Here is a 144,179-nt window from a genome sequence, read left to right on the forward strand (position 1 = left end):
TGTCTACCTCCAAGCTATATGCTCAGCCTTATTATTTTATTTTGAAACAGGGTCTCGCTAAGTTGCCAAGGGCCTCACTAAGTTCCCGGGGCTGTCCTTGTACCTGCAACCTTCCCGTCTCAGCCCTACCACGCCTAGGTCAGCTGTCACTTTTCCAGAAAGCATTTGAACAATAAGAATTTCAAATGTCTCTACAGTCTCCCAGATGGTCAGACCTTTTCCTGGCTCTGTCACTTCCTGACCAGCACTGTCCCCAGAGCTCTAGAATGAGCCCTGGTGGCTGAAGTGGCCACAGAAGTTTTGGGGAGGAATGAGAGCAGCCCAGAGAGCCCCAAACATCGTGTCTCTTCACAGCCAATATGAGAGCCTGGTCAAGCCACCAAGCACACAGAGGAGACCCTGTCTCAAAATAAAACATGAAAAGGGTTGGGGTGTAGCTCAGTGGTAAAGTACCCCAGGGTCCAATGCGCAGCACCACATAAATAAATAAATAGAATAAAATAGCTCTTTATCCTCCTGCCTATTTTGAAAGCGAATGGAATCCCAAAGAAGATTCTGAAATCTCCATGTCTACTGGTGTGTATTAATTAAACTGTCAGCTTATTTTCAAAGGAGTTTGTAGTTGTATATTTTGCTGAAGTCTTAGAAACTCAACATATACCACAGCAGCAGGTATTTGCAAAGAGCCATCTCCTCCTCCTCCTCCTCCTCCTCCTCCTCCTCCTCCTCCTCCTCCTCCTCCTCCTCCTCCTCCTCCTTCTTCTTCTTCTTCTTCTTCTTCTTCTTCTTCTTCTTCTTCTCCTTTTATTCTGAGAATAACTACTGGGAAAATGATCCAGATCCTTTTAATTTATTTTTTTATGAATGCTCTCATTTTTATAAAACAAATAACCCAGATTTGGGGCCCTTTTTTCAAGGACTCTTCCAAACAGCCATCTCAGCTTGAATGAGCATCCCCTCAATGAGGACCCGGCGAGTTTAAGTGTCACTTTCTTTTCTTGTTCTGAAGTATAGTCTTTTACTTCTTGAACTGAAAAATTATATTGTATTGTACTAGAAATACTTGATACATCAACACAAATTGAAGAGGAGTCTCATTCAAATTCAGATGCTACGGTTTCATTTTTGACTTTTGGTGCATTCTGTACTGATCATGTGGTTTATATCAAGCTTATATTCTCTTCCAAAGCTTTAAAAGCCAACACTTTTGGTTTCTCATTCTCCAATCTTAGGTCTGCACTTGCAGCAGGAATTGGGAGCAGAATTAAAATATCACACGATTTATGCATCATAGATTGTGTGCGTGTATTTGTGTTTGTGTGTGTGTATGCATGCGTGTGCGTGTGCGTGTGTGTGTGTGTGTGTGCTTGTTGCTGGTGATTGAACCTGGAAACATTCTACCTGCGAGATACACCCCCAGCCCTATTTTGCTTTTCAGTTTGAAAAAGGGTCTCACTAAGTTGCGGAGGCTGGTCTTGAACCTGCAATCATGTCTCAGCCTCACAAGTACTGGGATTACAAGTGGGTGCCACTCTGCCCGGCTATATCAGAGGTTTTGATAGGTATTGCAAAAGACGCTATCAACTCTATGCCAAAACCAGCAAGTGGAAAAAATTAATATACAGCAGTAGCTGGGTGTTTTTTCACTAATGAGTGCTGAGAAATTAATGTGAAGAGACATAGACAGTGCCTGGTTATAAGCTTCCTTCTATGTCTGCTTGTTACGATGCAGGAAGTTGGGATGGTGTAAGGTTTCAAGTAGGGGAGGCCTGGTTGCTCTGAAGTTTTAGAGAGATCATGTAGGTTGTGGCTTAAAGAGTAACTACAGGCCTGGTAATGATGAAGCCTGGCATTGGAGACTGGGCCAGGGCCACTCTACTGAGACCCAGAGGTGCCTTTGCCCACCTCCAGGGGTCCAGCCCCTGTCACCTTGGGGTGGGGTGTGGCCACTGCTGGTACACAAGTCTTCTGCCCGCGGCTCTTTGTTGCATATCCACATAGCTTATCCGCTCCTCTCCGGAATGGGACTTGGAGCAGAACTGGAGGAATGGTGTCCAGGGCTTTGTCTGGCACAGCCCCTTCTCCAGGTACACACACTTCCCTGGCATCCAAGCTTCACGTGGTTTGTTTCTTTCCTGGGAAGGAGCTCTTTCTTTGAGTGTTCACATGTGCATACTCCAGAAGGCCACTGTCCAGGGCCTTGGGGAGAGGAGGCTCACTGGAGTGCCCTCCCAAGTCCATCAGGATGGAGACTCTGAGTCTCCCATCTGCAAAGAAAACAACTTCACCTGGAAGACTCAGGGCCTAGGTCTAAAGCGACCTTTCTGAGAAGAGAGTAGTCACAATAAATTGAAGTCAAAGAGAATAATTTCTGGGGTTACTAAAAAGGCATCACATGACATTGAAAACTAGACAGGAAATTTAAATTTTTTGTTTTTTCAGAAAATGCTTTTTGAAATGTACCAACTGCTCCTGGAAGCTGAGGGTGAAGTGACTTCCCCAGATTGCTGGACACAGGGAAGGAGCCGGCAGGTCCACTGGGTCACTGAGCTGAGAATACCAACTCAAGGGCTTGGGTCCTCCACAGGCTGCCATTACAGGCAAACACACTGAAACTTGCAATTACACAGTATGTTGCTGTTGTAGGAAAAGTACTCAGCGTGCTCAAACAAATAAGCACCACGTGACGACGCAGACATAGGTGCTCAGAGTGGCTTTTCAGCTACAGCTTCATTCTTAGTGATAATAGAAAATGCTGGCTCATTTACTGAGGGTGACACATTGAAATTCACCCTTCCTGACCCCATCTTAATTTTGGTAAGATGGAGGCGGGTGGTGGTATCAGATTTCACAGAATCGGTGCTTGAGGGCCTATTTATATGCTTTTAAAGATGGTAACATATAGCCGGGCGTGGTGGCGCACGCTTGTAATCCCCGCGCTTGGGAGGCGGAGACAGGAGGATCGCGCAGGTTCGAAGCCAGCCGCGCTGGCGTAAGAGACCCTGTTTCAAAAATATAAAATAGGTCTGGGAGCATAGCCTGGAGGTAGAAGGGCTTCCAGGAACCCCAGTACCACCAAAAAAAAAAAAAAAAAAAAAAAAGATGGTAACATATGTGTAATTATATGTGACTAGTTACTTGATTAAAAACATACGAAATGGTGTTGTAGCGACAGCTCGGGATTAAACAGAAGAGTCTCCTTCTGTTCTCACATACTGTTATGGTTTGAATCTGGAATGTCCCCCAAAGTCTCATGTTGAAAGTATGGTCCCCAGTGGAGCAAGGTTCAGAAGTGGGACTTTTAGGCAATGATTGGTTCCTGAGGGCTCTGACCTCATCAGTCCACCAGATGGATTAATCCACTGACAGCTGAAGGAAGTACTGGGGGCGGGACCTAGCTGGAGGAAGTGGGTCACTGGGGGCGTGCTCAGAAGGGAAGGGTTTATGATCTCCCTAGCTACTTTCTGTCTCTCTTGGCTTCCCAGACGACATGAGGTGAGCAGATTTTCTCCACCATGTTCTTCCGTCATGATGTTCTGATGCATCTCAGGCCCCCAGCAATGGAGCCCGCCCACCGTGGACTGAGACCTCTGAAACTGAGCCAAAATAAAAACTTTTCCTCTTCTGAGCCGATCTCATCAGATATTTTAGTCACGGTGATGAAAAGCTGACTAACACAGTTATGTAGGACAAGTATTTTAAGTTAGATAACCGATAATAATTCTCTTCCTTATTTCATAGGCTCTATATTTCTTATCTCGGAATATTTGCCTATGAAAATTAGCTTATACAGTCAAAATGGTCGCCTGGCAAAATTTCCCCTACCTAACTTTTGAATCACATTATTGCCTTACGGAAGAACTCAAGCACAAAGATAAAAAGCCGTATCTCAAGTATTTTATTTGTTCACATTTATCCTATTTGAGGTTAACACTACTTCATTTGCCAGTTTAAAAATCATCCTGTAAACAAAATAAAAAAATTACAGCAGCAACAGCTAAAACAAGGACACAAAGGTATAATAAAATAAAGGAATGTGTTGAAAGGAATATTTGGAATAAGCAAAGGAAACATGAATATGACTGTGGGTGCAACAAGAAGGAAAAATCTGTGTCTGTAAAAAACAAAACCATAACAGTAATAATGTTAATAATTAAAAAAAAAGAAGCAAGAATTCAAAGTGCAGGTGTGCCAGTTTTCATTCCCACATCCATTCAGGAAATAGATAGAACATACTATTCTCTTATATAAAGTGACAAGTTTTCTGTTTTAAAACATTTAGTAACGTTATCTGGCAGGATTTTTCCCCCCAGTGTACATTATCTCTATATGGATTTAAGGGGAAGATGTTCATATGAGTACATGGTGTAATTTCTTGAATCTATGGAGTGTATGAAAATGGTAAGGTTCATTGTTTTGTTTTGTTTGTTTTATCTGCAGTGAATAACATGAGGCTGAAAATCCAGTATCAGAAGCATCAATACTTTTACTCTTTCAAAAACAAATCAGAACAGCCTATCCTGCGCCCTCCCCCCTTTGCTGCCAAATCTTTGCTCAGATTTTTGTAACGAAGACAGTTCGCTTTTCGTGAATTCTGGCCCGTTCACGTAATGAGAACAATTTGCCCGTGTAAAATCAGCCTGGTATTTTTCTAGTCTGATCAAACATGAGTGTTATTCTAGTATCATGTAAAAATTTACACTTTTATTTTTGTTTGGAACCCTAGATATTTCCCCCTTAATGGGGAACATCTGTTGACCGTGATTTCTGGACAGAGGACTTTTATGAAATATATCTCAAATCTTTAAAAATATTTCTAATACCTGCTAAAGTGGTATAAGATTTTCCCCCAGCTGACAATGCCTTGAGCATTTAGGGAAAGTTTTATGTTTCATTTCCCTTAGAGATTAATTCTAAAAGCCCTAATACACAAATGACCGCTGCCTTATTTAGCTTTAAACAGCACTAGTTCAACAGCAAGATTAATAAGTTAGGCTACACACACATCCATGACAGATTCATCTCTTTTGGGGAATTCACAGGATAAACTGTATTCGGGTCCCCCTCCACCGCCCCAGCAAAGGTGTTCTGCACCTACCTTGAGGTGTTTAAATATTTCTCAACAATTTCCATTTTATTACATTATGAAAACACTAGGCTTCGAGCCAGGTACTAATAAATATTTAATTTAAAAGAAAGAGAAACCCCGACACCAAAGAACATAAAAAAAGCCCCATGCCCTCCCTGTTCCTCCCGTCCTCCCGTGTCAGCCAGAGAGGGCTGAGATTTCGTAGTCACTGGCCGAAGCGAGGGGCTTGCCCATCATCCGGATGTTTTTTGCACTGGTGATCCTGGCCATCATACACACGGGCTTGTCAAAGTACTTCACCAGCGCTGGCTCGGTTAAGAGCGAGGCCAGGAACTGCTCAAAGGTGATGGCCCAGTCCCGGTCCAGGCTGGTGCTGCGGGGCAGCGCGGCCGTGCCCTGGCCGCTGCGCACCAGGACCGTGTCCTCTCCGATGTCCTCGCAGTGCAGCTTGTCCTCCTCGTGGGAGCCGGCGCTCAGCACCGAGTACGAGGACATGGAGCTGTCATCCTTGGTGTCGTCGTCCGAGATGAGCATGGAGGAGCAGGCCCCATTGTCCCGGGGCGAGGAGTCCTCCAGCTTAATGTCCTCCATCTGCCCGCCCAGGGAGTGCTCCTCGCCATCGGTGGCCGGGAGCGGCTCTGCGGTCTCTACTGCATAGGGCTGGCTGGGTCCCTTCTTGGGGAAGAGGGCTCCGGGCATGGCCTGGTGGCAGGGGGGCCCGCTGCCCGCGGCCTCCTTGGCTGGCTGGACGATGAAGAGTTTGCCCACCTCCCCGATCTCCAGCAACAGGCTGGTCACCGCCGCTGTGGCGTGGTACAGCTCCTGCTCGTTGGGGTCCTCGCTGAACATGTTGTACATCGTCTTACACAGCTCAATGAACTGCCCCTGAAAGGAGGTTGGGGAAACCGCAAAGAAGGTGAAATCTTAGGGAGGAGAGGAGGAGGAGAGTTGCGGGACCAGAAGGTCCCCAGGAAGCCCTCTGTTGAGGGACCAATGGGGCGTTGTTGTTTATCGTCTCCTTATTGTCATTTGCATTTCTTGTCTTAGAAGCTTACTGGTGCATCGCTATGAGGTGCAGGAGGGCAGAGGCGTACACGCACACATCGCTCATTTAGCTCTCCCCAATTCCCACCCCGTTCCCTCCCGATCCCTCCTCCAATTTCAGTTTGGGCTTAGTGACTGACTCATATGTTTACGATGTACATCATGCTCACTTTAACGTGAAAGTTTAAGACACCCATAAGAAGGCAGAAAGAATGAAATATTAAACCAAGCGTGGTGGTGCACCCCTGTACCCCAGTACTTGGGAGGCTGAGACAGGAGGATCGCAGGTTTGAAGCCAGCCTCTGCACGTTAGTGAGGGCCTCAGCAACTTCGCAAGACCCCGTTTCCAAATAAAATATAAAATGGGGCTGGGGGTGTAGCTCGGGGGGGGGGGTGCCCTAGCTTCAGTCCCCAGCAGCACAAAACTAAAAAAGAATGAAACAATAAACCTCCATCCGCGTGTCACCTAGAGTTAAGCGTCACTATTTACTGCTTTTGCTTCATTAACTGTTTGTTTCCATGAAGTATCTGAAAGAAACCCTCCATTCATCTCTTTCTGCCTCTGGACTCATTGGTACCCATTTACATTTTTCCAAGGTTAGCCCCTCTCACCCTCTCCCATGACACAGCCTCGCCGCTCCCTGGACAGAAGTGATACCTTCTGTCTGACAGATGGCCTACCTGTCCTGCTGGTAAGTAGGAAACAGCATCTTCACCCTGTGCTATAATTACTCGTGGCGTTTTTTTTCTCCCTCATTACACTTTAGCTTTTTAAGGAAAACATGTGTCAGCCATCTTTCTAGCTGAGCACAGTGATGTAAAAATAGCATGGATTTGAGTATCTAAGGGTATTTTTAATGACTGAGATGAGACGCATGAGTTCTCAACACTGAACATTTTGTGGTTCGAATTTTCTGAGGTTATTTTCTCCTAGTTGTGTGTGTGTGCGTATGTATGTATGTATGTGTGTGTCTTTTTTTATTTTTGGTATTGGGGGTTGTACCCAAAGGAATTCTACTTCTTAGTTGCACCCCTAGCCCTTTTAATTTTTTTTTAGTTTTGAAACAGGGTCTTGCTAAGTTGCTGAGGCTGGCCTTGAACCTGCAATCCTCCTGTCTCAGCCCCCCCCAAGTACTGGAATTACAGGCCTATATGCCACCATGCCTCACTTGAGTATGTTTTTGATGCATAAAAACATAGATTCAAACAGATACCAATTAAGTGCCCAAAGCTACCACTATCTTTTGGTACTTAGCCCACATTTATGCATGACTGCAAAAGATAGCTTCAGGGCTAGAAATGAATGAACTAGAATATTGAGCACTTACCTGATTCAACTTGGGTAAGTCTTTTGCATTCTTTGACTTAGACTTATTTTCCGGAGTCCAGAGTCTCAGATAGTTACGATTTTCTTGAGAATTTGCCCTCTTCCCTAAAACCCAAACGTTAAGAAATGAGCGTTTGCAGGTCCAGAAGCCAGCACTCCACCAGCCAGCAGAGGGGTAGGGGTGAGAACATCTGTACCTTTGTCTGGCTTCAGACTCACGGTAACGAAGCCGTCATCCGCGCTCTGCTTGCTTCTGCTATCCAGCCCAACAACTACCAAGACACATTCAAAAGAGAAAGAGCGGGATGCTGTAGGGCCTGATGGAGGCCGAGCACTTGCCGTAGACAGAGGACATTTAGGTAGAGGTGCCTGAGTTAGTAAACGGAACAAGCAAGCACACGAAACACCCATGCATGCAGTTAAGTTGGACTGTCGGAATGACCAAGGGGTCATTTTATTTATTTATTTTTGGGCATAAGTCTATTCCTAAGATTGCACGGGATATACGCACACTAAGAAAATTTAGTTTTTATCTGAAATTCAAACTTTACTGGAGGTCCAATATAATATCTGACAACCCTGTCTCTCGGGGGAGGACTCCACCAAACTTTTTTCTTACAGCTGGGTTCAGTGTACAATTAAAAGTGGTGATGGCACTTCCTGTCTTCAGAAATAAAAAAAAAGAAGAAAAAAAAAAAGAAAAGGTGGTGTTTTTCTAATGAATGTGATTTCTTTCCTCTCTGTGATATCATCACATACATTTCACATGTATGGAATTGATTTTTTTTATTTATTTACTTTTTTTTGGCCAGGGCTTGCAAAAGATCAGGAACTTTTCCAACAAAAAAATTAAAATCTACGTTTGTATAGATTTTAATTTAAATTTTGTATTTTAAAAATAAAAACTATTTTGATATGCTATGCAATCTTCCAAGATTCCTAATTTGGCACTTTAAAAATATGACTGTTTGTGTGTGTGTGTGTGGGGGGGTACTAGGGATACACCCTTGCCCTGTTTTGCTGAGGCTGGCTTCCAACCTGTGATACTCCCATCTCAGCTTCCCAAGCACTGGGATTAGAGGCATGTGTCACCACACCTGGCTCAAAATACAATTTTTTTTTTTTTTGTTTTGGTGGTACTGGGGTTCCTGGAAGCCCTTCTACCTCCAGAATACACTCCCAGACCTATTTTATACTTTTTTATTTGGAAACAGGGTCTCTTAAGCCAGCGCGGCTGGCTCCGAACCTGCGCGATCCTCCTGTCTCCGCCTCCCAAGCGCGGGGATTACAAGCGTGCGCCACCACGCCCGGCTAAAACTACAATTTTTAAGGAATCCACTTACAACTGTTTTATTTTCTCTTCTTAAAACAGTGTACTACATGCCACATATGAAGTCCGGGAGGGAGAGAGAGGCAACAAGCTCATATTTCGGCTCGTATATTCCAGCATCTCCACCCCAGAGCAGGGCCTCACTAAGTAGCTGAAGCTGGCCATGGACCGAGATCCTCCTGTCTCAGCCTCCTAAGTGTGTGCCACCGCATCGGGCTGGACACAATTTTTTATGGATCTCTGCAATGAGCTGTTGGTTTAGTCTGTGGATGCGGAGCCCACGGATGCAGGGGGCTCACTGTATTTTAGTGTTTGAAGGCCATATGGTCTCTGTTTTAGCTGCTCATTTTTGCCACTGTGGTATGAAAATAGCCGCAGGCAATACGGAAATGGATGAGTGTGGTTGCGTGCCAATAAAACTTTATTTAGAGGCACTAACATTTAAATTTTCCATCCTTTCCACATGGCAAGAACTATTATTTCAATTGTGATGTTTAAGCACCACTCAAAAATAGAAAAAAAAAAAAAAAGCATTCATGGACTATACAAGATAGGCAGTGAGAAGGGTTTTGCCCCAGGGGCCATCGACTTTTAAATTGACTAGCTATGGGGCAAGTCTTCTTCCAACCACAGAGGGCTCTGTAAAGATAAATACAGTCTACCTGGTGGTTAAAGTCACCTACCATGTGTGCATTCCGGGGTGATATCTTCAAAGAAATACTGAGTGGCTTCGAAAGCGGAATCTGGCTCATCTTGATCGGAGGATGGCTCTGGAAAGGAAAAAGAACATTCTCATACCTGCAGGGTAGTGAATCATTGAAAGCGTGTTTTAATTATTTGGAAAAATAACAGGGAGGATGAAAAAACAAATTATAAAAGTAAGCTGGGGCACATAATCGAGGCCTGGCAGGCCTACTGTCCCTAACACCTTGGTGGGGCTTTCTAACCCGATCTTAATTGAGCAACCCCATGCCAAGGGTTTCTTTACATTTTACTTTTTACGAAGAATTTCCCAAATTGTATGGGATGATGCTTTCCAAACCAATTTTAGGACACCCCGTGCTCTAAAGGAAACCCACAGATCTGAAGCTTACCCTCTTTCTACCCAATCTCTCTCATTATTTTTTCAAGTATTTGCTAGATTTATCCCAGCTCAGACCAGCTTTGTTGAAAACTGAACACAGCGCTTCACCATCATGCCTATTTATTCTCGGCACTGCTAAAACAGTTGTCCTCGGACTCAGCCTCTCGGTGCCTTCGAGGATCATTTTATCTCCTAATTCTTGTATCCCATGTGCGACCAGATTTCTCTTTCAGACTCCCGTGCTGTTTTCTGTTAGGACAATTCATACCTCCCAATGGCCATTAAATCAGTACATGCTGCTGCAGGAACTTATGTGAATCATCACTAATAAGTTTGTCCTTAGTGACCAATGATCTTGCATACGGAAAAGAGGCAAATGGTTTACTCTAAAAAGAGATCTCAAGCCAGGTCCTGGTTACTGGAAACAGCGCTGCTCTCCACAGCTCACTTACCAGGCAAAACGTGCATTTTGTACAGGAGTTTGAGCTTCTCTGTGAGGTCCCCGTGACAGGCAGCACCTGGAAGTCACACAGCATCAGTGTGAGATGCGTCCCGTAGACCTCATGTGATAGAAGGGGAAGCTGGAACCTGTTTGTGTGAATCGCTCTGGAAGCAGGAGGCTTGGTTTCAAATCCTGGGTACCTACTATGTGCCACGGGCGAGTTGGTCTCTCTGTACCCCAGTTTCCCCTCTGTGAGGTGAGAGAAGACTCTACCAATGATCTTGACATCAGGGGACTCTATGATATGTAAGAACTAAGTGTTCTAATACATACCAAACCCTGGGCATAGTGTCTGATGTACAAAAGCTTAATTAACAAGGCGTATCATGTTAATCAGGTCTCAACACCCTACGTGACCACGAGAGTTCAGAGATCACCTCAAAATACATGTGAGATCGCTTCAGAATACTCAGCTTAGAAATCCTGTTTAGTCATTTTGAGTTCTCCTAAATGTCTCATTTTAATTTTTTCTAACATGGCTGCCGTTTAAATCACCGCAGCTTCAATCAAAGGAATCCCGTTATATTTCCCTTTAAAGTTTATATTTATTCTTGGCACCAGAAAATCCTTCGTAAATCTATATTCTCAGAGTGCCTTGTTAAAGAAAAATCAGATTTTGGGAAAAAAGGAATCACAGAATCTGGGCTGGAAGGGACACGAAAGGCTATCTTTCATTTATTTTTTTTCTTTTGTGGTAACTGGGGATGGAACCCAGGGGCATTCTACCTCTGAACTACACCCCAGGTCGATTTTTAAAATTCATTATTATTATTATTATTATTATTATTAATCATCATCTTGGTGGTACTGGGGTTCCTGGAAGCCCTTCTACCTCCGGGCTACACTCTCAGACCTATTTTTTATATTTTTATTTGGAAACAGGGTCTCTTAAGCCAGCGCAGTTGGCTTCGAACCAGCACGATCCTCCTGTCTCCACCTCCCAGGCGCGGGGATTACAAGCGTGCGCCATCACACCCGGTTTTATTCTTTATTTTGAAACAGGGTCTCACTAAATTGCAGAGGGCCTCACTAAGTAGGTGAGGCTGGCCGCGAACCTGTGATCCTCCGGTTTCAGCCTCTCAAGTACTAGGATTACAAGTGTGTGCCACCATGCCTGACTTTCTTATATGACATGGCTTGTATACCCTTTCCTATTCTCCACCAGTCTCTCTCAGGAGAGGGTGCGCGAATACTTCCCCTTAAAGGGTAAGATTTTGAGACAGACGGCCATTGTTTGTATCTTGGGGCCAGCAAGCATGCCTTGTGCCCCTCAGTCCAGAGTAATAGCCCATATTTATTGACCAGCTAAAAATTAATATCTCAGCAAGTGACTCCACTGTTCTGAACTCACTTATGGTTAGCTGGCCATAGGAATTATGGGAATAGTAAGTGGAGAGGTAATGCTGTGATTTGAACGTGCGTGTTCCCCTAGAACGATGCATTGAAACTTAACTCCGGGACGCAACAGCTCTTTTGAGGTGATTAAGTCACGAGGAGTCTTTTGAACGGGATTACTGTCCTTATGGAAGAGGCTTGAGGGAGCCCATTGCCTCCTCTGCCACACGGGAGCACACAGAAGGAGCCCCCTATGAGGGACAGGCTCCCCAAAGAAACAGAATCTACGGCTACTTTGATCTTAGACATCCCAGACTTTAGAACAGCGGGCAATGATTCTGTTGTTTCCAAACTTCCTGGTCTAGGATATTTTGCTACAGTAGCCAGAAGCAAGGTGGGTAATAGTCACACTACAAATTTTGCCTCTAGGCTGCCTGGACTCCAACACAAAGTTTGTAGCTGAGTGCCTTTAGACAAATTGAATGCACGTGAACCACTGGGGCGTGCCTGACTGGCTTGAACCAGTATGAATGTCAGGGCTGTCATTTGGATTAAGTGATACAATATGGGTTCTCAGTCCTTGCAACAGCACCTGCCCTAGATGAAGGCTCGTTCTTTACACAATTGCTTTATACTTTTTTTTTCTAAGCCTAAGATGATCTTTCCATTTCAAACACTTCTGGCTCCCTCTGACCGTCAAGCCTCCCAGACATTACTCTTATAGAGTCACGGCGCTCGTTGGGGCAGTCGCTGGCTCTACGCCCATCCTTTCAGCTTTCCTTGGACATAGCATTTAAATTATGTGGTCCAAGGTCACAGGTTGGCACGATTAGAGTAACATAAAATGAAAAATAAATAAAGTAAAATCCTTCTTACTTCATTCCGGCAGCCTGACATAATCACAATGCCTGGTATATCCACAACCTTACCTCAAGTGGGCCAAGCTCTAATATCACAGAGCTTTTCTGTCTAGTTATAAATGGAACATAATCCAGTAAGAATAGAACGAGGAAGCAAGTCAGGCAGCAAGAGTGACAGGCAAAAAGCCGGGCGTGGTGGCACACGCTTGTAATCCCCGCGCTTGGGAGGCTGGGACAGGAGGATCGCGCGGGTTCGAAGCCAGCCTCAGCTACTTAGTGAGGCTCTCAGCAACTTAGTGAGACCCTGTTTCCAAATAAAGTATAAAATAGGTCTGGGAGTATAGCCTGGAGGTAGAAAGCCTCTGGGTTCCACCCCAGTACCACCAAAAAAACAAACAAAAAAGACAAAAGTGACAGGCAGAGATTCCAACGCTGCTGCCGAGCGGCAGAGAAGGGGTAGGTGTGTTCTTGATGGACAGTCTCCCGTCCCAGGGAAATAAATATAGAAGACTTCCATTTAGACTGCAGAGCTATGGTGGGTTTTCAGACCGCCATGAAAAGTATCTTGCAGGCCAGCGTGGTGGCGCACACGTGTAATCCCAGTACTTGGAAGGCTGAGACAGGAGGACCTAGATTTGTGGCCAGCCTCAGCTACTTAGAGAGGCCCTCTGCAACTTAGTAAGACCATGTTTCAAAATAAAGAATAAAAAAATAGGGCTGGAGGTGTACCACGGAGGTAGATTCAATCCCCAGTACTGGATAAAAATGTCAGTGTTCTTAAAAGAAAGATTATGAAATCAGATGTAATAAAATTATATAAAATATAATTATATATCAAATCAAATAAAAGCAAAGTCTTTTTTGTCAGAGAAGAGTGACCCATCACCCAGGCATCCTTTTTTCCTAGTGACCCTATCTATCTTCGACGGTGGCTTCAGTGTCCGTGTCTATTTTATTGTCTTGAGCATTTTCAGATTTTGAACTTGGGCAGATGTAGCAGGCAAAGATTTCTCTGTATCATGCAGCCATTAAGTGAAAGCAAATGTTACAATCAGTTTGCACACCGCCTCCGCGCTTCTCTGCCCTCTCCCGCCCTGTCATCCCCGTCCCCGACCCAACTCAGGCTCAGGCAATAGCATCCCTCCTTACTTAGGCCAGCGACGAACTCCCGGAAGTTAATCAGGGAGTCCCCGTTTTCGTCCAACAGCTGGAACAGGCGGGAGGCCAGCACGTCAGAGTGTGTGCCACACGCCCAGGGGAAGAGAAGAACAAACATCCCCTTGAACTGCTCAAAGTCGATGCGGTACTGCTCCAGGTAAGGTAGGCTGGGGTCGTGCCGGTCCAGCGCGTTGCTGCTCCCGCCCCAGTAGCAGCTGGTTAGATGTTCTGCCTGGAAAAAGATGAACAGGATGGAACCCCAGCTTTGCATGGCTCCCCGGTCACACAGTATTCAACCTACAAGTGTCTAGTCTTCCCACTTAGACATCTGTGATACATCTAGAAAAAATGACTAGCATAGGAACCACTATGGTGGAGAAATAGTGACTTCCTAATCCAGTCCTTAGAAAGATGGCAGCCCCTTTATTCACCAAGTCATGTGGCTCTGAGCGGGGAGGGGACATTCATTATAGGAAGTTCACAGAGATAAAGTGCATGGTAGAAAATTTTGGAAGGAGCCAGGTGTGGTGCCACACACTTGTAATCCCAGCATTTGGGAGGTTGAGACAGGAGGATCAGTTTGTGGACAGCCTCAGCTACTTAGTGAGGTCCCTTGCAACTCAGTGAGACCCTGTTTCAAAATAAAGAATAAAAAACAGGGCTGGAGGGTGTAGCTCAGAGGTAGAGTGCCCTTGGGTTCCATCCCCAGTACTGAAAAAAAAAAAAAAAAGAGTAAAGAAAAAAAAAAAAAGAAAAGTCTTGAAGGATACCATCCCCATGTAGACATTTACCACTAGCTCTGGGGGCACTGGGGAGATCAGAGGAGCACACAGAGGACTCTATTTTTATTTTATTCCCTCTGTACTATCTGAATCCATCAACATTAGCCTAGGTATACAAGTTGTGATAGAGAAAAGGGCGCTCTTCAAACAGATCTTTTCCCTTTGCAAGGGGCTTCTGAGAAAGCGGGGAGTCAGTCCTGAGCATGCGCACTTTAATTCTGCTCTTGTTCACAAATGGTGCAAAGGCAGCCGATATCTAGAGCAAGCACCATTGCTTACTGGGAAAGGCAGTGAATAAGCTAAAAAACAAAACAAAACAAAAACAAAAAACGTTGGGAGGAGGAAGGAGGTAGAAAGCAAAGCAGTCAGGTATGTGTTTGTTTGTTCGTTTGTTTTTGCAAAGCAGCCTTGGCAGAGGAAAGGAAAAAAGTGTAAAAGCTCCCCAGGGTCTTGGACTACATCGTTCAGGGCAAGCGGATGTCACAGAGGGAGCCAGGTGCAAGGCCACAGGCCTGCTGGGCAGAGCCGGACTCTGAGCTCCATCTGTGGATGGAATAGCGCGGTCCCGTCTTGCTGAGCCGTATCAGTGGATGACGGCTTCCCAAAGCATTTCCCCTAACTGAGCGCTGAGTTACTCCAAGTCGGATCTGGATTTGGTACAGGAGCCTCTGCCACGGTCGTGACTTTCAGGAGAAAAACACTCCATGCAGGTCATCCCCCTTCCTCCTCGATGAGACCCCACCAGCCATCATTTGGGGACGAGGAGCCCAGAGGTCAAAGGAAAGGGGCGATTTGAAGGTTAAAGATAAGTCAACGCTAAAGGGCCCTGAACCGCATCTTCCATCAAATCTGCCATGGGGTGCAGCCTTCTATCTTCCCTCCCAAGTTTCACTCTAAAGCCTAAGAAGTAAGCGTCTTGGGTAGGGAACTGAACCATTCCTCTGTACTTGTAGGAAAACACCCAGAGATAGATAGACTTTTTTTTTTTTTTTTTAAGGGCTATGAATGTGGCAGGGTACCAGGCACACAGTGACGATTTGATAAATGTTTGTGAATATGAACTAAAGCCAATCAAAGTGTTCAAAGACTCAAGAAAGCACTGTCACTGACGCTTTTATTTTTGGGTCCCCTATTGTCAGAGACCTCCTCCCAGCTCTGGCACCAACCAAGTCCTGAGTTTTCTTTTTGGGTGCTCAGTGGATGTGGGGAGCTTGGGTATTAGAAAAGCTCGTCTCCTCCGGGCGCAGTCTCAGGTTCGGATGGCAAGCCTAGAGGTGCGAAGGTCAAGGGGTGCTGTGACCTCTGGGTGAGATGATTCTCCAGTGGTCTCAGGATCTGGAGATTCTGCACTAACAGTCCTGGTCCTCTTCCTCCCCGTGTCCCGGGGTCTGCCTCCTCTTTCTGCTTTCATACCCCATCTCTTTCCTGTTCCTGGTCATGATGTCTTCAGGAGCTACTTGGGCTTCTGTTTACTTTCCCAGCATCCTCGTCTGACCCCTTGGGAAGCAGATTCTGCTGGTGTTCAACATCCCTTTAAATCTGCTCCTGGTTGGATCATCATGTTTCCTTTGAGAAACAGAGGGATCTTTTCCTTATAGCTAAGAAAGACACTGAGTAGTTATCTATGGGTGCCTCACATGTATAAATAAAACATTACTGAGCTGGTGCAGGATCCAGAGGCCACCCCGGGGGGCTGAACACAGGCCGGCGGGGGCTGCTAATGCAGCTGCTGCACAAAGCACAATATTAACTGGCTACGAAGCCTAGGACACCTCAGTCTTTCTTGGCCTCCTCCATAGAATGCAGGGACTAGCCTATATGGATGATTCACTGCCAATGTATTATCAATTCAACACACCTGCTAGGGAAGGGAACTTTTCCAGGCACCAGCCAAACAGCAAAAAATAAGATTGTGGTGCCCTCTAGTGGTCAACAAGCAAGTGGGACTAAGTGAAAACCCCCAAGCCAAAGCTATCCGCCTCTAAGAGCTATGCGTGTTTGATCCTGATGTTTATGTTTTCTACTCTATGCTTTTTCTTGTACTATCTTTACACCACTCAGAATGGCCAAATTCAGTTCTTATTATAAACCAGAGACTGTGATGAAACTGGTCCTTGCATCAAAGGCATATTTTAGGTATTTTTTCTTGTCAATAACGTGTGCTGTTAATGATACTTATGAAGCCGGGCATGGTGGCACATGCCTGTAATCCCAGTACTTGGAAGGCTGAGAAAGGAGGATTGCAGGTTCATGGCCAACCTCGACAACTTAGTGAGGCCCTCTGCAACTTAATGAGATCCCATTTCAAAATAAAGAATAAAAAAATAGGACTGGGGTATAGCTTGGAGGCAGAATGCCCCTGGGTTTAATCCCCAGTTCCACAAAAATAAAATAAAATAAGTAGGACTGGAGATGTAGCTCACAGGTAGAATGCACCTGTGTTCAATCCCCAACACTAAAAAATTAAAAAATGATGCTTATGACAAAAATATTTTTTCTATAAGAAAAAAATATAAAGCCGAGTGTGGTGGCACACACTTGTAATCCCCTCGCTTGGGAAGCTGAGACAGGAGGATCGCACAGGTTCGAAGCCAGTCTCAGCTACTTACTTACTTAGTGAGGCTCTTGGCAACTTAGTGAGACCCTGTTTCCAAAAAAAATATAAAATAGGTCTGGGAGTATAGCCTGGAGGTAGGAAGCCTCTGGGTTCCACCCCCAGTACCCCCCCCCAAAAAAAAATATATATATATACACATTGCTTTAGTTGACAACATATTGTCTTATGAAGGATCAATACTGGTAGAAGCTCAATTTGAGTAGAAATCAACAGATATTTAACCAGTGATACTTTTTCTTAGACATATAAACCGTATCTTTCTTATTCTAGCTACCTGTTATCTTTTCTTAAGGGTTAGCTACATACTAATTTAGGAAATTATAATTTCCAAGAACCTCAGGAAGAATTTAAATTCAGCATTGTTCTAAGAGAATACTAGAAAGCAATAACCTTGTTTTCCTTAGGTTTAAGCAAACAGCTACAATACTATATGAAGAGTGAAGACATCAATTTAAAACTAGTGATAAGATGTTTGTTTTTCCTACCAAGTGCTGCAGTGTCATCCTCTCAGCCGCTCCGTCTCCCTGGGTGTACTTGTGGAGACCCAGGCCATTCCTTAACAATTTTACAGAACAATAAAGAACTCACTCTGTTATTAAGGGGAACTCTTTTATTCCTCTGAGTGGGCATGATTTTCCTTTGAAACTCACCTTGAAAAGAGCATACAGTTCTTCCAGCTCATCAATGGTGAAGGAAGTTTCTGTCACGATGGTTCGTACCTATAAAGAGAAGCAGCACAGTGAAAAAAATTGAAAGTAAAAAAAAAAATGTCATGTTGGGAAAGTCCTTAATTTTCTCCTTCTAAGTCCTCTTGGGTTCTGTCAGGCGGGGATTTATGAGCTGCCGGAGCGGAGATGGATGGAGAGGGAAGGTCCCTGCTGTCCGTCAAAGGACTCACCACGTTGCGCTTCGTTGTGTCTTCCAGCGTCTGGATCACTTTCAGTCTTTGTTTAAATCTCATCTGCTCAATTAAGTCTGCCCGGATAGTTCCAAATTTCTGGAAAGGAGCAATATTAATATTTCTGAAAAAAATCTGCTAAGGCATGCAGCTTCAAATCTGCACATTAGCTGAAACATTTGTGACACACATAGTAACTTGTCACATGCCAGGCAACCTGGACTGTACTTTTATTTATTATTGTACAGCTGTTTAGGGATTATAAATAATTACCTGAAAATTCTCATTATGTGACCAATTGAGCAAAATTTCTAAGGCTAAAGTATCTGCCTCAAGTCGATAGTTCACCAGGATAATTAATACTTATTTTTATAGCTTTTTCTTTATATGATTATAGATAATAGTGGACTCTACTATTACATATTTGTACAGGCATGTACATAATTTGGTCAAGTTCATTCCTCAGGACCAAGATGACAAATAAATCTATATGTGAAAAAAAATGCTTTAAGAAGAATTTTCTTGACAAGAAGGAAAAGCGTATCTAATTTAAATGTGATTATTAGACTAGGAGGTTGGGAGAAATGTTTGTGTGAGGCTCCCATCAAAAGCATTTGTCCATCGAGTCTGGAAATCCACAGTCTGTCTCCGGGTGGCAGAGGCTGTGAAGTAGGCATCACTTCAGAGTCCTAGATGCTGACCCTGCCTGCATATTTGTTGAGCTTAATTCTAAAAAGCCAAGTGAATCTTCCTCTCTGCAAGAAGGAGCATGTAAGGTTAAATCTCTTAGTGACACAAAAGAAAAACAAAAGAACTCTGCTTAACACATGCAGCTTCACCTATAGAAGCAACGGCTGCAATGGAAAACTACACCAAAGGATAAAGGAAAAGTCGACGGACAATATCAAGTGTTGGCAAGGACGAGGTGCAACCGGAACTCTGATGTACTGGGGTCTTGCAGTATCAAGTGTGCATATGTTTCAGAAATCTGTCTGGCAATATCTACTAAAACTGAACAGATGTATTTCTATGATCCAGAAATCCCATTTCTAATTATATGCCCCAAGAAAAGTATACTGGAGAGCATGTAGGGCTTGCTGGCCTTGGCAGTCGACCCTGAGTGAGATGGAAAGCCCCTGGAGTTTCAAGCAGAGGCTCACTACCATCTGACTTTGGTTTTGGAAGGAGCGCTCCATCCCTGGAAGACCACCTAGCACTTCTAGTCTCTGACTTGCTGCACACCCCAGCAGAGGCCCCACTAGTGGCTAGGGATATCGGATACGGCAAATAGAAACGGAGGGCATAGGAAATCCAGCTAGATTAGAATTTTAGGCAATCAATGACTAACTTTATACAATCAGTGTGGCCCAGCCAACCTTAGTTCTATACTTTATCTGGCAATCCTATAAACTGCACCACTCTACAGACTTATCTGTGTGGTGGATCCTATTTGGAAATATGTCACCCCAAGTTGGGATTACAGCAGAGAGCAATGCCTGCTTAGTGCAATTTACTTTCTCTTTGTTTTGAAAGCACTCGTCCAGGGAGTTGAGTTTGACGTGAGCATTTCTTGCTGATAACCAGAAGAAGAATACACTGATATCTTTGGCCCTGGCCAGCTGATTTGCCACCAGTAAAGCAGGGAGTGGGGCTTGACCTAAAAAAATGCAGACTATGGAAGAACCTTCTCGTCTCCATAGTTGTTCAAGTTCTTTTTGCCAAGAAAGATTTATTATTTATTTCCACTGAATGGCTGAATTTAGAAGTTGTTAAGAGCCAGCATTAATGATTAAAATAATTCCATTTATTAACTCTGGGGCTAAATATTTGGCTGGGGAAAAAAAAAAAGCACCCAGGAAGGCAAGTCTTTTGACCCTAACAAAAGCCCAGTAAGCATACCTTGCAAAGTCTGTGCCTAATGATGGAGGATTGGGCTTTCTTCAAACTGGGCCATAGTTTGAGCAACAAAAAACTCTAGCTAGAGGCAGAAGGAATAAAACTTTATGGCATGTGCCACTGTCGGGGACACTCACAGGCCTTCCCATTTGTCCTTACAATGACCTTCGTGAGTCAGAACGGCCACCTCCATTTTATACATGGGACAAATCAAGGTTGGAGAGTTTCAACCAGCTCCCCCGAGCTCCAAGTTGTCTGAGCCAGACAGTAGCTTCATGACTCTACGACCTACACTCTACTCTCACAGGCAGAAGGTCTTCCTCACCTCTCAGTAGAACAGCACAAAGTCTGATCCTAATTCATGTCCTTTCACTAGCAGCGATGGGGCTGGCCAGTTTCGTGTGGTCTTCTGACTCTCGGTTTCTTCTGCAAGCTACACTTACAGAAAGGCCGTTAGAGATTCCAGATATACTGATAATAGTAACTACTGTTAAACACTGGCTTAGGAATTGCTCGAGTAAAAGAACTATTCCCTCTCCAGCCTGATGTTCAAAGAGCTCTGTGCATTTGTCATTTGGCTGACATCCGTTCCTCTATCAGAAGTGGCTGCTTCTACACATTAGGCAGGACCACTCCCTTGGCCAGGCAGGTGTCTGCAACTCACCACAGACAGCACACAATGGTCCTTCGGCTTGAAGAGAATGGTGTCCATCTCCAAGGAAACTAAGGATGCTAAGTTCCTGCCTGTGATTTCTGGAAGGTTTCTAAGGGAAAGCCAAGCCATGAGAACAACTTGGGGGATTTGTCCCCCACATCTGAGGAACATTGACTGAATAAAACTCTAAAAACGGGACAGGCAAAAGTGGCTCAGTCTATCCTGTGGCCAATATCTCCCAGTACTCAAAGGATAATGTCTGGATGCAGGGCGTTTTTCTGGCAGGGCACATTCTGTTCCCCTGAGAAGAACTAATCCACTAAGGTCACAATAATCATTTTCCCCAATAAGTAGAATTTAGTGCTAGGAGTGAGGGGGCCTCTGATTATTTTAATTTTCTAAAATCTCCCCTTCCTCAAATAATAAACAAAGTTACTCACTTTCATTTATGTCTCTTTTCCAATTCAATTTTCATCTGAATGCTTTTGTGGCCTGATTCCCATTTTCCAATCTAATTCCCAACATCTTGATGAGCAGAAAGGCAATTTTCTCTTTTTCTTTTTTTCTTTTGGTGGTACTAGGGATGGAATCCAGGGACTTTCTACCTCTGGGCTATACTCCCAGACCTATTTTTATATTTTATTAGAAACAGGGTCTCACAAAGTTGCTGAGAGCCTCACTAAGTAACTGAGGCTGGTTTCAAACCTGTGCGATCCTCCTGTCTCAGCCTCCCAAGCGCTGAGATTACAAGTGTGCGCCACCATGCCTGGCAGAAAGGCAATTTTCAATGCAGACAATTTTTGCCTTTGGTCCCTCTGGCTACTGAGAGGTGTGCAACCCTCCATTTCTGAGCACCTCATCCAACCTGTCTGCTGAGGTCCAACAACCCCAACGATAGAGGAAGAAGGTGGAGACAAGATGGTCTCAGGCTGTCTTACCTGGCCACTCCAGTGCCACCATCATGACTTCAAAATCAAAACTCCCCCCCACCCCCCGTGCTGGGGATCAAAACCAGGGCCTCATCATGCTTGCAAAGCGAGAGCTCTACCACTAAGCTAACCCCCAACCCCTCCGCCGTCATTTCCCAATAGAACAAAGTTGCCCTGCCCAAGCTGGGCATTCACTTTGAGATTTACTTTAGCCTTTGCAGATCGCCCTGTGTAACTAGGAAGATGGATGGATGGAGAACAGATGTAGATCTTTAACAGAGGCCACGAGGGACAAGCTCAATCAAGCACAGCAGATTTCTGCCTTCGAAATCTTCTCGAAAGAGCATGAATATTCAGATGTTACAACTGAGCCGGGCATGGTGGCGCACACTTGTAAGTCCAGCATTTGGGAGGCTGATACAGGAAGATGGCCACTGTGGATAGTCCCAGTTATTTAGTGAGGCTCTTTGCAACTCAGTGAGACCCTGTTTCAAAATAAAGAATAAAAAATAGGACTGGTGCTATAGCTTGGAGGTAGAATGTCCCTGGGTTCCATCCCCAGTAGGAAAAAAAAAAAAGTTACAAAAAACCCCCAAAACTTCCATTTAGTCCACAGGCCCAAAGAATGATCTCAAAGAGTTTGTCTATCCCAGGAAACCGACTGAAACAAAGAGAGGACATCGTTTCTGATATCCGAAGTCTATGGTTTATTTCTGTTTTTAGATAAAACAAGGCCATCCCAATTATGCTCACACATGTCTCTTAGTGTTTCTTCATTTGTGGGGCACTTATTTTTCTGGTATGTAGAATGGAGGTCAGTACTGTTAGCCAGGGGGCTGAGCACACCTACACCGGAGAGACCTTTCTTTAACCAGAAAGCCTCCAAATAGCTAAGACAGTAAAGAAAGTTTTGCCTTGGTAGAGTAGATGGGAAAAGCCGATGAAATGTGAGTCTTTGAACTTACAGAAAAGCCTAAGGAGGGGAGACGGAGACACAGAAGGGGGATTATCAAGTCCACCTGGAGGAGCCTCCCCCAAGCCCACCGGCCTTTTTCCAGGGAGGTGGCATCCGTCTGTGTGAATTCATGTTCTGAGAGGGGACAAGATGTTCAGGAGGAGAAAGGAGGGCAAGGAGGCAGGAGAAGTTGTACTGTGATTTTTCTAGAAACCTCAACTCAGGACTATATTCATACTATGAAACACTCTCACAACTATTTCCCAGAAAGCAGGTCCATATTTTATATCTTAATGTAGTGTTTTATGCTCCTCAAGGTATCATATCTTTTGAGGTCTTTTGCTTATAAAAAGGTCCAGAGGAGCTATTATCACACAACATAAATATGGAAATTACAAAAACCATCTTTGACAACTTCAGTGTAAAACATTCTGTGTGCGTTGACTGTGAGTTATAGGTTAAGCATGCTAAAATATAAGAAATAAGGAAAAGCCAGGCATTATGACACTCATCTGTCATACCAGTATTTGAGAGGCTGAAAAAGGAGGATCACAGGTTCAAGGCCAGCCTCAGCAACTTAGTGAGGCCCTCAACAACAACAACTTAGCGAGACCCCATTTTAAAATGAAAATCAAGCTGGGTGTGGTGATGCATGCTTATAATCCCTGCACTTGGGAGGTGGAGACAGGAGGATCACAGGTTCGAAGCCAGCCACGCTGGCTTAAGAGACCCTGTTCCCTGTTTCCAAATAAAAATATAAAATAGGTCTGAGAGTGTAGCCCGGAGGTAGAAGGGTTCCATCCCCAGTACCACCAAAAAAAAAAAAAAAAAAAAATCAAAATAAGGTTGGAGGTATAGCTTAGAGATAGAATGGCCCTGGGAGGCTCAATCCCCAACACCAAAACAAACAAACAAACAAACAAACAAGAAAGAAATAAGGAAGCCAGGTGTGGTGGCACATGTTTACAATCCCAGTTTATAAGGCCGAGACAGGAGGATTTCAGGTTCAAAGCCAGTCATGGCAATTCAGCAAGGCTCTCAGCAACCTAGTGAGACTCCATTTCCAAATAAGAAATAGAATTGGAATGGGGGCGTGGCTTAGAGATAGAACGCCTCTGGTTTCATCCCTAGTGCCAAAAAAAAAAAAAAAAAGACAAAAAGACAAAAAGAAAAAGGAAAAGAAAAAAAAAAAAAGAAAGGAGGAGAACATACTGGAAACAGACAGACTTGGGGTCTGAATCCTAGTTCCAGCTCCGGGACACCTGGGTGAGTGACTTCACCTCTCTAAGCTGCAGTTCTTTGACCTTTCAAAAGGGAATAATGACATCATCACATCTCTGGCTTGTGATCCTTAATTCTGATAAGTCTGAGAAGATTCTACACACATTGTTCTGTGTTATTTTATTTTTACCCAGGATTTATTTTTTATAAATTGCTCTAAAGCAGAAGCTGGCTGGGCATGGTAGCACATGATTATAATCCCAGGACTTAGGAGCTGAGACAAGAGAATCGCAGGTTCAAGATCAGCCTCAGCAACTTGGGAGGTCTTCCACAACTTAGGGAGACCCTGTTTCAAAATAAAGAATAAAGCAGGGCTGCGGGCGTAGCTCGGAGGTAGAATGCCCCTGGGTTCAGTCTCCAATAGCACACACACACATACACCCACCACCACCACCAACAACAACACCAACAAGAACAAAACCCCCAGCAACTGCAAGCTGACATTATGTAGTCCTGGGCCCAGAAGTAGGGCAATTCAAGAAAAATCAAGAATTTCAACCTTAACTATTTTAAAAGTCTGGACGGTTGTTCCTCACTTCTGACAGAGAAGCTGCCGACTCTGGCAGGTCCTAGCAGCCTGGTTCCTGAACCACCACCCGTACCTGCTGATGCCACCTGCCACCTGTCTCTCGGTGCATGACCCCACAGGCATGGGGATCTGGGCTCTAGAGCGTTTCCTTTAATTCTACACCATCGATGCCAGGGTTGGTCTGTATCAAGGAGATACTCCTTTGACCGCAGGGTTTGTAGAAAAAACACAGGTGTGTAGCCAGGAATGGGGGCAGCTCCAGATTACATGGAAATTTCCCAAACTGATGACCCTCAGCTTCTTCATCAGCGAAATAGAGAAAACAATTCTTATCTCTTAGGGTTGGTGTAAAAATTCCATGCTGTGCATGGACACACAGTTTGTATGGTAGCTGTCATTATTTCTAATATTGTGACGAGAAAAGAGGAAGAAAAAGAGAAGAAAAACAGCACCTATTTTTATTTTATTTGTGCTACTGGAGATGGAACCCAGGTTTTTTTTTTTTTTTTTTTTTTTTTTTGCTGAGGCTGTCCACGAACCGCGATCCTCCTGGCTCGGCCTCCTGAATGCTGGGATTACAAGCGTGCGCCACCACGCCTCACCCCACTCCTTCCCTTCAACAGCTCTATCTCCCTGTCCCTCCTGGAGTTTATTCTCCACCACCTGAAGTCCCCACTTACATCCCAGTTACACCCTAGCATCCACATAAGAGGAAACAGATGCCACTTCGTTTTCTGTGACTGGCTAATCTCACTTAACTACACTTTTACCAAGACAATGCAATTGTACATTATGGAGAGGTTCACAGTGGTACCAATATCCATGCGCACATCACCTGCTGCGCCTCCCTCCCTGTAGTCTACTTTTCCATCCTCATGCTGGTTTTCCTGGGGGATGGAGAGGAAAGTGTTGTGTTTCTCAGAATGTTTGGGTGTCACGCCACAGCCCGATCCAGGTTGTCATGGTTATCGGGGATGCGTGACTGTTCTGTACCTGGGCCATGAATGTCAACCCTCAGTGGGCATTTGGAACGTCTTGAAGAACTTTAAAAAGAAGTACTTATTCTTGGACTTCATGCCAGAAATTCTGATTTAATTGAAGCCTGGAAATATATATTCTTTCTTTTTTGGGGGGGGGAGGGAGGCAACTGGGAATTGAACCCAGATGCATTCTACCTCCAAGCTATACTCCCAGCCTTTTGTATTATTATTATTATCATTATTATTGTTATTATTATTATTATTATTATTATTATTATTATTATTATTATTGGTACTGGGGTTCCTGGAAGGCCTTCTACCTCCGGGCTACACTCCCAGACCTATTTTATATTTTTTGAAACAGGGTCTCTTAAGCCAGCGCGGCTGGCTTCGAACCTGCGCGATCCTCCTGTCTCCGCCTCCCAAGCGCGGGGATTACAAGCGCGTGCGCCACCACACCCAGCTGTTGTCGTTGTTTGAAAACAGGTTCTCACTAGGTTGCTGAGGCTGGTCTTGAACTTGCAATCCTCCTGTCTCAGTCTCCCAGGTACTGAGATTGTAGGAATACACTGCCACACTCAGCTTACATTTATACTACAAAGCTTGGCTTAATTTTTTACGTGATTTAATGCACAGGCAGGATGGGAAGCACCAATCCCATGGTTAGGAGGGAGGAAAGAAGTTAGGGGAGAGTCAGTGCTGTTCTCTTGAAGTGTATCTACATGGCATCAGAGGGCTTCTGGAATTAAACAGAGAGTGACTCATAAGCAAAGAAGAGGACATAAAAAACCAGAAGGCCCATGCTCAAGGACCAGGTGACGCGTGCAGCGATAGGACAACAGGGCTGTTCCCAGGCAGAGGAAGGAGACTGCTGCTGTGCCCTGGGATAGGATGTTTGGCCGCCTCACAGCCGCCATTAAGGATCAGCCAGACAGGATGTAATGAGAACCTGCTCTGGGTCTTGTCTCCATCTCGCTCTTTCCCATTAAATAACGGGCAAAGTGCCAGGCTCAGCATGATGCTGGCTTATCTGCTGCTGAGAATAAAGCTGAGTTTCCATATACCAAGCTTCATGACTTTGCTCTAGAATTCTTTTAACGGTAAAGTTCAGAAAATGCTTTTAGAAAACAACAATAGTCTGAGTCTTTTAAAAGGGTATACCCTTTTATAGAGAATACCCTTTTATAGAGAAGTCCTACGTACTTAGGCAAACATATGGGCTCTTTTCACCAAAGACAAGCACTACTGCCTGCAAACATATGGGCTCTTTTCACCAAAGAATAAACCACCCCAAATTTCTAATAAGGTACTATCCAAAAGGACTTGGGTAATGCTTTTAAAAAAATACATTAAGATAACAGCCAGTTTTGAAGACAGTGAAGTAAAACAGACATTCTTTATCTCTACTAGTAAAACTATAAATTAGGACAAGGTCTGTGTGTATTGGATGGTACGTGTCAGGGAACTGGACATCAGTCACATTTCTGATCTATTGCTATAAATTCATTTCTAGGAGTCTAAGAAAATAATCAGATATGTGGCATTTGTGCATGTGTTTATCACAGAATGCCTCGGCAAGCTGAAAATTTAGAAGGAACCAAAGTATATGTCTCAAAAAAGTGGAACAGTTTCCATCATTAAAGCATAATAAAAAGCCGGATGTGGTGGTGCACACTTGTAATCCCAGCATTTGGGAGGCTGAGACAGGAGGATCGCAGTTCGCGGACAGCCTCAGCTACTTAGTGAGGCCCTCTGCAACTCAGTGAGACCCGGTTTCAAAAAAAAGAATAAAAAATAGGCTGGGGGTGTAGCTTGGAGGTAGAATGCCCCTGGGTTCTATCCCCAGTACTGCAAAAAAATGCATGATAAAAATAACTTTCCAAAATAATGCCTTTGAACCATATGTAATCCATTACAGAATTTTCATCATATATTTTAAGTGAAAAATAGAACCACAAAGCAGCATTTAGTTGAACCTTATTTTTTAAGTGTATATTGTAAATATAAAACTGTGCTTAAGGGAACTATGGCTAAATGTTCATAGGATATAGCTTATTTTCTTTCTTTGCATTTGTCTATGGTTTCTACAGCAAGTGTGATTACTTTTGATGATTCTAAAGCATAACTATTTTTTCAATTTAGCATGGAGTCTCAATGACAATTTTTAAAGAATTATTCATTTTGGGGACATAATGAGTTAAAGACACATGTTTCTCAAAAGGTTTCTAGATCCGTATCAGTTTTAAATTTTGACTCTGAGACTTTATGGCCACCCAATCTCTAACCGTTTCTCTTCTCTCCATTTGTTTCTAGCTGGAACATCAACAATCTCCAGTCACACCATCCCTAAACATCTGTAGGAAGCATCCGTGCTCAGCAGAATCTTCACACTTTCTCTGACTCAGTGCTCACTTTAAGTTTACAGAGCTAAGGATCAGAAAATGAGAAGCCAACCAGGGTTAGGAACACTGAATCCTCGCTAAGGGACACTTCACCATTGAAGGTCGTTAGTTCTTTTCTGGAATCAGCAGCAGGTCAGGTTGAGTTCAAGTATCATGGGCCAGAAGGGACCCTTCCTCATCCTGACCGAGTGGTTTTATAGGGCTCCTAGGACTCGGGTTCACTCTAGCCTGGTGAAGGGTATTCTAAGAGATGTGGACTGTTGACTATGGAAAAGTCCTACGTACTTAGCATAGAGAAAGAAAACAAATTGATCCACGAAGGTCTCCTGCCTGCTCCCAACAGGCCCTCCCACCCCAGGCAGAGCTGAATTGGAGATGCGTCTAATGATATTTCAGGGTGAGCATAGCAAAGAACCAGAGGTTATCATGACATTCACCAACAAAATATGAGAGCCATCAGGAATCCTAGGCCCCAGCCAGTGTCCTCTGGATACCAAACCGTCAGCTAGCAGGTGCTGCTTCTGGCAACTGGGTGTCACAGAGTGAAAGGAATCAGGGAATCTTAGGGGCTGTGCTATCACTTGGATACTTTTGTTCCCTCCAAAGGTCCTATTGGGACTTCATCCCGTCAACAGTGTTGGGAGGCGGGGCCTTCTCAGGGGTGGTTAGGTCTGGAGGACTCTATCCTAGTGGATGTGAATTCATGCCGCTGGGAGAAAGGCCTGCAGGAAGGGATGCTCTTCTGCTCTTCTGCAACATGAGGACTTGGCGTTCCTCACATCCAGGATGTAGTCCATGAGGTACCATCTTGGAATCAGGAAGACAGGACCCTCACCTACCCGTACCTTGATCTTGGATTTCCCAGCCACCAGGACGACCTTTCTGCTCTTTGCCAGTGACCCAGCTATGTGATTCTGTGATGGCAACACCAGACAGGCCAAGACAGGCGAGCAGTGGCAGCGTGGGCCACGTTCAGCTACACGGCAGCCCCAGGGTGCCATCACTCAGCCAGGGAGCAATGCCCACCTACCTCGTAGGAAGTCCCAATGAGCCTGAAGATGTCGACCGCGGGGTAGGGCTCCACATCGTCGCTGAGCAGGGAGTGGAGGTGAGGGATGGGCGGCAGTGTGCTGTCTTTGTTGGTTACACTGTCCAAGTACCTGAGAGAAGAAGCCAAACCGCTGTCACTGGAGGAGACAGTGGGGGGCGCCCTCACTGAAGTCCTCCACACACTCTCGGCAAAGTCAGCATTCATCCATTCATTCATGCATTTATTTACTTATTTATTTTTGTGGTACTAGATATTGAATCCAGGGGCATTCTACTTTCAAGACATACCCCCCCAGCCCTTTTTATTTTAATTTTGATTTTTTTTTTTTTTTTTTTTTTGCGGGTCTGGGGATGGAACCCAGAGGCATTTGACTTCCAAGCTACACCCCCTGCCCAATTTTTTATTCTTTAATTTTTGAAACCAGGTCTCACTGAGTTGCAGAGGGCCTCACTAAGTAGCTGAGGCTGTCCACGAACCGCGATCCTCTGTTCTCAGCCTCCCAAATGCTGGGATTACAAGCGTGCGCCACCAGCCCGGCTCTTTTATTTTAATTTTGAAACAGGGTTTCGCTAGATTGCTGGGCATCTCACTAAATTGCCCAGGCTGGTTTCAGCCTACCATCCAATCTTCCGGTCTTAGCCTTCCAGGTACTGGAAGCCTGGGCTTCCACATCTGGCTAAACTCAGCCTCTAAAAACATGAGATTAGCCAGGCGTGGTGGTGCATGCTTCTAATCCCAGCATTTGGGAGGCTGAGACACGAGGATCGCGGTTCGAGGACAGCCTCAGCTACTTAGTGGGGTCCTTTGCAACTCAGTAAGACCTTGTTTCAAAATAAAAATAAAAAATAGGACTGGGAGTATAGCTTGGAGGTAGAATGCCCCTGAGTTCCATCCCCAGTACCTCAAAAAAAAAAAAAAACCAACAAAACAAAACAAAAAACACAAGACTATTGTTTTCCTTAAAATAAGCAAGAAATTCTCTCCATTTGGAAAGAAAGTATGGAAATAAACTTCAGCCACAGAGATTTTAGGATTACCATCAAGTCAATTAAAGCTCAAGAAATGAAGATGAAAGAGGAAAAACATGGGGAAGAAAACCAGAGGAAATTCCCTAATGTACAGGATGTACATTCACAAACATATCAAAGCCAGTCACTAAGCCAAACACGAGAAGGAGGGAGGGGGAGGACCGACGTGGGAAGTGGGGAAGGGTGGAATGAGTGATGTGTGTGTTTGTGTGTGTGTGTGTGTGTGTGTGTGTGTGTGTGTGTGTGCCTCGACCATCTTGTACCACATTAAGATGTATGATTACAATGCACCAAAAAAAAAATTAAAAAAAAAAGAAAAAGAAAATCAGAGATGGTGCTACAAGTTTGGCTTTGCGATGTACCTTCCCAAAACGGTCATGGCCTCCCCGTCGTCCTTGCAGTTCAACAATTTGTCCACATTCGCATCCAGCACAGCCAGGGCCAGCTGGAATATCACCTTGATTCCTTCATAGAAGAAACAGTCCACGACCACCACTGCGCTCTCGAAGGGCATCACGCTGAGGAAGAGCGTGAGGAACCACGACAGGGAGATGGTGGAAATCACTCCCAGGTCCTGCATGCAGTCATACAGCTGCGGGACGTAGTCCCGGGCCAGCTCCTCGAAGACGCCCTGGTCCACCAGTGCACCTGGGCAGGGTGAGACGGGAGGGCAGAGGTCAACCGGCCGCGACTCTGACTGAAGAACCCAAGCAAATGAGCTCACAGCTCAGATCCTTTCTGCTAACTGTTCTGCCATGACTGTGTTAACAGACCCGGGGGCCAACATAGCTCAGTTGCCAGGCTGGCTCTGGCTGCATCTGTCCCTTCTTTTGGGGTCTTTCCATACTGTTTTCCTACCATACGACAACTCTAAGGGTTGTTGGAAAAGCCAGTTTGCAGTTTCGTGAACTCATGCTTAGCTGTTTTTCTGGGAATATTGTATTTGTCTAGATGCGAAAAACATATCCAAGTAGCTCCAAGTGGACCTCTAAGCAGCTTACTTGGTAAACTACTCTCTCTTCCTCCCTCTCCTCTTCTCTTCTCTTCTCTTCTCTTCTCTTCTCTTCTCTTCTCTTCTCTTCTCTCCTCTCCTCTCCTCTTCTCTCTCTCTCTCTCTCTCTCTCTCTCTCTCTCTCTATATATATATATATATATATATGCACACTTTTAATCCATGGTCCACATACACTATCATATTTTGGGGAGGGTACCAGGAATTGAACCCAGGGGCATTCTATCTCTGAGTTATACCTCCAGCCCTACTTTTTATTCTTTATTTTGAAACTGGGTCTCACTAAGTTGTGGAGGGCCTCACTAAGTAGCTGAGGCTGGTTGTGAACCTGCCATCCTCCTGTCTCAGCCTCCCAAGTACTGGGATTACAAGTGTGCACTATCGCGCCTGGCACACTATCATTTTTTTTAAGGAACTGCTTTTTAAATTTGAAAGCATTCATGATCAACTTAATATTTTCAGAGAATATTTTCGACAAGTCAAATTAGGGTGCAAAGATTTAGAAATATAGACACGAGAGAGAAGCATAAATCATACGTTGTACTACAGCAGCAGCGAAACGCTTGTCTTACGAAAATGAATGTCCAATTACTTGAAGAATTTGTAAGGGGTAACAGCACTAATTCATGGTGGTTTGCTTTGCTGTAAAACCGGTTCTGAAATATGCCTTAGAAATTTAGCTTTGAATAAAGTTTTATGTGCTATTTTCTTCAGTCCAGACAACACTTTTTTCTTTTTCTTTTTTTAAATTTTATTTATTTGTGGAACATATTGAAAATGGTATACATTTGGACTATGCTTGGTGCCCTCTCCCCTTTCCCCCATTCCCCTTTATGAATACCTCTGCTTTCCACAGGTTCTATCTTCCTTATAAAATAATATAATAAATTCCTGTGTATTGTGGCCAAACCTCTTTGTGTTAATGGTTGGTGCACTTGGTGTGCCTCTCACACGTCCCTTAGTGACACCTACATCAAGAGTGTGTAAAATAACATCTGTAATGGTGATATGTGTGTGTGTTCCCCCAAGGGCTCCTTTACTTATAACCTATACTTGGGCTTTCTGATTTCTATTATGGAAAACTAGAACCGTCAGAAACGGTTGGACGATATTCTGCAAATGGCGCATCATTTGGTACTATCCTAAGAACATGGCCCCCAAGATACAGGTTGGGATGGGCGCCACATCCTCACATACCCACGACCCTGGTGTTGTAGTAATCCGGAAGCATCCGCTCGCACAGAGCCACAAGCAGCCAGAAAGCTTCCTCCTCTTTCGCATAAAGAAGTAGCACAGATGTGACAATATTCATGGCCTAATGGAGTGAAAGAGGATGCCATCAAGCACATTTGAAATGCGTCCAATGCATGTTAGAATATAAGCAATCCTGTTAACCTAAAGAAAAAGCGACTCATTTCTTCTCACAGGGGCCTGCAAACTCCTCCTAGAAGAGGCCAGATAAAATTCTTATGTTTTTCAGGCCACCTATAAGCTGTCAGTATTATTCTGAGTTTTGTTTATGACTCTTTAGAAATGTAGAAACCATTAGTTGTTGAGCTAGTGTCAGTTAAAGGTCTTCATTAGCAGAAACCCTAAACATTAAATACACACTGGCAAAACTTTTCCTTTCAAAATCTTTGAACAAAGGCTATTTGAGAAAAGTTGTGACATGCTAAGCTTTCTCAGTACTCTTAATCCTTAATTCCTGGAGGTAAATATTTCCTTCTTCACTTTCCATAATGGTTTCTCTAACCAAGTACATATGGCTCCGGGCTCTCCTCAGAGAACAAGGACACCTTTCAGAGTTAAAGCCCTCGCCCATTATTTCCACCAGATTTAAAGCCATCTTACTTTATTAAAAGATATTATCACGTAGCTCATAGCCACGCAACAGCTCAACTACTTTAGCAGTCCTCTTAATTAAAAGAGGAAGATCAAAAGATAAATGTGAATTCTATTATCTTAGAAGCCTACCAGCTACTTTACTTCTTTTGATCTTTGGGAAACCAGTAATTGTTCATCAGACGTCTACGACGTAAATTTCAAGAAAGGTATTTTGGTCTAATGGGCTCTTTCTTGCAGTCTTACTCAGTATTTTCCCAAGAGAAATCATTAACATTCCATTGGAGAATTAGCCCATCATTTGAGCCCATGATCATGGTCTCGGTCAGTTCCTTAGTCATCCAGTCAAAACAGGTTTTAGGAGGTCCCGTTTATAGGCTCTGGATTCGGTATTGGGGGCAGTAAGACACTGTGCTGGTAAGTCTTAAAGGGCTGCTGGTATCACAAAAAATACAAAAAAGGTTAATTAGTCAACCTGGGGGTATATTTAAGTTAAATATTATCAAAAAGTTAAATAACTTGGTACAGGGAGAGAGGTATATATGTGTGGGTTTATAGAAGAGACAGGTGTGTGTGTTTGTGTGTGTGTAGATGTGTGTACAAGAGGGTGATTGAGGTGTGTATGTGTAAGGAGATGAGTGTTCACGCATGTGTGTATGGGAGGAAGACAGGGGTGTGTGTTATATAGGAATAGGAGTCATGCTACTTTTGGCCCAAAACTAGTCACAGAATGCCTTTCTGATGATACAGTCTTTGAATCTAAGATTTTATTACCTTGAAGCTTCCCAAATGGTTACTTCTGTACCAGCACAAGAAATGATTTTAGTTGGTATGTGGGCAATGTTTTCTTTTTTTTTTTTTTTTTTGTCTTGGTTATACTGAGTTAACCTGAGTTTATTGTAATGTGTGTTAAGATACAACCCTAGCATATCAAAGCCGTATTCTCAAGGACATTACTGCTTAAGAGAACACCACGTGGGAAGTCTCTCTGACTCCAGGGAGGGTCTGGGGGTAAATCAGGGGTGATCAGAAGGACCTTTTCTAGGTCACCCAGCTAGACAACAGTTCAGAAAGGGCATCTTGACTTCTCCCTCCTTTCTCAATGTAGTAGTTCTCAGCCTTGACCGTGCTCTTTAGGGGATACTTAGCAATGTCAAGAGATGCAGTTTTGACCGTCTCATCTGGGAAGTTCTACTGGCATCTAATAGTCAGAGTTCAAGGATGATACTGAACATCCTACAAAGCACAGGACAGGCCGGCAACAAAGAATGGTCTAGTCCATGATGCCAACAGGCCTAAGGTTGAGAGATTCCAGTGCAATGACAGTTCCATTGACTCCAAGGTTTCCCTTTACGTTATTTACTGGCTAAGAAAACAAAACAAAATTTTTTTCAAGTATAAATGCTCTGTGACATTTACCTGGCAATACCCTATGTTGGGATTTCGAAAAGCGTAAGCCGTTAAGACCCTCCTCAGAGCGGCGATGCCCATTTCGTTCTGGAAAGCTGGGTGTTCTGGCAGGGAGCGGTGCAGGTCCCTCTCGATCTCCTCCGTGGCGAGATTGTACTTCCCCATGGACTTTTCCACCAGGTCTTCATAGTACCCGGGGTGGGTGGCCTTTTCGTTGATGGCCCCTGGCAAACCCACAACAGATACAATATCAAAAGACTGGGAGACTCACCCTTTCCCCGCAACCTCAGCCGACCAGCTGAACTTCTTTACTAGTACGCAAAGACAATCTACACGATAAAATGACAGAGAGGTGCTATGTTTCCTTCTTTGCTAGACTGGTTAATTTACTTGTGGCCTCTTTCCCCTTTTCTGCTCCCTAGCTTAAGACCTCTTAAGAAGCTGGGTATGTTGGGGTAATCCCAGTAATTGGGAAACTGAGACAGGAGGATCACAGGTTTGAAAACAGCCTCAGCAACTTAACAAGACTTTCAGTAATCTAACAAGACCTTGTTTCAAAAGAAAAGATAAAAAAAAGGGCTGGGGGTGTTGTTCAGATGTGGAATGCCCCTGCATTCAGTACCAATTCCACCTCCTGAGGTTGAGGTTTCAAGGCGTTTGAAGGGCTGGCTTCTCAAGCACAGAAGATGGTGGATATATGGAGGGAAATACACCAAGTGATTTGTGTGTGTATGTTTTTATCACTTAAAATCTCACTGTGATATGTAGTTACATTGCAGTAACTACATATCAGTAAAAAAAAAAAAAAAAAAAAAAAAAAAGGGAGAGTAACCAGAATAAGGCAGACCAAGTCCTTATCCTCTCGGTACTCCCTTCAACCACAGAAGATTTGCTTTCATTTTATTAGGGTTGTTGAGATTTTACTAGAAAGGGGATAGATGACTCTCAAATTAAGAGGACACTGCTAAAGTATCAGCTGCGAAGGACTTACACAGCCATATGGAAGACAAAGAGAATGTTGTGATACATTACATTGGGAAAGATTTTTCTTTTCAATTGCAGGCAGTAGTGAGGGTATTCCTGGCAATGGGAGGCTCTATTACGGATGGAAGTTCTGCAGCTGATGATGATAGGGATGGGGTGTTGGCTCGAGAATTAGAAGCCTGAAATATTTGTATTAAGCTGGGCATGGTGGTGCACACTTGTAATCCCAGCATTCAGGAGGCTGAGACAGAAGGATTGCGGTTCACGGACAGCCTCAGCTACTTAGTGAGGCCCTCTGCAACTCAGTGAGACCCTGTTTCAAAATAAAGAATAAAAAATAGGGCAGGGGGTGTAGCTCAGAGGTGTAATACCCCTGGGTCCCATCCTCAGTAACCCCCTCAAAAAAGAAATATTTGTATTAAGAGTCTTGCCTGGGTATGGTGGTGCATGTTTGCAAACTCCTAACTTGGGAGGAGATTGACTCAAACCTTCTGTTTGCAGAAGGATCGCAGGTTTGAAGCCAGCTTCAGCATCCTAGTGAGACTCTGTATCCAAATAATAAATATAATAGGGCTGGGGGTGTAGCTCAGAGTAGAATGCCCCTGGGTTCAATTCACAGTACAAAGCAGAAAGGAAGGAAGGAAGGAAGGAAGGAAGGAAGGAAGGAAGGGAGGGAGGGAGGAGGAAGGAGCAAGTTACAAGTTTCTTAAAAAGCTTTCCTGAGCCGGGTGTGGTGGCTCACGCTTGTAATCCCCGTGCTTGGGAGGCGGAGACAGGAGGATCGTGCAGGTTTGAAGCCAGCCGTGCTGGCTTAAGAGACCCTGTTTCCAACAAAAATATAAAAATAGGTGTCTGGCAGTGTAGCCCGGAGATAGAAGGGCTTTCAGGAACCCCAGTACCACCACCACCAAAAGAAAAAAAAAAAAAAAGCTTTCCTGAAAGGTTGATAACTATTTTTATTTTAATGCCATTTTTAAGTTAAAGGGCTTGACAAGGGTATTTGAATTGGATCATTCACATAAGCCTTTTTAGAATGATTATATTTCTAGGCCTCAAACCTCATGGAGCAGCTCATTTATTTCTACATTAAAGGTTGGTGAAACCCAAAGGAATGCTCTTATGTTTGGGATGGAAAGATCCCTGGGAAACACTAGATGCTTTAGGGTGGCAGGAAGTAGCGGTGGGTTAGCCTGAAGGGTAAAATATTAAAATGAAAAATATCAAATAGAAAAATTTTTAAATAAATAATTTATACGCTTTAAATGACTTTTGTTGCAGCATATCATAAGCCTTCTATTTTATTATTAGTTATTATTTATCTCTTACTGTACCTAGTTTATAGGTTAAACTTTATCATAGGTATGTATGTAGAAGAAAAGAACATGGTATGGGTAGGTTTAATACTTTCTGTAGTTTCAGGCAACCACTAGGGGGCTTGGAATATAACTCCAAGGGTAAGAAGGAATTAATGACTATGCTATCGGTAGCCCCATCCATAGCTCCAGTAATACTCAAAGACTTTAAGAAGTGGAAAAAAGTCAGAAACAGGGCTTTCTTATTGCCCCATTGTCTCCCACTTCCACAGTGAGGGCTGTGATACAGAACTCTTAAACATTAGACACCGCTAACGAGAGCAATGTTGCCAGGAGAAGAGAACTCCCCAAGTCACAAGATTCTCCTCTCTTTCTTCAGGATTCCCTTTACCCCCTAAACAGTCTCATTGAAGAAATGGAAGACTTCGGGGACAGTGGCCTCAACACTGGACCGCTCATCTCAGGTCCTGAATTTATCAGAAGAGAGTAACTGACGGATCGTAACACTCTGGCGAGGAATGGGGCCAATGGGGAGGTGGGAAGGGAGCTCCGAGGTCCCACAGAGTCGGGCCAGTGCCTCCACCCCGGCCCGGGCCGCACCCGAGAGCAGCAGCCAGAGGTCTCCCCGCATGCTCTCCGGAATGCCCTTCAACACCAGCTCCCGCGTCTTCTCGGTGCGGTACATGCAGATCCCTTGCCCATACTCAGCAAAGTGAATCTTCCAGGCTTGCTCTTTCAAAAACTCTTTGGCCTGAAAGACAGAAGGAAACATGACTGGGTCCCAAAGCACTGTGAGGCTGGTAAAGAGACTCACAACGGAAGGTTAGCACAGTGTTCCTGGGAAATGGGGGAGGGTCTGAATAGAACTCCTCAGAACAAATGACTCACACCTGCTGGAGTTCGTCCCCGTTTTACACACCTATCATAGCCCGCCGTCCTACCATGATGCTCTCTGACCCAGAGTCAGAGTCCCACTTCACCGAGATGGGATAGTAGAATGCCAACTGTATCTGTGGTTTTATGTCTACACCCCCAACTGAAAGAGAATTCATGTTTTATAAATATGGACTGAAAAACCGCGCACTTATTTGTTGATTGATTTACGGAATAGTCCAAAAAAAAAACAAGACCCCCCAAAAAAAGTCACCTGTGGTCTCTACAACTCATCCCGTGTATAAAGCCACCCTGAAACCTAATGACATATTTCCATAAAAACGATTTTACTTATAGGAGAATCTCCATTTACACAGACATTCATGAATTCACTCCTATTAAGAAATAGGTTAATGGCATTTTTCTAATAAAGAAAATTTGAGGGAGGAGCAAGGTCACCCACTAATTTGGGGTTGAATTCCTCGGGGGACCGCCGCCGATACATGGTCATCAGGGTTTGGGTCGCCGTGGGAACGCTGTTGCCGTTTAGGTTAAACTGGCGCTCTCCATCCGCATCGGAGCTGGTGCTTCTCTGGGGGCTGGAGGAAAGGAGGCTGCTGGGCCGGGAATACACCTGTTAGCAAGCAGAAGAACAAGATGTGGGGAGGGTCTTTGCAGCAGAACCTACTTCCTCAGTGTCTATTGTGTAGAAATCAATAACCAAGTCATGTTTTTCTGGTGGTTCTTGCTAACGTGAAGAACTCAGAGGAATGCAGCAAGGTAACATTTGTCAGGAATTAGACAGTGGCTGGAGCCATAGGCTATAGCATTTCCATGCTCAAAGTAGGTTTTCTCGGTATTTTAAGTGCACTTTTGCAATAAAGTGGCTGGCCGTTTGTCTCTCTTATTTGCATATATGCAAAGCATGCCATGACTAAAGCATGCAAGAGCTCATGGGATGACCTCACTTCCCTTTCCAGTTTCTGGTGCATCAAAAATGCCCACACTAGTGGACGAGGGGAACAGGGAGGAATGAGCATATGAGGCCTTACCATCTTTAAAACATCTTTACACGTTTTAGCTAACTGAAACTTGCTCTATTACTGTAGTGAGTCACAAATTTTTTCAATGCTCCTGTTTTCCCGAAGGTTAGTCCAGGGTCCAGTTTGACAGGGACCCGATATATGTATTTTATCACAGGAAAATCATCGTCCTGATACTGTAGAGCAGGTTTGAGACTTCAGTGACTTTTGTGTCATGCCCAATAATGTTACTCTATGAACAAGAGTCATTTGCTCTGGAAGTAGGACAAATCGTTTAATGTTGTCAGCTGTAAAATAAGAGGCTTAGATCAGATTATCTTGAAGGTCCCTTCCCTTGAAACTCTCTGCTTCCAAATGCCAACTCCTTGAGGTTTAAAACGTAAGATTTTGCTGAGATGCTACACTAGGCACCAGGGCAGGTGGCTTATCCTAGCACAGCTGTAAAACTAACAAAATAGACAAAGACATGAACAGCCCGGGACGGAGCAATGAGTCAAACCCTGACACCATCTGGTGCCTTCCACGGACCTCGTCATCTGAACTGTTGTAGCTTCCTGCGAACTCTTTGTCCAAGTATATTTTGGAAGTCGTCTGCTGCAGGAAATCTGAGATCCTCTGCACCAGAAAGTCTCTGTCTTTCAAATTGGCAAAGAGGAAGGTCATTCTGTTCCTGGTGCTGATGGACAGAGGACTTGGGAGCACACTAGAACTGTCAGCCTTTTCCACAATCGTCACCTGAGCAGAAACATGATACAAACAGCATTACTTTCCAAGAACTGCCACGCAGCGGCCTAAGAGCAGAATTAAGGAGGAAACAAAACTTCAACAGGCAACAGGAACCACCTGCATCTTATTGAGGCAACATGAGAGTCTTTGACTCTGTTCTCATAAAATTAAGCAGCTCACAAAGTAAACTAGATCTTAGATCAGAAACTGAAATAATCTTGCTGGTCTTTCCATACCAGTAGTTCAAACAGAGTGATCTCCTTCTTCCAGGAGTCATTCTGCAACATCTGTTGGCAATTTTTTTTTAATTGTCAGAAGTGGAAAGGTGACTATTGTCTAGTAGATGAAGGCCAGGGATGCTCTGCACGAGGCAGCCCTCCACAACTAGTCTGGCCCCAAATGCCAATAGCGCCAAGCCTGAGAAACTGTGCTGCAGATGGATTCTCAGATTTTCATTAAAATTGCATGAAGCCATAAGAGGAATTCTAGCTGCTGTATCATCTGTATGAGACAGAAAATAACTCATGATCCTGGTTCCTTCTATTAAGCTTAACAGTGGGATGGTTTTCCAAACGCTACAAAGCCTTCAGATATCTCACTTACGATCCCAGGGCTTTGCATCCACGTTTCCAAGAATCTATTCCTCAACAACATAATGGAAGCAACTGCATTGTGACTCTGTTTGCACTAGCAGACACGTGTGTGTGCATGTCTGTGTGTGCGTGTGCATGTGCGTGTACCTGCATGTGTACCTCCTGAAGTCTCCCACCGTGGGAGAAAAGAAAGAGAAATATCTACTTTATCTCTAAACTGAGACATGTATTGGTGGGCTTTGATAGTCTATTCATTAACTAGAAGCACAGAGAAACATATTAAAACTATTTTCAGCCGGGTGTGGTGGTGCACGCTTGTGATCCCAGCATTCGGGAAGCTTAGACAGAAGGATCGCGGTTCGCGGACAGCCTCCGCTACTTACTGAGGCCCTTTGCAACTCAGTGAGACCCTGTTTCAAAATAAAGAATAAAAAATAAGGCAGGGGCTGTGGCTTGGAGGTAGAATGCCCCTGCGTTCCATCCCCAGGACTGCAGAAACAAAACAAAACAAAATCTTTTCTTTCACATCTTAGGGGGAAAATTCTCCATTCATGCACTAAATGCTTTATTTACAACAGCTCTCACTATCTCCCCGAAGTGAAGGCTCCTTTCCCCCTCTCCATTTCTATCTGCAGGCAATCTAGACAGGTTCAACTTTAATCCATATAGGTGACTATTGTCTAGTAGATGAAGGCCATCTACGAGACTATTGTCTGGTAGATGGGTATTTTCAGGTGAAATATATCACTTTCAAGACAGAGCGTTAAAAACTTGCTCCCCCTACTCAAGTCCAAGAAACATATTAAAGCTGCTTAAAAAGATGTAGGATCTCAAGTGCCATGCATTATATATGATATATATTACATGTCATACATGTGATTGGTATGTCTATAACTATATATAACTCATTATATAATTATACATAATTCATATATACATTTAAATATTTATATTTGTAAAGTAATCCCAGAAGTCCTTGGAGTCAGACAGCCAGGTTGTTTGGTGTGGTCCTAATGCAAAACCTGCTAAAGAAATGGGAAGAAGAATCTTTTTCTCACGGACAGGATTTCCCCTTGACAGTTAAGACATGTGTTAAGCAATGCTAATTTCTCATGTCAAGTTTATGCTGTTTTGGGGGGTCATCAGTTGTCTGGGACTCAATGGCAGGTGCCAAAGGCATAAAGGTTCAAATTTTGTTTCTTAAACACAGATAGCTATGTGAATCAAATGGAAAGATTCTTTTTTATCTAGCTAGATCACAAATATAGAAACAAGAAAGCTCCTACATAAAACATGAGAATGCTCCCACGGGTTAGAATATATTTTCCATGACAAATGTGTTTTACTAAAATTCTATCCCAGGAGGTTTTCCCCACTAGGCAAGGAGGACCGCCACGCCAGAGTCTTCTACAATATAACGAGACACATTTCATTATTAGTTTGGCTTATAAAACAGACTGGAATTTAATCAAGTCTTGGAGGTTAATATTGAACATTTGCAAAGTAATTTAAGATTGGGAGAACTTCGCCTAGAATCTCTGATTCTGTGGGGAGACTCATCGGATCTCTTTAGCCTCCTGCTTTGCTACCCCCGCGATTTCTTCAAACTCGATATCAACACGATTTTATGTAAATATTCAACATCTGTCAATCTGGTTTACTTTAAGTCAAGATGTGGAATGTACGTTAACATTCCTGAGCTGACGTTTCAATGTATTTATTGCATTGACAGTTAAAATAGAACAACTCCCGGTCTGGTCCACACACTTGCAAGAGTGGCCATTCCAAGTAGGATGTAGCATGCCATGGAGGTGCCTGCTAATCAGTGAGCTTAACTCAGCTCCAAAGGTGCCCCAGCCTCCGGTGAGAGCATTTTCCACTCAAACACTCAGCTCCGATAGGGACTCCACCCTACTTCCTTCCTGACGCTACGGTTACCTAAAGGTAATAAAACGTGCATTAAGTCCTTTTACTTCCATTAGTTGGGGTTAGAGATTCATCCGCCAGTAACGAGCTCGATGACTCATCATGTCAAATGCAAGACACTGCTGTCTCACTGAGCATTTCTTTAAAGCTGCGTCCACCAACCACATCACGCTTTATTTCTACACCCTGTCTCCACAGATATCTGTCCCCTCTCATTTACCCTGAAATATGACTGAAGGATCTCTTCCCTGATAGGGAAAATTAGCAAGCAGAAGCTAGGCTGAGAATAACAATCACCCTTCTCTCAATCCTCCTGAGCTCTTGGTACTGTGTTTAAAATCATACTAAAGCCGGGCATGATGGCGCACGCCCTCCTGGCTGAGACAGGAGGATCTTGCAGGTTCGAAGCCAGCCTCAGCTGGCTTAAGGGACCCTGTTTACAAATAAAATATAAAATAGGCCTGGGAGTGTAGCCCGGAGGTAGAAGGCCCTTGGGCCCCATCCCTAGTATCACAAAACAAACAAACAAACAAACATTCAAACTTTTAGAGCCAGGCGTGGTGGTGCACGCTTGTAATCTTGGGAGGCTGAGACAGGAGGATCGCACAGGTTCGAAGCCAGCCTCAGCTACTTAGTGAGGCTCTCAGCAACTTAGTGAGACCCTGTTTCCAAAAAATATATATATATAAAAATAGGTCTGGGAGTATAGCCCGGAGGTCGAAAGCCTCTGTGTTCCACCCCCAGTACTACCAAAAATAAATAAATAAATAAATAAATATAAAATAAAATCATACTAACACTTAAACTCCCTTTGCTGGATCCAAGACCCAGTGGGTGGTGAACAGAAATGGGGCAGATGCCTGTTGTTCCTCTGGATAAATACAGAGCTGACCCCTCAGATCACTGAACAGTCCACCCAGTGTCACTTCATCCCCAGATCCCCAGCCCTTTTTATTTTTGAAACGTGGTCATGCTAGGTTGTTGAGTCTACCTACTTGCTGGGGCTGGCCTCGAACCTGCAATCCTCCCATCTCAGCCTCCCAAGTACCAGGATTGTAGGCATGTGCCACCACACTGGGCTAAGCCATGGTATCTTCTAAATCCCACAGTGAGCGTCTCAGCCTTCTGATCATTCTTTCTTCTCATTTTTCTCATTCAGAAGTATTTAATGATGGAAATTACATTTAGAATGTAGAGGTGAATTATCCTTACTAACAGGCTCTAAGAAGATAGATCTGCTAGGGCCGGGTGTGGTCACGCATGCTTCAATCCCAGCATTCGGGAGGCTGAGACAGGAGGATTGAGGTGGGACAGCCTCAGCTGCTTAGCGAGGCCCTCTGCAACTCACTGAGACCCTGTTTCCAAATAAAGAATAAAAATAGGAGTGGGGGTATAGCGCAGAGGTAGAATGCCCCTGGCTTCCATCTCCAGTACCACAAACAAAAAATATTTGCTAGGAAAAAATTATAAAAATACAACTGATCCATCCACCTTAAAATTCACCCCTAACTGGAAGTTGCCAGGTTAGAAATAGCAAGGCTGAAGCCAGGTGTGGTGGCGCACGCTTGTAATCTCAGTACTTGGGAGGCTGAGATAGGAGGATCCGGGTTCACGGCCAGCCTCGGCTACTTAGTGAGGCCCTTTGCAACTCACTGAGACCCTGTTTCCAAATTAAAAATAGGGTGTAGCTCAGAGGGAGAATGCCCCTGGGTTCTATCCCAGTACTGCAAGAAAAGAAAGAAAGAAAGAAAGAAAGAACCAACAAGGCTGATTATTGCCCCACTGAGCATACTAACCCGAAGTCTCCGACAAACCCAAAACTCACAGCAAAGCCTTCAGACAGGTAGAGATTACTACCACCCTGAAGCTGTGATGGCATCCATCTTCACCCACAATAGCAGCAGTGTTTCATAGACTTTGCTGGGCACGAGAACTGGTATGGAAATGTACTGAAACACAAATTCCAAAATCTGCAGAGATTTGGACTCAGAAAATCTGGAATGAGCTCAGGAATGTGCCACCGGGGCTGTGGAGCCAGCTGCTGGAGGGAGCACACACACGGCTTTCTGATTCTACTCAGCCTAGCTCCTTGCGACTAGGCTGCCTGCAGGTTGCGAGCCAGGTTACTAGCAAACACACTTTCCAGTGTCTGGATTTGATGCTGCGATATCTTTCGGCCTTGCTGAGCCGGGAGAGCCTGGCCTCATCCAATTGCGAGGAAATTGCTTTCACAGGCAGATGAGCCATCCAGAACTCACACACAACCACCTCCTGTATCCAGCTCTCACACTCAGAGCCACTATCCCCTGTCCTAATCACTCCGGAGCCAGGGACGTGACAGCTCAGGACAGCCACTCTATCCCAGGACCCGCCTACACTATGCTAACTCGCCAGCCCTAAACATGTTCACGGTCTCGTCCAGCTCCTCCCTCAGAAACCACAATACAGGATCCTGCCCATGGTTTTTCCTCACTCCTGCACCTCCCGAGCAACCCTGGTGCTTCCTGTATGGCCCTGCGTGGTGTGGCAGGGCCCCTCCTCTTGGGATCTGTGAGGGCAACGAGCTCTCTCTTTAACAGCAGTTATCCCCTGATCTGTATGCCTCTCCATTCTGAGCCCCAGTAAAACCCACCGCTTAAAACACCAGGCTGCTTCTGCAACAAGAGACCGCACAGGTCCCAGTGCCAGCTGTAGTAATAAATGTGAAGGGTGGCAGATGCCACCATTCAATTATGAGCACTCACTGATGGTTCAAATCCAACCAACTGCCAGGTAAAAAAGAAAAAATGAAACCCAGAGGCATTCTACCTCCAAGGTACACCCCAGCCTTATTTTTTAATTCTTTATTATTTTATTTTCTGTGGTGGTGGGGGTGGAACCCAGGGGCTTTCTACTCCCGGGCTATACTCCCAGACCTATTTTATATTTTATTTGGAAACAGGGTCTCACTAAGTTGCTGAGAGCCTCACTAAGTAGCTGAGGCTGGCTTTGAAACTGAGCAATGCTCCTGTTTCAGCCTCCCAAGGGCTGGGATTACAAGCATGCACCATCACACCCAGCTTCTTTATTATTTTATTATTATTATCATTATTATTTTTTTTTTTTGGTGGTACTGGGGTTCCTGGAAGCCCTTCTTCCTCCGGGCTACACTCCCAGACCTATTTTATATTTTTGAAACAGGGTCTCTTACGCCAGCACGGCTGGCTTCGAACCTGCGCGATCCTCCTGTCTCTGCCTCCCAAGCGCGGGGATTACAAGCGTGCGCCACCACGCCCGGCTATTTTATTATTTTTTATTTATTCTCACTGAGTTGCAAAGGGCCTCGCTAAGTAGCCAAGGCTGTCCTCAAACCGCGATCCTCCTGTCTCAGCCTCCCAAATGCTGGGATTACAAGCGTGTGCCACCACGCCCGCCTAAAAATTATATACATTTTTTAGAGAAAAGCACTGAAGCACAACTCCTAAAATATCCTTTTTCTGCTGCTCCTTACCTCGCGGAGTGGGATTATGAGGCTGCATAGGTTTTCCTCCTTGCTGGTAAAGCAAATGTAATTGGTGGAGACAAACATCTGCCCCAGAATGTGCATTTTGTTAAATGGAGTCCAGAGGGTACAGTCTGTGTGGCCATCTAATTTTTCATCCTTGGGCAGCCGGAAAAGGGCACGGTACCTCTCACTCTTGGCCCTGGCATCCAGGTCACTGAAAAACAGTAATTACAATTCACCTGACACAGAAAGATGCTTCAAAGCCTTCTCCATCTAAACGATGCTGCAATGGAGCTTGCCCTACCCTAGCCATCCCCTCCCTGATCTTTCTACTCTCCTTCCTCCATTCCTTAGCTCTATGCCGGCGTTGACTCCAGCCCGAGGATCCCCCAAATAACACCATTATTTTAAAATATAGTTAGGCCTTTGTGTAGAGATTTTAAGTAAAAAAATGTATAAATGTTCAGGAATCTTGGAGAAACGAGTCCTGGACAGAAATCTCATTCTCTTTCTAAAGAATGTCATCATTTCTAAAGAGGCCCTTACAAGTATGCTCTCCAAGAGCCACTCTTTCGGCCTCCTCCTTAAAGAAAACTTCATTCTCTAGTTCCATTAGCCCCAATCATGAGAACTTATTATTTTATGGGGAACCAGATGATCTCTAAAAACTGACAACCCATGGCTCAAACTTGGTTTCTAACACTTACCAGTTGCTGTGTTCATTTACAGTTATTAACCTTATTGAACTTCCCCTCTCTCAACTACAGCATGACATAAAGACTTACTCTGGAGGAGAATGCAAGCCGCCAGGTGAACCTGCTGGGCGTCACCCGCAAACCCTCCAGAGGCAACAGAACCGCTCTAACAGACGCGGAGCAGCCCGCATCTTGGACCGCCGCGGTTTCAGTCTCAGCTGGGTCTTCTGTCGACCGCTCTCTAAGGAGGTCCGTGTTCCTGTTCACCGTATCAGTGGTTTAATCCTCTCCCCCCAAGCTTCTACGGCACCTCTGCCCCTGCTGGTCTGATTTCTGACTTCATCGCCCAAAGAGACACCGCACACACGAGTGCCCTACAGTTCCCTCCCTCCCATCTTTGATCAACTCGCACTGTTTCCTCTCTCTGTTTCAAAAGAAGAGCTATCGGAACTCCTCAGCACGCCCTCCTGGGTGCTCCACAAGATGGGACTTTATACGTGATCGCTTTGGTTTTTGTGGTGCTAAGGCTTGAACCCAGCAGCATCCTGCCTCTGAGCTACACCCCCAGCCCTGTCTTATTTCTAAACAGGGCCTCCCTAGGTTGCTGAAGCTGGCTGTGCACCTGCGACCCTCCTGTCTCAGCCTCCCAGTGATGCATTTTGTGATAGTTTTATTCCTCTGCTCAGTCACCCACCCTCACCAGCAAACTTCCCATCTGCCTCGTTCCTCCAATCCGTAGGTTCAGATCTTTTTCATTCTAAAAACAAAAAAGAAGCAGTTCCCCTCCTGAACCACTGCATTTCTTGAAAACGCCATCTATACTCGCCTAATTGCCTTTATTATTATTATTATTTTTGCCTTTCCTTGCTGTTCCAACTGCCTGCAGTCAAAGGCATTGATCCTCCTCCTCTGCAGAAACGTCTCAAGTCACCAAAGACATCTTAATATAAAGTCCTCTGTCCAGACTCCGGCCTCCGCCTGCACACCAGCCATTCCCAATTCCATCTGCAACACTGGACCGATCAACCGCATGCCTCGAAAGCAGCCCCATTCCACGGAATCACCACTGAGCTATCCTACCCTCGGGCGCCCATCTTGGCGCAGGGCAATACTGTGCAGACAGTCACACTTCAGGGGGCGCTGACGCTGGCTTCACTCTCTCTGGTTCTGCTCCTGCATCCAGGCTATTTGTTTTGCTGCAGCCTCTTCTCCCAAGCCCAGCCACCTTCTACTCGTGCGGTGGATTTCCTTTCCCCCTGTGTATTTTCCTCCTGCACGCCTGCCATGTGCCTCCTTCTGCCAGAAATATCCATCCTACTGTATCTGCTCGGGTAACTTCTGGCACCTCTTCCAAGCCCAGCTCTGAGCGGCCTCTGCTGAGAGACCATCTGGGCCAAGCCACCCGCTCCCCATGTGTAGACTTATGGCACTCGCTCCCTAGGACCAGAAGCATTCCCGTGACATTGTGCAGACACTGGGCATGTCTGTCTCTTTTTCTGAACTGAAAGTGTCTCTGGCAGTCTTCTCCAGTATTCCCAGACAAGTTTTCGAAACCCTTGCAGTTGTCAGAAATGGTTCAAATGGCCAGGCATGGTGGAGTACCCTTAGAATCTCTGTATTTGGGAGGCTGAGACAGGAGGATCTCAGCTTCAAGGCCAGCCTCAGCAACTTAGAAAGGCCCTCTGCAACTCAGTGAGACTGTGTTTCAAAATAAAAAGTAAAGTAGGGCTGGGAGTATAGATTAGAGATAGAATGCCCCTAGGTTTGATTTCCAGTATTGCAAAAAACAAAAACAAATACAAACAAAAATAAATGAAAGAAAGATAGAAAAAAGATAGCAAGAAAGAAGAAAAGAAAGAGCTGGGCTTGGTGGCACATGCTTGTAATCCCAGAATTTGGGAGGCAGAGACAGGAGGATCATGGTTCTCAGACAGCCTCAGCAATTTATTGAGGCACTCTGCAATTTTAGTGAGATCCTGTTTCAAAATAAAGAATAAAAAATAGGGCTGGGGCTGTAGCTCAAAGGTAGAATGCCCTGGGTTCCATCCCCAGTACTACAATAAATAAATAATAAAATAAAATAAAATAAATAAATAAATTGCTGGGCTAGGGCCAGGCATGGTGGTGCACGCTTGTCATCCCAGCATTTGGCAGGCTGAGACTGGAGGATCGCGGTTCGCAGCCAGCCTCAGCTACTTAGTGAGGCCCTTTGTAACTCAGTGAGACCCTGTTTTAAAATAAAGAATAAAAATAGGGCTTAGGGTATAGTTTGGAGGTAGAATGCCTTTGGGTTCCATCTCCAGTACCGCGAAAACAAAATAAAATGAAATGAAATAAAATAAAATAGAAGGGTGTGAGCAAATGAATGGACGACTGGGTCTCTACGTTCAAGGTCAGTCTGTGACCCACCGTTTGAGAGCCGACACTTTCTTGGGAGACTTCCTTTTCAGCTTGGGCAGGGATCGGTCCTGCTCGAAGCCCTCGTTGTCCAGCAGCTGCCTCATGGCGATGTTGGCGAGCTGCTCCATCAACTTGAACGTCTCGTTGATGTTGAGGAACACAGAGAAGAAGAGCTCGCTGGACCGCGTGCTCACCTGGATGGCGTCGGGCAGCAGCAGCGTGGCGTTCTTCTCCAGCTGAGTGATGTCGACCCACCGGATCACCAGCTTGGCTGCGCACAGGGGGTAGGCTGGGTCAGCAGCGGCTCCCAAGGGCCTCCCAAGAGGCTGCGATCTTAGAAGCCCACTCCCAAGGTTCTGATTGTTTGTTTGCTGTTGTTTTGCAGTACTGGGGATGGAACCCAGGGACATTCTACCTCCAAGCTACACTTCCAGCCTTATTGTTTTATTCTTTATTTTGGAACAGGGGCTCATTGAGTTGTGAAGGGGCTCCCTAGAGCTGAGGCTGTCTGAGAACCTGCGATCCTCCTGTCTCAGCCTCCCGAGGACTGGGATTATAAGCGCACACCACCACGCCCAGCTCCCGAGTAATGATGAACTTTGAGTCCCTCGTCCGATACGAATTGCCTTCTTTGTTAGTTTTCAGAGCCAAATTTGGACTGCATAAATTCTTAGGATGGAATTATTATGGATTTATGTCCATGTCCAGCAAATGCATCACACTCTTAGTTACCCTTTATTACTCAGTGAGCTGGTTTCTTTACAATGCTGCCTTAAAAGTAAAAAGTAGTCAAACGCTACTGTTGGCTCAGTTCTATCTAAAGACTTTTTTTTTTTTTTTTCTGTCATACTGGGGATTGAACCCAGGGGCATTGTACATCCGAGCTACACCCCCAGCCCTATTTTTTATTCTTTTTTTTTTCCTTTGGTGGTACTGGGGTTCCTGGAAGCCCTTCTACCTCCGGGCTACACTCCCAGACCTATTTTATATTTTTATTTGGAAGCAGGGTCTCTTAAGCCAGCGCGCCTGGCTTTGCACCTGCGCGATCCTCCTGTCTCCGCCTCCCAAATATTGGGATTACAAGCGTGCTCCACCATGCCTGGCTCAAACTTATTTTTATACCTTGATTTGGTTTTAAGAGTCTGGAGAAAGCTTCTGGAGACTCTCCAAAGTTTCCCTCTGCAGTCTAGCGTTCTTACCACTCACCTTCCCTTCCCATAAGGAAAGAATAGAAGCAGAGGTGGTTAATACTCAGGTACATCCAGCCCTGGCGGGGGACTCTGCCCTTCCAGTAGCTGCAGGAGTAGTAGTTGACCAGCTTCTCTTCTTCAGGCATTCCAAACAGCCTGTGGAACTTGACGATGGCTTCCTTAAACTTCTCTGTGTCGTCGTCTTCCTTCACGTCATTGATTTTGTTATACTCAGCGATGACACCCTAAACAGGAATAAACAAAGCACACGCGGCGTTGACGTGAACCAGACTCGCGCAGATCGGGAGGAAAGGAGGAATCTCTAAGGCCGAGACTTGTTTTAAAATTGATGAATCCTTGTAATCCCAGCGCTTGGGAGGCTGAGACAGGAGGATCGCACAGGTTCGAAGCCAGCCTCAGCTACTTAGTGAGGCTCTCAGCAACTTAGTGAAACCCTGTTTCCAAATAAAACATAAAAAAGGTCTGGGAGTATAGCCCGGAGGTAGAAAGCCTCTGGGTTCCACCCCCAGTACCACCAAAAAAAAAAAAAAAGTGATGAATCCTGTTCGAAGGCAACCCCCGAACTCTAAGCCATTTGTGCACTGCAAACACTTTCAAAGGACTATATAGATTTTGTTATATGTTTATTGGCACGAATTCTTTTATTGAGCTCACTCAGAAGGAAGCTCACAGCTTTTTTTTTTTTTTTACAAATGAGAAGCCACAGCCATTTTGCTAGTTTTATTGTTTTTACTAAGCTTATTACGATGGAGTCATCCCGGAGGTCAACTTCTGCCTTTCCCAGAATCAACAAAAATTCATCATAAAAGGATTAGAAAAAGAAAAAGACCACACGCATGTCACGAAGGGATGCCTGGCCACAGCCACAGTCATGGGGCCATTCAAAACACAGGGAAACCTAAAGACCTAGAGGAAAGGAATGAATCTCGAGAAAAAAAGGGATGAATAGAAGACTAGAAAGTATATTAGGACTTTTGGGGCAGCTGAACAGGAAATAAAATATTTGCATAGAAAGTGACTGTCTTAATCTGCTATTTAGTCATTACAGTAGTATAAGAAGCCTTTTTTTGTGAGTCTGTGGTTCTGGGGATTGAACCCAAGGGTAATCTCCCTCTACATTCCTGGCTCCATTTTCTTTTCTTTTCTTTCTTTCTCTCTCTCTCTCTCTCTCTCTCTCTCTCTCTCTCTCTCTCTTCTTTCTTTCTTTGAAACAGGCAGGGCCCCACTAGGTTGTTGAGATTCTCACTACTTTGCTAAGGCTGTCCTCCAACCTGCGACCTTCCTGTCTCAGCCTCCTAAGTGCTGGGATTACAGGTACTTGTCACCACTTCTGGCTTAGAAATCATTTCGTTGTTACTCCTTTTTTTTTTTTTTTTAGGTGCTGGGGATAGAACCCAGGGGCACTCTACCTCTGAGCTATACCCCCAGCCCTATTTTTATTATTTACTTAGAAACAGGGTCTGAGTTTCAAGGGACCTCACTAAGTAGCTGAGACTGTCAGGAAACCACGATCCTCTGGTCTCAGCCTCCCAAAAGCTGGGATTACAAGCGTGCGCCACCACGCCCGGCTTGTTACGCTACATTTTGAAAATTGACTTCCGCTTATATTGATTGATAGAAAATGCTCTCTTGAACTTCACTGTTGACTTTCTAATTGTCACGAAGGAAAATGGGATGAAAAAAAACTTTCCAGTTGGTAAATGGACATACCACCTATGTGACGGTTCAAAATTGCCAGTGCCTTTGGAAGGATATCAAAATACATATTCTTAAGAAGAAAAGAAGACGTGAATGCATGAGTATTGAAAAGTGGCAGGGCAAGAGCCCACTAAAAGCAGCAGCAGCAGCTGGTCCCCAGGCCACCCCAATAGCTCATAGATTCAGAGTGAGCCTGGGGCCCCTCACGTGGGCTAAATTGGGATCTACTTCCGGGTCACTGTCGTAGGGCTCTCACCTAACATCCAACAAGTAGGGCATTAGAAGGAAGCGATGTCGAAGAGACCAAGTGACGCTTCTACGTCTTTCAGTAGGAAAGCATTAAGTTCAGACGATGGTAGCTAATGATTTGCTAAATGCCACATTTCTAGAAGGCTTATTTAAATTTCTAAAAGAAGCCAGGCGTGGTAGCGCAGGCTTGTAATCCCCATGCTTGGGAGGTGGAGACAGGGGATCGGGCAAGTTCGAAGCCAGCCGCTCTGGTTTAAGAGGCCCTGTTCCCCCCCCCCCCAAAAAAAAATAAATAAAGTATAAAATAGGTCTGGGAGTGTAGCCTGGAGGTAGAAGGGCTTGGCAAGACCTTGTTTCAAAAAGTAAAAAGGGCTGGGGGTGTAGCCTGGAGGTAGAATGACCCTAGATTGGATCCCCAGTAACAAAACAAACAACTAAAATTTCTTAAAGAAAATAATTTGAAGTATAAGAGGACTTACAGTGGTATGGATGAAGGAAAGTCACAATGGACCAGCGGGGCCCATTATACTCACATCAACAGACCAGGTTTTGCCAATTAATGTCATCGTAAGGCGAATCAAGAGCTCCAGGTCCAACTTTCCTACCTTGGGGAAAAGAAAGGATCCCCAATACAGAACCTTCTCCCAGCTTCCTGGAACTCCTTAGCTACAAGGACCAGAGTGAACAAAGAGATGGAATGTCTCCTTCCCCTGCGTTCTATGGGTTCTACATCATATAAAACAGGACACTTCAGTTCGAGACAACAGGGCCTCATAACATTGGAAATTTCATAAAATGAATATATGTGGGCTGCCTGGTACTCTAATATGCAATGGGGATTAGCATGCAATTTATAAAAAAAGGAAATTAACTTGGCACACATAAAAACACATTCAACCTTATAATCAAGGAAAGAAAAAATTAAAACATTAAGACAGCATTTTACCTCTGAGCTATATACCCCAGTCCTTTTTATTCTTGTGTTCTGAAACAGGGTCTCTTCAAGCATTAAGTTGCTGAAGCTGGCCTCTAACCTGTGACCCTCCTCTCTTAGCCTCCCAAGTACTAGGCTTACAGGCCTGTTCTACCATGCTTGGCTAAGGCATTAAACTTCAAAACCACTTAAATAACTACAATTCAGGAAGCAAGCTATGTGTAATTATACAGGGACTCCAATCAATACCGAGAAAGAGCCATTAAAATGTGTTAACTACTTAACCCACCGATCCACATTTTATAATCTATTCCAAGGGAAAACACACACACACACACACACACACACACACACACACACACACACACACACGTTCAACTGTATTTAGGTTTGTGCCTGATTCTCACCAGTCCAAAAGTGAAGGTAAGATAACTGCTGGTAAAGGAAGGATCATAAATCAATTATGGAGTCACATCTAGTTTATATAATAACAAACCAGGCAGGGCAGCTCACACTTATAATCCTAGTTCTTGGGAGGCTGAGACAGGAGGATTGCATGGCTGAGGCCAGCCTCAGAAATGTAGCGAGACCTTACTTCATAATAAAAATTAAAAAGGGCTGGGGTATAGCTCAGAGATAGAATGCCCTGAGTTTGATAGGCGTGGTGGCGCACGCTTGTAATCCCCGCACTTGGGAGGCTGAGACAGGAGGATCGCGCAGGTTCGAAGCCAGCCTCAGCTACTTAGTGAGGCTCTCAGCAACTTAGTGAGACCCTGTTTCCAAATAAAATATAAAATGGGTCTGGGAGTATAGTAACTATATACACACACACACACACACACACATACAACACACACACAACATTGTAGATATTGGTCAAGGAAAATAGAACATTGTATCAAGTTTTATGTCCACTGAGACTACTATTATGATCCATAGGCATAGAAGAAGTTTAGAAAGAAACACACAAAATGGTGTGTGTAGTGTCTGGCTTATGGTTGCTTCTGTCATTAACCATTATTCTCATAATGTATAAAAAGTTAATTAGATCGCAAAACAAATAAGTCAGTCGGTTCGTTATTAGACGGCCTGTAAAATCCCATCCCATTCATTTGCACATGAATGGCTTTCTTTCACACATAATGACCATAATAGCAATTACTTCCTCATAACTGGTGTCAGGGGAATTAAATCTGACATTTTCGGTGGAATGCAAATGGTGAGAAAATGGCTATTTAACATAATTTGTCCTTGATTGATTCACTCACTCACTCACTCACTTGAGCTCCTAGCTCCTGTCTTCCAATCTTTGGCTTCTCCCTCCAGCTCTTTCTTTGTGTCTCTTTCTCAGAGATGACAGCACCTGAGGGAGGACTGTGAAGGGTAACGGAACCTCCAACAGCCTCTGGATAAAGATGCTGCCAGTCTGTCTTCTCCACACCAGCTGGCTACCCCCACCCATCCAGGCCCTCCTGTGTGATCAAATCAGTAATCCTCAGGCTCTCTCTATTTACGTTGCTTCCATAAATTCAGATAGACGACTTAGACATAAAATAGATGTCATAAAACCTGGGTTTCGTCAACAAGACAACTCCCAATCATACACAGCTTTTGTTTTATTTATTTTTGTTTTGGTTTGGAAGCTGCCACCTCTAAGCTATACTCCCAACCTGTTTATTTACTATTAATAAATAAATTAGTTAATTTTGAAACAGGATCTCCTAAGGTTGCTGAAGCGGGCCTCGAACCTGTGATCCTCTTGTCTCAGCCTCCCAAGTACTTCCTGCCCCGGGGAAGGGTTCTCTTAAATTGATCTTAAATAGATCCTTTCCAATGTCTCCCTCCGTTCCATTTTTCACCCTTGTCACTACTCATCTTCTCTTTCCACAAAGGTTGAAAGAGAAACTTAAGTCAGGGGTCCGGGAAGCGGTGAATAAAGATCCCTTCTGAGGGGTGGGGTGGGGTGGGGTGAAGGAAGAGGCTGGTGGCATCACACGTGTGATTCTACTCCTCATTACCAACATTCCATGCAGCCAAGGGCAACTACAGTTCTCCCCTTCAAAAACATCAGGCCCTAAGAGGAAACAGGATTCCATTTGTACTTTTAAAATTATTTTCGTAACTTAGAGCTGGGTGTGGTGGCACACCTTGTAATCCCAGTACTTGGGAGGCTGAGGCCGGAGGATCATGGTTTGTGGATGGCCTCAGCTACTTAGCGAGGCCCTCTGCAACTTAGTGAGAACCTGTTTCAAAATAAAGAATAAAAAAATAGGGCTGGGGGTGTAGTTCGGAGGTAAAATGCCCATGGGTTCCATCTCCAGTACCGCAAAAAATAAAAAAAATAAAAAATATTTTCCTGACTTAAAAGTACTACATTGAAGTTGAGCAAAGAGGAACAAAAATAAAACTGATCATACTAGAGACTTTTAGGAGAAACATTCTGCAGACAACTTCCTGGAGTTCCTCCTTGCCCTGGGTATAAAGGCTTTTAAACTATGCCTAGTCAGGCATGTTGGCACGTGTAGTCCCAGTACTTGGGAGGCTGAGACAGGAGGATCAGAGGTTCATGGCCAGCCTCAACTACTTAGTGAGGCCCTGTTTCAAAAAACAATGAACTATGTCTAAAAATCCTGATATTGTAATAGATAGAATGGCTAATTTCGACCAAATAACTTAAAACTTCGCATGGCAAAATTTATCATGAGTCAGAAGGCAAACAGCTAGTTGAGGTCAAACTTCTTCATCTCACCAGTAGGGGGTAAGTAGTCTTTCTATACAAAAAAAACTTAATGATTAAAGAAAACTAAAACCAAAAGTCCTGTAGAAAAACAGGCAGCAGATACAAGCAATTTATAGAGATTAGAAAATAGTCCTTAAGCATATAAAATGATATTCAACCTTTTATAAATGAGACAAATGCAAATTAAAACAGCACTGGAAGATTATGTTTTCCCCATCCCCATCAGATGGACAAAAATTCAAAAAATAAATAATCCACATTGGTGTGGCTGTGCGGAAAGAGGTACACCGGTGCATGACTGTCGGAATGTAAAAACGTCCAATTCCTGTGGAGAGGAATTTGGTAATATTTAGCAAAACAACACATGCATTTATCCTTTTGACCTGGGAATACTACTTGACCTTAAAGAGCCAATATCAGTAATACAAAAATACATACCAACAAAAAACACAGTTAGCAGTATTTATATTTGCAAATTATTGGAAAGGTCCTAAAAGTAGAGGTGAATGGCTGGATTAAGTATGTTATATACATACGTCATAGGAAGTTGTAAAAAAAAAATCAGGAACTAAAAAAATATGGGAGCCTGGATTGGATCGTGGAATGGAAAAAGGACATAGAATTTAAAAAATGGTAAAATCCAAATCAAGTTTGTTGTTTAGTTAAAAATATTTTTATCAATGTTAATTTTTTAGTTTTGATAAAGGTACCATGGTTATATAAGAGATGTTAATATTACGGGAAGCCCGGTGCAGGGCATATGGGATATTTCATACAATCTTAATAGTTCTTCTATAAATCTAAAAGTACTTTAAAATAAAATTGCAACTATTAAAATATTGATTTTTTTTAAAAAAAAAGCACTTGGAAGAATTCTAACTGATATAGCATATTAGCGGGGTATATTACATAAAAAAACCAAAACGCACAGCTATATATATATATATATATATATATATATATATATATATATATACCTTATGTGAAAGTGTACCAGTATTGGGAATGGCTTAGGAAGATCTGAGAAAGCTCTGATTATTAATAGATAGATTTCAGAAATAATTGTGTCAAAATGGCAGACCTGGAGAGAAAAAGGCTAGGCTTGGTCAGGAAGCAAACAGCTCTTGAAACTTAGATTGACTTGGCTAAAGGTAATTAGCAAGTCATAGAAGAGGGGAGCTAGGCCTTTCTCTGTCTAAAGACAGATCTACTTGATTAGATAACTAGCAGGATGGGAGGAGGGGTCGACCTGACCTTTGATCACGACCTTCATGAAAGGAGACACCTCGCCACACCTTGCTGGGGGAGGAACCTTACAGGGATGTTTACTACCTCAGAATTAGGTAAACAAGATGGAGGTCGTGGGTATAAAAAGTCCAGCCCACGTGTTGTATCTTGGGTGGGGCATTCATTTGAACCACCTCCCCATGCCATTCTGGCATGGGGCTGTAACTATCTTCTGTATTTCTATCTTTTTAATAAACTTCTTTAAATCTTCAGCAAGAGTCGGGGCTAATGTGTACTGACCCTTAGCTCAGGACAAGAACCCGCGGTTTTTCTGTTTGGGGTTTTTATTGTGTATTGAGGGAACTTGTATCTGGAACCCTAACAGGGGTCCTCAGGGACAGTTTCCCCCAAACCATATCATCTCACACCGTAACAAGATAATTCAAGGGCAGTAAGAAAAATACATGTATTTGCTTATTTTACTAAAAGAAACACATGGAAGGGTAAAGCAGACAACGATGAAGTTGATCCACTCTGGGGCACTTGGGGGGACAGATTGCAGCACAGACATAGGAAAGAATTGGTAAATTTTAAATCTCAGGAGCATGTTCAGATTTATACTATATTCAAAAAAGAAAATGAAACGGACAACGTTGGGAAGGAGGAGGAACCTAAAACTGAAAGCAAACGGAAGCAAATGGGGCAGGGAAGGCGCGAGGTGCGCCCGGAACCTCCTGCGAGTCCACCGGACAGGAAGTCCTCCAAAAATACCTACGCGCATCACAAGGATGAGAAGCGATCCTGAGCGGGGGCCCGCCACAAATCCAGGGCGAGAGACTGAGTCCAGCCACGAAATACAAACAACCGCGAAAAGGAGGAGTCCCAGTCTGGAGTAAGCGGCGATGTACCCGCAGGAAGGCCCTCACTCTAAGTAGAACCCTGGCTGCCAACGGGACCGTGTGGGAGAAGGTTGGAACTTGTTAAAAGTCGTCATGTTCTAAAACCAGCTTTCCCATCCCTTGAACTACTTTATGATGTGAGGTTACAGCACACTAGTCAAAGTATATCAAAACAATTAAAAATTAAATGTAATCCAATGTTAAAAAAAAAACCCACAAAACAAAGGTTGGTCGAGACAAAAATTCACCAACAGATGTTAAATTGAGTGGAAATTTTAACGAGGAGCGGGATTTTTGTGTAGCCTTGAAATGCTTTCTCGTTTTTTGTTTGTTTGTTTGTTTTTGGTGTGTGTTGTACTGGGGATTGAACCCCGGGGTGTTCTACCTCTGAGCTATACCCCCAGCCCTATTTTATTTTACTTTTTGTGTTTGAAATAGGGTCTAAGTTGTGAAGGGCCTCACTAAGTTGCCGAGTCTGTCCTCAAACCTGTGGTCCTCCTGTCTCAGTCTCCCAAGCACTGGAATCCCAAGCGTATGCCACCATGCCCGGCTCTTAAAATGCATTCTTGCAGAAAATTATTATTTGCAAAGACAAAATAAATAGCTCTACAGTGGAGACGCTGGATCACACCTGGGCTGGGTTTAAAAGACAATCAGGGGCTGAATGAGTATCATGTGGCGCCATCCAAACTGAACCATCGCTCCCCAAATGAAAAGTGAAGATGTTTTATTAAGAAGACACGACTGTATAACTTTAAAAACACTAATGTCACAAAACATTAAGTCAGGCTACAGAAGAAGACTAAAGAGATGAAAACTAAATACCTTCAGAGACTGCATCTGCCCTAGAGTGAAGAAAAAAAACCTATGAACAACCTAAAATTTAGCCATTTAAAATTAGAATATGTAATAAATAAAATTAGGATATGTGCCAAATGCTACCGTATAGTATTAATGTTCAATTAAGAGATCACATTAAAAAGTGCAGTTGAGAACCGGATACTATTGTTTGTTATAAGTTATCCCTATTCTCAGAAAATAAATAATAAAGTATTCAGGAGAAAATTCATCTCCATTAGAGTAAGTGGACACACAAGTAAATAAAGCAAGTGGTATAAGATATTGACAACAGGTGAATTCAGGTAAAGGATATATGGGTATTTTTTATACAAATGTCATTTTTAATATTTCTGTAAGTTTAAAATACACTTAAAAAGGCTTTTGATCTTTCTTTTTGTGGTGCTGGGGATTGAACCCAGGACCTCGTGCATGCTAGACAAGCGCTCTGCCACTAAGCCACGCCCCCAGCTGAGCATCCTTTTCTGTCTAACCCCATTACCTGTATTTTCCCCCTCACAAACGTGGTGATGTCGTTCTCATTTTCAAAGATAGAGAGCGTCTGCAGCAGATTCTGCTCCAGCCATTCCCAGTGTTCAGTGATTTCCTTCCTGGAACCACCTGAATAAGTGTCAAAGAGATAACGATGAATGTCGAGGCTCATGACAAAGGTATTCTTAAACACCAAGCTCATTTCATCAATATTTGATACCATCAAAGGAGACGATCAGTCCAAGACTCTGACTATATATATATAGTCAGACGATATACATATATATATATATATATATATATATGTTTTTTTTTTTTTTTTACAGTACTGGGGATGGAACCCAGGCTCATTCTACCTCTGAACTACACACCCCCATCTTTATTTTTTATTCTTCTTTTTTTTTTTTTTTTTTTTTTTGGTGGTACTAGGGTTCCTGGAAGCCCGTCTATCTCCGGGCTAACACTCCCAGACCTATTTTATTTTTGGAAACAGGGTCTCCTAAGCCAGCACGGCTGGCTTCGAACCTGCGCGATCCTCCTGTCTCTGCCTCCCAAGCGCGGGGATTACAAGCGTGCGCCACCACGCCCGGCTTTTTTATTCTTCATTTTGAAACAGGGCCTCACTAAGTTGCAAAGGGCCTCACTAAGTAGCTGAGGCTGGCCTTGAACCACGATCCTCCTGTCTCAGCCTACAGAATGCTGGGATTACAAGAGTGCGCCACCACGCCCGGCGTAAGACTTTTTCTTTAGATGCTCTCTCTCCTCCACCGTAGTGAAGCATATGGAAACTCAAGGAAGGGTTGCATGTGTTACAGTCAGATCTAATCGGGTGCATCCAAGTCTTTAAGGAACAAGATTCAGAATGGAAGGCGACAATATGTCTCACATTTCCTCTTCTGGTCCAGGCATTTAGCACATTTCTTTTCTCTCTTCTAGAACTCGGACCTTACAGGGTAACTATAGATCTCATGATGATATAAGGTTCCAGTTAAGCTGTGACAAGAAGCGCGCTGTAGTGTGCCACCTCTATGACAAAATCACCTTCTATAATTTGCAAAAATGGCACTTGCTTCAATTATGAATGCGATGTGGGAATGGGCCATCCATCTCCGGGGAGCAGCAGCCGCCGTCACTAGCACCGCTGCCTTGAAATGTAATAGGATGAGGTCATCCTTAGCTTCCAACCAAGCCGCTACCTCTCAGTCAGTGATAAAGAGCACAGGCGCCCTCACCTGCCAACCTCCACCTTTCAGGGTCCTAGCCTTGTAGCATAAATCACTGTCACTCTTCTCCCACTGTCAGGCATCAGGGATGCTGTCAGCATGGGGTTAGAAAATACTAGAACACATTCCTTTTACAGTTGTTCATGATCTTATAGGAAAAGATTCTTGAAGATAAATGGTGCACATGTCACATGCAGAAGCTACGTGCACTATCCGCTCCAGAACTCAAGGATGATTTTGTAATTCCATTGACTGACCCTTCAGCCATCTCCTTGGGTTTCCACACTATCGTTTAATTGATTTCTTAAAAGTGCCTTTTCTCGCTATTCTTTGCCACTAGTAATTCTAGATCTCTCAGAATGTCAGTCTGATTCCTGACAAAGGAAGAAAGGTGGAGGAGGCGAATGTATCTGCCGTTACACTCAGAACGCTGGTTACATCCCCTAGAGGATGAGAGGTCTGCTCAAAGGACCTAGCCCACTTTGAGAAAAGGATAAACAAAAGCCAATCCACGCCCCCTGCATTTTACTTCAAGGCTAAATGCAGAAGCTGCCTACAAAAGATGCTTATGGGGCTTTGTGTTAGAGCAACTTACCCAGCATGCACAAGGCCCTGGGTTCAACCGCAGCACTGTGAAAATATTTTTTAATAATTAAAAAAATTTAAAGGGATGCTTATGCAAAGGTTAAAAAAGCAGATTTCTTAGTGGAGAGCCGTCCTGTGAAAACACTGAAGAATAAACTGTCTGCTCCTCTTTGAAGACATTTTTCATGACTCATTTATTGGAGCTGTGGCCAACCAAGTGTAAAAGCTATGAGCCTGTACCACGATGTTGTAGTGAGACCTGGAACTCAGGACACCCGGGTCCCCTCTCTCTGCCACCAGCCAGTTGGATGACTATACACAGTATGCTTATTGTCTGCCTCGAACTCTGTATGAGTAAAAGAGACACCAATAAAAACAACAACCCTTACCCATCTCGAGTCATTGTGAAAATCACAAGGGAGAATGTCTACAGATACCCTTGGGGAAGAAGAAAATGCTTTTTCAATGCAAAGTACCGTGCCTCTTTGGAATATTTAGAACACAAACCAGTTGGAAGAGTTTGCAGAAGAGCTTTAAAGCATTTTCATGTTAAAAGTTTTAAATACTAACTACCATTTTCCTGAAGAAACTGGCCCTTCATTTTCTGTAAGCAGGTCATGACCATCACTACCACAAGAGCTGGGGCCATGCTACAGAGAGCGATAGCCCGGTCCAGGATGGACGCCAATCCTGTGCCCTCCGCCCGGGCTCCATCTGCACTGTTGGCGATGTCAGTGGGCTGCGTCGTCGGACGGAGGCTCGCCCGCTGTCCCCTGGGGCTGCTGAGCTGCTGCAGATCCACTGGGCATAAGTCCCAGGCTCTGATTTTACCTCTCATCCGCTCCTGCTGATGTCAGTAACAAATGTGCCTTCCAAAGGCTGAACCTTAGCTCAGCCAGGGCAGTGTGGCTCTTGATTGGTCTCTCATGCTCTGAGCTTTACCAGGTAATTGCATCACCTACTCTACTTCTGGATTCTCTGTCCCTCTGACCTCAGAATCCAACCCAAGCCCCTTGACTCAACCTCAGCAATCCTTGGTTGCCACGGGGAGAAAAGTCCATCAGCATGAGGCCCGGGACAGGACAAGGTGTCTTCAGCTTGGCACACACCACCTTCAAAGTTTTCTTCATGCCAACATCCATGTGTGTGCATCCCTGCCACGCTTACCCCGAGCAGACATGGTGGACGCATGCATATACTCATTCAACAAACATTGACTCATACCTTCATGGTATTATAGGAAGGTCTGCATGGCTGATGCATCTTCCCATCCCATCTTGAAATACAGTCATGCAAGCTGGGCGTGGTGGCGCACGCTTGTAATCCCCGCGCTTGGGAGGCAGAGACAGGAGGATCGCGCAGGTTCGAAACCAGCCACGTGCGCTGGCTTAGGAGACCCTGTTTCCAAATAAAAATGTAAAAATAGGTCTGGGAGTGTAGCCCGGAGGTAGAAGGGCTTCCAGGAACCCCAGGACCACCAAAAAAAAAAAAAAAAAAAAACCCGAAATACAGTCATGCATCAATAATGGGGCTGTGTTTTGAGAAATGCATTGTTAGGCGATTGTGTTGTTATGTGGACTTTATAGAATGTACTTACACAAATCGAGATGGTCTAATCTACTGCATAGCTAGGCTATATCATATACCCCACTACTAGACTGCACACCTGGATAGCACATTACTGCACTGAATACTGCGGGTAACCCGAGCGCCGCGGCAGGTGCTTGTGTACCTAAACGTGTCTAAACAGATGTATTTACATTAGCATCACCACGAATACTTGAGTGATATTTGCATTAAGATGTCATCATGGCTTCTTTACTAGGTGATGGGATTTTAATTGTGTGTGTGTGTGTGTGTGTGTGTGTGTGTGTGTGTGTGTGTGTGGCTGGGGATTGAAATCAGAGGTATTTTACCTCCAAGCTATACCCCCATCCCTATTTTTTAGGAAAACAGAGTCTTACTAAGTTTCTGAGAGCCTTGCTAAATTGCTGAGAGTGGCTTAAAACTTCCAATCCTCCTGTCTCAGACTTCCAAGTACAGGGATTATAAGTGTATACCACCAGGCCTGGCTGCTGATGGGAATTTTTCAGTTCTATCATAATCTTAGGGGGCCACTGCTATATGTGGTGCATGAATAGCTAACATCCAAATATTCTTAGTGAAGTTCAGGTTTATTACCACCATTGTTTCCCATCTGTGGTCTTCTCCACAGCCCCCCGGGACCACCTGTCACCCCACCCCCACCGCCCAACATTTCCTCAGTGGCTCTTTTCTCTACTGCTGACCTTTGGGAAGGGAACACCCACATTTTGGTCTTGCTTACCCCTGCTGGCCCACTCCCGTTGCTGTCGTGTGCACTGTTTCTGGTGAAGGAAGGTGAGAAGGAAGGTATTCTAGGGTCACCCATGGTCACTCCCCAATCTGTGTGTCAAAGTGATGCTCACTGTCTCAAGGTCTCTAAATTTCTGGCTCACTTAGTACTCTGGGCCTGATGCTGTGATACCAAAGAGTACAAAGAGGGTTTCTGGCTACAGTCAAGCCTAAGATTCCAAGAGTTCCAGGAGGCTGGATTTCAGACAAGGAAGAACTACTTATGTCATTATATGGAATGGTTATCGTCATATACTAGTTGAGTAAGAAAACAGTAAATGCTATCAGCCAAAGTGAACTGGAGATCTACAGCCAGCGGATACCTTTAGGGAAACGAATGGACAGGTAACTGTTGTACTTATATCAAGAGCAGAAGGGTGCTGTCTCCTAGGAACACCTTTTTAAACACACAAAGAATAAATAAAGACAGGTGACTGGCCCCTGATTCTAGAATCTAGAAATCCGAGGAGACGTATGAGGTAGGTCTGGAGTCCTACCCTCAACAGCTGAGACAAATTGAGAAGATGCTAATTCAGTAAAAAATATTTCTGGAGGCATTTCACCATATCTGTTCACTGTTCACCCCAGAACAAGGGGTCCAAGTTCCTTCTCGGAGAAAGCAGGGCCAATGTCCCTAAACAGTTTGGAAGCAACTGTCATCTCTTCTGGGCCATTTTTTAGGAACCAGCAAGACACTGAAGGAAACATGTTGGAATCTCTGAAACAGCTCACTTCTCCGGAAAATAAGTATGGGTACTGAAAACGTAGGCCTTAGAACTTTGTTTTTGGTACTGTTGTTTATAGTGAGTAACAGGAAGCTCTTTTCCCAGGACTCTGGATGGGGCTGGTCTGTTTACCCAGCGCTTTGCACAAGATGTGTTAGAGCTGAGAAGAAAAAGGAAGAGCTTGGCCATTGATTTTCTGGAAAGGCCTCATTTGCAGACAGACAGCAGGAAAACCAAGCTGGCCCCGTGTGTAATCACAGCTGGAAAAACAGAGAAAGCAGGAGAGGGGCAGCTGTGAGAACCCTTCAGGAAATGCCAGTCAAAGTGTGCTGATCTGGTAAAAATCACACCAACCCATGATGGGCTCAAAGTTATTTAGACATTAATTGCTGAAAAATAAGAATCTTCATCACAGTCATTTTTTTAGAAGATCAGCCGCAGGTCCTATGCATGCGTATGAGCAAAATGTAAATACTATCTAGGACTTTGGAAAATAGAAAATCGTCCTAGTCTAATTTCTCATCTAGTTCGAGATGGATTTTGCAGCATATGAGATTCATTTAAAATTAAACAAGAAAGAAAGAAAGGAAAGGAGGAAGGAAAGAAGGAATGAGGGAAGGTAGATAGCTTAAGATATATCCCCAAAGTGGCACATGCCTGTAATCCCAATATTGGGGGGGCTGAGATGGGAGGATCATAGGTTTGAGGCCAGTTTCAGCAACACAGCTAGACTCTCAACCACCTAGTGAGACCCTATTAAAAAATAAAAATAAAAAGGGCTGCAGGTGTAGCATAGAGGTAGAATGCACCTTTGTTAAATACCCAGTATGTATATATGTATGTATGTATGTGTGTGTGTGTATATGTATATATACATATACATATACATATACATATACATATATATATATATATATATATATATATATGTATATATATATATATACCCATAGAGCCGGGCATGGTGGTGCACGCTTTGTAATCCCAGTATTTGGGAGGCTGAGACAGAAGGATCACGGTTCAAGGACAGCCTCAGCTACTTCGTGAGACCATTTGCAACTCAGTGTGACCTTGTTTCAAAATAAAGAATTAAAATAATAGGGCTGGAAGCTGGGTGTGGTGGTGCACGCTTGTAATCCCAGCATTCAGGAGGCTGAGACCAGAGGATCATGGTTCACGGACAGCCTCAGCTACTTAGTGAGGCCATTTACAACTGTGAGACCCTGTTTCAAAATCAAAGAATAAAAAAATTGGGCTGGGGGAATAGCTCGGAGATAGAATGCCCCTAAATTCAATCCCCAGTACTGTAAAAAAAAACAATATATGACAGTAAAAAACCAAACAAAATTCCACTAAACCTTCTAGGGATTAAAAAATCCCTAATGTGGCTTTTTAGGTCCAGAGCAGGCTCTTTGGATCACTGAGCTCCTCCAAGGAGCAGCACTCTGAGTTATTCAAACAGAGAAAACCAAATGAAGAGGTCGTCTGCTTTGTAGCCTTATCCAAACACAAACAGAGCCACGGAGAAGATAATTTCAGACTTTAAATACTAAATGAAGGCAAGCGCCATACCTGGCACACTGGAGTAACAATCCCCTGCCAGCATTTAGAAAACCGCCATTGTATTCTCTACACTCGGGAAAACTACAACAGGTACATGCGAAAGACCAAGCCCCCGCAGAGTGTCGGGATTTGAAATGTGTTTAGACACAAAAGGGAAATCTACTTTTTCAAAACCCTCATCTACTTAAAATAAAACTGTAAACACTTTAAACAGGATTTACGCTGAGGACAAAGTTCTCTATTATTTGTGCTTACCAAGGCCGGGTGCCACACTTTCATTCCCCACACATGGAGCATAATCTCACAGCACGTTTGCTAATCGGGTTCACTTATAATTCCTTTTTTTTTTTTTTTGGTGGTACTGGGGTTCCTGGAAGCCCTTCTACCTCCGGGCTACACTCCCAGACCTATTTTTACATTTTTATTTGGAAACAGGGTCTCCTAAGCCAGCGTTCGCCGCTGGCTTCGAACCTGCGCGATCCTCCTGTCTCTGCCTCCCAAGCGCGGGGATTACAAGCGTGCGCCACCACGCCCGGCCTATAATTCCTTTTATAGCTGGGGAAACTGAGGCTTATACATGTCTATGAAATTAAATTCAGATTTTTTTTTTGTTTCTAAACCTTTGCAACTATATGTAACTATTTATATCCTCCTGATTTATTCTACACGGGTGGTTAAAAGGAATAGAAGTACGATTAACTTGGGTAATAAGGAGCCTGGGTATCAGGAAGGTGATATCCCATAAGGCCTCAGACGGCAGGGTTTGATGTTCAAAAGGTTTCAAATCCCCACAATGCCCCAGACTAGCCTTGGAACTTCAGGTGAGTCCCTTGACCTCTTTGGGCTTCAGATTCCTCATCTGTAATGTGCAGGTAGCAACACCACACTGGTTTGTTGAAGAGATTAAGTAAGATAATATGTAAGTCCTTAACACAGTCCTAGAACATAAGCAGTCCTTCATAGTTACTTTGACTGTGACAGCCATACAAGCAGAACACAAAACAGACCTCATCTTGAAATGTGAGTCAGAAAATATGTTTAACTTCTGACGTCAGAACACAAAGGAACCAGCTGCTCAACTATTGCCTGAATAACCTATATTTAGCAGCTACCTCAACGGCCCCAGCGCCTCTGATGTGTGAATCGCCAAGTGTCCACATTATTGCAGCAAGGCACGGCTAGAACAACCCTTTGCATCAGGACTATGAGCTCCTTACATAACTTTGCTTACGGTCTCTTAGAGGTATAACTTGCTAGTTGCTTTATAATCACTTTGAGAATAGAAAGTCCCGGGTAACTCATCGACATTGGCTGTAAGAATCAGTAGTTAACATCTTTATTTTACCTCAGGGCCCCTCTCCTGCCTGGATGGGAGGTATGTAAATATCCTTCTGGAGGGCCATCGGGATAGAGGTATTAAAATATACATATTCTTTTTTTTTTTTTTTGGTGGTACTGGGGTTCCTGGAAGCCCTTCTACCTCCGGGCTACACTCCCAGACCTATTTTTTTTTTACATTTTTTTATTTGGAAACAGGGTCTCCTAAGCCAGCGCGCGCGGCTGGCTTCGAACCTGCGCGATCCTCCTGTCTCCGCCTCCCAAGTGCGGGGATTATAAGCGTGCGCCACCATGCCCGGCAAAATATACATATTCTTTGACTCAACACATCTACTTCTATAAATTTATTCCAAGGTGATGATTAAGGGGATGTATAAAGAGGGATTTTGCTAAGGATAAATGTAGTAATTTCGGAGGATGAAAACCTCTTGATGACGCCGGGCGTGGTGGCTCACTCTTGTAATCCCCGCGCTTGGGAGGCAGAGACAGGAGGATCGCGCAGGTTCGAACCGCTGGCGTAAGAGACCCTGTTTCAAAAATATAAAATAGGTCTGGGAGTGTAGCCCAGAGGTAGAAGGGCTTCCAGGAACCCCAGTACCACCAAAAAAACCCCTCTAGATGTTCAATATCAGCACACTGATTTGATAAATTATGTTATATTCACAGTAAAATCTTGTCTCCCTACTATAATTGATGCTACAGGAATACATTTTATTCATATGGAAAGCACTTTCAGTATACCAAATACAGTTTTCATTTTTATTTGCTTTAATATGTATATAGTATAGGTACATATTTATATATAATACATATATAGTATATACATAACGTATAGTACATATATAATATATAACATATACATAGAATGCATACAGCATATATATAACATGTATTTACATATAAGTATGTTAAGTATATACATTTAAGTCTGTAAAGTGATGATTTGTGAATGCAACTATGGTTTCCTTCTTTATTATTTTTATTTACTTTATAATTTCTACAATAAATATGTATTACTTTAAAGAGGAAAAAAGAAAATATATATATATATATATATATATTTTAAGCTACTGTGTTTCCAAGGATATAAGAATAGTCCTTGAGGTATAAAGACCAAGAAGGGTTTTAAAAATACCTCCCAATTTCACATTATGTCTATCTCATGTGCAAAGCAGCCAGATAACCCAGCATTTTCTCTGTCTGCTATAAAGAAATAGCGGGAGCAGACCAATTAGCAATCTTTAATTAAACTCCAGCTTTTACCAGCTACTTGACTAAAAGAATGTTTAATCATAAAAGCCAGCGGGGCGCCACTTTTCAAAGCCCTGGGATGGGAGTGGGGCCCGGAAAACTTGTCTTGAGTCCCATGTAACTCTTTATGACTAGGAATATGAGCTTGGGCAAATTTCGCTTTGCCTCAGTCTTTCCCTAAAACAAGGGTTGGAAGAGGACCGGACTGCTGGATCTTTCAGTTCTGGAACTGAATGTGTAACTGGGCCAGATGAGATTCTTGAATCATAAAGCAAAGAAAAACTAAACCAGCTAAACCGGCAAAGGAAAACTAAAACTCATCACAGCTGAGTCAAGGCACTGCTTAGGGCTACTATCTACCAAATAATACCATCCAGATTGCCCTGGGCTGGGTGATTGTTACAGTGGCAATAAGTCACTGTAGGACCAAATGATTTCTCTTGCCTGATTTCATGTGAATCAAGTCTAAGGCAAACTATACAACTAGGATTTACAACTAAGACTCCCTGCCAGCTTGTAGAAGCTGATCTATGTCACAATGCAGAGGGTAGCAGCTCCCTTTAGTTCAATTTATGCTGATGATTAATAAGGCACTAGACATAGGAAAAGGTTTTATAATCCAATGGAATTCTACAGGGCAGTGAGTTTGACTCCATTTTCTTCTTTTTTCTTTTCTTTCTTTCTTTCTTTTTTTTTTTGCAGTACTAGAGATGGAACCCAAGGACATTCTACCTCCGAGCCTTATTTTATTTTTTATTCTTTATTTTGAAATAGGGTCTCACTGAGTTGCTCAACTAAGTAGCTAAGACTGTCTGTGAACTGCGGTCCTCCTGTCTCAGCCTCCCAAATGCTGGCATTACAAGCATGCACCACCATGCCCGGCTCTTACCCCATTTTTTGATGAAGTTTTTCTTAAAACATCAATTCATGAAATTCAAGCAAATTAAAAAGTTTTCAGCATATTTTCCTACAAATACAAACTTTGACATTAGAGTCACACACAGAAAGGGCAGCATATGAAAGAATCTTTTTAAGGTAGTAGCTTGTGCTCTTCAAATAGTCTCCTGAAAGAGCCAGTCATGTGGATTTTAAATGCAAAACAGGATATCATTAAGAGAACAGTTAGTGGGTGAATGGGACTTCACCATGGTGTCACTTCCGCAGTCTTCCGTAAGGAAATTCTGGAGCTATCTCCGTGAGTAATCAATACGTACAAAAGCTAAAACCATTCTGGGTGTATTTTAATGAGATCATGCGGTTGTGACAGGCAGTATTTCCTGGGAAAATGAAAGCATATCTGGGGTATATATTAAAACAGCCGTCAGAAATTACAGCCTCACATTCCTTTGCTTTGGCTCAGCAAATAATTCGGGTATAACTTAGCTTTGTGTGCAGCCCAGGTCTGCTCTGAGTTCCTCCATGATAAAAACAGAGCAAGAGTTTTCAGGCTATGCCTATGCTGAGTTACCTCTTTGTGTAAAGGAATATATAGCCATGAATTGCTCCATTTTGAGTACAAGTGTTAGACAGAATGACTCTGCACCTTATTTGTACACATCAACAGCCACCATCTGTCCAGAACAACCATGACATATAAATTGACACATAACTTACTTGTTCATGCTAACCTATCAAACTAAACCAGGAGGCATCTGAAATCATATACGATCACCCGAGAGAGGACCTTATCAACCTCACCAGATGTAATCCCCTCATCTAAGACCCATAGAAGGAGGAGCCACCCAAGACTGGACACCGCAGAACCCTGGCCCTGTTACCTGACCACTCCTTTCAAGCCTCAGAGACAGGACCTCTATTTCTCTGTCCCCAGGCTCCCCATGACAAGGACATGGCCCACTCCCAGCTGACACTCACCTTGGTAACTCCATGAAGCCAATTTCTTGCACCTTATCTGACCACCACTCTTTGCTTTTGGCATAGCGCCTTGTAACTCCGAGGCCACCTTAACCCTTTCTTAGTCTTTCTGTAGCCTTTATATCATTGCATAAAGTATGATGTGAAGCTTGGAGTGTCACAGAAATTAGAAGTCAAGATTGGAATGAAATAAAAGAACTTATGATTGTCCTGCTTATGACTACCAGGTGACCCATGAGTACTTGATGAATTGCATGTGTTGAAAGTGGTGTAGATTATGAATCTATCATTATTACATAAACTTAATAACTGTTAAAAGATTAAATTAATTGTTATTAAATAATTTGTGACACTGTGAAAAGACACAAACACGTTCAACATCAGTGGCATAGCTCGCCCATGACACTTTGGAACTCCAGGTTCTACTTCACACGGGTATTCATGGGAAGTCCTGCCTCAGGTCATCCCAAGAAAAGGAGGTCTGGGAAACATCCATAGCCATCAAGATCCTGAGACAGCCGGACGTGGTGGCGCACGCCTGTAATCCCAGCATTCGGGAGGCTGAGACCTGAGGATCGTGGTTCGTAGACAGCCTCAGCTACTTAGTGAGGCCCTCTGCAACTCAGTGAGACCCGGTTTCAAAATAAATAATAAAAAATAGGGCAGGGGGTGTAAACTCGGAGGTCGAATGCCACTGGGTTTCATCCCCAGACCCGGAAAAAAAAAAAAAGATCCTGAGGTGATATGATAACCAAGTGTCCTATGGTATACTGGTGGGACTGTGGAAGGGAAAAGTAACATTGGGGGAGGGGGGTACAAGGGAATTGGAAGAAACTATGGATTTTATTTTATAATAGTTTGTCAATATTGGTTCGCTAATTGGAACAAATATACCATACTAAGATTTTAATAATAGTAGAAACCATGTATATATGTGGGTGGGATATGGCAGCTCACTGAACTGTCTGCTTGACTTTTCTGTAACCTGAACTATCTGATCAATTTTGTGTGAGTGTGAAAGTAAAGTGTACTAATAAAAAAAATCAAGTACAGACAAAAAAATAAATTGTTCTCTGTCCTTGTCTCTCCTCTGGTTACTAAATAGCCACACCAGCTGCAAACTAATTACTTAAAACAATCTTGGCTATTTTTTATTTGAAGTTCTCGTGAGAGCTATCCAATAATAGCAGGATTGTTTGCTACCATTTAAAGCATAACACAGAGGGTCCGGTGTGGTGGTGCATGCTTGTAATCCCCGCGCTTGGGAGGCAGAGACAGGAGGATCACGCAGGTTCGAAGCCAGCCGCGCGCGCTGGCTTAGGAGACCCTGTTTCCAAATAAAAAAATGTAAAAAAAAAAAAAAATAGGTCTGGGAGTGTAGCCCAGAGGTAGAAGGGCTTCCAGGAACCCCAGTACCACCAAAAATAAATAAATAAATAAATAAATAAATAAATAAAGCATAGCACAACATAGCATAGGTTATGATCAGGAGAAATAAATGACGTCTGCTTGTAGTAAGTACTATGCCAAGTACATCTTGGTAGGTCTGAGTATCCCACATGTTCTTCATTTCCCAGGTTCCATTGCAGTTGGGTTGGGCCCATGTGACTAGTTCTAGCCAATAGAGTGTGAGCAGAAAAGACATAGGTGTGCTCTACCTTTCTACGTTTGTAAGTTAACCTTGGGGAACTTGAGATCCAGAGTGTCACTATGGATGGAGGACATTGCATGATCCAAACAAGTTTGAAAGCATGAAGATGTTTATTGGGTTAAACCATTAAACTTTGGGCTCATGTGTCACGATGGCTGAGGTCCATGACTCTGACATATCATATGATTGCCTTCAGTGTATGTATTCTTCTCCCTTTCTGGAACAAAGTGACTAGTCCCAAAGTGTTTCTGTAAATTTATATATCACAGAATACCACTTACCACAGGCAATGGTCCAGTAGACCAGAGAGTCTGGAGTCTGGTAGAGGATTCGGTAAGGGGCAACCCGGGCACTGGAGTCCAACACCACGTCAAGGGTACCAACCAGGAGTCCTGAGGATGGAGAAGCAGGGAATCAGGTAAGGATTTCCTCTGTACTTTCCCAAATTCCCAGAGGCTATAAGGAATGTGCCCTTCTGCTGGATCGCCCAAAGCCCTCTCTCCCACAGCTGGGCCTTGACAAAACTTTCATCTTAAAAATGATGGTGCTGGGCATAGTGGAGCACACTTGTAAACCCAGCATTCGGGAGGTTGAAACAGGAGGATCATGGTTCACAGACAGCCTCAGCTACTTAGTGAGAGCCTGTTTTAAAATAAAGAATAAAAATAGGGCAGGGGTGTAGCTCAGAGATTGAATGCCCCTGGTTTTCATCCCAGACTCATTAAAAAAAAAAAAAAAAAAAAAACGATGGTGCTGTTCTGGGTGTGGTGGCGCACGCTTTTAATTCCAGTACTTGAGAGGCTGAGGCAGGAGGATCGCAGGTTTGTGGCCAGCCTCAGCTACTTAGTGAGGCCCTCCATAATTTAGTGAGACCCTATTTCAAAATAAAGAATAAAATAGAGATGGGTGTGTAGTATGGAGATAGAATGCTTCTAGGTTCTATCTCCAGTACTGCAAAAACAAAACAAAAAGCATGATGGTGCTGGCTCTAATTCAGCCACTGAGCCTGCCACCTACTTGTGAGAAATACAGATGCCCAGTATATCTGTGTCGCTTAAGGAAACCTGTGCCCCTTATGAAGAGGCAGCACCTTCTCTTTCCTGCAGGCAAGCTGACGAGGGAAGGAAATTAAGAAAAAACAGCGGCTCAGAACCCAAAGTTGGAAGGCGCCTGTGAGGAGAAGTCTGCCCAGATGTTCTGACCAGGGAGCCCCAACCAGCGCAGGAGATGTGCAACCCTGTTTCTTGGTCAAAAACCCTGTCCAATATTCTAAGCCAAGCTACCCAAAAGGATTCTGACAGCTGTGAAGTGGGAGCTGTCAGCAGTGCCAATTTCTCTTTGAACTATCTTTCATCCACTGTGTCCCTGCTAGGAAGGTGGGTCTTCTTTATCCACTGTGAGCAGCATTAGACATCGAACATTTTCTACACTCTTCTCAAGTAACATGGACAGACAGACAGACAGATACAGACACACACACACACACACACACACACACACACACACACACACATTCTGCAAGGTCTAATAAACTAGATCTCTTGCTTGGCAGGACAAATTCAAAATAGTTCTGCTGTGGTTTGGACAAGTGGCACCAGAAGTCTATGTGCTAATGGCTTGGTCCTCAGGGTGGTGCTAGTGGGAGGCTGTGGGAGTTTTAAGAGACAGAGCCTCGTGGGAGGTCTTTAGGTCATTTCAGGGATGCCCTCAAAGGGGATTGTGAGACTCCAGTCCTTCCACTTCTCTTCTCCCTCCTGACCATGGGGTGAGCAGCTTCTCTGCTATAGGATCCCTGCCATTAGCATCTGACACCTCTAAAAGAGGGCCAAAGCAATGGGGTCCACCTAATCTTGGATGGGCATCTCCAGTTAATTAAAACTTTCCTCTTCAAAGTTAGTTATCTCAGGTGTTGTGTTATAGTAACATAAAACTGGCCAAAGCAACTCCCATAATTAGTCCAAAGGTACATAGAGAGCTCAACACAGAGCTAGACTTGGGCCCAGAAGGACCAATTAGGAACTCAGACCATTTAAGTAATCCTAGGGCTTTATTTCCAAAACTGGTTTTCTAATTGCAAAATGGAGACAATATCACTACCACAGGATAGAAGACTGAGAGAACAGGACTTAGAGGAGTGAGGCTGTTTGGAAAGAGGAGTTTGGAATGTGGGATTAGTTATCCTTACTGGAGCCCGCCAAGACATTTCTTTTTCTTCTTTTCTTTTTTTTTGGTGATACTGGGGTTCCTGGAAACCCTTCTACCTCCGGGCTACACTCCCAGACCTACTGTATGTATGTATGTATGTATGTATATATATATTTTTTTTTCAAGTTTTTTATTAGTGCATTTTATTTATACATCATAATGGGGTAAAAAACTTGTGTAGACATAAATGCACACATCATCCAGCCAGCCCCCACCCAGTGCCCACCTCTCTCCCTCCCCTTTCCTCCTCCCCATGCTTGGATTAGTGGTTGACTTCGATATGAATAAGTACATCAGGTGCTTTAAAGAGTTTCCCTCGCATCTCTTAAGCCAGCGCGGCTGGCTTCGAACCAGCGCGATCCTCCTGTCTCTGCCTCACAAGTGCGGGGATTACAAGCGTGTGCCCGCCATACCCGGCTGAGACATCTCTTTAACTTTCCTTTTCCTCTGACTGTGGGTTCATTAGGGATGCCTTGGGATGCAATGATGGTGGCAGATACTGGGAGGAAGAGGCTACGGGCCCACTGACTCCCTTCCTCTCCCTTGCTCTCCCAAAGTAAACAGCCCACTAGAAAAGCCTCAAGCTCAGGGCCTCCCATAACAGCCTCTCAAGAGATTCTATTAAATCAGAACTACAAATTCTGCCTAGAATGTCACCATCAGTATCTCTGGACGCATGGTTTGCATCTCACCATACTGACTACCAGCTTGACAGGCACCATCCAGGGAAACCCACCTTCCCTCCACTCTGTCATCCTGGGGCGGCAGAAAGCGCTATGTACTTGTCAACTCACTCCGACAAGCACAGTTCTGGCCCTGACTCTGCTAAAACCAATTCTGAGGAGGGGACAGGACCATTTAACTTTCCATCCTGTTGATTTCCTTAGTTGTAAAGTGTTCGTGATAGCGCTTGCCTTCCTGGACTACGGTTATTAATGAAGAAGCACAAGTGAGGTAGACCACAGGCAAGACCTACGGTTGTCCTTGGTCTCAGTCAAGAGCCAAGCATCTATTTACATTCCCCTCAAACCACGGTGACCGTTAGCGGACCTGAGCACACCAGAAAACAAACAAAGATTTGCCGAAGTGAAAATTAATGCATTTGCTTTGCCTGTAGGAAATACATTAAAAATACAATTCTTAGAGTTTGTAAAGTTTCCCAGGAACACAGATTTCCACAGAACGCCACACACACACGTGCGAGTCTGTTTGCTTTGTGACTTGGATTTACTAAAACACTCTCTGATTACTTTCCATTATCTACAGATGGAAGAGTCTATTAATAGAAAAAGCAGAAAAGAGCACTGGCTGAGAAGACTGGATTCCCTCCTCTGTTAACCAAAATCATAAACATGTCAACAATCATGTTAACTAGAAAGATAGATGCATTGCTCACGAAAACTGAGTGTTGGCAAGATTTCTTTCTTCTTGAATCAAGAAAAGAAGGAATGAAGGGAGGGAGGAAAGAAGGAAGGAAGGAAAAGAGAAAGAGAGAGAGAGAGAGAGAGAGAGAGAGGAAGGAAGTAAGTAAGTCAAAACTACTGATGGGTCATATACATTGGTAGTAAGGCACAGGATTCAGTCTGGGGACAAGAACTGCAGTCAAGGGTTCGTGCGGTTGAATTAGCCTCTCAAAGAATGTCATAGTAGACAGAGACTCTTCCAAGACTGAGAAAAATTCACCTAGCACTGCAATGGACATAGGCTGCACCAGATTTGCCACTGCTCAACTCCCTGCCTCCCTGAGCGTCAGTTTCTCCATCTTTACAGGTTCACTAAACTTTTATGCTCTGTAACATAAAAGAAGGAAGTCTCCTAAAAAAGGCCTGATCCAAGCCACGTATCTCGATCACTATAAACGATCCCAATAAATATCCATCTCCAATATCCATTATTCTAATTAACAAAACCTGTCATATCAATCGGAGTGAAATAAATAAAGAAACCATAAAAGAAAATAATCCCAAATTGCTTGACTTAGACTCCCTGGAGTGAGGGCTTCCGATTAGAAATGCCAGCTCACCAGCTCTGAGTATGCATGGACAATGGACACCATCAACTTCACTAGACCGTCCATGAAAACTTAACTTCACTAGGACATCCATGAATACATACATAACACCGGATCCGTGCTGAAATGTCTCAAAGTACATTACAGTCAGTATAATCGTGGCCTTCTCATATGAGATTAAATGAAGTTAGATTTTTTCATGAAAAATGTAAATCGCTAGAGATGCCCAAACAGGACATCATGCTATGAGCCGAGGTATGCAGCTGGCCAATCTAATCAATAAATACTTGCTTTGTCTGATAGCCCAGAATGCTGAGCCCTTTCAAGCCTTTTCAGAGTGATCAGGATTCTCTTTCCATTTAGGACACCGTGCTCACCTGTCCACTCAGATGACAGATTCCTAATGATTTAGTGCCACCTCGCCTCTCTAACCCTTTCTGCTTCTGTGACGACTACTACATTTATATAAAATTATTTGCACATCTTGCCTTCTTCTATTTATTCTCTCTAGTCTGGCAACTCCTTGATGGCAAAATCTAAGCATTATTTTTTTGGACTCAGAGGCCCGGCCCTTTGCTTAAAGGTCAGTAAACACTGAATACATGTTTGAGGAAAGGCAAATTAGGTATTACTCAAAAAATCTAAACAATAAATTACTATTGTTTTATCTAAGCCCAGAAAATACTCTTCCTGTACTTATTCTCTACCCATAAAGAATGCAGAGAGATGGGAAATCTAGTCTAGGAAATTCAAAAACAAAAGCAGCAACCAGGACTTTCTTAGAAGTCTTATTACTCATAGCTCTCAAATGGTGTCAAAATACTGAGCTTTCCATAATTTCCCACACAAAGCACTGTTTCCACAGCTGCTCTACTCAGCTATTTCTGGTGTTAAACAATCTCTGATCGCCTGAGATAACTAAATCAAATTACGGCCCTCAAAATAACTCTCGCTTGCATCTACCTATTACGTGAGTTTGGAGGCATCGTGTAATACCAACGTGCCGTTTTCAGAGAGTCAGAAAATCCTGCCGAAGGGGCACATTTCAGCTTCCTGTTGGTGGTGGGTGCTGGGGGTGTGTGAAGAGAGCATCTCCTCCGCACATGGGGCGCTGGCTGGGACTGGTGCCGGCCAGGAGTTCTGGGAGGTGGTACAGATGGAGGCGGTGCTGGGAACATAGGAAAGTGCCCACAAAATTGACCCATGCATCCAAGGATGATCATGGACAGATCCTTAAGATCACTTGGCCACCTGCTGTTCCTCCACCCATGAAGCTAATGCGCAGGGGCGTGGCTCAGCCTTGGCTCACATGCTAACTAGTTTTTAAATCTCTCTATACCCCTTGCTTCCTGACACAGAAACCTCCCCCAAAGAATGCCTGGTGTGTACTAAGTACTATTGTTTCATACAATATTAAAACCATAGGAAACCACAGGAACCCACAGGAAATTACAAAATGCATGTACCGGCACTCTAGTTTTAATATTTTGCCTTGTCTGCTTTGGATCTGTATTTTAAAAGAAAGATGGCATGAAGGTTCATTTGTCTTCCCTCAACCCTAGCTCCCTCTCTCTATTAACCATTCTCAAATTGTATTGTAGTCTTCCCATGCAGGTCCTTACACTTTTTTTTTTTTTTTGGTGGTCCTGGGGATGGAACCCTTCTACCTCTGGGCTACACTCCCAGACCTATTTTATATTTTATTTGGAAACAGGGTCTTTCAAGCCAGCGCGGCTGGCTTCGAACCAGCACGATCCTCCTGTCTCCGCCTCCCAAGCGCGGGGATTACAAGCGTGCGCCACCACGCCCGGCGGGTCCTTATACTCTTCTTGCCTCATTTGTCTGTACGTGTATTAACACCAATGAATGAGAGTAGATATTGTATAACTCGTTTGGACAACAGTATGTTTACAAATGTACTTATAAATCCGATAGATCCACCTTAAAAGTCGTGCAACATTTTACTGGATAAATATACTATGGAACTTACTCGTTTTCCTAGTAAAAAGGATTTAAATCCATCCTCAATTTTTTTGTTCTATAATAGCCACTAGAATTATATTCTAGATGCCTACATCCTTAAGCACATGAGCAAATTTCTTTATACAGAGGTTGTTGGATCCCAGGAAGAGAGTATATTTTTAATCCTTCTTAGATAGAACAAAATTGATCTCCAAAGTGGTTGTGCCAATTTACACAGGCAGGAGAGTATGAGAGTGCATTTCTCCACTCCAACATCTCCAACATTTGGTATTACTAGGTTTTAAATTTTAACCAGTCTCAAGGGTGGACATGGTCTCTACTTACTGTTTAAAATTGCAGTTCTGTGATTATTAGTGAGTTACAGCATCGTGTCCCGTTTCCTGCCATGCCAGCTTCCATTTCTGTGTGCCACCTCCCTTTCCTATTGTGCTGACATTTACTGAGAGCTATGGTTAGGCATTCAGAGTTTATTTACCATTTAGAGGCTTTCACTAATATTGATGCTAGATTATTTTTTCACGGTACTGGGAATGGAACCCAAGGTCATTCTATCTCCAAGCTACACTCCCAGCCCTACTTTTTATTCTTTATTTTGAAACAGGGTCTCACTGAGTTGCAGAGGACCTCACTAAGTAGCTGTGGCTGGCCACGAACTGCGATCCTTTAGTCTCGGCCTCCCAAATGCTGGGATCACAAGCGTGCGCCATACCTGGCTTTATGGTGGATTTGGACTCATTTCCAAAGCTACTCACTTAGCTCCCTAAAGCCAGAGAACCAGCGTACTCAGACCTACTTCTTTATATGTCTTTATAAGCTCAAACACTTTGCATTAGTATGTGAAACCCCCTCCCTGTGCCTCACTCTGAGGTCCGGGAGGAAGGGAAGTTTCTCTCCGTCACCAGCGCTCCATCTGTTCTCTGTCTGCTGATCCCTAGATGTAACTGCTACACTCCCTGGAAACCTTAGCACTTATGTGGGTTACATGACACTCAGCAGAAAGTAATTAAAACAAAAACATCCAGAAACGGCTGCAGACAGCTATACAGACTAGCCACAAGAGGAATTTTATACTCCTTCTAACAAGACATGATTTTCTTTTTACATGCCATTAAGGCTTTACGCACAGCATTTCACTTGATCTGAAAGGCCCTTCCTTCCTTCCTTCCTTCCTTCCTTCCTTCCTTCCTTCCTTCCTTCCTTCCTCCTTCCTTCCTTCCAGTAAACTTCCTTCACACACACACACACACACACACACACACTTGTATTGGTGCACTATAGTGTCACAGCATAGTGTAATAGTGTAAATTAGTGATAGTGGCAAATTGCACACAGCCCTCGGTGGTCTTTCCCTGGTTCCCTCCCCATTCTCTCCCCTTTTCCTAGCAAACTCTACTTCCTGCAATGCCCAGGTCACAGCTCGGCTTAGTCATGGGTCCCCACCCTCCCCCAGCATTCTCCTTCTGCCCTCAATACTGAACCCCAAACATCTCCTGGCAATTAACTATCTGTCCTCTTTTCTGGGTTCTGTATATTACCTTGCACTTTATATTATTAAATTAATTAGCACATTGTTGCCTACTTTAAAAAAATGAAAGAACTCTTTTCTTCCAGGAGACTGTGAGTTCTTCGCGGGTGAGCACGGCCTTTATTTATCTTGGAACTCCCAAAGTCTACAATAATGTGCAGCACATTATGCTGAAAATTTATGGCATGGACCACAAAGTTTAGGGAGAAACCAAGGACTAGTAACAAAGATTATTCATCTTTCTACCAAGTTCTCAATATAATAAATACATCTAGCAAAGATGCCTTAAAAATTAAAATTCTCAATCCAAATCAAAGGAGATCAAACAGTAAGAAGGCTAAACCCCATCTCAAAGAGTTTTGAATTCAGACCCATACCTGAAACTTTGTACTTTGAGAAATCGATTTTTCTCCAATGTGCGAAGTAATTCGTCACTCAAGTTTGAGATTTATCTGTGATTAAGTTGGATCAAAAGCAGGATATTTAGAAAAAAGACTAGCCTTCCTGTTCCCCTACTTTTGGGAAATAGTCTACAGATTAGTGATTGTTACCTAAAAATATCAAGAAAACCCTTGCCGGGCGTGGTGGCACAGGCTTGTCTTCCCAGCATTCCGAGGCTGAGACTGGAGGATTGCAGTTGGTAAACAGCCTCAGCTACTTAGTGAAGCCCTCTGCAACTTAGTGAGACCCTGTTTCAAAATAAAGAATAAAAAATAAGGCTGAGGGTGTCGCTCAGAGGTTGAATGCCCCTGGGTTCCATCCCCAGTACTGCAAAACAAAAAATAAAAAAAAGAAAACCCAAAGATTCAATTAGCTGGTTGAAATGCTTGTACCATCACAGAGTCTGGTGAACCCTGTGTTTGCACACCATGGTGCTGGGAGGAAATGAAGAAGGACTTGTGTGCAGCTGTGAAGAATAAGGACCTGCCCGGCGGGGGTCATCAGCCTCCTGACACTAAATGCACCTCGGTTCCCATGGTCACCATGAACAAGGGCAGGGCTGGGGTTGAACAGCTACATTATGCATGCAAGAGGAATACAGGAGACAGCCATCCTCTGTGTAAGGAGGTGTGGGATTTGGGAGGCTGGGAAAGGTGTCTAGGCAGGAGACAGGGATGATGTATTTTCCTCTGTTTCTCAGCCTCAAATAGTATTATAGTCATTCTCAACCTAGGTATTACCTGACATAAAGGGAAGAGGTTGTAGTAATATGGATAGGCATGAGACTACTTCCAAGACTAGATTCTACCTTCAGTGTAGAACAGTCTGGGAGTATTTTATTTTCATAAGTATTATTCTTATTGGTTCTGGCATCTTTGGGTAAAAATGGTTTCCCAACAAGCCTGCTCAGACATGTTGGTGTGAACAAGCCATCGATCACTGTTCCTCAAGACACGATGCCAGCTCCACCCGTGTCATGATGGCTTCAGGATGACACAGTCCTCGGGAAAAGGAGTCATTCACGCCACGCACACTCAGGGAATCATCACTAGTGGTGGAAAGACGAATTGACGAGAAGTCCAATAGTTTAGCAAATACATTGCTAACTGCCTCAGTTAGGACAGTGGTTCTCAAACTACTCATGGTTACGAATCAGTTGTTTGTTTTCAAAACACCAGTGTGTTTCATACTGATACTCCTATAAGATATAGCAAAAATAAAATACCATATATATGATATATATAATATATAATATACATATTATATGCATATATTACACAAAAGGCATAAAAATACCTCCAACTCCACAAAAGGCCTCCAACTTTTTTAAACACTTTTATTGGTGCATTATAATGATAGAGTGAGGCTCAAAGTGCTACATTCACACATACATGCATCAACTAAATTCAATAGATATATTGCTCTAGATTTCTACATGCTTAATCTTGTTTTTTTTTTTTTTTCTTACCTGGAGACAGAATGATAACAGTTGTAAAACTTGCACTTTAAATAGCACTAACCCAGAAGAAGGGAGGTTCTAGGACAGTCGTTTTCTCAGGACTCTGGTTATTATAATCATGTGCAATTTTAAAGAGTTCATCCAATTCTATGATGTTACTTTTAATTTGATAAAAAATATTATCTACATGATGCAAACTAAAATAAAAGTCAACATTTCTCAACTGAAGGCAAGAATACAGGAATGAGGGAGGCAGGAGGTTTCGATTGCGTCTTCATCCAGGAGGCTAAAGGTAGCTCAAAAGGGTTGATAATCTGATCTGGCAGACCAGGTGAGCCCTAGAGACCCTCGCCTCCTCTCTCTCAAAGACGGGAGCAGGGTACAACCGGGGAGCAAGAGAACCAGGAGAAGCAGAGAACCTGTTCTGAAGTCCTGGGTCTCGGTTGGAGTCTTTGCCATTCATTGGTTTTAGAAGAACCCAGAAAGAGAAAACTCAGCAGGAATAAAAGAAGCTATGATTTTCATATTTTTTACCTCCAAAGATTAAACGCAGCTTGATTTCTAGCTAAACAAGCTGAAATCGGAAAAGCGTGTTATCTGCAGAGCCTTTGTGGTGCAATAATTAGTAAGTACTGCTCCCAGCACCTCAGAGGCCAAATCTTCCAGGAGCTGCTCCAATTTGCCCTGCAGGCTGGGCTCTTAAAGCCACACACGCCTCGCTTTCCTGGAAAAGAAGAGCAGTTGGGAGGGACCTTTCCTTTCCTTCCCTCTGGGGCACTGTCTTAGAAGGAATCATTCAAATATCTCTCAGCATAATAACTCGCTTCATGTGTAGCTAAAGGCAGCTATATTTGTGGCTCTCAGTGCAAAATGAAAATGTGGGCCCCTTGGTTGAAAAACTGAAGAATTTCAAGATGGCCACAGTAGGACATAGAACTAAGCCTGGGACCCTTCTAAGTGCAGGTGTCTGTGCACAGGCTGCACACCAAGAAAGTCGGCTCTGACCCCAGCAGTGTGCTGCACATTTCATTTCACCAAAGAGCTTGCTGGCCTCAGAGTTTCATTTGAGATTCAAGTCTGCTCCCATGGAGACCAACAAAGACAATGGGACTGACTTGCTGAAAAACACTCCAAGCATCTGTGTGATCCAAGTCCTCAAACCAGCCCTTGAATCTGGCAGAGGAAAGCAGCTACTGTCTGCTTACATTCACGGCCCCTTGTATTTACGCAACAGGATAATCTTGTCTGTCTAGAGGCAGATCTGAAAACCTGACAGTGGAGTCAGGGCCCGCCAAGACCAGCCCTGAGAGAGGAAGGAGGGCCGTTCCGAGCTGTGGGAGCCATTCAGGCCTATGAAGCACATCCCTGCTTCCAGGAGATAAGCCACAGCCACTACCGCTTGCACACCTGCGGGCCTCACTGGTCAAATGACTGTCAACCTTTCTAAGTCCTGTCTCCTCTTACTTAGTCCACCTGTGAGTCATTGAGAGGATGTATAAGCCAAAGAACAACTCTGTATGAAACAGAAATAATTTGGAATTTTAAATAGTATTTTCAGTGCAATTGGATTCTGAATTTAAAACTGCCGTTCTAGAATGCCTCGTATATTATAGTACATCTACACGAACAAGACTTAAACATTTAAAAATAATGCCTTCAAAATGATTATTTAACGGCATAGTGAAAGGTATCTAATTTGTTACCTGGAAAAAAAAGATAGCACAGAACAAATTTTGTATGATCTCGATTTTTCAAAGAAGCAAAACCTGGCCTAGGTTACAAATTAGAGTATATGTATTAAGTTTTTATAATTGGTGCATTGTAATCATACATCACAATGAAGCAGCAAGATGAGAGACATGGATGCACAGAGGACTGATAATCCTCCCAGTCCCCACCTTGCTCCCTCACGCTCCCTGTGGACAGTACTGAGATTGGCAGTGATAATTTTCGCATATGTGTACGTGTCTACTGAAGTGTTTCCTTCATTGTGTGTCTCTCTCTCCAACACCCTCCCTCCCATAGACCCCCTCCGTCACCCTGCAAGGGGTTCTCATCCTTTGTCTACAGTCTCTTTTGTATCTCAATTTCTCCCTAGCTTCCACATGTGACGGAAAAAACATCTGGCCTTTCATTTTTAAAGATTATTAAAAAAATACAAATATCAACATTAGTGAGTGAGGTGATCATTTTAACTTCTCCTTCGTGCTCTTCCGCATTTTCAAAAAAGTTCCAAATGTGCATTCAGTACTTTCATAATGAAACCAAAAATGGTTTTAAATTCTTTCCACTTTGGGCCTTCTTTACTTGCAGAGAGATCATGCTGTCAAGTAAATAGATGGTTACTATGCTTATGATAACGCTGCTGCTTCATTACAGATAACCATGGGTTAGAAATCTTGTTGCTAGGATGCAACATGCCCGCTAAGAGCTGATATCTAAATGAGTATCACCACAAAAACACACTTGGGTGGGGCGGGCTTTGCATTTTAGAATGATCTTTAAATTATTATTTTTTTCACTGTGGTCTATGAAGCTCACAAATCCTATGTATCGGCACATATTCATATACACAACACTATATTCCTTACCCAGCTGTAGGCACTGGATGCCTTACAACTTGTTCATCATAAGTCAGAAAGTTTTTAGTCTCAAAAGCTATAAAAATTAAATGAATCAGTCTCACCATTTTCAAAACTGAGTGTTCATTAAATCTGCGAGTACTTATGGCATTCAGTCTTTGGCTGAGTAGATACAAGGTAAAAAAAGAAAAGACAATCTTTGCTTATATTGACTTAGGGACATCTGGAAGAGTGCACACTTAACTGTTAACAATGGTAACTTTTGGGGAAAGACACTGATGTGGGAGAAATCACAGACTTTCTTAGAACTGTATTTTTAATAGTCATTAGTATACCTTTGGAGATGTACTTTACAAAACTCTGTACTCATAATTATGTAAAATGTCTGTACATGAAAATGAAGTAACCATAAAAGATACAATATAGGAATAACAGACATTGTAAGGAAGATACCTCTACAAGAGTTTATAGATGATGGAGGTATGTCATGAATCAGCTCTTGATACTTTCTGGAAATGTCACTGGCTACCCTAAGAAGTGGTACCTCTCAGCTTAGTGTGTGCGTGCGTGCATGCGTGTGTGTGTGTGTGTGTGTGTGTGTGAGTGTGTGCGTGTGTGTGTGTTGGGAGATCTTGGGAGAGGCAGAGTGAAACATCCTATAAAATGGGGCTGCCAGAGAGTACAAACACAGTTAAACTGTGGCTTAGAGTAAAAAGATGTGGCAGGCCCATCACACACCACTCAAGAGCCTGAGCTGAGAATTCTAAAAACCAAATAGCTAGAGAAGCAGAGCAGAAGAAACCCCATGCAAAAGAGAACACAGCGCAGTACGGAGTAAGCTGGACACAGAGGCAAAGAAAGAAAGGAGAGAAAGCCGGTCAGCAGCAGGAAGAGAAGGAGCAGAAATGTGGAGAGAAGCCATCAAGCGGATCGTGTGGCATCCCAGAGGGTACAAGCACAAAGCCACTTCCGTCCCGCCACCTTGCTGTGATCAGCTTCCAATTCCACAGAACCTGGCAACAGACTCGGGTACTTGAATGCAAGATACCATGAATAAGTTCCTGTTCCTTGCAACCCTGGGCACCCAGCGCACACCCTAATCCAGCCCCTTGGCTCCAGCCATGAGCTCTCAACACCGGTTCCCTCGAGCCAAATGTTACATAACAAGGTGTCAAGGCATTAACAGCAACTTAATAATATGCTTTCCAGGCCGGGCGTGGGGGCGCACGCTTGTAATCCCCGCGCTTGGGAGGCAGAGACAGGAGGATTGCGCAGGTTCGAAGCCAGCCGTGCTGGCTTAAGAGACCCTGTTTCCAAATAAAAAAGTATAAAAATAGGTCTGGGAGTGTAGCCCGGAAGTAGAAGGGTTTCCAGGAACCCCACTACTACTACTACTACTACTACTACTACTACTAATAATAATAATAATAATAATAATAATAATATGCTTTCCAATCTCACATCCAAATACTCTAAAACAGATAAAAAAATAGTAGCTAGAGAAGGGCAATTAAAATAATCACACTATTGACAGGGGAGAGACACAGTGGCAGCTTGGGTTGCCGATGGGAGCCCTGTGTGATGTCACCACTTTGGGGGGTCTGCAAGCCCACCGCAGAAGAATTCCAGTTCTAGATTAGCCCCAAGCCACCTGACAAGCCTGAGCAAGGGCCCCTTTACAGAAACATTTCAATTTGTGATGGTTACATGAGACCATTGTTTCACTTGCAGTCCAGAAAATCAACAAAGAAAATCAAGTTAAAAGAACCTGAAAATCAAGCTTGGAAGGACCCAAAGATAGGGAGAAGACCATGTACTGACAGGTAGGGGCTCCAAGCAGGGAGCCGGCCAGGGGCGGTTGGCCTAGGTGTCGAGTAATGGTGTGCACCCTCATTTTGTCAAGGTGCCTGCTGTAACCTTATGTGATTTTCAATATATGCAAATGACCTGCACATATAGGTAAGTCCCATATGGTAGAATACATTAGACTCAAATGAGATTTCCTAAGCACTTTAGGGACGGCCTAGAAATAGCTTTCGAAAAATATTGACAATGGATTTGTCACTGACAATAACAAAAGCAGTGCACTGGGGTGAGGAGCATTCGTTTACAAAGCAAATTCAAAATCATTAACAAGAAACTTATTTTTTAATGCTATAAACCTGTCACGACAGACAGACCAATCTGATATCAAAAATGTCACATATTCCATATATCTTCAGTTAGAGATTGAGGAGCAAAAATGAAACGTGGTCAAAGATATCTTTATATTATTGTTTTATTTGTGAATAGGAAATTCTAAGTTAAGTGAAGGATCTGTTAAGTTGCTTTCACCTATAACTGTATTTTAAAGATCAAGCTCCTTAACCTTCGAGGAAGTACTATACCCCCAAATTCCTACATAGTTACCCCTTGGTATCCATGAGGGACTAATTCTAGGACTCCCCCAAAACACCCAAACCCAGGGATGCTCAAGTCCCTTAAATAAAATGGCTCAGCATTTGTATGTAACCTTTGGGTGTCTTCCCACTGACCGTACTTTAGATCATCTCTAGGTACTGCTTATAATACCTAACACGACGTCAATGCTATCTAAGGAGCTAGTATACAGCACTGTATAAGTAATGATGGCAAGAAAGAAGAAAGTCTGGACATGTTCGGTAGAGACACATTTTCCCCTAGTATTTTCAGTCTCCAGCAAGTTGAACCCACAGCTGGTTTAAGCATGATGCAGAGTCTGGGTATAAGGCCCTACTGTCCCATGATGCACTGCGCTCATCTGAAGTCTGCCCATTTAAACTGGGTTTAGAGTACTGAGGGCTCTAACAACAACAACAACAACAACAACAACAACAACAATGACCTTCGATATTTGGTCTCAGTCTCTCTTTGGATTGTCATAAAGTACAATGATGCAGTGAAAGGTTTATAGCAAAATACTGTAAAACTTTTTAAAAAGACAATTACATGCAAGAGTTCCTCTGATGCCTGTGTTTTCCAACTAATATCTTCTTCGAGTAAATATAGAAGTTTTACTTTCTTCTTCAGGTTGTCATGGCATCCTTAATAAGGGTTATAGTTCTGCAGGGAAGCAATACATGTTCCCCAAACCAGAAGCTGCAGATAGAAGATTCTGCCAACTTTCCTACCAAATTATATTGAAAGGAAGCCAGGTGCGGCGCCGCGTGCCTGCGGTCTCAGTGTTTGGGTGGTTGAGACGGAAGGAGCGCGGGTTTGAGGCTAGCCTCGGCAACACAGCAAGATCCCATTTCAAAATTAAAAATAAAAATAAAAAAATAAAAAGGGCTGCAGGTATAGCTGAGAGGTAGAATGCCCCGGGTTAAATCCCCAATATTTTTTTTTAAAAGAGGGCGGGGGGACCCAAATCGCTTGATTTTAATTTAAGATGCTTCTTTAACTTGTGTGGCCCTTCCTGTTTGACAACTACTCCATATATGATTAAAGAATATCCACGATTCTTCCTTAATTATTCCACTCCTTCGGCTTTTGGGCATGACTTCAGTTTTCTGTTCTGACAGTATCTCATTAATGACTATGGAGTTAATTTTCCTCCGGTATGTCAGCCACAAGAATATACTGGCCACGAGATACCTTCCCCTTCAGCCAAAAGTGAGCAGGGGAGGGCAGTGCCAGGCATCTTTTTTTTTTTTTTTTTTTTGGTGGTGCTGGGGTTCCTGGAAGCCCTTCTACCTCAGGGCTACACTCCCAGACCTATTTTATTTTTTGGAAACAGGGTCTCCTAAGCCAGTGAAGCTGGCTTCGAACCTGCGCGATCCTCCTGTCTCTGCCTCCCAAGCGCGGGGATTACAAGCGTGCGCCACCACGCCCGGCTGTGTGCCAGGCATCTTATTGCAACACCATGGCTTCAGAACTTTCCTTGGCTGGGGGAGAGCCAGGGCCTCCATGAAATCTAGACCACAGATCAGGAAGACAGACTCCACCACAGCTCCAGGTGGTGTAAAGACAGGGCGATTAGGAGAGGTGAGCACTTTGTAGATCAGGGTTTCCACTGGGTGCCACACACCGTGGTCCTGACAGGCCAGACAGGAAGGCCACAGTGCTCCCCGGCGCCACACTTCACTGTCTGAGACTTCAGCCCCCAGAGGGCCCCTGGCACACCTGGAGATGGTGACCAGCTGGCGGCACATCTGCGCTCCACGCCCCAAGGGCAGCTGGCACTGTGCTGGTGTGCCCTGCAAATATTACCATGTTCTAAGTGTGCTCTAGTGTGCAAATAGGTGACAAGCTCTTGTCATTGTTGAGTAGACTCAACAATGCACAGAAGGCCTTCTAGATAATACTGCTTTAAACCATCTTTCTATAACTTTAATTTGGGTGTATACTGATAGCATTCCCTTGAATTAAGTGTTTTCCCATAATTTATTGATAAAGCTTTATTTAAATGCATACATGTAGGTTTCTTTTTTCCTTTCATTTTTTTAAGAAAAAGAGCCAGGCATGGAGGCATATACCTGCAGTCCTAGTATTTGGGAGGCTGAGACAGGAGGACCACAGATTCAAGACCAACTTCAGCAAGTAGTCAGACTCTCAGCAACCTAGTGAGATTTTGTTTCTGAACAAAAAAATATAAAGGGTTGGAGGTATAGTTTGGAGGTAGAATGCCCCTACACTTGGAGGTAGAATCTCTAGTACAAGAAAGAAAGAAAGAAAGAAAGAAAGAAAGAAAGAAAGAAAGAAAGAAAGAAAGAAAGAAGAAAGAGAGGGAGGAAGGGAGGAAGGAGCAAAAAGAAGGAAAGAGGGAATGAAGAAAAGGAAAGAAAGAGAAGGGGAAGGAAGCAAAAGGAAGGAGGGAGGGAGGGAGGGAAGGAAGGAAAAGATATCTAGTATGCTCATTGAGAGGTCACACACATAAGTGACATTTGCCTGATCTTGCTTTTCTTCATGCAAGTTCTTGAGAAATTTTTATTAGGACATAACAATCCCTTCTTTGGAAACATGTTAGGATCTCCGGTCTGCATGGCTCAGTCCTCTGAATAAACTAGTCAGAGCCACCCCATGATCTACATGGTTTCGCCAAGAGACAGCCCAGCAAATAAGCAACAACACCACGGAACACTTTCATAATGAGCGAGCCCAATGATTAGGAAATCACCAACCTGCCCATTTTCAAATAATCCCAAAAACGTGACCAGGGAAACTCCTAGAAAAGCAAAGCTATTTTGACTTAAACTGGGGAGGGTACCACCCAGCAAAGCAAAGAAAACATTCAGATGTTTGTACTGGTCGGTTTCTTTCATGGAAACAGGAATATTTCCAACATGGCGGGGCCCACGTGGTATAGTGCCAAGAAATCAGAGGTGTCAGAAATCAGAAATGAAATCCCAGAGCCGCTGCTAACTTGGGTCACGACCTTAGGGCTAGATATATAATTTATAAAAATCACGATTTCTTCACCCACATAATGGAGATAATGGTATCTCCCCAACAGGGCTGTGGCGAGGATAAAGACGATATTCATAAAACTTTTCTGCACAGTGCCTGGCTCTTTTTGCGTGTTTATTTAATGGCCCCTGATGTGGTCGCGGAACTGCAGCAGCTGCCACGAGGGCGGGCAGGCAGGTGGAGGTGCGGGGAAACAGTCAGCCTCACAGATGAATGGCAAGGGGGTGTTGGAAGGGTTTGGAGGAGACGTCAACTACGGCACACAGTCCCCGCTAAGTTGTGTGGACTTTATTTTACCAATGAAAGTTTCTGGACCAAGGAGTCCCATGTGTGCTGGATTAAAAAAAAAAATCACTCCAGTGGCAGTATATAGTAGTTAGGAAAGAGGACATAGATGCAGGAAGAACTATCAGGAAACTTCTTATAAGGAGAAGAAGGCCAGGCATGGTGGTGCACACTTGTAATCCCAGCATTTGGGAGGCCGAGACAGGAGGATCGTGGTTTGTGGCCAGCCTCAGCTACTTAGTGAGGCCCATTGCAACTCAGTGAGACCTTGTTTCAAAATTAAGAATGAAAAATCAGGCTGGGGGTGTAGTTCAGAGGTAAAAAGCCCCTGGGTTCCATTCCTAGTACCGCAAAAAAAAAGAAGAGGAGGAGGAGGAGGAGGAGGAGGAGGAGGAGGAGGAGGAGGAGGAGGAGGGAAATTTATTTATTTTTATTTACGTGTGTGTGTGTGTGTGTGTGTGTGTGTGTGTGGTGTGTGTGTGTGTGTATGTGTGTGTGTGTGTTTCTGGGGATTAAACCCAGTGGTGTTTTATCTCTGAGCTACACCTCCAGTCCTTTTTATTTATTTATTTTTTGTTTTGAAACAGGATTTTTCTAGGTTCTTGAGAGTCTCACTATAATACTGAGGCTGACCTGGAACCTGTGATCTTCCTGTTTCAGCCTCTCAAGTACTGGGATTATAGGTGTGTGCCATCACACCCAGTTTTAAGAGATTTACTGAGCCTCTTTGATGCCAGAACTTTCCCAACACAAAATTATTTTTTTAACTCTCTCAAAAGCCCATCTAAGTATTATTCCCATTTCACAGATGAAAAGATGGAGGGTCAGAGCCACATGTGAGAGAAGCTGGGACTGATTTACCTGGCCAGGTTCCTTGTACTGCTTCCCACATACAAGGAGGCCAGCACCAGGTGGGACCAGGTGACCCACAGGAGGAGGACTAGGTGGTAGGAATGGCTGGCTGCTCCAGGGCAGCGCATGTTCTCTGCATTCCGATTCCTATTAGGAGGAAGGCTTCTTAATCCACCCCTCCCTGGAAGACTGGCCTTGCAGAGTTGGTTTCCAAGGCAACCCACAGGTTTCTAACCTCAGGGCCAAGTTTTAGCCTCAGTACATTGAGTGGTCTCTGTCTGTTCTCCCAGAAGGAACACACAACCACAGACCGGCTGTATGTGCACCAGGGTAGAGCTGAGTGGTCCAGTCAGCAGCGCAGCTGTGTTTTGGGCTCCTAGAAGGTGCCTTCTCACCGAAGCCAACTTCAAAGGAAGTTTCCAGATGTACACTGTCACCTACATGGCAAGGGATAACAGGCCGTAAGGATGAGGAAGGCCCTGGAGATTCCCAGGGTCCCTCTATGAGAGCCTAGGGTTTGTCTGGGGAACATCGACCCACTTCCAATAGAGGTTTTGCTTATACTGTGGTTGGCTTAGCTACAAAAGGGAAAATAATCAAATAAAATAAATTCTATATGCCAAGCAAAGTCTCTATTCTTTCAATGAACCCTTAAAACAATAACTAAAATTCACCAATAATGACTAACAGCAACAACTATGTGCCAAGTGCTATCCTAATATCTCTCTCTCTCTCTCTCTCTCTCTCTCTCTCTCTCTCTCTCTCTCTCTCTCACACACACACACACACACACACACACACACACACACACATTTTTGGTGGTACTGGGGATTGAACCCGGGGGGCATTCTACCTCTGAGCTACATTCTACATTCCCAGCCCTTTTTGTGTTTTACTTTGAAAAAGGGTCTCACTAAGGTGCTGAAGGTCTAGCTAAGTTGCTGAGATGAGGCTCAAACCTGTCTCAGCCTCCAAAGTACTAGGATTACAGGTGTGCTTCCATGACACCCGGCGTATTGTCATCTCTTTATAAGCATGTGCTAGGATTACAGGTTTGCTCCATGACACCCAGCTTACTGTCACCTCTTTATAAGCATGTACTAGGATTACAGTTGTGCACCATGACACCCGGCGTATTGTCATCTCTTTATAAGCATGTGCTAGGATTACAGGTTTGCTCCATGACACCCAGCTTACTGTCACCTCTTTATAAGCATGTACTAGGATTACAGTTGTGCACCATGACACCCGGTGTATTGTCATCTCTTTATAAGCATTTTCTAATTCAAACAACAAAGACACAACTATTACCTGTTATCAATAGATGAGAACCCTGGCTGAGAGGAGTACAGTAACTTGGCCAGTGGCCATTCAGCTACAATGGCAACTGCAGGCACTGGGCACAGATCATATGGCTCCAAAGCCCGCAGCAGCAGCTCCCTACAGGAAGGGGGGATGCTCAAAGGGAAATCAAGCAAATAAAAAAGAAAATTAGGACTTTCTCTAGCCTCCAGCAAATTCAACTTTGCTTCAATTCTAATCTATTTAATTCTCCCAACATCCTTGGCATTTCCATTTGATTTTTTTTCTGACAATCTAAAAATTTTAGTGTTCGTCTTCACTGTACTTGTGCAACTGTTAGATACTTTAACAAATGGAGAGGTTTCACCATTGCAACCAAACAGTCACAGTGGGCATTACCTTGCAAACTGTGAGGCAGCTCACATGTGTCCCCCAAATTCATGCGTGGGGAAACTTAACCCCCAAAGTCCTGTGTTAATGATAATCAGAGGTAGGGCCGCTGGAATTTTGAAATTTGGAATCTTCTCATTAGAATTATAAGAGGTCCTAAAGTGGGATCCCTAAAGATAGTGTTAACAGCTTTTTTTTTTTTTTTCTTTTGTGGTGCTGGGGATGAAACTTAGGGGCAATCTATCTCTGAGCTACACTTCCATCCCCATTTTTTATTCTTTATTTTGAAACAGGGTCTCATTGAGTTGCAAAGGCTCTCACTAAGTAACTGAGGCTATCTGCAAATCACAATCCTCCCGTCTCAGCCTCCCAAATTCTGGGATTATAAGCACGTGCCACCACACTCAACCCTTAGGTAGCTGCTGCCTACAAGTTTCCCATGGCACAAAAAGCAAGGACAGGGATGTGTCTGAAAGTTCCACTGATCCTTTTTTCAGTTCTACTCATTTATTTTTTGTAAACAAAGGAGAAAAAAAGACTCAGAAAGGTAGAGGGAACAGTAGTGTTTGAAAACTGCATTCACACTTGGTAGTCGAAATCCTTCTCTTAATCTTCCCATCCGGTTCTACCTACAGACAGGCAAATCACTGTTGTAACAACACCAAGACCACAGAGATTTCTATTTAGTGTTAACTTAGGTCAGAGGTCTCAATATGCTCAGAACATATAAGTCAATTATCATCTGATCATTTGTTCACTCAACAAACACGGACTGAGTGATTTACTGTGTTTCTCCATGGTTTCGATCACAGCAATGCCACATTGATCTCGGTTTCAAGGGAGACGCTAGTCTGGTGAATACTATATGATGTATAACACTATGAATTAGAACTCGTGATAATTCTTAAAAGTGATATCCCATTCTCGACTTTCTTTTTACCCTTCAACTGTTATTTTATCTTCTATGTTAGTTTTGTTTGGATTTGTTTTGTTTTGTCCTTTTATTGTGAAAAGATTCCATCACTATTCCCTGTGAAATGTCATGCTTGGCCCCTTCTGGACATTTCCTTCTCAGAACATTGGCTTCCACAGACATTCATCACTCACTAAGGTACAGCTCATGAGTCTTTGGGGGTTCCTCTCATCACCTCTCATTCCCTCTCCCCCTCTTCCCCAGTTTTCTCCTTCTTCTTTATTTATTTCGACCTCCTTCAGAGAGAATGAACTTACTCTGATTTTAGACTACCAACCTGCCTTGTATGATGGGAATCACAGTACCTATCCATTAGTGTGCTTCCAAGTAAGAAAGGCCTTATTGTGTCTGAGGGATGAGGACATCTTGAACTGCAAACTCTAATAATCCTAGAATTACCTCCTGGGTGCTGCCCTGTACTCTCAATTTCTTCTCTCAAGGCCTTCACTAGTTGGCATATAAGCACTATGGCTTCAACTTGGATATTAAACTTCCATTGCTTTGAAGGAACAAGAGACAGCATCTCCAACAGATGTGGTATAAAACTGATATGCTTCACTATTTCCCAGTGTTCATCAAAGCCTCCTTCCAATCTAGACAGGCTCTTAGAATTACTGAAGGAAGAAATTTTAATATAAGCTCCACAAAATGCAAAGTTTAAAAAACTAAAGCACTACTTCTCCACTATTGAGCTAGCAATACTTTCCTGAATACATCTGAGATATTCAAAGTCCCCCAAAGACAATAAGTGGTGTTGTATTAGTGAAATGCGGCCAAACAGGCTGGTTTAGCTCAAGCCCATCACAGTGTCCCAGGTCAGACAGTCATTTCCACTCTACTCACTTCTCTCCAGAGCCACAAAATGTGCCAAGGAAAAGAAACAAACGCAGAAGAAGAACAGAGTTGGTCTGTTCAATAGCGTAAGAAGCAAGTGAAATCTTCTTGCCTAGCGTCAAGTTTTGCTATAGACGAGAAAGATACAGGACAAACCCTAGTAAGCCAAATATCAAACAGCTATGATCCAGCCCAGGTAAGTGACTGCCATTTCTTCAAGGGCAGCTTAATTGTAATTGGTGGATGAAAGGTGTTTACTAATTTCTCTTTGAACTTTGGAGTGGAGAAACCTTTCCAACAATGATTCACAATCAAGAGGCCGTTAAACACCCAATATATATATAGTGTGTGTGTGGTGTGTGTGTGTGTGTGTGTGTGTGTGTGTGTGTGTGTGAGACTGGGGATGGAACCTAGGGCATTCTACCTCCGGGCTACACCCCAGCCCTATTTTCTATTTTTCATTTTCAAGCAGGGTCTCACAAAGTTGCAGAGGGCCTCACTAAGTAGCTGAGGCTGGCTACAAATTTATGGTCCTCTTGTCTCAGCCGCACAAGTACTGGGATTTCAAGCATGTGCCACCACACTCAACTCGATTCTAAATTTTTATATGGTAAAAATACCACTATAGAGACAAACAGGAGAAAAGACTTCCAAATCAGATCATAGACAAGTGTACCCAAGAGAGAAACAGCTCCTAAATGTTGATGAGAAAAGAAGTGATCATAAAATATGAGGCAAACAAAGAACCTAACAGTTCCCAGAAAAATAAATAAATATTTGACATCGCTTAAGAGAAAAAAAATCAAATTAAAAACCACTGAGACATCATTTAAAAAAAAAAAAAAACACTGACATACTATTTTCCCTTTTCAGAATGGCAAAAATCCAGAGTGTGGTAACACATTCTGTTTAGCAAGACTGGGAAACAGGCATTCCTCACACATCATTTGTAAGCGTGTAACTTGGTGAAACCCCCAGGGAGGGCAATTTGGCAATATCTTCTCTAATTCCAAATGTGTATACCCACTGGCCCTACAATTTCATTCGGGATCTATTCCGTGGATACATTCCACTTGGCCAGATGACCCGTAGTCATCTGCTACAGCATCAGTTTTATAGAACAAGTTGGAAAACAATATAAATGTCCATTAGCAAGAGTGTAATTAAATAAATGATGATATCGTCATATAACGGGATAACACACAACCATAAAAAGAAGAAATAGGACGTTTTATGTTTTGATATAGGAAGATAAACTCTTCACTTACAAAAATTAGGATGCAGAAAACCCTTTCTAGATAAAAGATTGGGGGAGGGTGGGATAGAACTACATACTGGCATCTGCTGGTAAATACATAAATAATATAGAGAAAATGAAGGGATGAAGAGAGTGGTGACCTAGAGTGGGTAATAACTGTGTGGTTGGGTAACAGGACTAAGGAATTTTCTACTGTATACCCTTTGGTGTGTTTGGGTCTTTGAGCCATATGAATGTATTACCACCCAAATCTTAAATAAGTTTCAAAAAGTGTCTTCATTAGAGTATCAAAAGTGTTCTTGGTTGAAAATGTTAATAAACCACTCACAAACCTCAAGTGTTGGGGGAGCCTTGCCAAGCTGCTAGTTAGTGGTCATCATTTGCAGTTCTTTCTTTTGTTATATCTCTTCCCAAATGGGAAGTTTAGATCCTAAAATAGAATCATTCTTTACAAAACCCTTCAGTACCACCTTCCCTTCAAATGATGTCACTTAACTCCACGCCAACATAAAATCGAGTATAAACTTCTTACTCTCCAAGCACATTCACAATTATAAAACCAACATGTGTTTAACACATTAAATACAGAAAAAATATAAAGCCAATAGAAGCCTGAAATAGCCCTGTGAACTTATTGTGAAAGATGAGGCTGTGTGGTTGAAATTAAATTGTCACTTGGGTCAGGAATGTTGAGAGTAGTTGACAAGGTCCAAGTCCTCTGGAGCTCAGCACACTGCCTTGTGTTACCCAGTGGAGTTACTCCACTGCCATTTTTCTCTATAATCTCCAAGAAACCATTGCTTAGTGTGCTATTTACTCACCTGGCTTTCTTTTTCCCTCTTGTATCTTTTACATATTCAAGCTGCCTCTGCCATTTTCTCAAGGGGCTCATAGCAATTGGTTTGGAGCCAAGAAAACCATAAACTCACAAATTGGGAGTCAGTAGTTGATCACAAGGCGATTATTCTGGTAACCCAAAATAAACTCGTATTCAGGACACTTTTGTGTTATTAACAACATAATAAAAATGAAAAAATCAAATTTAACATTTAGAGAGACTCTGAGTTTGTACAGACCCCCAGAAATTCACAGAGCCCAGAGCGCCCAACACAGATACACTTAGTTTATAACCAACTGCCTATAATTAGTTTGAAAGGTAGCAAGTGCCTCCTATCCATGATGTTCAAGCTCAGGGAGGCTCCTGAAGCTTTCTTCACTTTTGATCGCTCCCTTTGTGTCACCACCCACAGCTGGGGGCAGCCTGGATCCCATTCCCATGTCTACTCCAAGATCTCAAACCCCAGCCTGGACCTGTACCCCAAACCTCCTGTGGTTTGGGGTGCAGTGAGAGTATGAGAGTATGAACAAGCTAGGATGACATCCCAATTTAGCACAAGTAATTCTCCACCAAGGACACATACCGCAACACACATTCAAAAGCCTCTTTCACGGAGTCTTGGCAAAACCCAAGAGCTGATTTCAGTACTAAACATCTATGCAGATTCTTGCTGAATCAGCACCTCAGGCATGGGCAGGATGCATATGCTTTCGTATCCTTAATGTCTACATGTGATAAGAATCCACTATCTGTTTCATGGATGAATGAGTCAGTGAATAAATGATAATGACGAATTAGCCAGAGGATGTAAAAAGCAAAATTAGAGCCTATTAACGTACTGCACATTAGTAAACTCTACCTGAGCACTTAGTGGCTTCTCCTTGGTATCTCTAATCTGTCTTTAATTGTATCGAAGCAGAATTACTTTTTTTCTCAATCTTTTCTTTACAGAAAATGTTCTTTAAAAACTCTATTCTGAGCCGGGCGTGGTGGCGCACACTTGTAATCCCCGCGCTTGGGAGGCTGGGACAGGAGGATCGCACAGGTTCGAAGCCAGCCTCAGCTACTTAGTGAGGCTCTCAGCAACTTAGTGAGACCCTGCTTCCAAATAAAATATAAAATAGGTCTGGGAGTGTAACCGGAGGTAGAAAAGCCCCTGGGTTCCACCCCCAGTACCACAAAAAAAAAAAAAAGAAAAAGAAAAAAAAACTCTATTCTGTTGGCAAAATAAGTAGAATTTCCCTATACATTTATGGTAAAGCATTTGCAGACAGAATATAGGGAATTATTCTAATGTTTGGCCACTGACAAGGTTAAAACAAAAACAAAAAGGTCCCACTGATTGAAAGGTAGTGAGAATGTATGTTGTTAAACACTGTTCCAAATGCAGTGTGAGTGGTGAGTGTGAAGGTCACTGGCTACATACCGCACATGTTCTTTTGAAACCATGTTCAACATTAGTCAGGAATGCTGGCCACCGTCCAATAAGGAGGGGAAAGAAATAGAATCCTCTCTTGAAATCACGCAGTGTGTGAGTCACATCTAGATTTTTTTTCAACTTTAAGTGGAAGAAACCACAATGCTTCAAGCCTTTCAATCCAATAAAATTAACCAACTTAGAAAAGGTAGAAATCTATATCCTTCCATGAAAATTCAGGCACAACAGAATGCAAATAAACCTTCAGTGGTGTTCTGAGGCTAATGTGAGAGGTCCTTTTGGCAAGGTTTTGTCTACCCTCTATCCCTAATTCTTAGCCCTTCCCCTTTCTGGATTTTCTCTCTGCCATGCTGTCCCCATCTACCAGAACTATGTCACTGATCGATCATCCTCTCCTGGCTGACAGTTAAGATTTCATGTCAAAACAGAATGAAACAGTGGATTTCAGAATACACGGTTCTCATAACATGGCGTGGGTAAAGACGAAAGCAAGTTAATTTGGTTTTCATAAGACGTTAGAGATATGCAGGGTTTGAATAAACGCCCACTATACTAATGAGTTTTAACTAACGCTGGAGTATCCTGAGGATATAAAGATGAGATTGCGTCAAACCACATTCTTAACGTTCTACTTGCCCATCACAGCAGCAGAGAACCCAATGAAGGCAGTAGGGTAATTGCAGACCCACATGACAGCTGAACTCTCCTTCCTGTTAGTTTATAAAATAGAATGAAAAATAATGAACAGGTTTTTCCTCCCTTCCCATAATCCTTTGTAAAAATCCCCTTGAGCAATTATTTCCTTCATATTTGATCAAGCACTCTGTTTTGAAGAGACATCACAACTGACTTACCCAGATATTTTCTTGTGGTTGCTATGGGGCCCAAAATCTCAAACCATTGGCAAGTGGCAGGGATTATATATTTCCTACATGAATTCTTGGCTAACTGGACACACACATACACACACACACACACACACACACTTCTGTGATTAATACAGCGGTGATAAAAATACCCAAGATGATCAGCTTGTAAGGAGGAAATTTTTATTTGGGCTTATGGCTTTTGAGGGTCCCTGGTCACTGGATCTTGCTGCCTTTGGGCCTTGTGGTGAGGCAGTAAATCACGACAGCGAGCGTGTACCAGAGGCACCTGCTAACCTTCTGGCAGCTAGGAAGCAAAATGAGAAAGGAAGCAAAATGAGAAAGGAGAAAGGTTGGAGAGTTCCAACCTTCTCTTCAAGGACACGCCCCCAGTGACCTCACTTCCTCCTGCTAGGCTCCACCTCTTAAAGGTTCCACCACCTCCCAATAGCACCACAGGCTGGCGACCAAGATTTCAACATATGAGTCTTTGGGGGATATTTAAGACCCAAACCATAACAACCTACGTTGTCCCTTCTCACGACTTCAACCCTTGAGTACTAGTCTGGCTCAAGGGGGACACCAAAAGTGTTTTCCTTTTGAGAGTTCAGCCTTTGACATGTGTGGTAAGTCAGCACAGGCCCATCATGAGTAACTCTTCCCATCAATTCACAAGGACAATTGCTGACTCCTGCGGCTTGATGCGCTCAGTTGTCAAGTCTGAGAACAAGGGAGCCTGATCAGGAAAAAGCCTTCCACTTGCAGTTACAGGAAGCAGGGGAAATCAGAGATCCATCTTTCAGACACACCGACAGATGATGAGTCTGTTGCAATATCGACTCGAGACTCCAAGAAACAGGTTAAGTAACTGTGTATACATCAAAGGCACCAATGCATAAAACTGACAGGAAGCTGAACACCCAGGTGACGAGTGTGAATGATGGATGCTCTCCATGCCTGAATAGAGAACACTGAGGATGGACTTGTTGCTGCTGGAGAAACCACTGTCCACCAGGACCTGCATGCTATGGATGAACTCAAATTAAAGATACTAGTCCTTTACCCAGAGATGATCGGCTACATGCTTACTCAGTCATGAGGGCATTCAAACTTGAGTTTAAAGTCCCCGAAATGGAAGCAGGAAAGGGAGCAGGTTGCAGAGAGCCTAAGCAGGTAGACTCCAAGCTGACTGCCTGGGTTCGCATACCGCTGCCTCAAACCTCATCGGCTGAGTGACCTCAGCTCAGTCCCCTCCTCTGCAATGGAGGGACACCATAGATACTACCTGGTAAAGTTGCTGTGCTGGAAAACTGAGAGAGCATCTATAAAGTACTTGGCCCTGTGCTAGGCTCCCAGGAAGCGCTTAACATGGATTAATAATTAGGATTAATTATTAGGATTAATAATTATTATGTGGCGTCTCTCTACCCAAAGCCAGAAATGGTCCCCACACTGCTCACTAAAAAACACGCTTCTGAAACCACCAGAATGACTGATCACAGAAGCATAAATGTTTTGCAAGCTGGTGTCTGACTTGGACTAAAATCTTATGTGATTCCACAGAAAAAAACAAAACACACATGTACCCCCGCAAAAAACCCTACCGAACATGTGCAGAATACTTGGTGCATTCAGATTCATTACTTTTTGGGCTACACAAATATCCTGAGGAGCAGAAATTGTTCTCACTTTACACTTAAATGAAAAACCTGAAGCTAGAGGAATTCATTCTCAAAGCCGATCCCTCTTTCTTATTTCATCTTTTTCCCCACTATACCCAAGGAGTAAATGTTTCTTAACTGGCACAGTAGACACCCAAGCTAAATAGAATTTAAAAAAATGACTTCAGACTTTCACTTCTTTGGGGTAAAAGAAACCACAATACCTCAGAATGGAGCGGACGCCTCGGTGTTCCTCCCTATTCTCACTCCATCTTCTGTACCTCCATCATCATAGCCATTGGACCTTTTTCGGGATATTTCAATACACACTGCTCTAAAACACTTGACATTTGCAAATCTACACAGCCCGAGTACGTAGGTTACTTTATAGATGGGGAGACTGAGGCTGGAAGACTTGCCCCACATCACTCCTGGGTGGAAATGAGAAGTGGATTTTGAATTCAGTTCTAGAGCCATGGCACACAGTTTCTGCACAAGAGGGATGGGTGCAGAAATCTAGCCCCAGCCAAGGGACATCTTTTTCTATGTGCACAATGTTCTGGGAAGGACCAGCTCAGGTACTGGTTCCAACTGGTTCCAAAGCCAAAGCCAGGTTCTTTTTTTTTTTTGCGGGTCTGGGGATGGAACCCAGAGGCATTTGACCTCCGAGCTACACCCCCTGCCCAATTTTTTTTTAATTCTTTCTTTTGAAAGAGGGTCTCACTGCGTTGTAAAGGCCCTCACTAAGTAGCTGAGGCTGTCCGCAAACCGCGATCCTCCAGTCTCAGCCTCCCAAATGCTGGGATTACTTGAGCCTGGCTCAAGTCTACACTCTTAAACACTAGACTGCACTCCCTAGAAGAAGAACCAATACAAAATATAAACTCAAAAAAGTATTGACAAATGTATGAATAATGCATAACACATAATGGACCCTGAGTTATTAAAGGGAATTTAGGGTACCTTCCTCTTTTCTGGCTGACTTCCAGAACAGCAAGTCTCCAGTGACAGTTGTCAGTCCTTATCAGGGACCCGTCACTGATCTTGTTTGGAAAGAAAGCCAAACACTAACAGCTATCTTGGTACAGTTGCAAATATATTTAAATCTGCAAATATATTCTGCTTAGATATTAATGTAAAATATCTCAAATGTGACTGCCGCCTGCAGTCAAGTACAGCAGAGACTGTGGGCTGTGAGGAGTTGACTCCTGTCCAATCAGAAAGGTACAACGACTGGGCTGGTGGCTGATTTTCAGCGTTCAGAAAGCAAATGCCCACTCCCAGTTTTATATTTGGAGCCCACTCATCTCTCCATTCACCTGTGAGGATGGAGAATAAACAAGGAGGACCAAGGTGCCACCTGTGAGAGCTGCCCACTCCACATTACAGAGAATCCTCCTGAGGAGCCCGAGAGGAGACCTGCAGGGCAGAGGCGAGCCAGGCCAGGCGGGGTGGCGCATACCTGTCATCCTGGTACATGGGAGGCGGAGACAGGAGGATCCAGGGTCTGACAACAGCCTCAGCAACTCAGTGTGACTCTCAGAAAACTACTGAGACTCTGTTTCGAAACAAAACATAAGACTTTGGTGTGTAGCTTGGAGGTAGAAAGCCTCTGGGTTCAATCCCCAGCACCAAAACAGGGGACAGGCAGAATTCAGGCCATGATCTATCCTCATATTACATTCAAATAGTGCTGTGGGCTCTTTGTTCAACTAAACTTTGTTGAACAGAAAAATTAAACCAATAGGCAGCTTGGTGCAGCTTAACAAATCTTTATTACAAAACCAGTAGGAAATAGAAAGAGAAGAGAAAGAAAAAGCAGCATGCTGGCATGCATGCTGGAGAGCCCGAAAATGGAACTCTCCCCCTTCTGGGACCCCAGCGCTTAAGTAGATTTTGTATTGGCATCTTCTTATCAGCATTACCAAGGCAATGGGCCAGAAACAGAACTCATAGGCAGGTGTGCGGTGCCTCTTTGTCTCCAGACAGTGTACTTACTAAGTGCAGGGGCAATAATCTACCTGGCCTTTGCCTCTAGTGTATTGGGCAGTGTTGTTGCTCATCAACTGTGGGTGCTTTGAGCAGCACATGGAGTTTACCTTTCCTATACTCAGGCCAGGTCACAAAGGAGAGGAGATAAACCGAGGCACTGATTGTCTCTATATAATTTTAGGGCTAAAGGCTTCAATTGACTCTAAGGCTTTTACTATAGGTTAATCATTAGAAGGAAGGGCACAGAGAGAGAGAGGAGCACTGCATTGTAACAGCTGCCACCCCTCCCTGCCCGAGTGCCTGTGCAGCGCCCAGGCCCTGACTATTTTTTATATTTTGGAAATTAATACCAAAGCAATTTTCCAATACCGGCACACTCAGACAGAGGCAGGACCCCCACACACATCTGCTTACTTGCACCTGATCCTTCCATTCTCCCTTCTCCATCTGTCTGTCTCTTTGCTGTCCTCCCTGTGGGCCCTGTGAGGTCAGGCTGCGTGTGAGGCCTGGCCAAGTAGGTAGAGAACCAAGAACTCCAGCAGTGGTGGAAACTGACCCTCACCGACTCCCTGCCCCCAGCCCAGAAACCTACCTGTCCAGCCTTGTCAAGACCACCAATGGGGAAAAGCCATGACTATGTAACTACCCCTCCCTCCTAATGCCCTGACTCTCTCCTGGTCAGGTGCCTGCGCCCAGATTTATCCCCAAATAACCAAATAAATCTGTTCCTGCTGTTTAGCTGTGCACTCTTGGTCCCGATATTTACCAACATATGATACCAACTCTTTCTCTCTCTCTCTCTCTCTCTCTCTCTCTCTCTCTCTCTCTCTCTCTCTCTCACACACACACACACACACCTCCCTACTAACTTCCCCTCCATAAGAAATTAAGAACCACAGCAAAAGAACCCCACCTTTGAGGATAAGGCTAAGAGCACGATAGAAGCACTGACATTTTTATTGTTGTTGCCAAAGACAGTGTAATATTCCTATTGTTCAAATAACATATAGTAAACTGAACATTTCTAACTGGTTGGGAGGCCAAACAATTACCTAGAAATGGTCCAAGACTCCTTACAATTTATAGTCATCTTGCTGCGAGCACAATAATAAATTCCTGAAAATCGCTTTGGCGGAAAATTCAGAGTTGAGGAATGTGTAAGGCTTCAGGGCACCGGCTCTTAATGTTTTGAATCAAAATCCACTTTAAGGAGCTGTAGAAAGTGGGGGAACCTCGGGCCCACAAAAAGACCCTTCATTATTAATTCCATAAATCTTATATGTAATTTCAGGTTGCTCAAGGACCTTCTGAAATCTCTATCGGTTTAACAAATGTCTAAAACATAAAGCAGTTTGAAGATCCAAAGTCTATACTAAGCTGCCTGGACCCTGGTTGGCTGGATTTAACCAGCCACCTGTATAAGAAATCGGCAAATGGTGTAAAAAGGAAAAATGAATTTAATGAGGTCTGGACAAAACTGGGAAGAAGCAGTCAGCCTGCTTCTCCACTGGTCCCGTAGAAGCAGATACAATTTATAGTAATGAAAGCCTGAAGATGTTCCTATGCAGAATTAGCTAGGCTGTGCCAACCAGAGAAATGTGGCACCGTTACTATTTGCCTAGGGGTAGGAGGGGGGCTTCTCAGTTTCCATTCTCAGGATGAAGAAGTTGGGGGGTGAAGCTTTTAACAGGAAGTTGGAGGGGGACTGGAGGCTTTTAATTTTAATGGGGCCATTACAATAACATCTGATCAAAGCCAGGTGTGGTAGAGCACACCTGTAATCCCAATACTTGGGAGGCTGAGACAGGAGAATTGCAGGTTCCAAGCCTCAGCAATTTAGTGAGACTCTCAGTAACCTAGAGAGACTCTGTTTCAAGACAGTTTTAAGCAGGCATGGTGGTAGACGCTTGTAATCCCAGCATTTGGGAGGCTAAGACAGGAGGATCGTGGTTTCTGGCCAGCCTCAGCTACTTAGTGAGGCCCTTTGCAACTCAGTGAGACCTTGTTTCAAAATAAAGAATTAAAAAGTAGTGCTGGGGGTATAGCTTGGAGGCAGAATGCCCCTGGGTTCCATCCCCAGTACTGCCAAAAAAAGTTTTATGCCCACCTAAGAAAAAAAAAAATCCCAATACATAAAACCTGTATGTTGCCAGGCGTGGTGGTGCACGCTTGTAATCCCCGCGCTTGGGAGGCAGAGACAGGAGGATTGCGCTGGTTTGGAGCCAGCCTTGCTGGCTTAAGAGACCCTGTTTCCACATAAAAAGGTAAAAAAAAAAATAGGTAGGTCTGGGAATGTAGCCTGTGGGAGTATATCCTGGAGGTAGAAGGGCTTCCAGGAACCCCAGTACCACCAAAAATAAAAATAAGAAAAATCAAACCTGTATGTTATGGAACACAAATTACATTAATAAAAAACCAAATACAGCATGTTACATTTACATTTTTCTTGTCTTAACTTTTTGAGATTGAACATTCTCACAATAAGCATAGAGAGCTTTCTTGGGTCCCTTTACAAATAGGAGGTCTTTCCCTTGTCTGGCCTTCCATTCAAACATTAGTCCTAACTTTATAACTCGGGATGACACCATATTTTGGTGGTCACCCAAACTGGTACAATAGAAGGCTTGAAATGAAGAAACTCTGCAAAGCTTTTTTTCGGAGGAGAACCCAAAAATAGTTGCAGACTCCCTCTCCTTGGCATACAAGTAACACATCCACAACCCACGACAGCCGCTAGCCAGTGCTGGAGCCCAGGGGCGCTGCAGCCGGCTCCCTCCACACTTGGGATGGCCATTTAGGCCTCAGGCTCACTTTGCCTCAGTTTCCCTTAGCTTTCCAAAGACCACATTCCAGGTCCTCTTTCTTTCTCCTTTTTTCCTTCACCTACCCTTTTAACCCTTTTTTCCTTTTCTAATAGAATCAAAACAGAGGGCCGACCCAACCTCTCCCTCTTCCCAGCAGGGTGTCCTCGGGAAAGAGCATCGACTTCTCCCAGTGCTGTTTCCTCATCTGTAACAGAGAGAACTGTATCTGACCTACAGGGCTCTGAAGAAAAGTCATCTTTACGGAGATATGAAAAAGTCTCAGCAGAATGCCTGAGCCGCAGAAGGACTTCAGCAAATGTTAGCTTCTCTGCCTTTGTACTCTTTCAAGGCTAGTTGTAACATTACTTTTTAAATGTCATGTATGTATGTACAAAACAATGCAACGGTAATAAAGTGATATTTGGGGATTTACCTTTAGACCACATAGATTTGAAAATATATTATAAAGATGCTTCTAGTCATCATTCACTACAACAACGGATAGAAAGGTGCTAAAATGTGGAGGAGTAGAGAAGAGTCAGTGAATCAATGAGTTCCTGTTATGCTCTAATTACAGAAACCAACTAAAAATCTGTTGAGTCCTATTTAATTTTTTTATCAAAGTTAGCACAAAGATTAAAAAGTTCACTTGCACTACTGAAATGTATTAAGAAGCATTAAAGGCAAGTAATCTAGAAAAAAAGAACTCGATAAGCAGATAAGCAGATAGTTTTGTTTGTAGTGTAAACAGACATCCAGTCTAGAAGGTTCTACATGACCTTCCCTCTAGCAAATACCTGTCCAGCCAGCTTTAGAACAAAAGGAGGAGGGTGGGAGGGGGCTGTGGGGAAGGGGAGCACTCATTTCCGGACATGGATCACCTCCTGGCCTCTTCACCTAGTTGTGTGCTCCTGTCACCTGGGCAGAAAGTAAGAGTTGATTTCATGCCCATGAAACTGTCTAATCTAGATCTCTGGATGCCAGGAGAAGCTTCCTGTGTTTCTCAAATGGATCCCACAGCTCAGACAACCCAGCCACCTAATACTCCCTGAGAGGATGTGTTAATCAAATATCCTGAGATCAAGGCTGTGAAATGCCATTTGTAACAAACTAGGGGCCGGGGCGATGGCCCAGAGCTGTACAAAATGACTGGCCTAAAAGTGTGTTAATGGCTTTTTCCTAGCTTACTGGTTCAGCCATGTTTCCAAATGACAAATCCTTGTCATATACACACACACGCAATGATAGACACACAGACAATGGTGCACATACAATGATACACACACCCGTGTGTGCACACACATGGAAAGAGAAAAGGTGGCGCTTCCTCTGTCTCCCACCCAGTCTTCCCCCGTGACCCTAGTTTGCCATTATCTGAGAGAGAAACATGTGAAGGAAGAGGGAGAGAGAAGAGAGGAGAGGATGGAAATAGGTAAGAAGAAGAGGAAAAAGAACTGATTCTGTCTACTGGCAAAGCTTTTCATTTTTACATTTTTTACATTCTTTTTAGTTTTTGGTTGTACTCTTGCTATAACCCAAGGGCTTTCTACCTCTGAGCTTATCCTCAGCCCTATTTTATTTTTCATTTGGAAACAGGTCTAAGTTGCTGAGAGCCTTGCCAAGCTGCTGAGGCTGACCTTGAACCTGTGATTCTCCTGTCTCAGCCTCACATGTACAGTATTACAGGTGTGCACCACCATACCCAGATCTGGCAGAGTTTTCAAAATGTGGAAGGAAGGAAGGAAAAGAGGAATAGAAGGAGGGAAGGAGGAAGATAGGAAGGGAGTGAGAGAGAGAGACAGGATCAAGCTGTGTAGAAACAGTCAAAGTTGCCGGTCAAAAATTAGCTTTTCCAGCCGGGCGTGGTGGCGCACACTCGTAATCCCCGTGCTTGGGAGGTGGAGACAGAGACAGGAGGATTGCGCAGGTTTGAAGCCAGCCGTGCTGGCTTAAGAGACCCTGTTTCCAAATAAAAAAGTATAAAAATAGTTCTGGGAGTATAGCCCAGAGGTAGAAGGGTTTCCAGGAACCCCAGTACCACCAAAAAAAAAAAAAAAAAAAAAAAAAAAAAATTATCTTCTCCCAAAAGCCTGAATATCTGAATTTACTTTGTTAAGCAGCCCAAATATCAAACAGTCATATCCATTTGCTTTAAAAGTATGCTTAAGCAGAGTGTGGTGGTGCACACTTGTTATCCCAGTACTTGGGAGGCTGAAACAGGAGGATGGCAGGTTTGTGGTCAGCCTCAACCACTTAGTGAGGCTCTCTGCAACTTAGTGAGACCTTGTTTCAAAATAAGGAATAAAAAAAATATGGCTGGGGGTGTAGGTTGAAGGTAGACTGCCCCTGGGTTCAATTCCTAGTACCGCAAACAAAACAAACAAAAAAACCCAGTATCCTTAACAACAAAAAAACAAAATTTCCCACACTGTCTGCAAACTGCTGCACTCTTCAGTAACTCACTGTTGTGAACTGGAGCCAGTGGCCTCCCAACACCCACTGCAGAACATCAACAAGGCAGGAGGGGTGATGGGCAGTCGTCCATGACAGCTCTTTATTTCAGTATTTTCTGAGTTAAATGGTTAGTAAGCGACTCTTTTTTTTACCTCCAGGCTACACTCTGAGATATATATATATATATATATATATATATATATTTTTTTTTTTTTTTTTTTTTTTTTGAAACAGGGTCTCTTAAGCCAGCATAGCTGGCTTTGAACCTGCGTGATCCTCCTGTCTCTGCCTCCCAAGCGCGGGGATTACAAGCCTGCACCACCACGCCCAGCAGTAAGCACCATTTCCGATGAGAAAGTCCCACTCAAAAACTTTGCAAAGAGCTTGACACTTTGCGAAGCACATCTTTGGTGAAGCGGGCAGCTGCAATTTGAATTCGGTTGTTGGTTACTAATGGAAGGACTAGAGAAGAAACGAGTCCAGTGAGCAGATGGTGAACACAGAGAAGCTGGGCGAAGATCAGCCTTTGCTTTTCCAGTTGGCCTCTGGCTCTCCCTCCCTGCCAGGCGCCAGGAGGCCCAGGTGGGCTTCAACCTCCAAGACCAGGCAGCCCCACCTCCGCCTTAGAAGCTGCTCGGTTTCAAACTCCAGATTCCTGATTTGTATACAACTGCAACACAGGCTTCTATGAGCAGGCTGCGGAACCCTCCCATGATTTCCAGCCTGACTCATAAAGCAGGTCTTGTCTGTACACAACCAGGACAGGACGAGGGCAAGCAGGACACTGTATGCAGTGTTCCCAGAGCAGGAAGTCGACCTCAGCCTCTCAAATTCCTCACATGTCTGCAGAAGCTTGGACCAGTTTTTCCTCTGGTCTCGTTGGATCGAGATCCGTTTACATACACTCAGAACGTGTCCAGAGTCACCTCAAATCCTACACTAATTATAAATGTTTGTTCTTACTGATTCATTGCAGGGCAAAGCAAAGTCTTAAGACAGATTGACAAGGGTTGACTAAGTAGTTCTGTGGACAAAGTTCTCTTGAAATTGATAATAACAAATAGATGGGGAGGAATAATTCGTAAACTAAACAAACGAAATCTGCTTTTGGCTAATCATGCTTCTCGCTCACAGCACTCGCTTTTTATGGGAGTTTTACCAGCCACCATCATACAGGGCTATAGACTACCACCCACCTCAATGCACAGAAGTTCCCGACATTAAGCTCCATTAGCAATGACGTTGAAATGTAACTGCTTTTATCCGTTAATTAAAAAGTGCATCCAGCAGCAACTTTGCTAGCACTAAAACTCAGAAAGATGAAAGCCTTCACCCTACAAAGACGCACCTACTGGCCAGTCAGGCAATCAAGAACATGGCTTTGTTATTTCTCTCACCACTGGAAAATCTTTGCTTATTTGACCACCGAATGAAGAGCTTTCCCAGTCGTAAAGGTTTCCATTGGGTGGGAGAAGTGAAGTCCCTGCATAGTCAAATGTCCCAGCCCTGATAAATGATTCAACGCAGCTTTAACCTCCCTGTCTGTCTTCTACTCTCCTACGTGTCCAGTTGACACCTGGGATGGTCAAGGCTCAGCAACAGGAACCTGCCTTTTCTTTCTCTCACATCTCTGTAAAGTTAACACCCCAAACACAGCTGGGACTCAAACACGAGGCGATCGCAGTTCTGATCTCGTGTCATAAAAATGAGCCTCCACCTTTGGTGACAGCCTCTAGTCTAAATGCCCTGTGTTCTAACTCACCTGGGATCCACGCAGCTCTTAAAACTGCAGAAAAAGCTCCGGAGTGCTTTAATTTTTCAGAGATAGAGTCCATAGCTTTTGTTTTGTTTTGTTTAGATTCTTGGTGGGGGTGCAGGGGTTATAAAGAGAAAAGAATATTAACATACACATTATATTAAGTCTTGGAAAAAATGTTAAATAGCTAGGCATGGTGGTGCATGCTTGTAATCCTAGTACTTGGGAGGCTGAGACAGGAGAATCACAGGTTCCCAGCCAGCGCGGCAACTTCTTAATGTCCTCTGCAACTTAGTGAGACCTTGTTCCAAATTAAAGAATAAAGCCTGGCGTGGTAGCGCACGCTTGTAATCCCCGCGCTTGGGAGGCGGAGACAGGAGGATGGCGCAGGTTCGAAGCCAGCCGCGCTGACTTAAGAGACCCTGTTTCCAAATAAAAATATAAAACAGGTCTGGGAGTGTAGCCCAAGGGTAAAAAGGGCTTCCAGGAACCCCAGTACCACAAAAATAAATAAATAAATAAATAAATAAATAAATAAATAAATAAATAAATAAGAGGGCAGGGGGTGTAGCTCAGAGGTAGAATGCCCCTGGTTTCCATCCCCAGTGCCACAAAAAGGGTGGCTGGAGATGTAGCTGAGAGGTAGAATGCACCTGAGCTCAATCCCTAGTACCACAAATACACACACATACACACCACGGATGTTAAATAAATATAAAATCATCAGATAGGCTCCCACTTAATGCCGTGAGACCTAGTGCAAGTCTCTGCTCTCTCTAAGGTTTAGAGTTCTTCTGCATAAAACAGGGATCATAGTAGCATCTGCCCTATGAATGACATAGCCATCGGCAACATGCACTCCTGAGAGCAACTATATAAGGTGGATAAAATATACTTGAAAAAAAATTGAAAGAGATAAATGATCACATATGGAGAAAGAGAGTTTTGAGAGGAAGAGTCCAAATTGTTGGGAGACAATTTATTTGCCTCTTCTAGAGGGTGCTGCTGGGCAGAGACAGCATGTGCTTCTACTAGAACCCAGACTGGAGAGAGCAGAGCAGGGACAGTGCCACCAAGAGGCAGGGAAGCTCAGGGTGTCTTCTCACCTTGGACTGGATGCTCGAAGGATGCGGCCGAATTATAACTCTCAATCTTAAGTCAGCAAAACCACCCAGGCTGAAGCTCAGTTCTGAAAAGATCAAATCCCAAATCCTAAACAGAAAGTGACTTTTGCTTCCAACTATTAAAAAAAATCTCTCTTGCAGAAGCTACTGATATTAACTTCTACAAACCAGGTGCAGTGGCGCACACCTGTTAACACTACGCTGGGGAGGCTGAAACAGAAACATCGCAGGTTTGAGGACAGCACACAATCACTTAGCAAGAACTTGTTCTAAAATTTAAAAAAGCAAAAAATAAAAAATAAAATAAATACAAAGGAAAAGGGCTGGGTATGTAGCTTGGAGGCAGAATGAGCCAGGTTCAATCCACAGTAACACACACACACACACACACACACACACACACACACACACACACGTAGCCAGGCATAGAGGATGACCTTGCAGCATGAATGAAAATAAAAATACCAGACAATAGAACAGATGTTCATGGGCTCCAGAGTGACGTTAGCAGAGACTTTAAAAGAACTCTATTTGCTCAAAAAACACAAAACAACAACAACAAAAAAAAGAGCAAGATCAGGAATTGTGGCTGGTGTAACTTATAAAAATGAACCAAATGGAAATTTTAGAACTGAAAACTAATTTAGAATGCTTAGGCTTAAAAGGAGATTAAATGCAGCTTAAGAACTAGTGAATTGGAACCTGGATCAGAAGAGAATGACCCAAAGTAAAAATCAGTAGAAAATACAGTATAAACGTCAAACGTCCATGTCATGGGAATGCCAGAAGAAATGAAGAAAACAGAGGGGAAGCAATATATCTGAGTAGACAATAATCGAGAGGTTTCTAAAACCAACACAAGACAGATTAAAGAAATCATACTACTCCACAGCAGGGTGTGTGTGTGTGTGTGTGTGTTTTACTGGGCACTGAACCCAGAGGCATTATACCTCCAAGCTACACCCCCAGTCCTTTTTATTTTTATTTTATTTTATTTTTTGTGGGTCTGGGGATGGAATCCGGGGGCGTTTGACCTCTGAGCTATACCCCCTGTCCTATTTTTTATTCTTTATTTTGAAACAGGGGCTCACTAAGTGGCAGAGGGCCTCACTAAGTAGCTGAGGCTGGCCGCAAACTGCAATCCTCCTGTCTCAGCCTCCCAAATGCTGGGATTACAGGTGTGCGCCATCATGTCTGGCTCCTTTTTATTTGCTTATTTTTTTTGAAACAGGTCTCTCTACGTTGTTGAGAGTCTCCCTAAGCTGGTGAGGCTGGTCTCAAACCTGCAATACTTCTGTCTCATCCTCCAACTACTGGGATTGCAGGCATGCATCACCACATCCAGCTCCTAAGCAGGATTTTTAAAAATCTGTAAATTACTTGATCACAGTAAAGCAACAGAACACCAAAGTTAAAGATGATAATGTTGGCCAGGTGTGGTGGCGCACGCTTGTAATCCTATTACTTGGCAGGCTGAGACAGGAGGACACGGGTTTGCGACCAGCCTCAGCTACTTAGTGAGGCCCTTTGCAACTCAGTGAGACCCTGTTTCAAAATAAAGAATAAAAAACAGGACTTGGAGTGTAGCTCAGAGGTAGGATGTCCTGGGTTCCATCCCCAGCACCACACACACACACACACACACACGCACACACACACATACACACACACACACACACACGGAAAAGAGTGTTAAAAGAGTGACAGTTTACTTCTCAAAAGAAGCAATATAAATCAGACAATGGAACAGAATTTCCACCATGCTTAAAAAATATAAACTGAAAACCATTCAGGGAAAAAAAAATCCTTCAAGAACAAAGATATAATGAAGCCATTTACAGATGTATAAAAACGAGTACGTGTGTCATCACCAGACAGTAAAGGATGTTTTTAAAAACATCCAAAAACGTCAGAGATGGAAGAAAAGAATACCACTAAAATGAGAACTGTGTGCAAATCTAATTGAATACCAAATTTTAAAACAGCACTAATTATATATTCTTGAGTGGAAACAATGTTAAGCATTAAATATGTGACAGGCACATAGGTTGGGAATGGAAGTAGATAGTTAAAGTGTTCCACGGTCCTTTTATTCACAAAAAGCAAAAGAAAAATAAAAAGAATTAAGAGTGCTTACTAATAATAGTAAATGAAACCAAAGTATAAATGGACAATATATTTTGATAAGTCAAAATGCCTTTGCAATTTTGAGGATAACCATTAAAGAACAATGAAATGAATGTAAAACCTTTAGCTAATGGAGCCTTTAACAAATGTAGCATCAATTACAAAGTAACCCTTGTATATCAATAGAAGGTAAAAAGGCAAATAAAAACACAGGACAGGTAGAAAAAAATAGAAAGTACTTAATATAATAGTAGATTTAAATCCACACATGCCTTCTACCAGGAGGCAAAGATTTCAAAATGGATTAAGAAAAAATATCAATTATCTGCCTATTTATAAAAAACATCCAAAACATAGGGTGTATAAAAGTTCAAAGTAACAATAAAGAACAGATACCATATGACCAATAAATAAATCTTTTGTAACTATGACAAGGAGGTGTTTAGCAATTCTGAAAAATTGGCAAATATTTAATAATAATAAGATGCTCCATTTGCCAGGAACATATTAAAAGTATAAGTGTGTATACACCTAATATTATAGCCTCAAATCATATGAAACAAACATGCACAGAAGAATAAAAATAGTCAAAACCATAATTATGATACAAGAATTAAATATAACTCTGTAACTTCAGAATTAGAAGATTGAAAAATTACTTAAGATATGGAATACTTGATTAAAAGTTCTAAACTTGATCAACCTAATATAAATGAATAATTTATACAGCAGCTGCAAGATACAAGTTTCTCTCATGTTAAATATCTTACCATTACAAAAAATTGGCCACCAGCACAGCATAAATAAGTCTTAATAAATTTCAAAGTATTAACATATAAAATATGATTATTGGTTCTGATTGCACTTAAATAAATATAAAGATGTTTGGAGATTAATAACTATATATAAAATAACTCAAAATTTTAAAAGATGAAAATGGAAACTATTTTGAGTGAAATAATCATCAAAATAATATGTAACAAAACTTAATTGCAAAATGCAAACAAAGTCATGCTTAGGCATAAATGTATGGTCTTGAAATGTATATATTAGAAAGTAAGACTGAAAATCAATTAACTAAGTGTCATTTACTTTTTCAACAAATGTACATCAATATGTTTAAAAATCTGGATGAAAATTATAAACTCTAGAGATATATAACTTATAGAACCGAGAGTAAAATAAATGTTTAAAATATTCGAAAACTGCTATACTACGGAGCCTGCCAAGGGGTGAGGCCGGTGCCAGGGCCAGTGAGGCCGGGATCAGAATCTGCTGTGAGGCAAGGCCGGGTCTGGGGCTTCTGAGGCTGGGACCGGAGCCTGCTGAGGGGTGAGGCTGGGATCAGAGCCTGCCATGAGGCAAGGCCGGTGCTGGAGCCAGTGAGGCCAGGATCAGAGTCTGCCAGGTGGCCAGGCCAGTGCCAGGGCCTTCAAGAGTGGGATTGGAACTTGCAATGCGGTGTACACAGAGAAATATCTCAGAAAATAAAAAATCAGATGCTTTCCCTAATAAACAAAACTCGGAAGAAATGGGTAATAGGAGGAGATCTAGTTGAAGAAAGGGCCCTATGGAGGAGCAATTAAGGTGACCAATCAGAGGGGATGGGATGGGGGAGATAGAATCTCTTTAAAACACATGATATATGTAAACAAATATATCAAAGTTAATCACCAAATCAAGCATGGGATCAAGGGAGGGGGAGGGAATGGGATGGGGATTGGATAAAGGCTAATTGGATGATGTGTGCTTGTATATCCTCACAACTCTTGTATTCCATTGTGATGTTTGACTACAAAGCACCAATAAAAATATATATAAAAAAGAAAAGTGCTATGCTATTCAAGGAAAAAATATTACCACAAAGGAATCTTCAAGGCCAGGCAGCCTCACTGATAGATTCTGCTGACCATGTAAGAATCAATTAATACTGATAGAGTGCACACTCCCCACCTTATTTCTTAAGGCCAATATAACCTTGGTTAGATTGTCAAAATTTGACAAGGATGTAATAAAAAAATACAGGCTGATATATAAGGACACAACAATCCTATGCATTAGAAAATAGTATTGATAAATATATAAAAAGAATAACATATCATACCCAAGTTGAATTATTGTATACATGCAAGTTTGATTAAACACTTGAAAATCAGGTAATAAAATTCACCAAACAGATTTTTTTTAAAAAAAAAAAAAGAGAAAATCACACTTCATTAAAGACAGAAAAGTACTTGAAAAAATTCACCATCCATATAATCACTGTTGGCAAACTAGTAAAAGGAATTACCTTAGAGTTAAAGAAAGAAAAATACCTACAAAAATCATCATACTTAGTAATGGACAAATATTTAAAGCATTTTTTGTGAGGCTTAGAAAAGGGACATGGCTATGCGCAAGACCCGTGTCAATTCACAATTGTATATGAGGTCCTAGCATTTGAATAAAAGCAAATAAAAACTTTTAACACCATAATGATTAGGAAAGAAACAAGACTCAGTATTATCAGATGATTTGGGCGTAAATATAGAAAGAAAATACAGATAAATCACTAGGATTCTTTTCTTAAGTTAGCTACAGTCTAGATGCAAGGTCACTATAAGAAAATAATTATTGTATATTTCTATATCCCAGCAAAAAAAAACTTAGAAAATGAGTTTTTAAAAAGAATCTCCAACAAATGAAAAAAATGTAAACACTTAGGAATAAATCTAGTAAGATGTATAAGACCTACCATGCAAAAATTATAAGATATTATTTTGAGAATTTTTAAAGAGATAAATAGAGGAATATACCATGTTCATGAACTGAAAGACTTGATATTATAAAGATGAAATTATTTCCAGAATTTATTTATTAACTCAAGGTAATACCAATTAAAATCCCATTGGTTTAAAAGTCTTTGTTGCTGATGTTGTTTTGTTTTGTTTTGTTTTTGCGGAACTTAATAAAGTGATCTAAAATACTGTACCAATGTAAAAGTCAAAGAATAACAAAGAATCTTAAGAGAATGTGATCTACTAAAACAAATTCTTATTATAAAGCTACAGCATGAGTCAGGCATGGTGGTACACACTTGTAATCCCAGTACTTGGGAGGCTGACACAGGAGGATTTCAGGTCCACCGTCAGCCTCAGCAACTTAGTGAGGCCCTCTGCAACTCAGTAAGACCCCATTTCAAAATTTAAAATAGGGCTAGAGGTGTAACTTGACTTATAACTCACACAACACGCAAAAAATTAATTCCCAGTAAGAATTATATGTAAACTTGGAAGTTAAACTGTAAAGTTTCCAGAAGATACTATAGATGAGTATCTTTATAATCTTAAAGTAGGAAAAGACTTCTTAAACAGGGCACAATGAAACACATCAAGGAAACAGAATCTATATAGGTTTGGGTGTTAAAATTGAAAGCTCTAGGCAATCAAGAGAACAATGCAAGAGAATAAAGATTCTGCCACACACTTAACCGATAATGGGCTCATATCTAGAATTAAAAAAAAAAACCCTACAAATTAGTAAGAAAGAAAGAAATAACCCCATTGAAAATGAACAAGAGACTTGAACAACCATGTCACAAAATATTTCAAATGACCGATAAACGTATAAAAGTATGATGCTTACCTTCATTAGCCAGGAAAAGCAACTTAACCTCACAATGTGATATTATTACCCAACCAGCTCAATGGCTAAAATTACAAAGACTGGCAACGTTCGCAAGCATATGGTGCAGAGGGAATTCCTCGATGCTGCTGTGGAAGTATATTGGTAACTACTTTGGAAGTACTTTGGGGTTATCTATTAAAGCTGATGATACACATATCCTAAATTCCAGAAATTCCCCTCCTAGACATGGACCAGATAAAAAATGTACACCACAGGTGCCAAGATATGCGCAAAAACAACCTTAGCTAAACTATGCATAATGTCCCCTAATGGATCATCCAAAGTTCACCAGCAGTACAGTTAGTAAATAGCAAATAAATTATAGTACAATCATATAATAGTTTTCTGCATGGCATAGAGAAATGGGCAAATGAAAGCCACAAACCGCGATATTTATCAATATCACAAACACAACGCTAAGCAAAATAATTCAGGCACAAACACATACTCCATGAATCTTTTTCATTCCTTTCTCAAAAAAACCAGGCAAAACCAACATATTGTGTTTGGGGATATGTTCTTTGTTGAAAAAAAAAAAGTCCATTACAAAAGCAGGGAAGTATTTACCATTTCATTCCTTTAAAATAAAAAAAAAAACAGGCAAAACCAAAATATTGTACTCTTTGTTAGAAAAACTGTAAGAAAAGCAAGGACATATTTACCAAAAAACATCAGGACAGTTTCTACCTTTGGAGATGGTGAGAGTTGTAACAGGGTGGGGGTCACAGGGGCTTCTGGGGCATTGGTGAGATTCTATTTTTTTTTTTCTTTTTTGCAGGTCTGGGGATGGAACCCAGGGACATTTGACCTCCGAGCTACACCCCCAGCCCTATTTTTATTCTTTATTTTGAAACCGGGTCTCACTGAGTTGCAGAGGGCCTCACTAAGTAGCTGAGGCTGTCCGTGAACCGGGATCCTACAGTCTCAGCCTCCCGAATGCTGGGTTACAAGCGTGCGCCACCATGCCAGGCTGAGATTCTAATTTTTTACACGGGTGTTGCTTACAAAGTGTTCACTTTGGGATAAATCATTGGTCTCTACATCCCATTCCTTGCACTTTTCTGTATGCATGTGAAATCTCAGCTAAAAAGCAATGAATCAACACATGCCCAATAGAAGGGTCCACTGCATCAACACCTGTGCATACTGCCTGGGATGGAGAACAACACAGCTCAATTCTGTTTAAAAGAACTGGCAAGTGTCTTCGCTTTGGCCTGTATCTCATAAACTTTAGTGTTAACATCTTGCTAAGTGCCATGACAGCCACACATGAAGCTCTGCAGGCCAGTTCACACTGGACAGGTCTCCTTCCCAATTATCTACCATCATCCATTGGCTGAGTAGATGCAGTCACTGGGTCTAGATAATGTACATTACATACAAGTCTGAAGATCTAGAAAATCTCCAACCACTGATTCCCAGTGCAGGCCCGTCTTTTTCTTTCTTCAGATCTCAGCCCCTGTCACATAGGGACCTCTTTCCTTTGTCCCCATTCTGTCCCTGACTGGAGCTAACATGTTCCTCTCATATGACACTTGCATTAGTCATTTTTGGTGGGCCCCCACCTCCCCACATCCCTGGGAGACTGATCCGGAGGGAACACATCAACAGGACACCCAGCCCAGCTGGCTCCCACTGGGTTCTGTTCATGGAAGCCATGGTAGAAACTGAGAAGGTGGCTAAGGAGGAATCTAGGCATAAACACTCTCCTTGCTCTGGTCCGGGTTTCTAGGGCTGGCTCCTTTCTCTGGGCCCAAGCTCCTCCTCCCTCGCTCAGGCCTTAATGGACTCCAGTAACATCATCCCGGCCTCTTGGTAACAGCTTCCTGCAGCTAGCCTTCACTGACTCTGACAAAGCCCGCCTCCATCTTTCTAATTTGTCTTTTCACTGACTCCCTTCATGTGGACTGGCTTGGGCTGTGTTTTTGGCTGGGATCCTCCACAGTAGTGATCTGACATTACTGGATGTCACTATTTCCCTAGCATCCGTCTTTTTCTACTAAGCTGTTAGCTTCCTGTCCCTTCGGAAGTTGCCAATAAATAGTTGCTAATGCTTTTGGAGTCTAACTCACATTAGACTGAGAACATAGTCTTACATAGTACAAGGATGTTTAAAATGCCCCTGCTACATTTAAAAGTGGTACCCATTTATTAGACCAAACATGTTACTTCTTTTGGCTGGCAATAGCTTGTTAGCAGGAATATTTATACTCGTGGAGATAATTTCAATTATTACACAAATAAGTGCAATAGCTTTGGGTTTGCAGTTTAAAGGATATCATTTTTATCTATCTGAAATAATTCATTCATGACAGGATTATAAGTATACAACCATGAGCTCGTAGACTGTAGTCAGCTGTAACTCTGGGTCTCAGTAGAAACACAATAAAAATGTTACACAGGGGGGAAAAGGCTCTGTATCCTTGAATTTTTCACATCCCATTGCAAATGACTGGGAAGTTTTATACCTAGTGGTTATTGAGATGGCAGAGTTAACTCTAGCGGGAAATGCTGCCACTATGATAAACTATCTACATGGTTCCTAGGTTTAAAGAAGGGTCATCTAGGTTGATCCCAATATTAAATATGCAAGCTACACATTAAGGTTCAGTTTGATAACTCCTACAAAATGAAGTGGAAATATCTGATTCCAGTTCACTAGTCGGTGTTTCCTTAATGGGGCTGGAGCTCTACAGATTTTTCTCTCTCCCGGTAGAAAAGTACAAAATAAAATAAAAACCAGATTGCCTACAGGCTATTTGATGCAACTAGCAAAATCTCTCAAACATATGTCAGTATAGGCTAGACCACATGAGCCATGAATTATGAGAAAACCGGCTTAAAATATAATCACAATGAAAGGCATACCATATCAACAACCTTTATCTCATAGCAGGGCATTGTGAAAGCAAATTATCTGACTCACAAACCCTGAGGGTGAAATATTGTCAACGCTGAAAAGGTTAAAGGGCATCTCTTTTCTGTTTCTCTTTCCTGGTGAAACTTCTATTTCTTCTGCTAACTTCTTGCACTGTAAAAAGTATTCCAGTTCGGTTTGTCCTAACCAGGGGGAGTAGAAGGTTCAGCCTCTCAAGCGCGGTGGGAGTTTAAGGTTATGTGTAACCGCCCACCATACAAACTGGCTAGTTAACAAAGAAAGATCTTTCGGATGTGAAACTCATCCGAGGGGTCTGATGGAGCTTATAATCCCGAATGACAGACACCGCAGGGCTTCAGTTACTGCTGCCTTCATCATAACCTTGGGCAGAGGGGAGAAGTAGCTGAGTTAAAATGAGTAACACAGCCAATTCGGCACAGGGCTAGCTAGATAACCTGCTTTGTTTTAGGCCTAATCATGTGCAACAGAAGAACATTTTTCCTTATTCATTCTCGTCGGTCATATATATAGACAACTCACGTAGGAAATGACAACATCAGTTCCTTACCGCTTCCCTCCCAGAAACTTCACAAAAGAGCCTTTTATACCTGATCCTATTACCAGTAAGACCCTGAAGTCAAAATTAACCACCCCATCGCCCCTTCCCCATACATACTATCAAGCGATGTTTTTAAAGGGGGAGGGGGAGGGAAGACCATTCAATTCCAAAGCGATCTCCCCCAATCACCACCCCAGACTCTCATCAACACCACCCCCACTTCTGGGGCGCCCCGAACTCCATGACCCCTTCGAGTCTTGCCTGACCCGATCAGACAAGAAGAAGCATCTTTTAACCCAGCTTGAAAAATCAGGGCTCGGGAGAGCTTCGGGGCGCAGGTGGGGCGGGCGGCCCAGCCCCGGGGGAGCGGGCGGCGCCTGGTGCCCGCAGCCCAGGGCCGCAGTGCCGGGTCCCATCCCCGTCCTCCCGCAGGGACGCCCGGGGGTCCTCACCCGCCAGTCCGCCGCCGCCGCCCCCATCGCCGGCGTGCCCCTTCCTCCGCTGCAGGATGAAGTAGGGGTTGGCCCTCTCGGTGATCCACAGCGCGTTGGCCAGCAGCACCTCCTCGGGGTTCACCCACATGGTCCCGGCCGCCGCGGGCGGGCGGGCGCACAAAGGGCTCGCGGCTCGGCCGGGGCGCAGGAGACTTCACCAGGGGGCGGCCCGCGGCGCCGGGGCCACGACAAAGCCGCGGCGGGCGGCTGGGGAGCACGGCGAGGACGGCGGGGACGCGGGCCGGGCCAGCAGCATCCTCCCTGCGGCGCCGCCGCCCAGGCCCCGCTCTGCAGCCCGGCCCCGGGAGGAGGGCGCGCGGGAGCGGGAGGAGCGGGAGCTGGAGGAGCGGCAGGAGGAGCTGGAAGAGCTGCAAGAGACGCTGGGGGAGCCGCAAGAGTCGCTGGAGGAGCAGCTGGAGGAGCCGCAGGAGGAGCGGGAGCAGCGGGAGGAGCAGCGGGAGGAGGGCTGCAGGCGATCGGTGCGGTCGCTGGGCGTCGGGCACCCAGTGCAGGGCGCTGGGACCCTGCGAAGGCAGCAGGGCAGCTGGGCTCAGGAGCTGCGAGCAGAGGTCGGGGACGCGGCTCCTCTGCGGGCTCGGAGCCCTGCACCCGGCTGCTGAGGCTGGCTGCTGCGCGGGAGCCTTGGCGGGGCCGTGTGCCAAGCCCTGGGCCCCACGCCCATCCCAGCAGGGAGGACGCTGCGCGCCCGTGTGCGCGCGTGTGTGTGCGCGTGTGCGCGCGCGCTGTGTGTGTGTTTAAGGCTGACGCCGTCCGAGACAGCGCCACCCCTCTTCCCAGGAAATGTATCTCTCAAGGTTCCAGACCCGGAGCCGGGTACCCGGGTGGGAAGTGGACGCAGCCAATGGGCGTCGATGTTTTCGTTTCCTGCATCCCGATGGCGAGTCAGGCGCTGCGACTTGTCGCCGCCGGCCCCTCCCCCTCTCCGGGCCGCCGTAATTAAAGTGGCCGGCTGAGTGCATTACATCACTTCTTTTCCTTGACCTGTAGGGCATGAGCAATGGCGAAGTTGGAAGGGGGCCCAGGAGCCTAGACCAACGAATTCACACACCGCAGCTGCTCCTATAGCAGGCTTTTGGAGCTCTGAGGATGGGGCATGACACAATTCAGAGATTTGCCCACGCTTCAGAGATGGATTAATTTTTTTTTTTTTTTAAGAAAGGGAAACCAGAGACACACAAACCAGGCAGCTTTATCCTAAGAGAGTTTTTACTTTGCCCACAGACAGGAGTCTCCTGTGGCCACAGCCCCATCCACCCGCTTTATCTCTCTAATGACTGGTTCAGGAGGAGCATCTGGGGAAGAGGTCATCACAAAGATGCTCCCTGCACCTAAGGATGCCATGGTGGGCGTTTGGCAGACTCTGCTTTGACCAAGATGTCAGATAACACAGGAAGCTCTCCCCTTTCCAGATGAACACAACAGTCAATGAAAGTCTTGAGTTGCTAGGGTTCAAATGTTGACTCCAAAATTCAGGTATTGTCAGTGTGATCATCTTAAGAGGTCGGACTTCTCTTTAAGAGGTTGGGCCAGAAGGGCTTCTCCTACAGGAATAGGAGTCCTTGTAAGAGGCTTCACCTGGCAGTCTTAGGCTACTTTGCCCTTCCCTTAGCTTCTGTCCCAGTACCACTATAAATAAATAAATAAATAAATAAATAAATAAATAAATAAATAAATAACAGTATGATTACTGATGACACACATATGCAAAAACTGCTTTAAACGTGTTTATAACAATATTTCTGAAGTGCCTCTTTCACGTTCTATAAGTATCAGTTTTATTTTTATTGTGTTTGGTACTAGAGATTGAATGCAGGGGCATTCTACCTCTGAGCTACAACCCCAGCTTTATTTTTTTTATTTTTATTTTGAAACGGCTCTCTCACTAGGTTGATGAGTCTCACTACCTGCTGAGGCTGTCCTCGAACCTGCAATCCTCTTGTCTCAGCCTCCCAAGTACTGGGACGTACAGTGTACTCACAAGTACATGTGCCACCATGCCCGGCTTAACTATCATTTTTAAAAACTCTACTAAGTGCTTTAATTCTATTATTTGAAATGTCTTTATAGTGCTTAAACATGTAGCATGAAACCAAAACCTCTAACCTAATCTTAAGCTGCAAATTTAGCCTTGCCTCTTTAAAATCTGTTGTTGCCAAAATATTATTTACTTTTATAATTCATTCATTCATTCATTCATTCTTCAGCGTGAAATGATTAAATGCTTACTTAAGCTCTAGGTCCTGAGGATAAAAAGTGAACAAACTGTAGAAAAATCCCTGCCTTTGTGATTATTAAAATATAAACTTGGAGAATTCCGGGAAGATGGCGACCGAGAAAAGCGGGGCTTAAGAGCCCCGCTAACAACAAATCTCCATTACCACAAAATCAGCGCCTTTCATAGCCAGAAAACACCATCACCAATGAAACAAAAAATCACCAGGCTCCAGAGAGAAAGCGGACTGAGAACAGAGCCACAGAGGAGATACACCGGCCTCACGCCCGAGGACACGGCGGACGCGGCAGCAGCGCCATACTGCCGGCGGCACCGGTGAATTCACCGGACGGTTACAGCAAGCTGAGGTGAGCCGCTGCGGAACAGCCAGGCGGGATTTCTCCGCGCAGAGAGCATCTAAAGCTCCCAGTGGCCGAGCTCAGCACACGCTGCAGGGATTCAGAGTGGAAATCAAAACCAAGAAGAAAAACACCAGCCCCACAGCCGAGGGCGTAGCAGTGGCGCCATATTGCCACCGGTGGCGGCAGCACCGAATTTAGCGAGGCCAGTACAGCTACATCTGCGTACTCAAGAACAGTGAGTCAAATTGCGGGCCACAGAGGAGAAATCCCAGTACTGTACTCCCTGGGTCTTGACCCAGTGGGGGAGGGGCGGTGGCAGAGATATCACACCATAGGAGAACGTGCAACCTGGCACCCCCCACAGTCTAAAGCAGCCTCTATCGACTCTCTGGGTCGGAGACTCTGATACAACCCAGTAAAGGAGTAGTGGGGTCTGAGATACTACTGACTCGAGATCCAGAACACCTTAAGTGAAGTCATAGTGACCCAAGGGAAGAACCCAGAGAAGGCACAAACATCCAAAATCATGGGAAAGAGGAATAATACCGGAGCAATAAGTGCCCACAACCCCACAACATCAGAACCCGATAAAACAGAAAATCAGAGATTTCTAGAAGATCAAATCAGGAAAATAACTGTAGAAATAATAGAGGTGCTTCGAAAAGAACTCAGAGAGAGCCAAAAAGAGATAAAGGATGCAATTAATGAAGTAAAGGCCTCAATTCAAAGCACAAACAACCGATTAGAACACATGGAGAACAGAATCTCGCTCTTAGAAGATGAGCAATCCAAAAATGAACGCATAGTTTCTAATCTAGAAAAAAATATCCGACAGCAGGAATCTGATATTGAAGAAATATGGGCCCATTTTAAGAGAGCTAACCTAAGAATAATTGGAATAGAGGAGGGAAAAGAAAGTGAAACCAAAGGGATCAACAATCTCTTCAAGGAAGTAATAGCAGAAAATTTTCCAGACATAGAGCAAGAGGTCGATACACAGGTCCAGGAAACTTATAGAACTCCCTTTAGACAGGATCGGAGAAGAGGATCCCTACGCCACATAATTGTCAAAATGACCAATGTGGAAGCCAAGCAGAGAATCTTAAAGGCAACAAAAGCAAAGGGCCAAGTGACATTCAGAGGCAAACCAATTAGAATCACTCCAGACTTCCCAAACCAAGTCATGAGAGCCAGAAGGGCTTGGAGTAACATATTCCAAACTCTGAAAGAAAACAACTTTCAGCCAAAAATTTCCTACCCAGCAAAACTTTCTATCAAATTAGATGGAGAAATAAGAAGCTTCCATGACAAACAGAAACTGAAGGAATTTATGTCTTCAAAACCAGCACTAGAGAAAATACTCAAAGAGATTAACTACAAAGAAGAAATAGGTAACACACACCAGAACCAGAGAAACAAGATTTTCCATCCAACAGACAACTAAGATTGGTTATCTGTGGAGATTCATTACTTATGTTAGTCTTTTACCTATCTCTAAAGGGTATTGTTTGCCTTTATTGTTGTTAATTTTTAGGATTTCTAGTTGGAATATTAATATACCTTCAGATATAGCAATTTTAAATATTTTATCCCATTCTATTAGTAACTGTTAACTCTGTTTACATTGTCTTTGGATATACAATTTTTTTTATTTTTTAGGGAGTTTGTATACTCCTCTGTTGCCTGTGCCATTGAAATCATAACCAAGAAATCACTGCCAATTTCAATGTTGTGAGGTTTAATGACCCAGATTTTCTCCTAAAAGTTTATAGTCTTAAGATTTATATTTAGGTCTATTATCTATTTTGAGTTAATATTTGTATATGGGATTAGGTAAGGGTCCAATTTTATTCTTTTCCATATAATTATTATTTTTTAACAATATTTAGTTAAAAGATTAATATTTCCACCACCAAATGTTCGTGGAAACCTTGTCAAAAATATCTTGACAATATAGGGAAGAATTTAGCTCTAGGCTTTTATTTAACTCCAATGGTTTATATATCTGCCTTTAGAACAGTACTACACTGTTTCAATTATTGTAGCTTTATATGGTTTGAAATCAGAAAATATATATCTTCTAGCTTTGTTCTTTTTCAAGATTGTTTTGGGTACCTAGAGTCCATATTCCATATTAGGATAGTTTTTTTCTGAAAAATAAATATATAAATATATGATAGTTTCACCTAAAAAATAGAAAAAAAATATTCTCTGGTAAGAAAGAAAGCAAAAAGAAATATTGAAATGTTATCTTTAAGTCATCAAAAGCTTGGTATCAGACAAATGAAACTGTTATGTGAGATTATCATTTTTAATTTTAGATAAATTGCCATAATACTAGATGTCAACTACTAAGCCAAGCATGGGAGGGAGGGATAGGGAGAGAATGGGGTGGGGATTGGGTGGGGGCTGACTGGGAAAGTGTGCATGTATGTCTACAAAAGTATGTATCCTACTATGATGTATGAATACAGTGCACCAATAAAATATATATATATATACCAGAATAAAAATTCAGAAAAATAAAGACACATAATTTATAAAAAATAAAAATAAAATAAAATAAAATATAAACTTAATAAAAACCAAAACAAAATTACAAAAATTTGCTTTGAGAACCAGATCGGACACTAAGAGGAAAAAATAAACATTTTTAAATTCTTAGTCATTTTCTAGTTTCTTGGAAGAATTAGAGGATATTTCCAGGAAATTAGTGCTGCTGTTATTAAAATAAATATCAATAATCTATAGTAGAGGCGCATTGCAAAAAAAAAAAAAAAAAAGAAAAGAAAAGAATCAGAGAATTTCAAGGAGTTTGTGGTGACTGTGACTTGCTGGCCCCAGACTGCCAACCACTCACTTATTAAAATCAGACTTTGTTCAAAAAAGTAAAAAGGACAATCAAATAAGCATGAACTGAAAATGACACAAGAATATAATCAATGTGTTCCTCTGTGAAATAGATACATTTTATACTTTTTAATCCATTCACTTTGGTTTTAAGCCTAAAGATAGTTTCAAATCGCATAAAGTTAAAAATAAAAATTCCACAGATGTCTAGATGGAGAAGAGGTATGTATTAGCTTTTATTTTTAATCACTGTGACCAAAGTACTGGACAAGAGCAACTTAGAGAAGTTTATTTTGGTCCAAAGTTGGCTGGTTCCAATGAAAGAAAACTGTTCAATTCATGAGGTCCAGAAGCAGAGAGAAAGAAAGGAAGCAGCCATGGACAGATTTAGTCTTTACGACCAGGCCCCCAGGGGGCTACACCCCACCTCTAACCCTCCGTAATTACCATACACGAGCCTTTCTGGGGGACATCCTATATCCAGACCACAATGGGGTAAAAATGCACACACCTGTCTCCCCAAGACCTCCTACTCCCCTCCTCCAAATGGAAAGAATATAAGGTTCCGTTGGCCTCACCCTTGAGGAATTCATTGCGTTCAATTCTTAGTGGCAGATCTGACTGAGGCCAAATTGTGAGGGATGCTGAGATTGGCAATTCTCAGCCCATCCGTGCAGTTCACAGTAGTTAATTCCTTCTCACCCTCAGTCCTTTTCCAATAAGATCTTAAATGTGTGTTTGTGAGACTTGGCCCGCTCTTGGAGATACCGCCGAGTCTTAGAGACTGGATGTTTTGTGCAAACCTCCACCCCTCAATGCGACGCGTACTCCTTCATGACACAGTTCTCCTAGAAGAGAGGGTAGGAACTCTAGTCTATTGGTCATTTCGTGCCCCAGCGGTCCCTGGAGGAGTCAGCCAACTGAAAACGCAGTTCCAGCTGAAGCAGAGAGAATTCGCTCAGCAGAGTAATAAAGTGCTAATGCTTTCTGGGGAGAACACCACTCCTCACCCGCATCTTCTGTTGGAAAGTCATCTTTCAGCAAGGATCTTTTTTTTTTTTTTAAATGACCCTCTCTCCTTCATCTAACCTGAAAGAATGGTAGCTCTAGTTGGCTATATTTGGACTTCTATCTAGTGAGATTAGCCAACTGGGATACCAAAGAGTAATATTGTTTTGAAGATTTGAGACTTTGCAGGAACTTTGATATCTGATACGAAACCTTTCACAGTGAATTCAATTGCTAAACCAGCTGGAAAAACTAGACCAACCAGTCACCACAATATCAGCTCTGCAAGTAATATAGCTCACTGCTGATGCGGAAGCCACTGCTTGGTTCTTCTAAACATGCAGATATGGGTCTGGAGCCCATCTACAGCCAGTACCATCCCACTCTATGATGTGACTGGAGACAAGAGTTTCCTCAAAATTGCTCTGACCCATCACATTACTAACGTATGCCCACTCATTTAATTACTACTGCACTTTTGAATTCTGAGATGATCCAGCAATAAAAAACTAAATGAATCGGGCGTGGTGGCTCACACTTGTAATCCCAGCATTTGGGAGGCTGAGACAGAAGGATGGCAGTTTGCGGCCAGCCTAAGATACTTAGGCCCTCTGCAACTTAGTGAGACCCTGTTTCAAAATAAAGAATAAAAAATAGGGCAGGGGGTGTAGCTTGGAGGTTGAATGCCCCAGACCCACAAAAAATAATAAATAAATAAATGAAACATGATTTTTTTTATATGTTAGAATCACTTTGGAAAGATGATTTCTGTTAAATACATGTGTGTCCCAGGAAGGGAAGACAGACAGTAACTTCTCCAGTGGGAAAAAATGAAGCAGAGTATTAGCAAAAAAAAAAAAAAAAAAAAAAAAAAAACAAAGATGAACTATTTGTCATTAAAGAGGGCAAGGGTACAGTCTGGCTTAGTAGCCCACGCCTGTAATCCCAGTACTTGGAAGGCTTAGATGGGGGGATCACAGGTTCAAAAACAGCCTCAGCAGCTTAGTGAGGGTGTCAGCAACTTGGCAAGACCCTGTTTCTAAATGAAAAAGAAAATAGGGCTGGAGTGTATCTTGGAGGCAGAACATCCCTGGGCTTGATCCCCTGCACCGAAAATAATAAATAAATATATAAATAAATAAATAAATAAATAAACAAGGCAAATTTAAGTGGATGGGAAAGAATGATAAGGAAAAAAATCTATAACCCACAGGTGATGGTAGGGAAATGCTTATGTACTCCAAGTTTCTCTCTCGCAATTTCCCCGAGGGGTTAGATCATTACTACCCCAAGCTTACCACCTGCGCATTCATGGGTGACCAAGAGGGAGGTGTTTACATGACTACTGAGTTCCTAAACTGCAGTTAGGCTTCCAGATTTAGGAAACAAGGGCCCAAGAGTCTAATGACAGGAAATAAAAGCAGAGGAGAAAGGGAACGGATTAAAGCCACCTGGGTTAATGAGTAACCAAGCAGGGAGTTGGTCTTATTATTTAGATGGATATTATGGAATTAGACTGCCACTGCTTCTTTCTCTACACACTATTCTGAAAACTTTGCCCCTGTACTGTTCTGAAAAATATTCTTCTGAAAAACTAAAACAGTTCATATTTATATAATCCCTTCAGACTGTGACCTCTCATCATGGTATGGAGGTTGGACCATCGCTGACTGTCCAGATCGGAGTCACAGTGGTGGAGGAGAGGGGTTGGTGGGGGCGGCCCTGGGGCAAAATCATTAGACCTAAGAACAAGGGACAGAGTTGCAGACAAGCCTACATACAGAGATCGACACAAACTACTGCTGGCAAAGTGTTTTTTAATGATAGCATTTGCTCGAGTGTAATTTAATATTGTGTAAGCATAACATTTTGTTGTCATTTTCTTGCTGACACATCTAGTGGTTTGAATCTAGAGGAGGAGGAGGAGGAGGAGGAGAAGGAAGAGGAGGAGAAAAAGGAGAAGAAGAGGAGGAGGAGGAAGAGGAAGAAGAAGAAAAAAGAAAGAGGAGGAAGAGAAGGGGGCGATGAAGAGGAGGAGGAGGAAGAGGAAGAGGAGGAAGGAAGGAAGAGGAGGAAGAAGAGGGAGGGAAAAGAAGGAGGGAGCCAGGCATGGTGGCGCATGTTTGTAATCCCAGCATTCGGGACGCTGAGACAGGAGGATCTCAGATAGCCTCAGCTACTTAGTGAGGCCTTTTGCTATTCAGTGAGACCCTGTTTCAACATAAAGAATAAAAAATAGGGCTGGGGGTGTAGCTCGGATGTAGAATGCCCCTGGGTTCCATCCCCAGTGCTGCAAAAAAAAAAAGAAAGAAAGAAAGAAAGGAAAGAAAAATGGAAGTACAAAATAAAAGGAGAGAGAGGAGAGAGAGAGAGAGAGAGAGAGAGAGAGAGAGAGAGAGAGAGAGAGAGAGGGATTTTGTTACAATAACTTGATAAACTAAACTTAGACCAGAAACCTTCAGGAAGCGCTGGTCTCTCTCCTCTATCCCCCCCCCCCAACTTGTGGGGCTCCCTGCACATTTATTCTTTCTACACTGACAAGCCTCTCTGCTTACCTTAGTTGCTGTTTTCTCACAATTTGAGTACACATACGACCCACAATAGCCTCTCTGGTTCCATCACTATTGTGGCTTTCAAGCTATGGCTCCTACCATCAACTGAATACTTTATCTAGAGATTTCTTAGCTATAACTCATGAAAAATGGATTGACTCAGCTTTGCTGTTTGTCCAAGGACCCAGCTGTGTGCCCAGCCTAATACTAGATGCCATTTGGGCAGGTCACTAAGACATGGTAGCTAGGTATGTAAATATATTTTGTACAATTGATACTTCAAAAAGTCTCATGAAAAGTTCATTTTTATTATAAAATAATCTATTATGAGAGTTAGCCTTCACTTGGCCTTCAAATACTATACTAGTTGGAAAATGTCTGCAGTCTCCCCTGTTTTCTAAAAGCCAATCAACCATCTCAATAAAAGCAAAAGGCCCTTAATGTGGTACATAGCTCTGGAGTCTAAGAATTGAAAATAGCCTTCTTACTCCCTTTGGGAATCCAGTTTGATGCTTATTTGTTTCATAGTCGTGTTTTTCTTCTGACAGTCACCCATTTGCTCATGTTCTCTCTCCCTGAAATAAGCACAAACAAAAACATCATCAATAGAATTTCATTTTTTATATAAAAGTCATTTTCATTGGTGACTTATAATTACAAATCATAGTGGGATTCCTTGTTACATATTTGTTCGTGCACATGCACGATTCGGGCAGTTTTACTCCCTCATACCGCCCCTCCCCCTCCCCTCTCTCCCCTCCCCTCTCTCCCCTCCCCCTCCCCTCTCTCCCCTCCCCCTCCCCCTCCCCCTCCCCCTCCCCCTCCCCTCCCCTTCCCTCCCTTTGGTCCCCTTCCTCTGTGCTACTAGTCTCCCTTCTATTTTCATAAGAGGATTTCTTAAGAAACCACAAATACTAGTATCAAATATGTAAATATTTTTAAAGGTACAAAGCAAGTTGGGGCCAGGTAGTGGTGGCACACTCCTCTAATCCTGGCTACTTAGGAGGCTGAGACAGGAGGACGGAAAATTTCAGGCCAGCCTGGGCAACTTAACAAGATCCTGTCTCAAAATTAAAAAATAAATTTAAAAAAAGGCCTGGGGATGTAGCTCATCTTAATGGGATAAAAGATGGTGGAGACATGCATGCACACATCGCCCAATTAGCCCTTACCCAATTCCCTCCCCCTCCCTCCTTCTCATGCTTGGCTTACTGATTGACTTGGATATGTTTGTTAAAGTACATCATGTGCATTAGAGAATTTCCCTCTTTTAAAAACATAATTTTCTCTTTTTATTTCCTTACCCAGCACTGCTCCTCAACCATTTAAAGAACACCAAAAGGGAAGAAACATATCAAACACAAAAATAAACACTCCTGACTTCCCCCTTCCCTACTAAGTGTGGCCCTCGGGGTTTAACACGAAGTCTCCATGAAGAAGCATTTTTGAAGGAAATGAGGAAATCTCTTTTTCACATTTTCCAATAGAAGAGCACAGAATTCAAGATGAGTATGGTTAAGTAGAACAGTACTGTATTAAAGATTCCATCTTATTAAATTAACTCTGCATAGATATTTTAAGGCTGTAGTGGGACCCTTGAAAACTGGTACCAAATTGTACATCTCTATTACCAGTACCTGGAACAATAACCAGCAGTATTACAAGAAGTGTGTGTGTGTGTGTGTGTGTGTGTGTGTGTATAGGGGAGGTCATTTGAATTATTTCACAGAATATATACATATATAATATATATAATTTTTAATTAATATTCCTCTTGATGTCGGATTTTTAATCACATCAATAAATCATACTGTCTTTTGAAAATGTCAACAATAGCCCAGCCCACGCCTGTAATCCCAGGCGCTCAGAATTCAGAGGCAGGAGGAGCACAAGTTCTAGCTTATCTATTAAATCCCCTTTGAATTGGGAAAATCCTTACACTCTAATATCTTTTGTTAGAGTTTACAAGTGCAAAAGTTTCTTGTTACATTCCTCTTCTGTAAGAACGAAGAAAATAAAAAGCCCAAATATCTTTGACTCTCCTGAGCAAATCTTATGTCATCCTTTGAAGTAGTTCAGTCCTGTCCAAGGTGTCGATGAAGACACTGAACATTTTCTTGGAAAATTAATCTCTTCCCCAGACTAATTAATGAAAACTAAAGATGACCTCTAGAGTGGGGTAATAAAACACAGTTCTTTGTTTCTATTCTCGTTCTCTTCTGTTTCTTGGAAGAATCTGAAAAATGGAGTCAAGATTCCAGTGGCATAAGGGTGAAACAGAAAGAGGATCCCAGGCTCTGCGTAACCCCAGGGAGGGCCTGTTTGCTCTGCATACAACATGACTTCCTTGGTGACTCGGCATTCTAGGACTCTCCACATCAGTTGAGCATGATGTTCAGAAGAAGCTTCTATGTCATTAGACGTAGGGAAGAACTTTGACAATGACATCATAGAGAAGTCTACCTGTAGATCCAACTTAGTACCTCCCAATGTCTCTGAAAATGGGGAGAATAGCTAAATTTGGCAATATGTACAAAATACATAAAAATAAAAAATACCTCTGAGCCAGAATCTCAAGGACGGGAAAAAGAAATTATTTGGAGAAGCTGGTTGTTCGCTCTTGACCTGATATTGTTTGTGGCTTTATGTTCTATCATCACCCCTGCCCCCACCATCCTAGCTCCCAAAACACTCTTTAGAGGACCCCAACACAAATCACCTCTTACTTCACTGATTCCAGAATGGGCAAGGTTATCTGAAACCAAGTATAGTTGGTGAAATATAACAGGGTCCTGAGAAGGCAGAGTGTCTCAGCTGTCAGGAGAACTTCCCTCCCCTTTATCCATCTGGAATCTTAATGGGGCTAGGTTTGAACATCATGTCGAGGGCTTCACCATCTCCTATTTGAGTGTCTTCACTTTTATCTCAGCGTTCTGACTGGAAACAATCTTGTCCCATGTGGTAACGAGGAGGTAGAAAAGATCTAGGCAGATAGGGCTGGAGGACCATGGTGGGAAGACTTTCTTTTCTGAGAGGCAACAGACACTAACTTCCAAAACTCCAGAAAGGACCAGACCTCCTACATGTCGAATCTCCTCCTGAGAGTGACCAGAAATTCACAGAACTCTAGTTGTTCCTGCGGATAAGCAATCCTAGGAAATTCCCCGAAAAGTCCAGGGAAGGGTGTCTGGGACCCCAGCTGGAAAAAGAATACACAAAAAGAACACTATCTAAATCCCATTAGGGATTTTGGATGCTGGAGATTGAACCCAGGGGCATTCTACCTCTGATTTTTACCTCCAGTCCTATTTTATTATTTTTATTTTGAAACAGGGTCTAAGTTGCTGAAGCTGACTTCAAACCTAGGAGCTGAAAGGTTGAACTGGGGGTGTTGGGGTTTGGAGAGACCGCGAAGGAGGTAAAGCACCCACAAAGTAACAAAAATCTGCTTTAATCTGAAAGAGCTCAGCACCTTCGGGGTGCGGGGTTCGGGGCAAGGTTAGCGGGTCAGGGAAGGGACCGATGAGCCATCTGCCTAGGGAGTTGCGAGCAGTCCAGATCGGTCAGATGAGTAGCCCACGTGGTGGGCCGGAAATGATCTTGCTTTTAAGCCGGTATTTTGGGGGGTGGGACTAAGCATGGGAACACCGACTCTCTCGCGACATCTGTAGGCTCGGAATCTCAAGTGTGTCTTGCGGTGCCTGGAGTCTCAGGATATCTCTGCCTCCTGTCCCGGCCGTGAGATCACGTGGGGGAGGGGAGGGACCCGGCCTAGCAGGAGCCTCCTGTCTCAGTCTCCCAGGTACTGGGATTAGAGGCTTAGGCCACTACTCCCAACTCAGTAACTCTTAGTTTGTTCCAAAATTGAGGAACAGATTAAAGAGTAAGTTAAGATTTTCACTATACTGTATTTCATAATGAAAATATATCCTGTAGTAGTTTTTCAGAATTTGCAGCATCTTTCTGTTATTACTGTACACACTGTCTTAAGTACTTGTCTTCAAGTTGTTCCTGGGGAAGCGATAGATAGGTAGAAATATGTTGGGTGGGTACCGGGGATTGAACTCATAGGTGTTCTACCCTTGAGCTATACCCTCAGCCTCGTTTAATTTTTAATTTTGAAACGGAGTCTCATTAAGTTGCTGAGACTAGCCTCAAACCTGTGATCCTCTTAACTCAGCTTCCCAAGTACTGGGATCACAGAGTACTTCCTAGGAAAGGAATAGACAGGTCAAAGAGGTTCTGTGAGAAAAATGGCAAATTGCCCTGGCATGGTGTCACAGGTGTTCCCAGGACCTGAGAGGCTGAGACAGGAGGATTGCAGGTTCTTAGCCAGCTTCAGCTACTTACTGAGGCCCTCTGCAACTTAGTGAGACCCTGTTTCAGAAATAAAAGGATAAAATATAGGACTAAGGTGTAGATCAGGGGTAGAATGTCCCTGGGTTCAATCCCTAGTACTGGGGAAAAAAAAAAAAGAAAAAAAAGAAAGAAAGAAAAATGGCAAATCAAGCAAAAAAAAAAAAATTCCATTTTCAGTAGGAAAATCATTTCCTCTTTTGAACAAAAAGATCAGAGTCTTAATATGCCTAAGAAATGCAAATATGGGCTCCTCAGAAGGAGATTCACCCCTCCCCTCAGACCATTTAGGGCTAAAATCTAGGGCATAGCTTCTTCAAGAAACGCATTCTAGACTCTAGAGAGTAAAAAATGTAACCCAACCTGACTCATCTAGTACGCTCCAGTCTCTGGAAATTTCCTGATACAAAGAAGCCGGTAAAAAGAATATAGGGCAGTGGCGGCCAGGTTGAGAGCGCTGGAATTCGGAGGAGACACCCAGACCAAACCTCCAGGATCTTCTGTTTAAATGTCTCCTCCAGACAAGGGCACACCGGTCCTGTCTCCACCTCCAACGACATGTCTCAGTTCAAGAAATCATTTATGAGAATATCAGTTTTTAAATAAAGTACAGCTAAGAAAGCTATTTTCTACTGCATAAAAAGTGCCCTTTGACCTACTATGCCCTCGGGGCAGAAAGAGAATACTTAGTTTTGAATGCTTTTAAATAGGCAACCTGTGAATAGATCGCTTTTTGAATACTGAGTTGGGTGTATCTTAGTGATAGAGGGTTTGTCTAGCACGCATAGGTCCTGGTTCCATCTGTTTCGAGCAAAACACACACACATACACACACACTTAAATTGAATTTAAAAATAAAGTTTGCTGGCCATGGTAGCTCACTCTAGTAATCTTAGTCACTTGGGAGGCTGAGGCAGGGGGAGGGGGGTAATAAAAATTTGACACCAGGCTGAGTAACTTAATGAGAACTTGTCTCAAAAAAAAAAAAAAAAAAGGTTGGGACGTGGCACAGCAGTAGAATACCTTTGGGACCAATGCCCAGTGCCACAGTAAACAAACAAGGAAAGCAATATGAATATGAATATTGAGCTTGAGTCATACAAAAGTAGACAAACATACAAAAGTAGACAAAATTATGGAATTTATGCTGGGCATGGTCAAGGCTGAGGATCACTGGTTCAAGGCCAGCCTCAGAAATTTAGTGTGACCATCAGAAATGTAGCAGGACTTTATTTCAAAATAAATAAAAAAGGCTAGGGGTGTAGCATGGAGGTAGAATGCCTCTGGATTGCATCCTCAGTATTAAAAAAAAAAAAGAAAGAAAGAAAACATGGAAGTCTGATTCCTTTCCTTCAAAAAATATAATTTGCGTATGGGCAGGAATTTTTCAGAGCATATAACATTTTAGGTATTTGGGAACTGGCATACTTTGTTAAAAAAATAAGTAGGGACAGCACCAACTCTGATAAGTTCTACTCTGGAATTAAGTCAGGCATAGTTGTTTCCACTCTAGAACACCCTGTGAACTTTAATAGCACTGAGCTCACACTAACATGTTCTAGATTAAAAACATATTCTCTGTCAATAGTGATTATACTCAATAGAATCTAAAGGTTAGGCAAATCAAATCAAATATAGTCTGGGTAATCAGATTCCATAAATAATTCAAATAGTACATCTGGTTTCTTTTTTAAAAGTTAATATTTCATAAAACAAAATTTGTTCCTAAAATGAGGTGGAGCCAAGTTCTATTCCAACAAGTAAGGTTATCTCTTTCAAACAACTTTTGAGTTTAAATGTATACCGTCTATTTTGACTGATAAACTCATTCTTGCCAATCTAACAATAAATTGATTCAAATAATTGTCTCAACTACTGCTTTCCGTTCAGTCGACTGAAAAACACTGGACCAACTTTTTTTTATTTGATTTGATTTAGTACTCACAACTAAGAGGTTTATTCTTTAAAGATGGTGTTTTTACAATAGTATATTAAATATCAGTGTCTTTCTACCCACCATGGAGGACCGCTCCCCAACCAGGAAATTGGCCAATTTTGTACCAGTATTGGGAATGGCCTAGGAAGATTTGAGAAAGCTCTGATTATTAATAGATTTCAGAAATAATTGTGTCAAAATGGCAGACCTGGAGAGAGAAAGGCTTGGCTTTGGTCAGGAAGCAAACAGCTATTGAAACTTAGATTGACTTGGCTAAAAGTAATTAGCAAGTCAACAGGAGAGGGGAGCTAGGCCTTTCTCTGTCTAAAGACAGATCTACATGGTTAGATAAGCTAGCTAAGATGGGAGGAGGGGTCGACCTTCCTGAAAGGAGACACCTTGCCACACCTTGCTGGGGGAGGTACCTTACAGGGACTTCACTATATCAGAATTATGTAAACAAGATGGAGGTCATAGGTATAAAAAAAGTCCAGCCCACGTGTGTCCCTTTGGTGTATTCTCTCGAATTGCCCCCCCCATGCCATTTATTTCTATCTTTTTAATAAACTTCTTTAAATCTTCAGCAAGAGTCCGGGCTAATGTGTTTTCACCATTAGCTCAGGACAAGAACCCGTGGTTTTTCTGTTTTGGGTTGTTTGGGGTTTTGTTATGGTTTGAGGGAAATTGTGTCCAGGACCCTAATAGGGGTCCCCGGGAACAGTTTCCCCACAACCATAACATTACCACCGCAACACCTCCCACCGTAACAAATTTGACTAGCAATTTCATAATACTCAGGGATTTCCTTATCTAGCACACCATGAGTAATTTTTCTATTTTCTCCCACGGGTAGAGAAAGAACAATGAGCTCTTTATTGAGAAAATATCTGTCATTTTAACCCTGTGAAGAGATGATAATTTCTGATAAAGTAAGCTAACCACCAGGTAGAAGAATACCTATTCAGTATTCAAAGGGGCAGTTTACTGAACAATAGCACAAACAAAATCCTAGGTTGCTAATTATAGTTGAGAATTCAAGAAATATTTATTGGGCACTGAGCACAATAGCAGGTATAAAAAGTAACACAGAGTCTGTAACTTCAGTTTGAGTTTGGCAGGGAGAAGTAGAATGAGCAGACCAATACAAGGAAACCAAAAGTCCTTACTCTACACAAAGGGACATTTGTAGTAAGGGTAATGACTTGAGCCTAATAACAGGAAGTCTCTGATTTAACTTTCTTGTAACAAAAATTGGACAAAAATACTAAACTTATATGATGTAAAAAACAGCATTCACGAAATAACTTTATATACCATAGAGACCCACTGAAACTTGTGGTAGCATTATATATACTTGTATAGGTATCATACATAGATACCTATTTATCATATGCAAACATGTGTATATTCTGTGCTAACCTGAATGTATTTAAAGGGAATTAGAGTATATGTGTTTGGATGGAGGGTTTCAAAGGAGAGAGAATACCTGACTCATGGGTAGGGAGATATATAGCAAGTTTTTATGGAGGAAGTATGTTATGAAATGGGGCTCAGAAAATTAGACCTCTAAAGATGAAGCTGAAGGACTAGGGAAAGGAAAGATGCTTGAGGCAGGAAGAAAAACACTAGCAAAGAGAAACTTGTATAGTGGTCCCAAAGGGCCATGGTTTTTGATGTCCAGAAACACTGTGAATTGGTGAAGAGAGCCAGCCTCTTGAGTTAGTTCATATATCACCACCTTACTAAAAGTGGTCAAGAGAGAGTCAGAAACACAGGCCACCAAAGAATGGTTGGCAGAGCTAGGTACAGTGGTGCGCTGCTGTAATCCCAGGTACTTAGGAGGCTAAGGAAGGAGGATGACATGTTTTTGTTTTTGTTTTAATGGAGGATCACAATTTTGAGAGTAGCCTGGGAAACTTAGCAAGACCTTGTCAAAAAAAAAAAAAAAGAACGGGGACATAGCTCCGTGTTAGAGTGATTGCCTAGCATGCACAAGGCCCTGAATTAAATCCCCCGTACTTGGAAAAATAACAACAGCAAAAAACATAATCTGTGATTAGCAAAATATTGGTCCCATAAAGATGTTAATGTATAGCTGCCAGACTTTATCAAGAAAATGTAGCCTTATGTGGTAAAAGTGACTTTGCAGGTGTGATTAATTTAAAAGTCTTGAGACCTGGCAATTATCCTGGATTAAATGGGTGGATAGGCTCTAATCATAAATAATTCTGTAACAGTAACAGCAGACGTGGCAGTGTTGGAGACAGAGAGAGATAGGAAGATGTTTTAAAAACAGCCACATCCTGGTTTTGAAAATGAGAGATGGAAGAGACATGAGTTAAGCACGTGGGCCTTTTGTTGAAGCTGGAAGAGATAAGAAATTGGATTCTCCCTCCAGCAGACTCTTTCTCAAATAGACCCTGTCGAGGAAATGTAGCCATGATATTCACTCAGCCATTCTGGCATTTTGACGTTCAGTCATAATGGGACAATCTTTCTATTTAGTTTTCAGTCATTATTATTATTATTATTATTAATTATTATTATTACTAGTAGTAGTAGTAGTAGTAGTAGTAGTAGTAGTACTGGGGATGGAACCCAGGGGCATTCTACCTCCAAGCTACATCCCCAGCCCTATTTTTTTTTTTTATTCTTTATTTTGAAACAGGGTCTCAGTGAGTTGCAAAGGGCCTCACTAAGTAGCTGAGGCTGCCCGTGAACTGCGATCCTCCTGTCTCAGCCTCCCAAACGCTAGGATTACAAGTGTGCGACACCACGCCTGGCTTAAGTCACTAATTTTAAGGCACTTTGTTATGGCAGCAGCAACAGATTGAAGAAATCTTGAGAGCTAGAGTAGTGGCGAGACACTGATGCAAGGTTTATGGGGCTGAACAGCTGGAGATGAAGACAGGTCTCAGGAAGATTCTAGTGAGAGTCAGTGTTTGAACACTTTTGATTTTTATATTCCCCCCTTCTTTCATTAACACACACACATATACACAACACACATACACACGTACGCAAGCACGCACAAATTTTTCTTTTCATGTAGTACTGGAGATAGTGCCCAGGAGCACTATCCTCCGGAATGCTGGGACTGCAAGCATGCGCCACCACGCCCAGCTGATCTTATGATTTTAAATATGACTTTGCTGCGGGATAAAAACAAAAACAAAGTCAGATGACCATCTCTCACAATATGCACAGCACAAAATTTCTTCAAGGAAAAAAGGCAGAAGTGCCCTGTTATATTTCTGGAGACACAGCAGGTGATCGCCAACTTCTTCCAAAACTGAAACTCAAGTGCTCATCCTTACTGCAAATGGTGACATTGCACAATTAAATGTGTCACGTGCTGCACACATCTAGATTGTGTGAGTCATCTGAGTTCCACCCAAGGCTTATGATGCCTGTCACTGGCCAGGACACATCCCAGCCTGGCCGTTTGGCTAGGATGGAGCCAGGTGGCAGTGGAGAAGGACCTGAAGCCACACGTCCCAGGGCACTTTTCAGATTTGTGCCTACTGCTCATCTGCATTACTTCCTGTCTCATAAGTAAGTTTGAGGAAGGAAGTCTGGGCTGGAATGGAACCAGGCTTCCCTTTTCAAAGTCGGTCATTACTTTAAGTAAGAAAGTGCTTCTGTGTCTTGGGTTGTCCTTTAGTGAGAAGAAAGGGGACGTGGGAGAGGAATAGACAGAGAGTGTCAGCCATGTGCTGGGTGCTGCACCAGTGTTGTCCTGGGCTCAGAGTAGCGTGAGCAAATACCCTAAGGGTGGATTCCAGGAGCGGCTCCCTCTGTGTCACCTCTGTGTCTCTGGGCAAGAATGAAACAATGCAGTGGGGCGTGGTGGCACATGCTTGTAATCCCAGCATTCGGGAGGCTGAGACAGGTGGATCATGGTTCCCAGCCAGCCTCAGCTACTTAGGTCCCTTGCCACACAGTGAGACCCTGTTTCAAAGTAAAGAATATAAAAATAGGGCTGGGGTGTAGCTTGGAGGTAGAATGTCCCTGGGTTCCATCCCCAGTACCGCAAAAAAAAAAAAAAAAAAAAAAAGGCAACGGTGCAAAGCAATCTATGCGCATTGAGATTTTACTTTGTCCAAACACCATGTTGAGTATTTTACTTTGTATATCTTTTAATTATCACCATGTTCTTATAAGCAAGGGAACTATTATTACTTAATTTGGAGAAACCGAGGTCAAATAAATTAAGGTAGAAAGAATGGCCTAAACATGGAAGGCATCTGAGCTCTGGTGGGTGTCCACGTCCCAGCACAGCCACTGATGAGCTCTGTCACTTTGGGCAAATGACGTCAGTCACCTCCCTTGAGGTACCTACAGCAAACCGGTGCTCGGCATGTGGGGTGCGCTCTGTAAATGCCAGCTGCTGCTGTGACTCAGTCTTTGCTTGTGAAGGACATCGGCTGCTTGATCTTGAGTAACCAAGGCAGGGAGCAGATATGGTACCTTGAGGGCATCGATTAGAGGCCAATATATGCACAGCGCGCACAGGTAGGTACATGGGTCTTTAGGGCTGTACGTGTGCTCACTGGTTTGTCTACACTCAACCGTGGTTCGATGCTCTCTTTCAGTTCCCCTTTGGGGTCTAAGGAGGAATAAATGGGAAGGGGAGGGGCGCCATGCTTGTGGTCTTTCTGAGAAACAAATCAAGGCTGACGGTAATAGGTATCCCAGAAGCTACGAGACCCCGCTAGGCCACCAGCTAAAGGCTACCAGCATCCTGATAGGGGATGGTCCATGACACATAGCACTCCCAATAGAAATAAACCTCATTAACTCAGAATTGTGTGTGTTTGGGGCTCTACTTGTGCTCCAGAAATTTGAATCCCAAATGCTGGGATTACAAGCATGTGCCACCACACCCAGCTTCTTTGCTTTTTTTTTTTTTTTTTTTTTTTAATGAAACACAAAGGTGTTTGTGCTTTTCCTTCTAAGGTGCTTTAATTTTTGAAAGGTTTTCTGAGTACCAACAGCCATGAAGAACTCTGGAGGCTAAAGACCTTTTCCAGAAGCAGCCCATGTTCCCTGCCAGCTTAACAGTTTGAGGAGAGAGGTCTTTGGCTTGTCAGCTCCAAAAGCCCAGAAGCCACTAGAGATCCATGATGAGAAATTCCCCGTATCTGCTTTGATCTTTGATTTTTTCCATATCTCACCCCTTCTCCAGGTCTGACCTGCAGCCTCTTACATCTTTGACCAGATCCTACAAAACAAACTTCAAAGGAGACTGAGTGATCTTGGGAACAAGAGTGACATTGGCAGAATGGTTTCCATGGATTTTCCTTGATATTTGAGCTGAGTATCTCCTAGTGCCCAGAGGTTCAGCATGTTCAGAGCTTCCAATCTGACTGTTTTTGCGGTTCGTAGCCAGTCTCAGCTACTTAGCGAGGCCCTTTGCAACTCCATGAGAACCTGTTTCAAAATAAAAAATAAAAATAGGACTGGGGTGTAGCTCAAAGGTAGAATGCCCCCGGATTCCATCCCCGGTATCACACACACACACACACACACACACACACACACACACACACGAAATAGGTACACTAACAAGCACTCTCTACTAGCCAGTCTTCTGAGTAGAATGTTGAATTACAGTCCTTAGTAAGTGTAAAGTTGAAAGTGAGTCAGGGGTTGCAAAGGAGGAAAACACCAGCACAGTTAATAAAGGCCTCTTTAATTAAAACTGGTACCTTTGGGTGAGGTCTGCCAACCATGGGGGAAGGACCGATGATGGAGCAGCAGAGTCAGGTCAGCAGGGTCACGGTTGGCAGAGTCACGCAGCAGAGAGGAAGTGGGAGTATGTATCTTGGGGTGGAGCTAGCAGCGTGGGAAAGTCAGTCCTCTCACAACATCTGGAGTCTCTGGAGTCGGCCCTGTGATGTTGGGAGATGTCGGGAGTCTCCCAGCATTTCTGGCTTCTGGGGTCCCGTGGGGGAAGGAGGGACCTGACCTATCAGCAAATTCTAGAAAATTCAATTTTTTTTTTTTTTGCTACAAATACTGAATTTTCTTAACTATTACAGACCTGCCAAGTCTTGATAATAATGTTAATAATGGGAACTTGAATTTTTTAGTCCTTACTATGTGGCAAGCACCATGCCAGTTTTTTGTGTTTTATCAATCCTCATACCAATGGGAATTAATCTGAAACCCAGAGAAGTTAAGTTAATTTGCTCCAATTTATTAAGGAGGGGATGTAAAAATAATGGGGCTGTGAGAGGAACCTAGGCAGTCTCCAAAGAATAAGGGATATGGAATAGTTTGAACTAAACCTCAAGAATTATTAAGACATTTAGACTGCTGCTTTTTCAGGAGCTGATATATAAAACTATAAACACTTTTTATGACTCTTATTAAAGTCACAGTGGATCTGAATTATGATAATCAATCTCTTCTGTTAAACTATCAGCTCCAAGAGGTCAGAGAAACCAGCTTGTCCTTGGATTTTTCAAGGCTGGAGAAAAATAAATACCCCTGAAAAATGCCTGTATATATTCAATACCCTTCCTTCTTTACTCACTTCACAACAGAGTTGACTGCTCTGTTTCACTTCTCTGCTGGTCTCAAAATTTCTTCTTTAGTAAATATGGATCCAGCAGCAGCCATGTCCAACAGACATGGGGATATCTTGCTCAAAGCCCCATCATTAGGTTTATGCTTAATGGGAGAAAGAGACACTGATTGGAACCATTAAGATAATATGAAAATGAGAAGGCAGAGGTACCATCTGAGCACACTGGCAAGGGGCCATCCTAACCAGAGGTGAGGAGGGTGCTGGGGGCAGGTGTTTAAGATCAGAAGCTGAAGGCTGTGAGGTATTGAGTCGGAGGAGCAGGTGGGAGCGTGTGGCTGTTGGAGAGTGTCCTGGGGAGCGGGACAGCGTGCTAAGGTGTGAGGAGAAGCAGCACAGTGCATTTGAGGAGCCCCAGGAGCACCACTAGGTTCTCCAACCTACAGGGCAAGAGGGAGGAAGACCAGCCAGGAGACTGGAGAAGGCTCTCGGGTCATCTCTGGAAGGGTCTTGTTAGCAGTATGGACTTAATCTTGGGAGGATTTGATCCAGACTGAACTGGAGAGTGAAGTCAGATCAGAAGAGAAGGTGGGTCAGAGGAGGAGCTGGGGAACAGGAAGGATGGTCGTGAGGTCGGACAAATGAAGAACCTGAGCTGTTAACCCGACCACAATGCTGAGCTGCTGGGCGAAGGGTCAGGCCAGAGCCCACATGCCACTCCTGGGCTCACAGGGTCCCGGGAGAACCACTGCACCTGCCAGCCTCCCGCAGGGTTCCCTGCACTTTAGTCCATGCAGGTCCGGATTGCTACGTGCTACATTATGATGTGAGACTACAATGCACCAATAAAAGTATTAAAGAAATGAAGGCTGAATCCGCCACGAGTGAGGAAGCCATCCCTGAGGTGTGAACATCTTCTTTTAGTCAGTTTTTGTTCTTAAGGAGAATTTCTACCATTACCACACTTCACAAGTATCTGCGCACTGGAAGATCCACACTGTGGTGACAGGATCTCTGAATCAGTGTGCTTCCTGCTGCTATTAGCACAATGCCATGCTCTGGGGACATTATTGAGAAGCAGGTTTGTTTGTTTGTTTGTTTGTTTGTTTGTTTGTTTGTTTAGGTACTGAGGATGGAACCCAAGCATTTACCTTTGAGCTACATCCCCAGCCCTCTTTTCTTTTCTTTTCTCTTCTTTTCTCTTCTTTTCTTTTCCCTTCTTTTCTTTTTGTTCCTCCTTTTTTCTTTCTTTCTTTCTTTCTTTCTTTCTTTCTTTCTTTCTTTCTTTCTTTCTTTCTTTCTTTCGTGCTGGGAATGAAACCAAGGAGCACTCTACCTCTGAAAGACACCCCCAGCCCTAATTGTTTTTATTCTTTATTTTGAAACAGGGTCTCACTGAGTTGCAAAGGGCCTCACTAAGTAGCTGAGGCTGGCTGCAAACCCGGATACTCCTGTCTCAGCCTCCCAAATGCTGAGATTACAAGCGTGCACCACCATGCCCGGTTTATTTTTACTTTATTTATTTATTTATTTATTTATTTATTTATTTATTTTGGTGGTACTGGGGATGGAACCCTTCTACCTCTAGGCTGCACTCCCAGACCTATTTTATATTTTATTTGGAAACAGGGTCTCTTAAGCCAGTGAGGCTGGCTTCGAACGTGCACGATACTCCTGTCTCCGCCTCCCAAGTGTGGGGATTACAAGTGTGTGTCACCACACCCAGCTTTACTTATTTATTTATTTTTTTTGTGGGTCTAGGGATGGAACCCAGGGGCACTCTGCCTCTGAGCTACACCCCCAGTCCTATTTTTTTATTCTTCATTTTTGAAACAGGGTCTCACTGAGTTGCAAAGGGCCTCACTAAGTAGCTGAGGCTGGCTGGGAACCTGCAAACCTCCTGTCTGAGCTTCCCAAGTACTGGGATTACAAGTGTATACCACCATGCCTGGCTGAATAACTAATTTTTTTTTTTTTTTTTGGTGGTGGTACTGGGGTTCCTGGAAGCCCTTCTACCTCCAGGCTACACTCCCAGACCTATTTTATACTTTTTAAAAATTGGAAACAGAGTCTCTTAAGCCAGCAAGGCTGGCTTCAAACCTGCATGATCCTTCTGTCTCTGCCTCCCAAGCGTGGGGATTACAAGTGTGCGCTACCACGCCCGGCAGAATGACTGATTTTTAGGGAATGGGCATACACAATTATGAAGGCTTAGAGTCCAAAATCCAATGGGGTAGGCTGGGGGGCTTGGGAAGGGTTGCAATGGAGCCCAAAGCCCATTGGCTGCAGAAGCCTTTCTCTGGGGTCAGCCTGTAGTTTTGTCAGGCCTTCGGCTGCTTCTGCCATTTCCGACAAGCCTCGGGCACACTTGTGCTCTCGGGCGAGGGGCGTGTGTGGTGTGTCACTTGGAGTCTTCAACTTTTGTCACTTGGGGTCTTCAACTTTTGTGACCACTCACCTGCTTTGCCCAAAGTCCATGAGTCTGTTAATTGAATCCAAAAGAACAGCCCAGAAACATCCGGGAAAATGTTTGACTGAATATCCAGGCACTGTGGCCCTGCCAAACTGACACATCAAATCATCTATCACCGTGGGAGCAAGAGAAAAGAGATGAAGGCATGTACTTTTAAAATAGGGCAACATCGACACCAGCTAGAGTAACAAGCAGAGGTTTTAGAGGATGAACCTCTTAGAAACATCTCCCAAAGAGACCAGAAAACAAACAAACCGGCTTCTCCACACGGGCAAGGTCAGAGCAGAGAGGCGCCATGCGGGCCCTGGCTGTGTGTTTTGCAGGATGCTGAACAGACGGGGACTCCTGATGAGAGCAGAAGGCTGGGCTCCCTGGAGGCTGCCTCCCGAGCCCAGCTGCTGGGGACTCAGAGCTTGCCTGTGGCCCCTGCCCCAGCTGGCAGGCTCCTCTTTGAGCTGGCTGCTGTCTCTGCAGACCTCCTATGGGCACCCACCAGAGAAGCAGGCTGGGAGAGTGTGCGTGTACCGGGGGGAGCCCCAGCTCTCTGCTGCAGGTCTCTGACAGGCAGTGCTCCTCCCGGGGCTCCATTTAGCCAGGTTCATAATCATCCTCTCTCTTTTGGTACTGGGGGTGAAATCCAGGGCACTCTACCTCTGAGCTTCAGCCCCAACCCTGTTTTATTTTTAATTTTGAAACAAGGTCTCCCTAAGTTGTGGAAGGCCTTATACAGTGATATAAACCAGGCACTGAAAGACAAATACCACATATTCTCAACCATATCTGAAAAAATTG

General features: G+C 43.3%; 1 protein-coding gene across 2 annotated transcripts; it reads right to left on the reverse strand.

Annotated features, from left to right (window-relative positions):
- Positions 1-5,266: 5,266 nt before the first annotated feature.
- On the reverse strand, positions 5,267-119,173 carry TBC1D9 (TBC1 domain family member 9; the record flags this gene model as incomplete). Of its 2 annotated transcripts, XM_080697370.1 has the most annotated exons (21): positions 5,267-5,974; positions 7,462-7,565; positions 7,658-7,732; positions 9,474-9,560; positions 10,327-10,392; positions 13,721-13,961; positions 17,779-17,847; positions 18,027-18,125; positions 28,684-28,813; positions 30,095-30,380; positions 31,942-32,059; positions 34,006-34,220; positions 36,894-37,044; positions 37,630-37,800; positions 38,738-38,944; positions 44,945-45,152; positions 48,043-48,304; positions 49,240-49,468; positions 58,331-58,449; positions 71,186-71,296; positions 119,044-119,173. In XM_080697370.1, the coding sequence occupies 21 exons, from the start codon at positions 119,171-119,173 to the stop codon at positions 5,267-5,269; spliced, it is 3,786 nt and encodes a 1,261-aa protein (XP_080553496.1). The 2 variants fall into 2 exon arrangements, with proteins under 2 accessions (XP_080553496.1, XP_080553497.1); XM_080697371.1 differs by lacking the exons at positions 44,945-45,152; positions 48,043-48,304; positions 49,240-49,468.
- Between the last annotated feature and the right edge of the window lie 25,006 nt (positions 119,174-144,179).

The sequence above is a fragment of the Muscardinus avellanarius genome (assembly GCF_963383645.1).
Source record: "Muscardinus avellanarius genome assembly, chromosome: 6".
Taxonomy (NCBI): Eukaryota; Metazoa; Chordata; class Mammalia; order Rodentia; family Gliridae; genus Muscardinus; species Muscardinus avellanarius.